Source organism: Fundulus heteroclitus, unplaced genomic scaffold, assembly GCF_011125445.2.
Source record: "Fundulus heteroclitus isolate FHET01 unplaced genomic scaffold, MU-UCD_Fhet_4.1 scaffold_2.2, whole genome shotgun sequence".
Classification (NCBI taxonomy): Eukaryota; Metazoa; Chordata; class Actinopteri; order Cyprinodontiformes; family Fundulidae; genus Fundulus; species Fundulus heteroclitus.
Genome location: NW_023396611.1, coordinates 108040 through 242260, shown reverse-complemented (window position 1 = coordinate 242260; position 134221 = coordinate 108040). Strand labels below are relative to the sequence as shown.

Here is a 134221-nt window from a genome sequence, read left to right as displayed (position 1 = left end):
TCTATATCTTTCTAAATAAATTTAAAAAATTGTATATATATATATATATATATATATATATATATATATATATATATATATATATATATATATATATATATATATATATAAGGATCAATTTGTTAAATCTAAACATTGTGGTCTTCATTATTTCATAAAACCGTGTCACATGTGAACCTTTAGGAACAGACTTTTTGGGGGAGTATTAAAGAGGTAAAATTAATAATAGCTATGAGAAAAAAAGACCTAGGACAATAAAGTAAAAAAAAAAAGGGGTAATGTTATGAGAAAAACGTCATATTATGAGAACTAAGAGGGAACATTTCCAGAATAGTCACAGTTTGCAGAATTATTTCACTCCTGGAGTAATAGGGCCAGGTTAGATTATTTTAATTATTTTTATTCTTTACGAGAATAAATTCAGGAGAGTGAAGTAAAGGGATACAAAAATAAACTTGTAATATTACAAAAATAAAAATATTACAAATACAAAGTATATTCAGAGATTAAAGTCCCTCTGATGCTGTTTAAGTAACTGAGTAACTGCAGATTTGCCACATTCAACATGGCGGACGCTCTGACGCATCGCAGCATAGGCAGAACCCGCCCAACGACGCGTCTACGTATATGATGTCTGTGATTGTATTAACACCAAGCGCAACCGGTCGCCATTTTTCTGTATGTAAATGTAATCTCAGTTAAGAATACGGTTGTAAATCTAACTGGCTCGTCTGAACAGTCAGAAAACAAAAACAGCTCTAAGATGTGCCACAAGGGTGGCACATCTTAGAGCTGTTTCTCCCTGACTTTATAGCAGCGACATGTGTCCCTTGCAGGGCCTTCAGACCTCTGACTCTGGATCTGTTGTGTAACTATGACAGCAAACAGTATTAGAAGATAGCCATCCCTCAAGGGCATGACATGTGTGCCCCAGTGGTGGACGACATTTCAAAGTCTTCTGGCAAGCACTCAAAATATTTTTTGTAGACATTCATTTAAAATAACCACCCACACTAGTGGATGGGTTTTTCCATTTTCAGCATAAAGTAGATGGTGCAGCACCAGTTATTCTGAGCAAATTGAGTCTAAAGGTCAAACAGACAGAAAACGGGGTAGCGCAGAATTGTGAAAATGGGAGGTTTGACACGCCCGCCCGTCCACAAACTATACCCACTCAGTCTGAACGGGCTGTGGGGATGATGGTGCCTATCTCTAACAGTCATTGAACAAGAGGCATGTTACACCCTTGACAGGTTGTCAGTCCATCACAGGAGCTACCAATTAACCTGGAAAATGTGTTTTTGGGCTGTGCCGGAGTACCCAAAGAGAATCCACACATACACAGAGAGAACATGCAGGCTAGGATTTGATTGCAGGACCTCCTTTATGCAAACAAACAATGCTAGCAGCTTCACCACCGTACAAACCGGAAGGATGCATGGTATTCATCACCTCTGATTCAATCATTTATCTTGCCATCTTTTCCTGCTATTACACCTGTTAAGTCTTTTGGAGTGTGTTCCAACCAGCTTTGTAAACGTCGAGACTGACATTTTTTGCCCATTCTTCTTTGCAAAATAGCTCAAGCTCTCTGTGAGATGCTAAAACCTTGGGATATTGTTTTGCAGCCCAACCTTGCTTTTAGCCTTTTAACTTCCATAAACTTTGTACCTGATCTGTTTGCTGTGTTCCCTGGTGTGCGTGACCTATATATTCAGTGTAGCAATGCACCGCAAATGCACACTGCTTGGTTACACTGCGATCCGGTTTACTTGTTAGTCTTCATTTATCAGACCCTGGCCACCAAAAATTTTTTTTGTGCATTTCTGTGAGCCAATCCCACCTGCTGGTATTTCTCTCTTCCCCCCCTCCTTGTAATTATGACAGCATGAGCAGGGGGTAGCTAATGGAAGGACGCCACTTTGCTGAGAGCTGTGCATGACCGCGGCAAACACACACGGTGCACAGAGAGTGGCTCTGGAGAGCGGAGATTTGGACTGTCAACGACTCTTTCCAGCAGCAGCAGCAGCGAGGACAGTCGCTGGTATGTGGACAAAGCACGGATAAGGGCACATGATCGTCGCCAGCCTTCTTTCATTTCAGAGGTTGTCTCAGAGCGCAGGAGTAATTACTGCTGACATTTCGGAGGGATATATTGCTATTTATCGGGGAGCTGCTGGGGGAATGAAACATTCTTTGGACAGGGGTCAGCCATTCAGCGGAGCTGAGTTAATAAAAACAAGCCACTGCTGTCGTAGAGGTTCCTCATCACTATATGTTTACCCACGAAAACATAGTGATCCACAGGTCATTACAATCAAGACAGATGTTTATAAACCAGACTACATACAAATTTTCATACTGTACTGCTGGATATTCAAAGTTCCTATCAGCATGAAATCAACCACCCAGATATACTATAATAATCTCATAAAATGCGGGGACATAATCATTTTCTGGGTGTAAAAATGGAAAATAGGCTTCTCTTAATTTGGACTATTAGGTAAAAGAGTGATTTGGCTCCCCCCAAAGTAAAACCTGCTCAATGCAGAAAGGCAAAACATCCATCCATCCATCCATCCATCCATCCATCCATCCATCCATCCATCCATCGTCTATACTCGCTTCTCTTTGACTAGTTGTGGAGATCTGGTGCCTATCTCCAGCAGTCTTTGGCCACCAGTTATGGTAAGTCTGTCGCCCACCAGTCACCACTAATATTATTGTATCGGGCATGAGCATATCACAGAATAAAATGTGTCTTATTCCTCACATTAGTGCCTACACCTTATTCATTAAATGAATAGCAGCAAATAAATAGCAGAGACAAGTTTATTATGTCTAACCTGCAGCTCTTCCAAATAGACTGTCGAGTCAGAGGAGACGGGCCGGTTGGTCCTTAGAAGCAACCACTGAAATGTTTCTGTTATTTACTGAGATTGAGGTTATGTGTAGCTACAGCATGAGGTATGACTCCAGCATAGACACGCATCAGAAATCATTAAAATACGGGCGTTAAATCATGATGAACAAAACAGACTTTTGAGGCTTTCCTCTTTATGATTACAACTGTGAGTTCTTCCATCCGTCCATTCAGAGCAACTACTGAATGGAGGCATGGAAATTTAAAATCTGAATAAATCTAGATTTTAATTTTAAAATAACTTTTTTTTTTTTTTTTTACATGTCCTGTCCTGGCATTTCAGGTGTACCATAGTGAAGCTGATTGCCTACATGTGCCGGGGGAAATCTGCTCTACAAGAAGGCTATCTCAAGTTAGTTCAATTCAGTTTGTTTAAATAGCACCAATCCACAGCACTTCATTTCAAGGTGATTTACTAAGTCAATTCTATTGATTCAAATTAGTTAAAAACTTTTCCATCTCAGGAAACCCAGCAGATTGCATCGAGTCATTGACATTCTGAACTCACAGTCGCTTGCATTGTGTCGTTGACTTTGCAGCAATACCTCTTACTGAGGTATTGCCTGTGGACAACCCAATTTTGCCCCATATGCCCTCACACCCCTGGGCCACCATACTATAGCCAACAGGCCCATGCACTGTACGCAGGCATCCACTCCGCCTGGAGCCAGAGCAGGTCCTAAGCCTCCCTGGGGGCCCAGCCTCCAAGCTCGCCACACAAGCCAGGGGCAGAACCAGAGAACCAGAGTGGTCCATGGACCAACACAGCCTCAATGCCAAAAACTGTTTCAATGGTGGAAATGTCTGCTTATAAGGAAAAACCAACAGAAGAAATTCAAATTAAAGTCTGATAACACATCCATCCATCTTCTAACACGTCTATTGTCAAATAAATGTACAAAGAAATTATTTTCAGAAGGTATAGATAAGTATGGTGGAACGTTTTGTTTGTGTTTTTGTTTTGTTATTTGTATATATGTATGAGGGTATATGTGTATATATAATCATGTATGTATGTGTACGTAGGTGTGTGTATATACATATATATATATATATATATATATATATATATATATATATATATATATATATATATAGCAACACAATTATAAATATTGTAAATTGAAGAAATAAAAGAATTAAAGGGGTAGGAGTACATAAGTTTTACTTCTTCCTACTCCTTTCGCACATGTAATAGAGGTATATTAACTTAGGAAAGAAGGGTACCTTCTTTATTGTTTTCTCGCCAATGTTTTTAAAAAAAAAATTTTTATATATACTTTCTCCTGCATGTTTGAAATAAAGATATCAATTCAATTCAATTCAATATCCCTTGTGGGGTCGTGAGGGGGGCTGGTGCCTATCTCCAGCTGTCAATGGATGAGAGGCGGGGTACACCCTGGACAGGTCACCAGTCTGTCGCAGGGCAACACAGAGACAAACAACCATTCTCACACACCCCTAAGGAGAAATTAGAGAGGCCAATTAACCTAACAGTCATGTTTTTGGACTGTAGGAGGAAGCTGGAGTACCCAGAGAGAACCCACACATGCACAGGGAGAACATGCAAACTCCATGGGCAAGGGCAGGACTTGAACCCAGGACCTTCTTGCTGCAAGGCAACAAACAGTGCTACCCACTGCGCAGCCCACATCTGATAACATATTTATGAAAAATGTATTATTTTCAATTTTCAATTCTCCCAGTTTTAAAATATTGTTCATATTGTTTGTTTTTGCAATACCGCAAGCAGGATTTGAATGTATTTGTTTCCAAATCCGCTTTTGTGATGTCACTAAGAAGTCAAAGTGAGGGGCAGACTGGGACTGTGTACTCTAGGCATGTTGATGGGTCTTCACATACTTTTAGCCAAAAGCCACAGACACCAGGGAGCACGTCCATAGCTGCCAGTCTTCCATGCACTTTGGACATGGGTAAGTGAGAAACTCATTTGGAGCATCCTTTTTCCTGAGTAGTGGATCCTATGAAATATTGTTGCGTTCTATCAGCTGATGGTTGGAATATTTTTTGTGCAAATTTTACCCCAAAAATTTAAATCTGCACCAGTAGATATATTAGTAGATATATCAGTGTCCCATTTACTGATAGGGAGTGAAATTACTATATCTACTTCTGAAGGTTTTCTGTATTATTTTTTTTTATTCTGGGGGCTTTTGGCTTGTATTATGGCAACCGAATCTAGTTAAAACCCACAACCATCCCAAATTACAAAGGCTGTCTGACCAGGTTTCTTGGGAGGCCAGCTGAGTCTTAGCATGAGACTCCTCCTGGTGGACAACACAGAAAAAGACAGCATATTTCAGGAAAAGAAAGTGGAGCTGGGGTTTCTTATGTATATATACACGTGTGTGTTTGAATATGTTCTGTTAGAGTCTCCTGTAAGGAAAAATGAGAGTAAAGCTTTTTTGTATTTTGAAAAAGCAGAACTATGAACTGAATCCAAGAGCTGTGTTGTGCAAAGACCTGAAGTGAGAAAATCCACCAAGATTAAATCAAATTTTATTCATAGAGAAGTGAAATCAAGAATGACACAAAGTGTTTTTCAAAGGTTAAAAACTGATTGACACAATCACAAGATGAAAACACACAATTAAATGCTCAAAATAATCAAATGAAGCAAACCGATGGATAAAACAAGTAATTGTTAGCTATGAGGAATTAAAAGAGAAGTATAGAGGGTGAGAAACTGGAAACACAACCATGTGTATTTGATTGGTGAAGAAACACGGCATATGTTGTATGAGGAGAAAAGTAACAGGATTCAAATGACACAATAAATAAAATGTATCAAAACACTACAGTTAAGACCATACATAGTAAACATAAACAATGAAAACATCTAGCACATCTCGTAAAAAAAAAGCAATACCCTTAAAACGTACCACAGTATTTGATATGAATATTAACAACTAAATAAACAATAAAAAATAATAACCTATTAATGGATAATGTCAAAGTTGCTAGAATGGAAAGATAATAGCAAAGTAGAAGAGATACTAGTTCAACTGAAAGTCAGTGCTGAAATCTTCATTGCATAGTTAATATTAAATGTATGAGTTATACTCAGTCACCACCATCCCTGCCTAACCCCTTTTACAACTCAAACCCTTGGTTTTAGGGTTTAAGTCAACTATGTCTTCACTTCAATTGACAGGCATATGTGTTATGATGAGAATTTGACCCCTGATTGGAGGACAATGTAAGAAAACAACCAAACTTTGTTAAATGTAAAAAAAAAAAAAAAAAAAAAAAAAAAAAAAAAGGAGGCATGACACAATTTCCAAATATTTATGAACTAAAACCAACTCAAGAAGTTGAGAAAAACCATTTAGAAATGTATTTATAGAACGATAATATTGATCACCAGTATTAATCAGATAGCAACTCTGATGAATTTCCTCTTGATGCAACCCCCCACCCCACACCCCCCACCTCCCAATGATGCACATCTTGTGTTGGGTAGAAATTCCAATTAAAGATGTTTAAGGTGCATGAATAATACTTAGTTTGCCCCATTCCACAATCAACTTCTCTATTTCTTGCGTAAAACTGGACCCGACCTAAAGCGTCAATTCTGGATTCCTCCAGTAGGTGGCAGCAGTCACAAGGCGTCAGCTCAGAAGTTTGGCACCGACATTCATGACGGGAACTTCAAGGCAGCTGACCTTTTCTGTTATTGTTGTTTCCGGGATGCTTTTAATTACCTTGGCTCCAGGAACACTTTCACTAAGAATGAGTAATTAACACTTCGGCATACCCTGAAACGGTTAGTTTCTGGTTTAATGTGTCTTTGCCCCCAAACTTCGTTTTGCATATCAAAGTGAAATGGAGCGTTTGTGGCCATGAATGCCGTTTATTTTCTAAAAAAAAAGAACAAAATAAATAAACAAACAAAAATAAAAAAAGAACGATTTTTTTAGCGGAACTGTCTTTCGTGTTATTTTTTATTTCAACGTGTTAAGTTTGGCTTTACGTTGACCTCCCTCTGCGTGCCGCTCCCGCATGACCCGCGTCCTCCTCCTGATCATTTCCGAAACCTGCCGGAGATTCCCCGAGCCGCTCTCTCCCCCCACCCCCTGTCTCCCTCCCTCCCTGGGCTCCACTCCGCGGAAGGAACCCGGTGCCCCCCTGTCTGATCGTTTCCAGTTACGTTACCCCAAGATGGAGGGCTGCAGATGGCACGGCTAACCAGTCGCCAGTCCCCGCAGCCGTCCGTGTGGCTTCCATGACGCCCTTTTCCTGCACGGCGGAGACCGTGTGCCATCTTTTTGTCGTTTTTCGGGAGGTATCGACCACTTAGGAGGCAGCGAGCCCCGGGATCCGGGTCGAGGCAGCCATGAGCTCCGGGGAAGGAGCGGAGGAAACCACGAAGGACGCCGGTGACATAGAGACGCCGTTTAAGACCGGTAAGCCCCAAAGGAGTGAGGGACCGAGCTTTCAGCTGGTCCAGCTACGGGATGGACATTGTTCCCCCATCGTAGGGTAATCTTAGGGGCTCATGTAGAAAACACTCTATAGGGTGCAGATGGTGTAAATGGCTCACACTAGTCGGGGTTAATCACCAAGGCTAATGCTGTACGTTTCAAACACTGATATATTTGTTTTTTCTTCTTCCCCCCTCGTACTATAAACTATAGCTCATCGTTAGCTAGAATGCTAACGTCCCGAGTTCCATTATCGGACACCTTTGATTTCGCCCTGCTTGCCTGGTTACAGTGTTTGCAAACCGACGCCACCCTCTTATCTTGTTGCAGCTTATTAAAAAAAAAAACTCGCAAACCCTGGCAGCAGTTTAACAACACAAGATTACCAAACAGCCGCTTTGAGGTGAAATTGGAAACGCTTAGCCTCCAGCCTGGAAAGGTTTGTTGCAAAGCGACTTTTTCTTTTTTTTTTTTCCTTTTTGTTTGAGTCAGCCCAGAGTACCGCCGGAGTGTTACATGGAGGATTTTAACATTCATCCCGCGGTGTCTGAACGCTGCGCGCTACAGACTTCGGCCTGAAGGCTAATAATGACACCTGGCACAGATTTGGCCAACCCTGGTCCGCTGGCTAATGGGGCGCTAGCTAGCTCAAGCCCGGCTAGCTTGGCCGCGAGCGGGACAGGCAGCTCTGACCCGTGCCGTCCCGCTTTCCCTGCGCGCGGAGGGGCGACGCGGATATCGCGTGCCCGTGGCGCGTGGCGTGTCTCTGGGGGCGGCGGTAGATGGTCGTTCCCCGGGCTGTCAGGGCGAACGCAGCCGCGCGAGCTATGTAAACAATGCATGGCGTGGCACACGTAACCTGGGCGTGCAGCTGAGCAAGTGAAAGCTAGCTTTGTGACATAGCCGCCGAAGCTAGTCGGTGCCATTACGCCCCTCCGCGCCAGCCTCTTGTCTTTAAAGCCCGTAGTGCAGCTTACAGCCGCGCGCTAAGCTCCGTCTTTTCGCCCAGTGTACAATGAAAAGCTAGCTGCTAGCTGAGCAGGCTAGGGCTGGACGGTGGAAGCAGATATGGGCCCGTAGTCGGTGCACTGGCTGCAACAATGGCTCAGAAAATAGTCACTGCACACCGAGCTCCGTGTGGAGATTTAGTTCTGCCACTCAAACGCGGGTTATGTTTTAGTTTATAGCCCAGCATGCCTCACACAGAGAGAAGAATGGGCGAGCTGTGGCATTTGCCTGGTGATTCATTTAAATGCATGGACACAAATTAGGGAGGCTAGCTAAGAATTGCATGTCAGCACAAATTATCTGAAAGTAATGGTGACTTACAAAATTACACCGAGTTCGTGTACTGAGGTTAAGAAGTAGGGGGCAGTTGCAGAGTTCCCGCCACTGTCACTTATACGGGGGGAATATACGCCATATTGTCAAAAATTGTTCTCCTTCCTGGCTTGACTGGCATATGAATTTCAGTGACATCCCATTCTTAATCCATAGGGTTCAACATGAAGTTGGTCCCGCCCTTTGCACAACTAAACGTAAACTTGGAACAGACCCATCACCTTTCATTTATGCATCGCAATCTGTGGGAAACTGGGCACCTGCACTTCATTCTTGAGCCGCCCCTAAATACATAATTATGTAAATCGGTATAGTACCAGGAAGCCACCCACCAAAAATCCTGAGTATTTTTTGGCAACCATGTGACCAAATAACGGTGCTGTCTAACGGAGACCGTCTACACACACCTGGGGTCAACCAAGGCGCACAGAGCCTGCTCTTGTTTTGTTCCCGACACAGCTATTGGAATGACGATACAAATAGTCATTATGATAGTAAAGCCAAGTCCTGAGTTGAGCAGGCCCAGTGTAACACTTTGTGAGACATATTTTTCGCATCACAAATAGATTGCACGTATATCAAATGAAAATGTTTTCAATACACAAAAGCAAACGCATGTGCAGATGGAACCCTTAGAGCAGGGGTGTCAAACTCATTTCTATGTTGGGCCACTTCGGTATCATGAAATGATAAAAAGGGGCGGTTGCACGAGTATAGAGGATACATGTCATTTCACATAGAAATATAAAAAATGCATAGCAACATAAACGTATCACCCTTAAGCCCAGTTTATACAGTTTATCTGCAAAAAAAAGTTGATGTTGTGGTGAGTTACACTTTAAACTCTCGTCGTTCTGCATCACTTTTTCTCTTTTTGGTCATTTCTGGGTTGTTTTAATGTGTTGTGGGGAAACTGACATCTAGTGGCCGGATGCTGTTACTACACAGTTGAAAGGATCAACATTTGCTACAGGAGGCACAGGTTTAGCCACTTTATACAATTTAAAAGGATATATGCCTCTACTTTATGAGATGATGTAGCTTTTTTTGGCTCTTGGGGGCCGGATAAATTGCCTTGACGGGCCGGATTTGGCCCGCAGGCCGTGTGTTTGAAACGTGCCTTAGAGCAATGCGTGCTGTCTTAGCCCTGATTGCATTATGAAATCGGCTCCTTCCCGCAAATGAGAGACAAATGACAATTTAGGGGGCTTTTCTGTATCTGAACAACATGGATGAGGCCGTCCCCATGCGCCTGGCAGGACACGGCTCAGGGATGACTGAAATACATGACTTCAGTCAGTCAGCTCCCTCTGAACAGCTCCAGTTGCAAAGAAAGCAGCGTAGTTCGAACTTGAACCAGCGACACACAGTTTCTCCTAGTTTTCTACTGTAATGCTGGGGCCAGTTTAAATATAATGCGGTACCGCGCGCGAGCTATTTTTAGAAACACAACGTCACAATGACGTCACATCACGTGGTACGCAGTGGGGCAAACTCCTGAAACCCGCCGCTGTTTCGCTGTAAAAGAGACATGCGTTAGCCTAGGTTTTACTCGGTAAACGACTGCTTTTTCCAAATCTAAGACCATGGTTTTTAAACATTGTTGCTATAGAACGTGCAACAGTGACTCGAGGTACGCTGATCGGCCGCATATGAAGGATGTTTTCTTCAAGACTGCCAAGGAGAAATGTGTGCGCTGGGACCGGGGCGGTCGCCCTACACAACAGTTCAACCCGGAAAAAGTTACCAAATTCAAGTACGTATGTAGCAAGCATTTTGTCGGAGGAAAGGGCACAACCGAAGAACATCCTGACCCAATTCCAGCGACATCAAGTCAAGGTAAGAGTATTTTGGTGGCCGACATGTTAATAAAGTAGCGCCTGCTACCATGATAGCATATAGGCTATCATGGTAGCAGGCGCTAACTTGATACCCTGCTACCAGGATAGCTTACTCAAAAACATTTCAAATAAGACAAACATTAAACATATACCCATTCCTGGACGGTGATTGCAAACAACAACAAAAAAAAAAAACGGCCGACGCTGCCATGATCGCCGCGCAGGAAAAAAAAACAAAGCTTACCGTTCATCAACTCGGCCAGTTTTCCGGTCTTTTTAAACCCTCGAACCTCAAGCCATCGTTTGAGCTGAAGGTTGGTGTGTTCTTCGACAGATCGACCAGTAATCCGTGCACCTGGGACATCGTCTAGGGAAAGTTTAACGGCTGTAAAGTCGGTCAGATCGCTGTTTCTGTTGCGCTTGTAATAGCTGGGTTATCCGTGCTTTCTCTCCTGTATGCCCTACCTAAGCGGCAAAAGGGGCGTTGCTCTTGAGACGGTGACGTCACGTGCGCGGTACCGCATTGCCGGTTTGGCTTATTAGCCAAACCGGCTAATAAGCCACTCATCATCATCATCATCATCATCATCATCATCATCATCATGTGGCAGCGGGTCAGTAGGATCTCTGAAAACATGCTCCCTCCACATTCTTCCATCGGCGATAAGCAGCCTCTGATGTTGACCCTGGTTCAGGATAGGATTCGTCTGTGCGTACCGGCTCTTGATGCATCGACTCAGACCCCTTTGAAGCTTCTTCAATGCATTGTTCTTCACAATCCTCCCAAAGTTGCGGTTATTATGCCTTAATAATGTCATTCAGTTCAATATGCCTGTTGCTGCCGCATTTCCTACCACACTTTTTCCTTCTGCTCAACTTTCTATGTAACTCTGTAACCCGCAGGCGCCTCGCTCTCACTAATAACAACAAAGATGGCGGGTTGATTGCACGTTTCTTTAGCAGCGACACAGCGCCTCCAGTGGGCCCAGCATAGCTACTACACCTTCACAGTTGTGCTGCGTCTCATGTGGATGCACATTTTTTCCCCCCTTAATCGCTTATAAAAATAAAAATTCATCGGCGTGTAGATGAGGCCTGAGAGACCAATCAGAGGCTCAGGACGCTTGATGCAGGAGTTTGAGTTAATGGACCGAATAGGGCGTGTGCACGTGACGCGATATTTAACTCAGTCATGATGGTCAAATTTAACAGACTGAATTTTTGGTTTCTAACGTCTGTAAGCCGTAGCCATCAAGATTTTAGGAAATAAAAGCTTGAGATGTTTCATTCCACTTATAACAAATCTATTTCATGAGTTTCTTTCTTTTTTTACAAAATTCAAATTTTATTCTAATCACACACACACACACACACACACACACACACACACACACACACACACATATATATATATAATATATAAACAAGGCTATGCTAATGCACTGCTTTGTGTGCTTGAACTCAGTGAAACGTCAGATTTGGGAGAATACTGTAAACAAGCAGGGGAATGCAGCGCATTGACTTGGACCCCTTGGTTGCTGTGGCTTTGGGTCTGGCGAGACATTGAGCCTTGGAGGGAAGCTCGGTCTCCACGCTGAGGTGATCTTTTGGCTTTTGTCTTAAATGGCGAGGCGGGAAGCATCCTTTAAATTTCTTGCACGCACGCACGCTCTGTCTTTTTCAAGTGAGAATGCTATACAGCATTCTCACTTATTGTTTTCCTGTTTTTCTTTATCAAGTGAGAATGCTATACAGCATTCTCACTTATTGTTTTCCTGTTTTTCTTTATTTTTATTATTATTATTATTATTCCGTACGTTTTTCGACTTCCTACTAGTTCTGCATTTTTCAACCGATTTCAACCATTCTGGTATCAAAACGTTCAGCTCCTTCAGGACATTACTGCTAAGACTTTTGGTAATTATAACCTTTATAATATTTAAAATATTCAACTTTTTGTAACTTTTTTGCTCTCATTCAAATGAATGGAGAATCCTTCAAATTCTTCAAATATTTCAGCTTTTTGACAGCTTACTGCTTCAGCCTACTTTCAGCTAGAAACGCCATTCAACTTTTAAAATGTAGTGATATCTTTCAGCTATTATGGTATAGTTCAGCTTTTTCATATCTTTTACCATTTTCATATAGTACCTCCTTAAAATAATTTTGGCTTTTCAAGAAATTCAGCAAATAACATGCGTTGCTATGGTTGTCAAGGAGCCTCTGTTAGAGTGCGCACTCTAGAAATTCAACAAATTCTTCTTCTCCGAACAACTTCTTCTCACTCGCTCAAATTTCACCCTATCCACATAAATTATACATCAAAACGTAGGAATTTTTGTCTGGATTCGGAAAATGTAACCATCATTGGTGTGGGTTTTATAGATTTTTCGCAAATCACCTCAGAGCGACACTAACCCGAAACCTTCCCCATTCATTTCCTATGGAGCGGTTTTCAAAAATGACACCTGGAAATCCAAAACATCACATGTATTTACATCGTCACTACTCCTAAACCGTTTCATGTACAGGCACGAGACTTTCACACATTCATGTCCAGACCCTTCTGGCGCTCACAAAAGAGAAATTTTGTCGATAAATGTTACGGTTTTGCCGCGGGAACAATTTGTTCGGGAGTAGCGTTTTGGGAAAATGCTAAAACAGGATCAGACTTCAATCTCCCCAAATGAGGCACTTTTCTACATCGTCGCTACTCCTAAACCGTTTTATGTACAGGCATGAGACTTTCACACATGAATGTCCCGACCCTTCTGGCACTCATAAAAAAGGAATTTTGTGGATAACTGTTACGGTTTTTCCGCAGGAACAATTTGTTCGGGAGTAGCGAATGTGCAAAATCCTTAAAACGCTTTGGAGCTTCATTCTTCCACATCATCCACTTTTTACATCGTCGCTGTGCCTACACCGATTTTTGTACAAACCTAAAAATGAACTCCATAGTCCTCAAAAGCCTGCTGATACTCAGAGTGAAAGAATTATTTTGATATCTCTTATACTTTTTCAGCTACAGCGATTTGTTCGGGACCATTTGTAGAGGATTTCTCAAATTTCATAAAAATCCTCTTTATATCATAATTTTTTACGCCTAAATTAAAATATTTCTAGCAAAAACCGATAGTTTTTCTTGTTCTCCTATCCGTTACGAACTAAACGCTGAAAAAATTATGTCTCTACCATTTACAGAACAGGAGATATGGAGCGTTGTTTGAGGCAAAGTTCTCCATTCTATTTCAATGAGGCAGAGTCTGACAAAGTCTCTGCACTTCTGTGGACTGGCCCGCTGCAGCTGTGTCAGTGAGTTTCCATGACGACGGAACTCTGAGGGCCAGAGGGAGAATCTCCATTGAGATACAATGGCAACTTTCGACGCCCGCTGCAGCGGCTGTGATTAATGTAGGAGCCTGAAATTCGCACAGTCACTTCCTCTTAACATTTTAAAATTTTCAAGTGACTTTCAGCCATGTGTCAGTTTTCTGGCCCATTTTGGATGTCACATGCTTTCCTTTGGCCTTTGCTTCCAACAGGACCTGGCATGATGCCCAGACACGACCCAATTGGCCAATACAGCACCCCCCACATGTGGGAAATGGCGCTACTGACCATTTTGGTCAAATGTTGAGTTCTTGGCCCAGATGTGGTGAGGCTGAGTTGCTAAAGGAGGCCAATCTGACCCATGAACTTTGGTCACGTTTGGTGACATTAAGTATTGGCACCCCTTTTTGAGGCACTTCCCAGTACAGGATTTGGACCAAACTGACAGAGTACAATCACCCGGTGATACTGAACACAACCATGCTAGAGGCTAACGGTTAGCATGTTGCTAACCAGAAGTAGCTTTAGAAAGGTCCTACCAACTTCTGCTTAGCCGGGGTTGTTCTGCCTTTACAGACAAATAGAGGGCTACAGCTGTGAGGGAGTCTCCATGACAACCCTTTTAGCCAGAGGCTTCTAGGAGGTCCATTGACTTAACATGGCACCTTTCGAAGGGCACTGTGGGTGCTTTGAAGACCGTAGGAAGCTGAAATTCGCAGTGTTACTCCCCGTTAGTATTTTTGACGGTACCACGAGGCAGGCGCCTTGCTAAATTTCTTCAGAATTTTTTTAGTTGTTCTTAATCTTCAAATTCTTCAATTTTTTTTAATTTTTCAAATTTTTCAAATTCCTTCAAATTTGTTCAAATTCTCTAAATTTCTTCTAAATGTTTTAAATTCTTCAAGTTTGTCAAATTCTTCAAATTTTTCAAATTCCTTCAAATTTTTTGAAAATTTTTAAATATTTCAAATTTCTTCAAACTTTTCAAATTCCTTCAAACTTTTTCAATTTCTCCAAATTTCTTCAAATTTTTCAAATTCTTCAAATTTTTCAAATTCTTCAAATTTCTTCAAATTTTTCAAACTTCAAAATCCTTCAAATTCTTCTATTTCTTTCAATTCTTCAAACTTTTTCAAATTCTTCAAATCTGATTTCAATGTTTTCTGCATCTTCTGCTCAATCATTCTGCAGATTAGCATTCTCACTGCTGTTTCGCAGGAACAGCCTTTTCTAGTTTTTATTATTATCAAGTGAGAATGCTATACAGCATTCTCACTTATTGTTTTCCTGTTTTTCTTTATTTTTATTATTATTATTATTATTATTATTCCGTACGTTTTCTGACTTCTAACTACTTCTGCATTTTTCAACCGATTTCAACCATTCTGGTATCAAAACGTTCAGCTCCTTCAGGACATTACTGCTAAGACTTTTGGTAATTATAACTTTTATAATATTTAAAATATTCAACTTTTTGTAACTTTTTTGCTCTCATTCAAATGAATGGAGAATCCTTCAAATTCTTCAAATATTTCAGCTTTTTGACAGCTTACTGCTTCAGCCTACTTTCAGCTAGAAACGCCATTCAACTTTTAAAATGTAGTGATATCTTTCAGCTATTATGGTATAGTTCAGCTTTTTCATATCTTTTACCATTTTCATATAGTACCTCCTTAAAATAATTTTGGCTTTTCAAGAAATTCAGCAAATAACATGCGTTGCTATGGTTGTCAAGGAGCCTCTGTTAGAGTGCGCACTCTAGAAATTCAACAAATTCTTCTTCTCCGAACAACTTCTTCTCACTCGCTCAATTTTCAACCTATCCACATAAATTATACATCAAAACGTAGGAATTTTTGTCTGGATTCGGAAAATGTAACCATCATTGGTGTGGGATTTATAGATTTTTCGCAAATCACCTCAGAGCGACACTAACCCGAAACCTTCCCCATTCATTTCCTATGGAGCGGTTTTCAAAAATGACACCTGGAAATCCAAAACATCACATGTATTTACATCGTCACTACTCCTAAACCGTTTCATGTACAGGCACGAGACTTTCACACATTCATGTCCAGACCCTTCTGGCGCTCACAAAAGAGAAATTTTGTCGATAAATGTTACGGTTTTGCCGCAGGAACAATTTGTTCGGGAGTAGCGTTTTGGGAAAATGCTAAAACAGGATCAGACTTCAATCTCCCCAAATGAGGCACTTTTCTACATCGTCGCTACTCCTAAACCGTTTTATGTACAGGCATGAGACTTTCACACATGAATGTCCCGACCCTTCTGGCACTCATAAAAAAGGAATTTTGTGGATAACTGTTACGGTTTTTCCGCAGGAACAATTTGTTCGGGAGTAGCGAATGTGCAAAATCCTTAAAACGCTTTGGAGCTTCATTCTTCCACATCATCCACTTTTTACATCGTCGCTGTGCCTACACCGATTTTTGTACAAACCTAAAAATGAACTCCATAGTCCTCAAAAGCCTGCTGATACTCAGAGTGAAAGAATTATTTTGATTATCTCTTATACTTTTTCAGCTACAGCGATTTGTTCGGGACCGTTTGTAGAGGATTTCTCAAATTTCATAAAAATCCTCTTTATATCATAATTTTTACGCCTAAATTAAAATATTTCTAGCAAAAACCGATAGTTTTTCTTGTTCTCCTATCCGTTACGAACTAAACGCTGAAAAAATTATGTCTCTACCATTTACAGAACAGGAGATATGGAGCGTTGTTTGAGGCAAAGTTCTCCATTCTATTTCAATGAGGCAGAGTCTGACAAAGTCTCTGCACTTCGGGAGACTGGCCGCTGCAGCTGTGTCAGTGAGTTTCCATGACGACGGAACTCTGAGGGCCAGAGGGAGAATCTCCATTGAGATACAATGGCAACTTTCGACGCCCGCTGCAGCGGCTATGATTAATGTAGGAGCCTGAAATTCGCACAGTCACTTCCTCTTAACATTTTAAAATTTTCAAGTGACTTTCAGCCATGTGTCAGTTTTCTGTCCCATTTTGGATGTCACATGCTTTCCTATTGGGCCTTTGCTTCCAACAGGACCTGGCATGATGCCCAGACACGACCCAATTGGCCAATACAGCACCCCCCACATGTGGGAAATGGCGCTACTGACCATTTTGGTCAAATGTTGAGTTCTGGGCCCAGATGTGGTGAGGCTGAGTTGCTAAAGGAGGCCAATCTGACCCATGAACTTTGGTCACGTTTGGTGACATTAAGTATTGGCACCCCTTTTTGAGGCACTTCCCAGTACAGGATTTGGACCAAACTGACAGAGTACAATCACCCGGTGATACTGAACACAACCATGCTAGCGGCTAACGGTTAGCATGTTGCTAACCAGAAGTAGCTTTAGAAAGGTCCTACCAACTTCTGCTTAGCCGGGGTTGTTCTGCCTTTACAGACAAATAGAGGGCTACAGCTGTGAGGGAGTCTCCATGACAACCCTTTTAGCCAGAGGCTTCTAGGAGGTCCATTGACTTAACATGGCACCTTTCGAAGGCTACTGCGGGTGCTGTGAAGACCGTAGGAAGCTGAAATTCGCAGTGTTACTCCCTGTTCGTATTTTTGACGGTACCACGAGGCAGGCGCCTTGCTAAATTTCTTCAGAATTTTTTTAGTTGTTCTTAATCTTCAAATTCTTCAATTTTTTTTTTTTTCAAATTTTTCAAAGTCCTTCAAATTTGTTCAAATTCTTCAAATTTCTTCTAAATTTTTTAAATTCTTCAAGTTTGTCAAATTCTTCAAATTTTTCAAATTCCTTCAAACTTTTTCAAATTCTCCAAATTTCTTCAAATTTTTCAAATTCTTCAAATTTTTCAAATTCTTCAAATTTCTTCAAAATTTTCAAACTTCAAAATCCTTCAAATTCTTCTATTTCTTTCAATTCTTCAAACTTTTTCAAATTCTTCAAATCTGATTTCAATGTTTTCTGCATCTTCTGCTCAATCATTCTGCAGATTAGCATTCTCACTGCTGTTTCGCAGGAACAGCCTTTTCTAGTTATTATTATTATTATTCCGTACGTTTTCTGACTTCTAACTACTTCTGCATTTTTCAACCGATTTCAACCATTCTGGTATCAAAACGTTCAGCTCCTTCAGGACATTACTGCTAAGACTTTTGGTAATTATAACTTTTATAATATTTAAAATATTCAACTTTTTGTAACTTTTTTGCTCTCATTCAAATGAATGGAGAATCCTTCAAATTCTTCAAATATTTCAGCTTTTTGACAGCTTACTGCTTCAGCCTACTTTCAGCTAGAAACGCCATTCAACTTTTAAAATGTAGTGATATCTTTCAGCTATTATGGTATAGTTCAGCTTTTTCATATCTTTTACCATTTACATATAGTACCTCCTTAAAATAATTTTGGCTTTTCAAGAAATTCAGCAAATAACATGCGTTGCTATGGTTGTCAAGGAGCCTCTGTTAGAGTGCGCACTCTAGAAATTCAACAAATTCTTCTTCTCCGAACAACTTCTTCTCACTCGCTCAATTTTCAACCTATCCACATGAATTATACATCAAAACGTAGGAATTTTTGTCTGGATTCGGAAAATGTAACCGTCATTGGTGTGGGATTTATAGATTTTTCGCAAATCACCTCAGAGCGACACTAACCCGAAACCTTCCCCATTCATTTCCTATGGAGCGGTTTTCAAAAATGACACCTGGAAATCCAAAACATCACATGTATTTACATCGTCACTACTCTTAAACCGTTTCATGTACAGGCACGAGACTTTCACACATTCATGTCCCGACCCTTCTGGCGCTCACAAAAGAGAAATTTTGTCGATAAATGTTACGGTTTTGCCGCAGGAACAATTTGTTCGGGAGTAGCGTTTTGGGAAAATGCTAAAACAGGATCAGACTTCAATCTCCCCAAATGAGGCACTTTTCTACATCGTCGCTACTCCTAAACCGTTTTATGTACAGGCATGAGACTTTCACACATGAATGTCCCGACCCTTCTGGCACTCATAAAAAAGGAATTTTGTGGATAACTGTTACGGTTTTTCCGCAGGAACAATTTGTTCGGGAGTAGCGAATGTGCAAAATCCTTAAAACGCTTTGGAGCTTCATTCTTCCACATCATCCACTTTTTACATCGTCGCTGTGCCTACACCGATTTTTGTACAAACCTAAAAATGAACTCCATAGTCCTCAAAAGCCTGCTGATACTCAGAGTGAAAGAATTATTTTGATATCTCTTATACTTTTTCAGCTACAGCGATTTGTTCGGGACCGTTTGTAGAGGATTTCTCAAATTTCATAAAAATCCTCTTTATATCATAATTTTTTACGCCTAAATTAAAATATTTCTAGCAAAAACCGATAGTTTTTCTTGTTCTCCTATCCGTTACGAACTAAACGCTGAAAAAATGATGTCTCTACCATTTACAGAACAGGAGATATGGAGCGTTGTTTGAGGCAAAGTTCTCCATTCTATTTCAATGAGGCAGAGTCTGACAAAGTCTCTGCACTTCGGGAGACTGGCCGCTGCAGCTGTGTCAGTGAGTTTCCATGACGACGGAACTCTGAGGGCCAGGAGGGAGAATCTCCATTGAGATACAATGGCAACTTTCGACGCCCGCTGCAGCGGCTATGATTAATGTAGGAGCCTGAAATTCGCACAGTCACTTCCTCTTAACATTTTAAAATTTTAAAGTGACTTTCAGCCATGTGTCAGTTTTCTGTGCCATTTTGGATTTCACATGCTTTCCTATTGGGCCTTTGCTTCCAACAGGACCTGGCATGATGCCCAGACACGACCCAATTGGCCAATACAGCACCAGCCACATGTGGGAAATGGCGCTACTGACCATTTTGGTCAAATGTTGAGTTCTTGGCCCAGATGTGGTGAGGCTGAGTTGCTAAAGGAGGCCAATCTGACCCATGAACTTTGGTCACGTTTGGTGACATTAAGTATTGGCACCCCTTTTTGAGGCACTTCCCAGTACAGGATTTGGACCAAACTGACAGAGTACAATCACCCGGTGATACTGAACACAACCATGCTAGCGGCTAACGGTTAGCATGTTGCTAACCAGAAGTAGCTTTAGAAAGGTCCTACCAACTTCTGCTTAGCCGGGGTTGTTCTGCCTTTACAGACAAATAGAGGGCTACAGCTGTGAGGGAGTCTCCATGACAACCCTTTTAGCCAGAGGCTTCTAGGAGGTCCATTGACTTCACATGGCACCTTTCGAAGGGCACTGTGGGTGCTGTGAAGACCGTAGGAAGCTGAAATTCGCAGTGTTACTCCCCGTTAGTATTTTAGACGGTACCACGAGGCAGGCGCCTTGCTAAATTTCTTCAGAATTTTTTTTAGTTGTTCTTAATCTTCAAATTCTTCAATTTTTTTTTATTTTTCAAATTTTTCAAATTCCTTCAAATTTGTTCAAATTCTCTAAATTTCTTCTAAATGTTTTAAATTCTTCAAGTTTGTCAAATTCTTCAAATTTTTCAAATTCCTTCAAATTTTTTGACAATTTTTAAATATTTCAAATTTCTTCAAATTTTTCAAATTCCTTCAAACTTTTTCAATTTCTCCAAATTTCTTCAAATTTTTCAAATTCTTCAAATTTCTTCAAATTTTTCAAACTTCAAAATCCTTCAAATTCTTCTATTTCTTTCAATTCTTCAAACCTTTTCAAATTCTTCAAATCTGATTTCAATGTTTTCTGCATCTTCTGCTCAATCATTCTGCAGATTAGCATTCTCACTGCTGTTTCGCAGGAACAGCCTTTTCTAGTTTTTATTATCAAGTGAGAATGCTATACAGCATTCTCACTTATTGTTTTCCTGTTTTTCTTTATTTTTATTATCAAGTGAGAATGCTATACAGCATTCTCACTTATTGTTTTCCTGTTTTTCTTTACTTTTTATTATTATTATTCCGTACGTTTTTCGACGCCTAACTCGTTCCGCATTTTTCAACCGATTTCAACCATTCTGGTATCAAAACGTTCAGCTCCTTCAGGACATTACTGCTAAGACTTTTGGTAATTATAACTTTTATAATATTTAAAATATTTAACTTTTTGTGCGTTTTTTGCTCTCATTGAAATTGAATGGAGAATCCTTCAAATTCTTCAAATATTTCAGCTTTTTGACAGCTTACTGCTTCAGCCTACTTTCAGCTAGAAACGCCATTCAACTTTTAAAATGTAGTGATATCTTTCAGCTATTATGGTATAGTTCAGCTTTTTCATATCTTTTACCATTTTCATATAGTACCTCCTTAAAATAATTTTAGGCTTTTCAAGAAATTCAGCAAATAACATACGTTGCTATGGTTGTCAAGGAGCCTCTGTTAGAGTGCGCACTCTAGAAATTCAACAAATTCTTCTTCTCCGAACAACTTCTTCTCACTCGCTCAATTTTCAACCTATCCACATAAATTATACATCAAAACGTAGGAATTTTTGTCTGGATTCGGAAAATGTAACCGTCATTGGTGTGGGATTTATAGATTTTTCGCAGATCACCTCAGAGCGACACTAACCCGAAACCTTCCCCATTCATTTCCTATGGAGCGGTTTTCAAAAATGACACCTGGAAATCCAAAACATCACATGTATTTACATCGTCACTACTCCTAAACCGTTTCATGTACAGGCACGAGACTTTCACACATTCATGTCCAGACCCTTCTGGCGCTCACAAAAGAGAAATTTTGTCGATAAATGTTACGGTTTTGCCGCAGGAACAATTTGTTCGGGAGTAGCGTTTTGGGAAAATGCTAAAACAGGATCAGACTTCAATCTCCCCAAATGAGGCACTTTTCTACATCGTCGCTACTCCTAAACCGTTTTATGTACAGGCATGAGACTTTCACACATGAATGTCCCGACCCTTCTGGCACTCATAAAAAAGGAATTTTGTGGATAACTGTTACGGTTTTTCCGCAGGAACAATTTGTTCGGGAGTAGCGAATGTGCAAAATCCTTAAAACGCTTTGGAGCTTCATTCTTCCACATCATCCACTTTTTACATCGTCGCTGTGCCTACACCGATTGTTGTACAAACCTAAAAATGAACTCCATAGTCCTCAAAAGCCTGCTGATACTCAGAGTGAAAGAATTATTTTGATATCTCTTATACTTTTTCAGCTACAGCGATTTGTTCGGGACCGTTTGTAGAGGATTTCTCAAATTTCATAAAAATCCTCTTTATATCATAATTTTTTACGCCTAAATTAAAATATTTCTAGCAAAAACCGATAGTTTTTCTTGTTCTCCTATCCGTTACGAACTAAACGCTGAAAAAATGATGTCTCTACCATTTACAGAACAGGAGATATGGAGCGTTGTTTGAGGCAAAGTTCTCCATTCTATTTCAATGAGGCAGAGTCTGACAAAGTCTCTGCACTTCGGGAGACTGGCCGCTGCAGCTGTGTCAGTGAGTTTCCATGACGACGGAACTCTGAGGGCCAGAGGGACACGCTCCATTCGGATAGAATAGCAACTTTCAACATCCACTGCAGTGGCTGTGATTAATGTAGGAGCCTGAAATTCGCACAGTCACTTCCTCTTAACATTTTAAAATTTTCAAGTGACTTTCAGCCATGTGTCAGTTTTCTGTCCCATTTTAGATGTCACATGCTTTCCTATTGGGCCTTTGCTTCCAACAGGACCTGGCATGATGCCCAGACACGACCCAATTGGCCAATACAGCACCCCCCACATGTGGTAAATGGCGCTACTGACCATTTTGGTCAAATGTTGAGTTCTTGGCCCAGATGTGGTGAGGCTGAGTTGCTAAAGGAGGCCAATCTGACCCATGAACTTTGGTCACGTTTGGTGACATTAAGTATTGGCCTCCCTTTTTGAGGCACTTCCCAGTACAGGATTTGGACCAAACTGACAGAATACAATCACCCGGTGATACTGAACACAACCATGCTAGCGGCTAACGGTTAGCATGTTGCTAACCAGAAGTAGCTTTAGAAAGGTCCTACCAACTTCTGCTTAGCCGGGGTTGTTCTGCCTTTACAGACAAATAGAGGGCTACAGCTGTGAGGGAGTCTCCATGACAACCCTTTTAGCCAGAGGCTTCTAGGAGGTCCATTGACTTAACATGGCACCTTTCGAAGGGCACTGTGGGTGCTGTGAAGACCGTAGGAAGCTGAAATTCGCAGTGTTACTCCCCGTTAGTATTTTTGACGGTACCACGAGGCAGGTGCCTTGCTAAATTTCTTCAGAATTTTTTAGTTGTTCTTAATCTTCAAATTCTTCAATTTTTTTTAATTTTTCAAATTTTTCAAATTCCTTCAAATTTGTTCAAATTCTCTAAATTTCTTCTATATTTTTTAAATTCTTCAAGTTTGTCAAATTCTTCAAATTTTTCAAATTCCTTCAAATTTTTTGAAAATTTTTAAATATTTCAAATTTCTTCAAATTTTTCAAATTCCTTCAAACTTTTTCAAATTCTCCAAATTTCTTCAAATTTTCAAATTCTTCAAATTTTTCAAATTCTTCAAATTTCAAATTTTTCAAACTTCAAAATCCTTCAAATTCTTCTATTTCTTTCAATTCTTCAAACTTTTTCAAATTCTTCAAATCTGATTTCAATGTTTTCTGCATCTTCTGCTCAATCATTCTGCAGATTAGCATTCTCACTGCTGTTTCGCAGGAACAGCCTTTTCTAGTTATTATTATTATTCCGTACGTTTTCTGACTTCTAACTACTTCTGCATTTTTCAACCGATTTCAACCATTCTGGTATCAAAACGTTCAGCTCCTTCAGGACATTACTGCTAAGACTTTTGGTAATTATAACTTTTATAATATTTAAAATATTCAACTTTTTGTAACTTTTTTGCTCTCATTCAAATGAATGGAGAATCCTTCAAATTCTTCAAATATTTCAGCTTTTTGACAGCTTACTGCTTCAGCCTACTTTCAGCTAGAAACACCATTCAACTTTTAAAATGTAGTGATATCTTTCAGCTATTATGGTATAGTTCAGCTTTTTCATATCTTTTACCATTTTCATATAGTACCTCCTTAAAATAATTTTGGCTTTTCAAGAAATTCAGCAAATAACATGCGTTGCTATGGTTGTCAAGGAGCCTCTGTTAGAGTGCGCACTCTAGAAATTCAACAAATTCTTCTTCTCCAAACAACTTCTTCTCACTCGCTCAATTTTCAACCTATCCACATAAATTATACATCAAAACGTAGGAATTTTTGTCTGGATTCGGAAAATGTAACCATCATTGGTGTGGGATTTATAGATTTTTCGCAAATCACCTCAGAGCGACACTAACCCGAAACCTTCCCCATTCATTTCCTATGGAGCGGTTTTCAAAAATGACACCTGGAAATCCAAAACATCACATGTATTTACATCGTCACTACTCCTAAACCGTTTCATGTACAGGCACGAGACTTTCACACATTCATGTCCAGACCCTTCTGGCGCTCACAAAAGAGAAATTTTGTCGATAAATGTTACGGTTTTGCCGCAGGAACAATTTGTTCGGGAGTAGCGTTTTGGGAAAATGCTAAAACAGGATCAGACTTTAATCTCCCCAAATGAGGCACTTTTCTACATCGTCGCTACTCCTAAACCGTTTTATGTACAGGTATGAGACTTTCACACATGAATGTCCCGACCCTTCTGGCACTCATAAAAAAGGAATTTTGTGGATAGCTGTTACGGTTTTTCCGCAGGAACAATTTGTTCGGGAGTAGCGAATGTGCAAAATCCTTAAAACGCTTTGGAGCTTCATTCTTCCACATCATCCACTTTTTACATCGTCGCTGTGCCTACACCGATTTTTGTACAAACCTAAAAATGAACTCCATAGTCCTCAAAAGCCTGCTGATACTCAGAGTGAAAGAATTATTTTGATATCTCTTATACTTTTTCAGCTAGAGTGATTTGTTCGGGACCGTTTGTAGAGGATTTCTCAAATTTCATAAAAATCCTCTTTATATCATAATTTTTTACGCCTAAATTAAAATATTTCTAGCAAAAACCGATAGTTTTTCTTGTTCTCCTATCCGTTACGAACTAAACGCTGAAAAAATTATGTCTCTACCATTTACAGAACAGGAGATATGGAGCGTTGTTTGAGGCAAAGTTCTCCATTCTATTTCAATGAGGCAGAGTCTGACAAAGTCTCTGCACTTCGGGAGACTGGCCGCTGCAGCTGTGTCAGTGAGTTTCCATGACGACGGAACTCTGAGGGCCAGAGGGAGAATCTCCATTGAGATACAATGGCAACTTTCGACGCCCGCTGCAGCGGCTGTGATTAATGTAGCAATCTGAAATTCGCACAGTCACTTCCTCTTGACATTTTAAAATTTTCAAGTGACTTTCAGCCATGTGTCAGTTTTCTGTCCCATTTTGGATGTCACATGCTTTCCTATTGGGCCTTTGCTTCCAACAGGACCTGGCATGATGCCCAGACACGACCCAATTGGCCAATACAGCACCCCCCACATGTGGGAAATGGCACTACACACCATTTTGGTCAAATGTTGAGTTCTTGGCCCAGATGTGGTGAGGCTGAGTTGCTAAAGGAGGCCAATCTGACCCATGAACTTTGGTCACGTTTGGTGACATTAAGTATTGGCACCCCTTTTTGAGGCACTTCCCAGTACAGGAGTTGGACCAAACTGACAGAGTACAATCACCCGGTGATACTGAACACAACCATGCTAGCGGCTAACGGTTAGCATGTTGCTAACCAGATAGCTTTAGAAAGGTCCTACCAACTTCTGCTTAGCCGGGGTTGCTCTGCCTTTACAGACAAATAGAGGGCTACAGCTGTGAGGGAGTCTCCATGACAACCCTTTTAGCCAGAGGCTTCTAGGAGGTCCATTGACTTAACATGGTACCTTTCGAAGGCTACTGCGGGTGCTGTGAAGACCGTAGGAAGCTGAAATTCGCAGTGTTACTCCCTGTTAGTATTTTTGACGGTACCACGAGGCAGGCGCCTTGCTAAATTTCTTCAGAATTTTTTTTAGTTGTTTTTAATCTTCAAATTCTTCAATTTTTTTAATTTTTCAAATTCCTTAAAATTTGTTCAAATTCTCCAAATTTCTTCAAAATTTTTAAATTCTTCAAGTTTGTCAAATTCTTCAATTTTTTCAAATTCCTTCAAATTTTTTGAAAATTTTCAAATATTTCAAATTTCTTCAAACTTCTTCAAATTCTCCAAATTTCTTCAAATGTTTCAAATTCTTCAAATTTTTCAAATTCTTCAAATTTTTCAAACTTCAAAATCCTTCAAATTCTTCTATTTCTTTCAATTCTTCAAACTTTTTCAAATTCTTCAAATCTGATTTCAATGTTTTCTGCATCTTTTGCTCAATCATTCTGCAGATTAGCATTCTCACTGCTGTTTCGCAGGAACAGCCTTTTCTAGTTATTATTATTATTCCGTACGTTTTTCGACTTCCTACTAGTTCTGCATTTTTCAACCGATTTCAACCATTCTGGTATCAAACCGTTCAGCTCCTTCAGGACATTACTGCTAAGACTTTTGGTAATTATAACTTTTATAATATTTAAAATATTCAACTTTTTGTAACTTTTTTGCTCTCATTCAAATGAATGGAGAATCCTTCAAATTCTTCAAATATTTCAGCTTTTTGACAGCTTACTGCTTCAGCCTACTTTCAGCTAGAAACGCCATTCAACTTTTAAAATGTAGTGATATCTTTCAGCTATTATGGTATAGTTTAGCTTTTTCATATCTTTTACCATTTTCATATAGTACCTCCTTAAAATAATATTGGCTTTTCAAGAAATTCAGCAAATAACATGCGTTGCTATGGTTGTCAAGGAGCCTCTGTTAGAGTGCGCACACAACACGACAGCTTCAATAATTTACGTTTATGACGAGGAGAGAAGAAGTAAACAATAACCTGATATGTTTCTTTAGATAACAGATGCGGTTTAAATAGCTGAGTTAATTAAAAAGTAGGCATACCTCCTGGGCACATGTTGTCACACAGAAAACGCAAACTTTAGTTTATTTTACACTAATTAAAACAGTTTATTTTACAGGGATAATGCAAGATTTTATGAGTTTTCACTAATAAAAAAACAAAAAACATGTGGCTTGCATTTCTTAACCGTTCCCCTATCCTAAGACACCCTAAAATAAAAATGGCTGAGCAAAGATCTGAGGATCCAGATGTGCAAAAAAAAAAGTCTGGCAGCTGTAATTACAGTGAAAGGGGCTGAAAACAAATGCACGCCACACTTTTCTGATTTTTTTATTCATAAAACCTGTAAGCTTTTTATTCCACCTATATACTTTCTGCTGGTCAGTCACATGAAATTCCAAGTTTTTGGCTAAAATGTGACAATGTGGGAGTGTCCAACACGACAGCTTCAATAATTTACGTTTATGACGAAGAGCGAAGAAGTAAACACACTGCAAAAAGAGAACTAAAAATAAGTAGAATTTTCTTGAAATGAATGTATTTGCCCTTGATTTGAGCAGGTAAATAAGATTATCTGCCAATGGAATGAGTATTTTTACCCCTAAAATAAGATAATTAGATATACACCACTTGAAATAAGATGATGGAGATGAATTGTCCCTATTTTAAGTGCAAAAATCTTATTCCATTGGCAAATAATCTTATTTACATGCTCAAATCCAAGGAAAAATACACTCATTTCAAGAAGATTTTTCTTATTTTTAGTTCTATTTTTGCAGTGCAATAACCTGAGATGTTTCTTTAGGTAACAGATGCGGTTTAAATAGCTGAATTAATTAAAACTGCATCAAACTCACAGCAGCGAAGGAGTACGTGACTCCGAGCCATATGGTGGAGACCAGAGGAGGGACGAAGGTGAAGGCCAGGAGTCCAAAGACGGGCAGCGTGCAGACGGCACAGGCCACGGCGAAAACACCTCGGAGTCCCACATAATCCTAAAACGGCACAGTTGGAACCAATCAGACGGACTCCGGCGCTTAAGGAGCGAACGCAGGTGAAGGAACTCAGAGCCTTACTATGAGGATGCCCACACAGGCGGAGAGGACCAGCGAGCTGTCGTACACCGCCCCCGCCACGTAGGCTGCCTCCTTCTGACTGTAGTCGGCGTATTTATCCTGGATGAACTTGCTGCACGGGGAAAAAGGAGAGCAGAGGCGCGTCAGCATCAAGATTTCTGCATTAACGCAGCGGGACTGTGATAACGCAGAATCAGAATCCGGGTTCGCTCGACCAGATGTGACGCACGTCTGCGTAAAGCTAGCAGGATGTGAGCGACTCTACCTGGCGTCGGCGATGAAGGGGAAGATGCCGTTGTAGAAGAACATGATGGTGAGGACCAGCAGCCAGTAGCGGAGCGACAGCAGCTTCACATCCTGAACCCGCTGCACACAAACAGGAGGAAAAGCTCAGGTCAGCGGAGGTGGAGACGAGACGCTTGGACCTTAAATTACACCGGAGACGGTTTTATTTGAGATAATACGAAATAAAACAGAATTAGACGCAGAAGCTTGGATTTACTGTACGTTTTTTCTCATTTTTTAAGCAGCAGCTCCTTTTGTTGGAAACCGGTTGGTTCTGGACGCACTGGTGATCCAGTAGCTTTCACCTTACAGGATGCTGGATCCTTGGAAGGGTTCCTGTGTTCTTCCTAAACATTCAACCCCATTTTCTCTTTCCAGTGGTGCTGGAACAATGAGCCTTTACTTTTTGAGCTTTTCAAACAAACCGGCTGTCGGGTGAGGCTTTGCTGCCAGCAGCACCGGTGCGTTGTAGTTATGAGCTCCAAAGCTGAAACCTGCCAGAAATGAGTGTTGCAACGGAGAAATAACCCCAGAGTTGCATCACATCTGCGGGTGGAAGCCATAAAGCATAAAACCCTGGCCTCAACTTTAAGGAAGATGTTTAAAGATGCAGGGTTAAAGCCCAGACACCAGCCAAAATGAGCTGTTCCAGCAGTGTTGGGTAAGTTACTTTAAAAATGTAATCCGTTACAGTTACAAGTTACTTTGTTTAAAATGTAATTGTAGTGTAACTTTTTCAATTACTTTTAAAAAGTAATGTAACTAATTACTTTTGATTACTTTTTGATTACTTTAAGGTTTTAATGAGTATTTGAGCCATTTTCACAAATGTAAATGAAATGCTCGTTAAATTTCCATTGCTTGAAGGCTGTCATTTTTGATGCGCCGCTTGAGCTGAAATAAAACCGTGAAACGTCCGCTCGCTTGCTGCTCTTTCAGAAGGCTCCACCAGCACAGGATGGATCATCAGAGTGATAGAGACAAGGAGCCGTAGCGGGAAGCAATAAAAATATCATTACATATTTCGCAAAGGTTTTTCTTTATATTTTTTTAAAAAATGTAACTAAATTTGTAATTCTTAATATTTTCGGAAGTAACTGTAACTGAATTACATATTTTCTCATTGTAACTGTAACAAATTACAGTTACTCTTTTTTTGTAATTAAATTACGTAACGTCGTTACATGTAATCCGTTACTCCCAAACACTGTGTGCCAGTAAGAACAGCCAAATATTCAGCTTCTGGACACGTATCCAGTAGTTAGCCGGGTCCGTTTGTACATTTGAGCCTGTGTAATTTAACAGGTTTGGAGAAACTCTGCAGTAAACTGAGACTTGTGCGTCGAATTCTTGTTTAGAAAAACCAGCGGAAGTTGGATGTCGTCTCATCGTTCTCCCCCTAAATGTCTCAGATAAATCCTTTAAAGCACACGTGTCAAACTCAAGGCCCGCGGGCCGAATCTGGCCCATCAAGGCAATTTATCCAGCTCTCAAGAGCCAAAAATGTACATCATGTCATGAAGTAGAGGCATATATACTATCAAATTGTATAAAGTTGCTGTTTCCTGTAGTGAATGTTATTTTTTTTAACTGTGTAGTAACAGCATCTTGCCACTAATATCAGTTTCCCCACAACACATTAAAACAACCCAGAAATGTCCAAAAAGAACAAAAGTGATGTAGAATGATGTGTTTAAAGTGTAACTCACCACAATATCAACTTTTTTTTGCAGATAAACTGTTCAAATGTGCCTAAGGATGCTACTTTTATTTTACTGTGCATTTTTAAAATATTTCTATGTGGACTGAAATGAAATTAAGAAATCAAAAGTATCGTCTGTACCCCTGCAACCGGCCCTTTTAATGACTTTATGATGCCAAAGTGGCCCAATGTAGCAATGAGTTTGACACCCCTGCTTTAAAGGTATACTATGCAACCGGGGTTGATTTTCCAGCGAGGCTCCCCCCAGAGGGCGAAAGTAAAAGTGCACTGTCATAAAGATGCTCAGCTGTTCTGGTTTCTCCATCAAGCCAGGCGCGGTTGTTTTGAGCTTAGCAGACAGGCGAACGCAACGAAAAGTGGAAAAAACGGCAGTACAAACAATGACTAACACAGTGAAAGTATGAACATCAAGCTTCCCGCAGCGCTATCTTGGCGAGGCGGCTGTGGCGTTAACACGCGGTTCTTTGTTGTTGCTTTCGTGCGTGCATATAGTGAATGGCAGGGCAAAAACACATGGAGTTCTCGCCGTAAAGCGAGACTTCTGTGTGTGCGGGCCGTGAGCTCTTGCAATTGCAAGAACGATATTTCCCCCACAGACCACCAGGGCGGCCGAGAAAACCTTTGTTAGACCTGAAATGACTCATATAATCATCCAAAACGGTATGGAACACATTAATTAACTGAAAAATGTTGCATAGTATGCCTTTAAAGCTCAAAATCATCAATGTCGGCATAAATCGGTGAGTCTGACCACTTTGCGGGACTCCTCCCGGATTGCTCCGTCGAGGCCCAGCTGTCTCATCCCGATCTTGTCCAGGGCGCTCACCACGATGGCAGAAACAAAGCCGAGCACGCACAGCAGCGCCCCTGGAGGACAGGAGGAAGGAAAACCGTCATCTGGAGGCAGAAACAGGCGACCATTTCGGCTCCTTCTCAACGTACCGCCCCACAGAGTCCACTGCATGCCGTATCTGTCCTCAAACCTCTGGGTGAGGAAGAAGTTCAGCACCGAACCCAGACGGGAGAAGGCCAGGGTGAGGCCGAACGCCAGAGCCAGCTCCTTCCCTTTGAACCAGAAGGCCGTGATGCGGTTCTGTACGACTAGAGAGAGGGAAGGAACCAAACGAAGGCTCTAGGAACCGCTGGCATAGACGGGATTATTAAACGTGTTGGTGTTGCCCTTACTGGTCAAAGATCCGTTGCCTGAGCCGAAGAGCAAGCGGCCGGTGAGCATGAGCGGAAGGAGGTAGGGAGTTCCTCTGAAGTGGGAGCCCAGGGCGAAGAGCGACGAGCCGAGAACACACAGGAAGGAGAAGAGAAACACGCCGACTGCAAACACAAGGTTTTAAGTTTTCACTTCTTTTTTTTTATTTTTATTTGCTGCATCAGAAAACAGATTAGGGCTGAACCATTTTGGAAAATAATCTAATTGCGATTTTTTTTTCTTAATATTGCGATTTTTTTCTTAATATTGCGATTTTTTTTCTCTAGTTTAAATTATCATGTCTTTTTAAACATAAGTTTAGATCCACAGCATCTAAACTTGTTGCAGAAATGATTGTGTTCTGCCTATGAAATATTTCAACCAAAATTGCAATTTTGACTTTTCTCTGCGTTAACCACAAGCAACAAAAATGGCTTCTAAATAAAGATGTTTGTAAACAAGGACTATTTAAAACAAGAACTTTTAATGTTTCTATAAATCAGAATATTATTTAAGAGAACAGCTTTTAGTTGATTTGGACATCAATCCTTGTTGAACATAAAGTGCAACCAACAAGCAAGTCTATGTATTAAACTGACTGACCTGTACTTAATGCTATGTATGATTATATAAACTCTAAAACAAGTAATAAAATTAGATTATCTCACTGCTGCAACTGTCTTCCCTTCCATGTGGAGGCAAATCCACTTTAAACATTTTACCAACACCTAATGGACGCGTCTAATTCCCTAAATGTTACATAGCCAAAAATTGCAGACTCTGCGATTTGGAAATTGCATTTTTTTAAATCGCGATTATATTTAAAATGCGATTCATTGTTCAGCCCTAAAACAGATTTTTTTTAAATGCATGCAAACTCACATCGGTTTCCCAATTTGTCGATCAGGAATCCGGCCAGAATCACCACCACCGCATTTCTGGTGATCAGAGAGAGAGAGATAAACTCACCGACGGCGAAAAGACGCCGCCGCTGCGTGTAAACGAGTCGATGCTTACGTCCAAGCATAGATGGCGTAGAGGAGGTTGTACTGCTGGGGACTCATCCCCAGACCCTCCACACAGTCCACCGTCCCATTGATCACGGTTGCATTGGGACATGTGAGGTTCTGCAACACCATAAAGTCAGACCAACGGTAAATGAATGAGGATGGAAGGTTTCCACGGCCGTTAACTTACCCCCTGAAACTGATCCTGCAGGACGCTGGGGATGTCGAAGCAGAAGTAGGAGCCGAAAGTCAGCAGGCAGTTAAAGAAGAGCACCATGAAGCGGTAATACGCTGGAAAATCACAACAGGCGCCATATTTTTTTACCGTAAGAAGACAAAAAACATCCATAATCCATAAAACGAGCATTCTCACTTCAGCAAAATGCAGTTTTTAATTCAACTGAATGTCTGTTTTTAGGAAACACTGGACAGGTCAGTCCTGGTTGATGCCCCAAAGTCCCAAAGCACTTTTTAAATCATTTTGTACTTTCTTTGATAGTTTAAAGTTTGTGGCCCCTGTACTGATTCTGGGCGTCTCCCCCCCCAGCACAGCTGGCTGATGCAGATGGAAGATTTTAGTTTTTATTCAGGGCAAAATTATTATAGAAAAGTTAAAATCCTACATTTAAAAACGTGAAGTACAACACCAAGTATTAATCTTTTAATAAACACACTTTTAACATCTTCAATTTCATACTAACATCTATCCTTTGGTGCATTAAAACTGATTAATTGCTGCAAGTGTTTTCAAAGAACAACCGACCCAAATACTGTTCTTATATTGCTGGACCAAAAAGAATAAAGTTTATTATTGTGATAGAGTCAAATTAAATGATTCAAAATAATTTTCAAACTGGATGACCATATTTTAATGCAACAAATGAGAAAAACCCTTTTTTTTGTTTTTGGATTTACAATGATTTACACATTCACTTCCTACAAAAAAGCTGACTAATTTAATTATTTATTTAAAAAGATCATATTTTGCAGAGCAGGTAAAAATTTTTAAACATTTTTGGTCCCATTTACAAAAAAATACTGCCACCTGGTGGTGTCACAGCAGAATGCATGGAATAAGCAGCTTCCACAGAATCATCTCTGCTTCGTTTTATGAACCCCAGCCAATCGATAAACGTTTTAACTGCATCTTAGTTATGAAGAGCTGAATGGCAGAGAACCTTCTGCAGCTCAACCAGGACAGAAATAAAGTTTAAATCATCGGACCAGGAAGAATAAAATGACTTCAGAGATTACAAACCTTGTTTCTTAATCAGTTTAAACAAATCAGGAACCAGGAGTTTTTTTTCACTCTGCGAATATATATATATATATATATATATATATAGTCAAAGCAGGATTTTTTTTAAACGTATCTATAAACCTGACATTCTAATGTATTGTTTTTATTTCTAGTCATTAAGATCATTGCAATGGCTGCTTTCTGGTCTGCCTAAGAAAAATATGTCCAGCCGTCAGCTCTGCTGCCCGTGTGCGGACCCAGACCTGGAAGAAGGATCATATTAGACCTGTTTTTAAATCGCAGTGGGTTTCAGGATCAATTTTGAAATTCCTTTAATAATTTTTAAATGTCTAAACGGTTTTAGGCCTTCCTCTTTTACACAGCTACTTTTAACTTGTGAACGCCTCGCAGACCTGGAAGTCCTTCAGCAATTAACAGTCCCAAGAGCCAAGGAGAGGCTTGTTTCCAGTTTTATGGCCCTCGTCTGTAGAACCTCATCTGGAGCACCAGAGAATCTAGACTCCCATCTTTTAAGCTACGTTTCTTTATCTGCAATCTGCTGTGCTCAGTAAAATCAATTTTGCGTGAAGACCTCTGATCTTTTGTGTTTGTAGGGAGAGGATGACAGCGGGTTTATTGCTTTAAATTCTGCATTGCACTTTGGTATGAGAAGGGTGCATTATGAATAAAATTTAAAATTAAAGCAATATATTGAACACTGCAAAAGTATTCACAACACTTAAAAATGCCTAAACCTGGATAACAACAGGGTTATTTGTAATAATAATGAAAAACGTCCTTCCACTTCACAGTTATGCACTCATTTAGTGATGGTTTGTCTCAAGGGTCAGCTACCTTTACAACCCATAGAATAAAAGTAGAGCTGCAAAACCTGCATGACCCGCTGAAAAAAGGTTTAAAAAAATGTTTTATAGATAACTACAACAGGATTTGACAATTTTGATTTTGAAATGAAAAAACAACATTTTGTTTTTGTTTTTTGTCTATTTTCAAAAAAGAATGACATTTTTAGTGGAATGGTACAAATATATCAGCAGCATATTTATCTAATAGAGTTCTTCTTTTGTGATAATATAGTGTTTGTATTTGTTGTAACTGTATTTTGGATAGAATGTTTATATTTAGTGGGGTTTTTTTATATATAATTCTTTAAAGGATCTTATGAGGGAGGAACAAAGTATTTTCTTATTCTATCTCATCTTGTGAAAAGTTGCTTAGTGAAGAAAACGTTTAACATTTATTTGACTATTGTGTCTTCCAGTAGTTTAAACGTTATGAAGATATTACATAAAAACAGCTTCAACAAGAATTTTATTACCTTTATAACCAAAACGTTGTGCTAAACGTAATAAAAACCAATGTGGAGGGTCTTAAAATGGGAGAAAGGTCAAGGAGAATGAATGCATATTTAATTTAAACATTAAAAACAACAAAACTAAGTCTTAAAATAAACGTCAGATTAGTCTAATGTACAGAAATTCTTCACATTTATTTTATTTCACGACGAGCAGGCTTTTTCTATCCCTGGTAGATTTAATCAAGAGTAGAATTAGCAGTAAAATATTTTGAATATAACTGAAGACAATTGGATTTAGTTTGTGCCACTTTGTTTTATTATCGTTTTACAAATAGCAAGTTGTTAATAATAAATCGTAGATAATTTAATAGAAACGTGTCTTTCTCTAAATCCCAGTTTGGCAACTTCCGGTAAAGTCACATGAGCTGCTTCTAAAGGCTAAAAGCTCGCTGACCCTTTTTCCAGGGAAGTGTGTTTTGGTCCTGCTGCGGCTACGGGTCACCGCGGTTTAGCATAAATACGCTAAATGAGAAACAATTATAGAGAAATAATCAACATGGCTCACCTTTCTCCGCCGGCTGAGCCATAATGAGAGGAAATGTGCTCGTTTTGAGACCAGCTTCACATCCTTTGCTGATGTTTACATGAACCGTCTGCTGCAGCTAGCAGGGAGAAGAAAAAAATCAACGGCTACGTCAGAAAACCGTAGATCAATATACCATGTGGATGTGAGCGCTTGCGAATCTAGCGCGCGTGATGACGCATCACGCCATTTGGAAATCAGAACCAACAACAAAAACGTTTTTTCTTATTCCGCTCCCTCTTCTTTTTCTTCTTCTTTTTTTTGTAATATTTTCATTGATATTTTATTTTTTGTTAAATTTTCAATTTATTTGTGTTTTTAACGGTGGTTGGCTAACGAGAATTTTGTATATTACCGCCAACAACCGGTTAACGACACAACAGTCGTTCTTTTTTTAATTGCGTGAAGCTTTATTGACAAAAGTATTGACAACAGTGCATGTTAATCACTGATGTTAATTTACTTGAATGTTTAATTTTATTTATTTATTTTCCAGGACAGTGCATGTCGATGACAATACACCTGTAACATGCCAGAGTTAGCCAAAGGCTAGTTTTCATCTGTAGTCCTGTTTGCCAGTTGTACAGTGGCACCCTAAAGGGAGCGTAATATGATTTTATTTATTTAATCTATTTTAACTCATTGTTTATAATATTTAATTAAAATATTATGAACAATGAGTTAAAAATGAGTCAAAACAATATATTATGGCTGTGTAAGTCCAGCAGTTATTTTTAAGCACGAGCAGCAGTAACAAAGGGTTTAATTACTTTACCGCCCAACAGGTGGTAAAGTAATTAAGCAGGTTTTTACTCATTGCCATGTTCTATAAGATGTTAATAACATCTTTATTTTTGTAAAAGTTGTAGATAATCCCAAGGAGAATGTCATATTCATCATCAAGCGCAATATGAATGTGCATGGCATCATCCTGAGATTAGAAATACTGAGCTGAAATCAAGCTGTAATAGGTTACAGCATGACACATAAAAATATTTGTAAATACAGTATATTTACATAAGGTTTCAATATTTGGTAAATATGTGAAAAAGCCTTAAAATAAACCTATTTCACTCCTAGATGAAGCCACTACAGTAACTATTGTTGCAACAAATTCTTCACTTTCCTCTCACATAGAAAGTACTCCTGGGTCAATGTGAGCTTCTGTGCTTTCTGTGTCTCTGCTCTGTCTTCTCTAAGCCCCAGTGGGTGGAGGCAGATGAGCGTTCACACTGAGCCTGGTTCTGGTTCTGCTGGAGGTTCTCCTCCCTGTTAAAGGGGAGTTTTCCTCTCCACTGTCGCTTCATGCATGCTCAGTATGAGGGATTGCTGCAAAGCCATCAACAATGCAGACGACTGTCCACTGTGGCTCTACGCTCTTTCAGGAGGAGTGAATGCTGCTTGGAGAGACTTGATGCAACCTGCTGGGTTTCCTTAGAGAGGAAACTTTCTCACCAACCTGGAGGATCTGATGGAGTCTGACTTTGGAAAGAGCCTTGAGATGACGTGATGTTAATTGGCTGAATGAATAAACTAATTTGATTGCCTTATTTATTGCAGTAGCAAAATCTCACTGTTTTTTTTTTTTTTTTTTAAAAACTCCTATACCTTCAACTTTAGTTCATTTATACAGCACAGCTGAAACTGTCATGGATTCACAGAGACTGTGGCAGAGAAACATGCCCAGAGCATCTCGGAGCATTTTAACATATAATGAGTTACTAAATATTCATCTGATTCACATCACCGCACCTGGATTGTTTGTTACTGAATGAGTTTGTTTCTTCCACCCTAGAGGATTATATAGTTACACCTTAGTTAATTATATATATAGATAGATAGATAGATAGATAGATAGATAGATAGATAGATAGATAGATAGATAGATAGATAGATAGATAGATAGATAGATAGATAGATAGATAGATAGATAGATAGGTAGATAGATAATCTATTGGGTTTTATAAAAAGAAAAAAAAACAATATAAATCTGGACAGATTGGATGCTCTCAGGCCTAATCCATGGTGGCTGTGTAATCTGTTCTGTGGTCCACCTGTTGAGAGCAGCTGGTTGGTCTCTCCACCTTCTGCCGTTTCTAATTAAAGACATTTCATCCAGCCTTCAGTTGGGCTCATTTCATGGTGAACAGTTGAACAACAGCTGAATCTGTAAAGCATTTATTAACCAAAATGACATATGTAAACATAATAAAACAGGATTCTAAACGTTTCGCGTTTCAGATGGGTTGTCCCTCGGCGGACGCCGTCGCAGTCGCCTAAACAGCGCAGGCCTCCTCGGAGGTTTTAATGTTATATTTAATTTCTGCGCACAAATGGAGCTTTTGCTTTAAGTGGGAGATGTCTGTCCTGCGCAGAGCCAAGACGTGGGAAATCTCTGAATCCGAGGACAGCGACCATGACCGGAAACCAGCTCCAAAGCCCAAAGAGAGCCGCCAGGAGCGAACCGCAGACAGCAGAGACCGGGAGACGAGGAGCGCCGAGGAAGACTCCACAAATCTACCGCCTCCTCCGGCAGGAAGGCCGTCCGGAGCCGCCTCGTCTCCTCCGCGCCCCGACGCGTCCGGCGCGCCGAGTCCCGCACGAAGACGCCGCAGCAAGGAGGAGGTAGAGGCGGAGAGGCTGAAAGCCAAGGAGAGGAAGGAGGAGAGGGAGAGGCGGAGGGCTGCCAGAGCCAGGGAGAAGGAGGAGAGGAGGCAGGAGCAGCGGAGGAGGAGAGAGGCTGCAGATGAGCTTAGGAGTCTCCGGCCAGAGAACTGCATCAAGAGCCTGACTGTCTGCGTAGAACCAGGTACATGCTGCCTTCAGGTGCTGTCGGATGTTCTGGCTCCAGCCACCGGGTGTCCAGACCAGGGATGCGTAATGCAGCGCACATCACCCAAAAGCGTAATTATTTTCGGTAATTTGTACAAACAGGCCGAGGAGACACATTTGTCATCACCAAAAAGGTGAAACGGATTAAATGTGGAGCTGTACCACCCAGGGATGAGGGGAGAGGCTGAATGGTTCCTGAATGCTGCCGTCTCTCCGCCATACTCCCTGTCAGGCCACTAACAAATAAAAGTCACTGGTAAAAAAGTCCTAAAGTAACGCTAGAGTAAAAGCTCTTAAAGAAAGAAAGTGTATTTTGTCTGGACTCCTTTTGCTAAAAACTGTAAATCCAGCGTGGCATGGAGGTGATTGAACTGGTGTTTTCAGGAAGTAGGCGCCAATAATGACCTTTACAGCGTCTGCACTGTTATCTCAGAACACCTCACAGTACTTCCTCTCAGAAAAATGTACTTTCATCTGACAAGATGATCTCACACCTCCACACTCTTGAATGGGCTACAATCTTCTCAGTCCCCCATTTTCCGCCACACTTTTTCCTTCCACTCAACTTTCCATTACTGGGCATGGATGCAGCTTCTTTTGCCAAGACTTTATGAGGCTAACAATCTTTGTCGAGGGTGTCGTGTCAGTAGTTTTCTCCATGATTCTTCCCTAAGACGATCATTTTATTTCTCGATCTAAAAATCCTTTTTTTTAAACAATTAGTCTTATCATAATTATCTGACTCTTCGGAAAACTGAATTTCAGAGCTTGAAGCCAGAGCCGTGAAAATGAGCAGAACTACACTCTGGAGATATTTCAGTTTTGGGTGCAATTTATTTAATAAATGAGAGTTAAACTTTTTAAATTGAATTTAAAGTAAATATAAATACATGTTTAACTGCTAGATAATATTTATTGAAGGTTTACTGAAGTTGAATCAGTTTCTGGTGAAAAACTCATTTACGATGCATATTCGTACCTTTCTCTAAATTAATTTACCAGAGCCATTATTAATTAACTGATGTTAATTTAATTTAAACGAGGCCCATGTGTCTGTGACCTTTGACCTCCGCAGCACTTCTACAACACGAGGGCTCCGACATTCTGCTGGACACGCTGGCCATGTTGGAGTGGAGGTGTAGCGTTGAGAGCCGACGCGTACCTGGCAGCATCACCTGGACCAGAGATCTGCCTCAGGTAGGTGAGAGAACGTCCGTCTGGGTCTCTGCTCCTCAGTTCTGAGGAGGTTTTACTCCCTGCTCCTCAGCAGGGGGGAGACGCTCAGGCCTGTGTGGAGGAGGAGCCGCTGCTTTTGGTCCTGACTCCGGGGGACTTTGTGGACGTCGTGATCACCGTTAAAAAAGTAATCAAGCCGCCGAAACCCGTAATGACACGGTGGAGACGCGTTTGGTTTGTGGTGACACGTTCTGCTCCTCCGCACGGCAGATGGCGGACAGCGGAGGGGAGGAGACGGCGATGGGGACCGTCCTCAGACCTCTCTGGGAGTGTCTCAACCAGGGGGCCAATAAGGCGGTCACCATGTTGGTGACGGACTTTGAGTCGGACCAGCGGTCAGTGCTCTCCCTCTGCTAAAGATGTGCAAAAAGCTTTAAAACGGGTTAATCTTATCTTGCAGCGCCTCGATCTCATCACTCCCACTCAGTCATGAGTGCTATTTAGTGAGCAAAGTAAATTTGTCCTCCTGCCTTTTTGCCTCCTACAAGATTGGAGCGTTGAACTTTGTACCGTGTCTTTGAATGCATCGTGCCTTAGCCTCTAATCAGCTCAGCCGACAGGTTTTCTATAGGTTTCAGGGTCCGGGGGCTGAGTTTGCAGTGGAAGAACAGGGATTTTGTGCCTGGTGAACCATTTCTGTGTTCATCTGGTCACGTTTTTTGGGTGCAGACCCAATAATGACCTATTTTTTATGTCCTGATGGAGTTTCATACTTTTTAATTCAAAATGTCCTGTCAGTGGCATCATGATGCCTGTCGAAGAGAAACAGGCCCACAGCATCATGGGTCCTCTGCCATACTTAACAGTGGGTGTCAGCCTCTTTTGCACATATTCGATTATTGTTTTATGCTAAAGCCACCTGGGGTCCGTTCTTCGTACGTTGCTTAAAACATCCAAGATCAAATGAGACATCCAAGATGATTTCATCCGGCTAATCCTGATCCGGCTAATTGGGTTCTTCCAACACACCTGTTGTTTATGATTAGTATGGCTGGATTGAGTTATCTGAGACAACTGCGCGTTCATGCGTTTGTTTAAAAGGGAAATGTATCGATAGTAGAAACATTGATCAGCAGCGCTGCTATTGGCTGTTCAGCAAAGAACGCCCACAGTTTTTCTCCCAAGCAGAACAAGAGCTTTTAATGGAAGGTTATGCCGAATTTGAGTCATTAATTAAAACACCTCAAAATCTGTTAAAGCCAGGAGAGAGGGCTGGCAAAAAGTAGCAGACAAATTAATGCGTAAATACTGTCCATGGTAGATGTTTCTATCACTTTCTACAGTATGAATTTTTGCATTTTAATAATTTGATATTAACTTTGTTCTTTTATATCAGAGCCTCCACGGGACCCACTAGAACATGGGGACAAGTAAAAATGAAATACAAGAATATTCTACAAAACGGTAGCCTTTAATTATTATACTTTATTTTAAAAAGGCACTTGTTATGTCAAGAGATCCAAATTTCAGTGTCATTCCTTAGACACGGGAAGTAAAGGACACGTGCAAATTGGGAATTTTAACAAAAAAAAAAATCTTTATCCATAAAAAATGAAAATTTTCCTTTTCCAAGTCATCCACAGTTTACACGGTAAAACTGTATTGCTCCGTGGCTAGATAATCCATCCATAGTTTTTTCTAATACAATATACGGCTCGACAGGAAGCAAGCCTTTCAAAGTAAACTAAACTTCACAATAAAATGGCCCGAACAAATATTCTTACTATAGGATAAAAATAAAAAGCAAACCATCATACAAATAACTTAAATATTTTCTATTTATGGCTCCAACATCACGTTTTCCTCGTTAAAAGCCACTGTTAAATGATGTGTTTGTCTGTTTATAACAACCACCAAGAAAAATCTCTCTACAATTACACTGCTGCGCTGCGCTAAAGGATCCTGTCTATTGCGCAATACGCGATTAATTCGAAAAACTCTGCAAATTATTCTTGCACCTTCCGCAACAGGTTGCTGTCGTAAAAATGGACATGGCTACGGCAGACTTCCCTATCTCCTCCGCTTATACAGCCGTGATCTAATCTTGTTTACATGAAATAAGCCTGCTTGCGAGCAGGTTTAAGCTGGCGCACATGTTGCTATGACAACAAGTGCAGGATGTCTTTTGAAGAACCAAACGATCCAAGATCATGCCAAATCGTCAACAATGAAATCCTGCTAACTGAGTTAGCGACGTACGAAGAACGGACCCCTGGAGTGCAGGTGGTCCAAAACGTCAATCCTTGGACTCATCTGACTCTAAATAGAGTTTAGGAAACTAAACAGGCATCTGTGTCACATCATATTTATACCCCATGGAAACACAACATCATGGATTATTAAGCAAAGGTTCCTTCAAAATCTAATTATCTAAGCAAAGTTTCATTCATTTTATGAATTGTTAAGAGTAATAACAAGATAATCTGTGATTTTTTTTCTTTAGGTTATTTCTTATAAGATTAATAAGTGTGCTGTTTTTCAGAGTGAAATGCTGCTGATATATTAATATATCCATTCACTTTAAGGGTTTTTATTTATGGAACCTGTTATTTCTTCAGACGTCTAAATAACCCTGGAGTCCACTGGATTAAGCTGCTTAGCTAGGGAGTTGGGTTTATGCTCAAAATTAATAAATGTTTAACTATTATAAAAGCCTTCTTTAATTTCTTCAATGAGTTTTACTACTTTGTAAAAGAGTCTGGGTTTTAAGCTTTACATTTCTGATAGAGTTTGCACCCATGTATCGTTTTAAACTCATTTTTTAACTCTCATTTTTTTCTCATTTGCGTTAGCAGTAGGGCTGAACGATTTTGGAAAATAATCTAATTGCGATTTTTTTATCTTAATATTGCGATTTAATGCGATTTAATTTATCATGTCTTTTTAAACATATACAAAACAACAAATCAATTTGTTTCCTCTCCGTGCGGATTAGTTACTAAAAGACCCACAGCATCTAAACTCGGAGCAGAAATGATTGCGTTTTGCGTTAGATAAAGATGTTTGTAAACAAGGACTATTTAAAACAAGAACTTTTAATGTTTCTATTAATCAGAATATTGTTCAAGAGAACAGCTTTTAGTTGATTTGGACATCAATCTTTGTTGAACATAAAGTGAAACCAACAAGCAAGTCTATCATGTATTAAACTGCTTGACCTGTACTTAATGCTATGTATGATTATATAAACTCTAAAACAAGTAATAAAAATTAGATTATCTCACTGCTGCAACTGTCTTCCCTTCCATGTGGAGGCAAACCCACTTTAAACATTTTACCAACACCTAATGGACGTGTCTAATTCCCTAAATGTTACATAGCCAAAAATTGCAGACTCTGCGATTTGGAAATTGCGTTTTTTTAAATCGCGATTATATTGAAAATGCGATTAATTGTTCAGCCCTAGCAGCAGCTTTCATGTGAACTTTCCCGGTTTCCCAACAGGACGGAGGAGTCTGGGGGGGGCCTCCCAGAGCAGAGGCTACGGACCAACCTGGGGATGAAGAGTCGGGACTTGGAGGAGGTCCGTTTGGTGTCAAATCTGCGTTTTTCTGTCTCTCCAGCATTTCTACGGCCTAAATATTCACCAGTATGAACTCTTTCTAGGTGCTTGTGTACCTGCAGCTCTACAAAAACATCTCGGTGGTTTTCCTGCAGAGCTGGCAGGACGTGACCGACCACGTGTGCGCCGTCACCAAAGCTTTGTCCAAACGCCCGTTCAAGTGTGTCGCCTCGCTTCTTTCACCGCTTCCCCCATAGACATAATATAAGAGTAGACGCGTCATTGGGCGGGTTCTGCCTATGCTGCGATGCGTCAGAGCGTCCGCCATCTTAAATGTGGCAAATCTGCAGTTACTCAGTCACTTAAACAGTATCAGAGGGACTTTAATCTCTGAATATACTTTGTATTCGTAGTATTTTTTTTTGTAATATTACAAGTTTATTTTCGTATCCCTTTAGCTTCATTCTCCTGAATTTATTCTCCTAAAGAATAAAAATATATAAAATAATCTATCCGGCCCTATTACTCCAGGAGTGAAATAATTCTGCAAACTGTGATTATTCTGGAAATGTTCCCCCTTAATATGATGTTTTTATCATAGCATTATCACTTTTGTGTTTGTTTGTTTATTTTTACTTTATTGACCTAGGACTTTTTTTTCCTCATATTATTAATTTTACCTCTTTAATACTCACCCAAAAAGTCTGTTCCTAAAGGTTCACATGTGACACGGTTTTATGAAATAATGAAGACCACAATGTTTAGATTTAACAAATTGATCCTTATATTCATAACACATACATACACAAATATATATATATATATATATATATATATATATATATATATATATATATATATATATATATATATGTGTGTGTGTGTGTGTGTGTGTGTGTGTGTGTGTGTATTTATTGCAGCACAGGAATGAGGCATCTTCTCTGATCCACGTTCACAATAACAGAACTCAACTTTTTTCTGCCACATACAATATGGCGGTGACGTTGACGTACGAACCTGCGCCCTATGACGCGTCTACGTATATGATGTCTGTGGCTTCCCCCGTCTCCTCCGTGTTTCTGGACGCTAACCGTCGGCCGTTCCCTGACCTCCACAGACTCCTGACTGAGCGGTGCGAGCTGCCTTTCTGCGTGGACGGCTCGTGGGCCAGCGGCGCCCGGGTGGAGAGGGACGGCTCGGGCCTGAGGGACGTCTGGAGCCGGCAGATCCAGCAGCTGAACCGAGTGAGCCCGGCGGTGGCCTCGGCCGTGACCGAGTGCTTCCCGTCTCCCCGGCTCCTGCTGCAGGTACCCGGCAGCTGAAAGCCGGGGTAGATTCAGCAGGAGGAGGATGGTAACTGTTTCTCTTTGCTTGTGTTGGCTGAAGGCGTACCAGAACCTGGGGTCAGAGGCGGAGAAGAAGGCCATGCTGGCCGGTCTGTCGGTGAAAACAGAAGGCAAGGAACGAAGGATTGGACCGGACATCTCGGCCAGGATGTACCGCTGCCTGACAGCGGAGAACCCCCAGCTGGTCCTGGACTGATCTGCCCAGCTTGGAAAGCAGGATCATGGATTTAATGTCAACTTTCTGAACCTAATTCTGCATGTAAATAAACAAAGAAGGTTTTAATTTTAATAAAGTATGAAAAGAAGCTGGATTTTCTAACCCAAACGCCTAATTATGGATGTTTACCTTTGGATTATTAAATAAAAAGGAGCAAAAACAGAAAAAACAGAAGTTTCTCTTTTGGGGATTTTGACTTTTTTTTCCCAGTGTCCTGTCTAGCAATGTGACAATAAGAATTGATGTCTTAATGCCAAATACAGCTCGACAGATTTTGCTTTCACAAGTGGAGCAAACATCTTTCACCATAGTGCTCCGCTTGATTTGTGCATGTAAATAGCTTTATTGTGATTCCTGCAGGGAGAATTTCAAATTATAAGGACATTACAATGGGAAAGTAGGAGAGTAAAGGAAGAACAAAGAAGAGAAAAAGAAAGAAAGAGAAAACTTCTTAAGTTCATAATAAGAAGTGAAGCAAAACATAAAAAAGTAAAAGGTATTTTCATTCCCTTTAACGTTTTCCCATCTATATTAAACCAACACAAAGTAGTGCTTAAATATAAAGTGAAAGGAAAGTTATTCACAGTTAAAACATCTTTTTATGCATTCTAATCAGAAATGGGTGGTGTTTTTATTCAGCCCCCTCTGCTCTGATTCCCCCTAAATGAAACCCGGCGCAGACGGTATCCACTTTAATTTATAATGTAATTTATCTTCAATATAACTTTAACTGTTCTGTGAAGATTTCATACTTTAGTGAACAAACAGTAAGAATTTACCCCGTTTCTTCCCACTGCACTGTTGGCTTATTGCATAAAATCCCAACAATATCCAGTGAGGTTTATACCTTTAACATGAAAAACATTTAAAAAAGAAGTTTAAGGCATATGTATATTGGTGAGTTAAAAAACAAAACTAAAAGTATAAAAAAATGTAATTTCTGGATTTATTTTACAGGATTGTAAAAGTTAACAGAGGTGTAGCAATAAATAGAAAACCAGTAAGAATCAGCACAATTATCTCATGATCAGTTCAAAGATGGATAAAAAAAAAACACTTATAAAAAGAGTTTTATGGTATTAAAAAGAATCTCTTCCCTTAGAGTCTATCCCTGAGAATAATCAACGTTTCCTCTCTTTGGTTTTGCCTTTTCCAAAGGCATTGAATGTGGCATTTTAACTAAAACAACCTCTAAATACAAGATATGACACTTTGAATAAGACAAATTGGCTAAATTAGCAATAGAGTTTTTGCTTATTCCCGCTTCCCGACTCGGGATGTTTTAAATTAAAAAAAAGAGAAACAGGAGCGCTGATGCTGTTAAATGTTAAATAAAAGCCGGGAATCCTCAGTGATGGCAGCGGTAGAATAAGCTGTGGAGCAAACAGCCGGGTCACGTCCAGCGGCACCTTTTGCACTGATAATCCTCCGGGTCGGAGCAGCAGCTGTCGTAGTCGCTGCTCGGTGGAGTCGGAGGGCAGTGGCAGGCTGCGGGGGGATGCTGAGGAGACGTGTGGCAGGGGCGGTGGTACCGGGGGGCTGTTTCAGGGTACGGGTCGGCACCAGCGCTCGGGACGGACCCGGGGCCCGGGCCTGAAGGCACGCCGGTCCGCTCGGTGGCGTCGGGCATGTGGCTCTCCTCCTCGGATGGGCCGGCGCCGCTGCTGAGGGCGAACAGCCAGCCGAGCTGCGTCTGCAGGACGGTCCGCAGGCCGGGGGGCAGCTGCAGGGCCTCGGCCACGTCCGGACAACAGGGCAGGACCTGGCGCAGCCGGGCGCAGCAGAGGTACTGCAGGGAGGTGGGGGTGTAGCGGGCACAGACCACCTTCATGCTGCTCTTGGCGGCCGTGGAGCACACCATGGGGTAGAACCGCTTGCTCTGCAGCCTGGTGGCAGCGACACCTGCAAGCAGGACCACAGATCATCGGCATCAGAGAATGGGGGCCATGTTGATGTGGAAGCAAAGCGGCACCGACAATAAAGCCTCGAGGAACCCCAGATGTTATTCTAGTATGCTTAGATTTATCATGACGGGACATTCTAAAACGCTTAACGTGAAAAAGCTTAACGTGGCTTAAGGTAGGAAAACAACGAGGAATCATCACCAAATTTCGCATGGCCATATCTTGTCATGAAGACTTAAGCCTGTCAAAAAAAATAAAAAATAAACCGAAATCCAACGATTATAGAAGATATCTCTCATTAACGTTTTCTTCTTCATTGGCGCCTGTTCTCCGATCAAAAACATCAGACATAATCAAGGGGATTTTTGTAATGTAATTTACTATTTACTAACTTACACAGCTACATATAGGCATATGAGCAGTGAGCAATATTCAAATATCTAATTTTAAAATGTTTTGATTTATTTATCATTAATTATTATTGTGACATCAGTGTTCACAAAACGAATAATGCATGGTCTTTCAACAATTTCAAGTAAATAATATAACAATTAATGAAAAATATATTTTTAAAGCATGAATCATGTGGTGCCCCCCATGGTTGGTGCCCCTGGGCACTGGCCCACTGGCCCTTATGGATAATCCGGCCCTGCACTGGTCAGTGTAAATTGTAGGCAACCACTCATCTATCGCGCTTTTATTTGTATCTGCCAAAATCTACTTTTCCCTAGTAACTGTTCTGTTCTCCAATAAATTAATAAATGTACGCCTTATTCTAAATATGATTACACAAAAAAAAGGAATTGTTGTTCAACTCAAAATGTTAACTGTACTGTTATTGGTCTATGCACATTAGATTATTAGGAAAATTAAATATCCAAAAAAAAAAAAAACATTCAAAACCAAAATATATTAGTAGACGTTTACTTAAGTCTTTCAAGTAGTTTTCTACAGGCAGCTTTACTACAACAGTAGAATAAAATCCTGAAATTATGGGTTTAGTTTCAGTGCCACCCCAAGAGTTTGAGGGGTCCCATCTGGCCCCCCTATGAAACATTTCTGGAGGCGCCACTGAATTCAAAGCGAAACAGGAATCACTCTTTATGGTCTGAGTGGTGAAGGCAGAATTACCGATGCAGTGGCGGTTCTTGTAGAAGGTGAGCGTGCCGTGCCACGTGTCCAGGTGAACGCCTATGATGGAGCCCTGGCCGAACCGAGGGGAGAATTTCACTTTGTCTCCTTTGTGTTGGAGCAGACCTTCAAACACAAACATTTTTATTTTTTATTTTTTTTATTTTTTTGCTTTTACGGGCTAATCATGAAGGGAAAGAGACTCAGACTCCAACCTGTGTAGGAGAGGCCCCAGCTGTCTTCGTCGTGGCCCAGCAGGCTGCCAAAGCTGTATTTAAACTTGTCCAGGTTCACCTCGGATGTTCCAACCCCCACCATCTACAGAGGAAAAAGAGAAAAGGTCCAGACAAGAAAGCAGATAAAACAACCAGAAAACCCACTCAGTGCCTCACAAGAGGATTCAACCAGCAACTCCTGATGCATTTTGCAGTTTTTTTTACGTGGCCGATCGACGTAAATCTGAGCATCATTGGAAAGTGGGCATTTTCATAATTATTTAACCAATAAATATAGAAAATAAATGTGGTGGTCATCTTTATTTAGCCAACTTCACCCCTCAATTTTATGGTTTGTGATTGCTTTAATTGTAAAATAGGTGAAATCAAAATTAAATGTACTTTATGGTGACACTGGGGGAGCTGGAGAGAGTTGCAGCTCATGTGGAAGAATCAACAAGAATACTAGTAGGTATGCGCTCCTGAAAAAAAATAGGGAGTGTTGAAATAACATTGTCAGATGTGTAGTTTGGAGCTTGGCACAAATCATTTAAGTTAACTGTGCTAATCCCACGTTGAAACAAGGTGGTGGCAGCATCATGCTGTGGGAAGCAGGTCAAAGTTTATGAGAAGATGGATAGAGCTGAATCAGGACCATCCTGCAGGAGAACCTGAGACTGAGGTGGAGGTCCTCCTTCCAGCAGGAGAACCAGCCTGAACACACAGCCTGAGATATTATGGGATGGTTTAGACCAGGTGTGTCCAATGTGGGGCCCGGGGGCCATCGGCGGCCCCCGTGCTGGTTTTGTGCGGCCCCCCCTAACTGGTGGCTGGTGCAGAAAGGAAACTATTTATTTTTAATTAGGGCAGATTTATTATAAAGAGGTAAAAATCTTACAGCTGAAAGTTGAATTGAATGTTAACACAAAGCGTTTGTCCGTTAATAAGCACACTTTTTTTTTTTTACATTCGCTTTAATTTCCCACATTTTTCCAATGACTTTTACTCAAATGCAGACTTTGGTGCATTAAAATGTGATTGGAATTCGTTGATTAAAACTTGTTAAATACAGTCTAATTTCTTTATTATCATAATATGTTTTTATTCATTTTTTTTTTTGGCACTCGGCTGCTTTTGACTTGACAATTTTGGCCCAGGAGCCAAAAAGTTTGGACACCCTTGGTTTAGATCAAAGCAGATCCATGGGTTAGAATGGCCTAGTCAAAGCGCAGACCATAAACCAGTTTAGAATCTGTAGCAAAACTTTTTTGATGCCATCTAATCTGACTGAGCTTCTGTAAAAAAAATAACAGTGAATTCTTTGAGTCTGCGTGTAAAGCAGGTAGAGACAAACTCTAAAACACTCGCAGCTGTAACTGTGGTCATTTCATATTTTAAAAAGTGTTTTCTTTTCCCTTTTCCTGCCACTTTACAATTATGAGCCCATCTAAAAAAAAAGCAGTAGTAAAATTTAAGATTGTGTTGCAATAAGATGAAATATGAGGATCAAAGGGGCGTGAATACCTTTGCAACGCCCTGAATTTACAGATTAGCCAGGATGGGATGTGAACCAATCTAAAGAAAGCCACACTGACCACATCTGTGCCGTAGACGGGGGAGGTCATCTGCACCTCCCAGTAGTGCTGGCCGTCCGTCAGCGCCCTGGTGCCGCGGATGGCGGCGGTGCCGCAGCTGTAGTCCGAGTGGAAGCTCACCTTCCTGTCGTGGCAGCTGAGCGAGGCTCCGGAGGACTTACAGTGCTCGTCCCACACCCAGTCGAAATCTGAGAACACAAGCAGGACGCCGTTTATTTCACAAGTCCCCTAAAAGGCAGAGCTGCAGGGCTGGAAGAGCTTCGCATCAGTCCAACGCAGGGATGGATCCAGTTAGGGCTCAGGCTAACAGCCACAGGAAGCGTTTAGGCACATCTGTGCAACATCTGGAGGAAGCCTGTCGAAACTGATCAGCCTCAGACTTTATCTCCATCTCATCATCGTTTAATTATTCGTTTAATTACAGTGAGGTTGGTCGTTCAGTTTTATGAGTGGATCAAAAATATTTAGGTAGAGATCATTAAGCTGAGGCGCAGCTCCTGCTTGGATTATTACTGAAAATCCAACGTTTACTGCTGGGAATCCCAGCTTGGTAGAAACAAGCAGGTCTCTGAAGGAGCTGAGAGTCTCCAGGTTCATTTTCAGAGCAGCTGGAGTAACAGAAACTGATTATCTGTTTCTAATTATAAAATGTATTTCATGATCTAATTCATTAATGTGGGACAAAATAAATCTCAGCCACAGTCGATCCTGTTTCTTAAGAGACAAAAAGGAAACTGGGTAAAATGTGAAACTCATATGCAACTAAATTAAGATCTGAGCCTTATTATAGTTATTGATATTAATATTTTATCAAAATACCTACCCATGGACATAAATACACAGATGCGTAAAGGTTTAGTGCATGGTTACGGGTAAAAAAATAATAGTTCTACATACATATTAAATAAAACTGAAATAATTGCAACTAACATGTTTAAACGGGTTTCTGAGAATGCTTGGGCCTCCTCTGCACAAAACCTTTGTTTCTTTGCAAGCAGTTATTTCACTAATAATGAGCAAAATGAGAGTTAAAACCATGCATGAGCTGTTCTTTTTTTTGTTTTTAGCTGTTTAGTTGTTTAACTGTGAATCAATCTTACTGCAAATGCAAAGAACAGAATAAAACAGTAAATAAGTTCTGAAAGAGAAAAGAGAAAGATTGAGATTCAGACAAGCTGAATGTGGTGCACTGCAAAAACAAAACTAAAAATGACTCAAATCTTCTTGAAATTGGTGCATCTGTCCTTGATTTTAGCAGGAAAATAAGATGATTTGCCAATGGAATGAGATTTTTACACTTAAAATAGGAACAACTCATCTCTATCATCTTGTTTCAAGTGTAGGATGTCTAATTATCTTATTTTAGGGGTGAAAATACTCATTCCATTGGCAGATCATCTTATTTACCTGTTAAAATCAAGGATAAATGCACCAATTTCAAGAAAATGTGACTTATTTTTAGTTCTGTTTTTGCAGTGTGGGATGTGTAGAATAAAAACATCCATGTGTGCTTTATGCTCACCCTGGTCCTCCTCCCTGCAGACGCAGTCGTCAGCAGCCCATAGATCCGGACTCAGCTCCTCCTGCGGCTCACAGAGGGAGAACGACTCACGCTTCCCCAGGGCCACGACCTCAGAGCCGGCTCCGGGTCCGACCAGGTGATCCATCTCCGACTCCAAGCCGCTGATCTGGGAGACAGCACAAACGGCACATCGTGAGTCCGCAGACTGCTTAGATCCAGGAGAGGAGCCCGAGGGTTCAACATTTAACATCTTTGTAGTTCCACCAGAACCCAGCAGTCCAAAAACAGCCGGTTTGTTGTGTCCCTGCAGCGTAATTCACCTAAATCTCTGTCAACTTTCTCAGACTCGTTAAGATCGTCCCGTCTCTAAACGCTTTGAGGCAGAAGTCATGAGTGCAACACGGTAAAATTAGCAGCCCTCCAAAAATACTGGACCTCTGCTGCTCACAGGTTTTACATATACACCTATTTCTGACCGGGGACAGTGGAAAATTACTGGACCTCACAATGTGGTCCATGCATGCCTTACATTTTAATAAAAAAATAAATATTTAAAAATAACTCATACTAAATATCTATTTTATCTACATTTCCCACATCTTTATTTGTTTTTTCCCCCTTTCACCACACTGCAAAAACGGAACTTAAAACAAGTAAAATGTTCTAAAAATTAGTGTATCTGTCCTTGATTTGAGCAGGTAAATAAGACTATTTGCCAATGGAATAAGATTTTTGCACTTAAAATAGGAACAACTCATCTCCATCACCTAATTTCAAGTGCAGGATGTCTAATTATCTTATTTTAGGGGTAAAAATACTCATTCCATTGGCAAATAATCTTTTTTACCTGCTTAAATCAAGGACAAATACACTAACTTTAAGAACATTTTACTCATTTTTAGATCCGTTTTTGCAGTGCATCCGCAGTGCCTTCCAAAAGTATTTTCCACTTTTTGGCACCTCAAAGCCACAAAATTCATCGTATTTACCATCACCAACACAAAATAGTGCATAGTTATAAGGCTGAAAGAAAAAAAGGTATTTTTGTGAGCAAATAAAATCAAAAACTGTTATCTGAAGGCATCAGAGGTTTGTTGGGGAACATTAGAGAACCACCGGCATCATGGAGACCAGGGAACCCAATCTGATCAATCCATCATCTGGACAGAATTAGAATTAGTTGATGAAATAAAATTTTTAGGTGTCATTTTAGATAATAAAATTAGTTGGAAGGGACATATACAGCACGTCCGGTCAAAGCTGGTCAGATGTTTGGCTGTTATAAATAAAGTCCGGCACATTCTAACCAAACAAGCTTTACACACATTATACTGCTCAGCCTTATCTAACCTATTGCGTTGAAGTGTGGGGTCACACTTACAAAACAAACATTCAACCATTGATTATTATGCAAAAAGAAAGCAATACTAGTAACGAATAACAGACATTTTAGAGATCACACCCACTGTTTCTTCCTTGATTTAAGAGTTCTCAAATTTGTAGATCTGATCAATTTCAGAACTGCTCAAATCCTTTATAAAGCAAGAAATAACTTACTTCCTGCGCACATACAACAAGTGTTTTCTGATAGAGATGGAAGATATAATTTAAGAGGAAAATTAAATTTTAAAACTAAGTATGTTCGAACAACAAAAAGTAGTTTTAGTTTATCAATTAGCGGAGTGAAGCTCTGGAACAGCTTGCCTGAAAACATTAAACAATGTAAAAGAATCCAGCAATTCAAAAAAGAATATAAGAAAAGTATTTTTGATGAATACAAAAAAGAGTAATATATAAAAAGTTGGTATACTGTTTGTTTTACTGTAAATATTTGTCCTTTACCTCCATGACACATGTAGCTGAGGGGTAGGGCTTAATAAGCTCATGCTTCATCCTACTCCTTTTTGAAACATGATGTATGTTTATGAAGTATTAAATGTAAACATTGTTAAATCATATCATGTTCCAAAATAAACAACAACCAGCCGACATGGAGAAGATGGACCTCCTGCAGATGTCCACCTGGACTGGAAAGGATGGCATTAATTAGATAAAGGGGAATTCTGGAGGAGCTACAGAGACCCAAAGCTCAGGCTCTGAAGCATGGTGGTGGCAGCATTATGCTGTGGGAAGCTGGATGGAGCCTAATACAGGGCAAAAATCAGTTAGGGGCTCTAAAAGAGGTGAGACTGGGGCGGAGGTTCATCTTACAGTAGGACAGCCGGACCCTAAACACACAAAACCTTCATGTGTTAGAATGGCCCAGTCAAAGTCCAGACTCAAAGCTAACAGAGTTAGCTTTCTCACACTTCAGGCCAATCTTCAGGTGACCTTTTCCGTCCAAAACTTGTTTATAAAAAAAATGTTTATACCCAGCTGAAGGCTTATTTAGCTGAAAATAGGATTTTGGAAGTATGTCTGGTTTTAAAACAGATCATGGCACAGAATCTGCTCTTTTAACAGCTGGATTCTGGTAACTGTGTTCTACTGGTGCTTTTGACACAGTGGGTGGGCATCACTGGCTCAGAAAGCTGCAGCACGATTTTTATCTGGTAAAACAAGCGTGAACACATGACTGCAGTTTGAGCATCCCTCCATTGGCTTCCTGTTAAGTTTATTTGCTTTTAAATGTCAACATGGGCTCGACTGTTTTACTGAAACATCATTAGTTCAACTTTGTAGTCCAACTGTTTTTAATATTTGCTTTTAGTTTCTATTATCACATGTTTCTACATTTTATTCCACCTTGCTTTTATTCTGTTTTATTTTCCCATATTTTATTCTTGTAAAGCACTTTGCGTTGTCTTTGTACTGAAATGTGCTATATAAATAAATTTGCCTTGCCTTATGGATTTATTTTTATTTTTTTGTGCAGCCCTTTGGTCAGCTTCCATGCTCTAGAAATAAAATGATGTGGCACATCCATCCATTCTGAACGAGCTTGAGGTACTTTATAAATAAGCAGAAAACGTGAGTCTTTAGAAGCACAAAGCCGGTAGATTCCAGCTCTAAAAGGGATTTCACCAAAAAGGCGATTCTACTTTGGTGGTTTTTGTTTGTAAAAACATGAAAAGCATTGTCCGTTTCCTTGCATTCCCCAGTTACGCACCACTTATGGTTGTTCTGTCACATAAACCCCTGTTTTCCAAACACTGAGCGGGGATAAGTGTCTCTAACCGCCTCACCTGTGTCACGGCTCGGCTCTCCCGCTCCTCCCTGTCGGTGGCGTGGACAGCTGCCGTGACATCTGTGTCCTGCCGTGCGTCGCTCCAGGCCACATGTCGAGCTCTGCTGCTCCGGCCTCTTCTCAGCATGCTAGCTCTGTGGACAGCCAGCGTTAGACATGAGGCCCTGGCTTATATTTGGCCCCTCCTGGACCACATGGCACACACTCTACATGCTTTAGGGATTCTTGCTGCAGGGAAAGTCTTTTCAAACCTTTGATGCTGCATTCAATGTCTCAGTTTTCTGAGTGCATCTTTGTGCTTATACACACCAACCATACCGTGTGTCACGAACCTAACGGCTAAAATAGGTCATCCCAGCGGTCTGTTCATGTTCCTCCTACAGCACATTTTGCAGGCGGCGCTACAAAATGATCCATGCATGCTGGTTCTCATGTGTCTATCTCCTGTTTCCCGTGTTAAACATTTAAACCCAACACGTCCGCATGCAGCGGCAGCTTCTTCGAAAGACACCCGACCCAACGAGACGTCTAGAAATACTTGTTTTTAGATCCAAACACAGATGTCTGGGTCCCTACAGCTGTCTAATTTTAAAGGTTCCTACGTTTTTCCATCAGTTTCTACAACATTATGGGCAGTCGCTTACAAAATATTCACTTAGTTTGCTTTTATCATCTGTTTTTATTCCCCACAAATCGTGACATAGCCCTTCAAAAACGTATTTCACTCTTTTTTTTTTTACACAAGTTGACAAACATTGTTGTAATACTTAGAAATATCTGGAGTGGATTTCCCTAAAAACCCTTGTATGACCAAAATTAAACAGGCCATGTGGATTTATTGTGTTTTCGTGGCTGTAATACTGTCACAAAATTAAGTTAGTGGCTATTCTTCCTATAAGACTTAAAGTTTCTGTACCTGATGGTTGATCTGTATGACTTAATGTGTTTTCGCTTTGCAAAAACAGCTTAAAATCAATAAACAATAAATCCCATCTGTGCTGACAGGATGGTTATAGGAGGGTTAAATACACAAAATACATTTTTGCACAACATTCCATACTGTATATTTATTTTAGTGTACATTGTTGTTTTTATATTCTTGCATATCTCATTTTATTTTTATTCTTATACTGGGACCAGGGAATCTAATTTCGTTCACCTCCTATTCCTAGTTTGGGAAGCAATGACAGTAAAGCTTCTTAAAGCTTGAACCTTTAAACACAAAAAGTTTTAAATCACAGTTTGTGAACAATGATGCATTTCTTTCACAACATTTTTTAAAAAACGAAAAAGCTTTGTTTCTTTGTTAGGCATCTGGATCTGACCCAGATGAAGAACCTTGGGTCCAGTTTACAACCCAAGAAAAGGAAACGCGGTGAAATTGACCTCGTTTTATCTTTAGTGTCTTTCTCTGTTAGCAACTTAATGGTTTGGATTTGTTTCATATTTCTCGCTTTCTTATGAATTTTAGCACTTTCTTATGATTAAAATTAAAAAGGATTTCTCTGTTTACCCAGAAGTTAAAAGAGGGCTAGAAATCCAAATCCTACTTTTCAGGTCTTTCGAGACTGCAGAGAAAACGTCGGGCCTCCTTCTGTTTGCTTTGGAGCACAGCTGAGAAAAGCCCTAAAAACATGAACCACCCGCCCAAATAAAGCGGATAAGTTCAGCTTTTATGCCACCTTCACTGTTCTCATCAAAATTATCTTTTTGATTGAAAGGCAGCTGCTGATTGGCTCACCAAAAAAAACCCACTTTTTGATCCGTTTACCTCCTCCACAGTCAGTAATCCCTGCAATCAGCTACATCACATGCGCTGCAGGGTGTTATCTGCAATGCAACCCTTCACCGCGTTGTTTTCACATCAGAGTTAAAAGTTTTAAACAGCCTGGGCCTGATGGCACGACGATGCCAGCACCCAGCAGCAGCTGCCGGCTTCCTCTTCAAGCAGGTGCAGGAGATGATTGCAGTTACTTTAGATTAGTGGGTCTAGAGCGGTTCTCCCTTTAATTGAGACTTAGCCTAAATACTGAGCTTGCATCTGGAGGTCTGAGTCAGGACAAGCCGCAGTAGCATGGTGACTCAGAGCGACGAGGAATGAATTCGGTCAACAACAGCAGAAAGAGGCATATCTAAGAGGTATACCTCTAATCTCTGTTCCTCTGTTCAAAGGCGAACATCATCAGCGGCACTGACCCATCCACCCGTCAACAGACGCTGCTCTGTTCTCCCCTCGTCATAAAACTCTGTCAGGAGCATTATAGCACAGCTCCATCCATCTGGACGGCTGTTCTTACCTTGCAGGGGTCTTCCTGAACACCGTGTTGCAGTGGCTCATGTGGACGGCCCTCGGTCTGTGTTGGGTGTGTGACAGCTGCAGCCTTCAGTTTGCCCCACTTCTCAGCGGGACGGAGGTAAACAGAACCCGGCCCACCCTCGCCGCGCTCCCATTGGACCAAAGCTTTGCAGAGGAGGAGTTCGTGTGTGCATCAGTGTCTACGCTGCTGCTGTCATGTGATGGCTGCTGACCTGAGCACTTTAAAGGGAAGAACACAATAACACTGCTGCCTTTAAGCCTATTTAAGCCTATTACACAGCAGCAATACATAATAAGTCCTTCAATTATGCAACTGATACACAGAAACAGATCTAATATTGTCTTAATGTAAGCGTGCTCCTTTTCAGTTAGAAAGGGGGATAACTGAGGGAGGGGGTAGTGGAGCAGGAGGAGCTTTCCCTACTGTACAAGTCGCTTATGTTTCCATTACTATGCAGGTGCTGGTCATGTAATTAGAGTGTTACGACAAAGTAGATTTTTTCAGTAATTTTATTCAAAAATTTTAACTTGTATATTTTATTCATTCATTACAAGCAGACTGATATATTTCAAGTGTTAATTTATTTTACTATTGGTGATTATAGCAGACAACTAATGAAGACCCCAAATTCAGTATATCAGAAAATTTTAGTATTGTGAAAAAGCTCCAATATTGAAGACACCTGGTGCCACCCTCTGATCAGCTAATTAACTAATTAACACCTGCAAAGGCCTTTAAATGGTCGCTCAGTCTAGTTCTGTAGGCGGCACAATCATGGAGAAGACTGCTGACTGGACAGTTGTCCAGAAGACGACCATTGACACCTTGACAAGGAGAACAAGACACAAAGGTCATTACTGAAGAGGCTGGCTGTTCACAGAGGTCTGTGTCTAAGCACATTAATAGAGACGAAGGAAAAGATGTGGTAGAAACAAGTGTCTGGGACATTGATTTTGGAATCAATGATTGGGGAGGAAAAAAGGCATATTTCACACTTTATCCTTTACCAGGGTACAGTTTGAGACAAAAAAAAAAAATAAAAAACAAAAACAAAAAAAACCTCAGCACAAGAAACGCACATTTAACAAGACAACATTTATGCAAAGGGTTTACATTGGAGGCTTGTCGCATGTGACTCTGTGTGGTATTTTGTGCGTCAGTTGTGTGTGTGTGTGTGTGTGTGTGTGTGTGTGTGTGTGTGTGTGTGTGTGTGTGTGTGTGTGTATGTGTGAATGTATGCAGTTTGTCCATGAACGCTGTCCAGAGGCCATTGTCCTTGATATGATGGAAAGTTTATCAACCGGCGCCACAGTTCTGAGCGCATCCACAGGTGTCCGCAGGGGAGGAGGGAGTGGGGGGAGCAGTTCTGGGCCCTCTCGCCATAACATCCAGGAGAGTTTAGATAAAGTGGGGAAGCCTAAATCCAAATACACTTTTTGTTTTGAGAACATGCTGCACACATTTTTTCATCAGCTTTGTCGTTGGGCTCCACATGGCGAATCCCATATTCCAAATTTGCTGAGCTTTTTCCGCGTTTCACATCCAGATTGTATCCCCTCTATCCTCTGAGTTCAAGCCGGCCCGCAGCCAGCCGGCGTTCTATCACATCCAACTTACGGTTCTGCTCGTTCACAGCCTTAGTGATCGCATCAAATGCGGCCGGCAGCCTGATCATGGCCATATTTGCCACCGACATCCTCTGAAGTTGCAGATACATCAGATATCCTCCGAATCCAAATATAAGACATCCAAGTATCATGAATCCAAACATGTATACGTCTTTAACGTCCTCGACTGGCAAAATCGAAAGACACACCAATCTCGACCTTTCCCAGGAGTCCAGGGTGTATCCCACGAGGTGTGTCCCGTCAGGACAGGACGGGTTCCCTTTAAACTGCCTTCCCCTCGAAAAATTCTGATAAGTAGCATCGAGAGACCAACTGACCAGATCCATTGTTTCCAGAGTTCGGGTGATATGAAGAGAGAGCTCAGAAAGACAAGACACAGCAGCAGCAGGGACAAGAGGGGGGTGGCAGCAGCAGGAAAGAGTGACTGCCTCCACCGAGAGAAAGAACATCCCTTCCTGATATCCTTGAATGTTTCCTTTGAGTTTCACATGATGTCACACAAAAAAATCAATCAGAGGTGTTTCTTTAATTAAAATACATTCACATGTTCTTCTATTTAAGTCAAATGTTGTTATTCTGGCTTTTAGCAAATAGAAATAATTTAGATAATCCTAAACTGACAAAAACAAGAATGGCTTAGCATGAATCAATGATGGGCCAATATTTAAAAAAAAGTTTTGAATGTTATTCTTCATTTCTGATATATTTAACACTACATACAATGTCACCCTGATCCAGCAGGGCGACACTAATTGTAATAATAGCATAAACGTTTGTTTCTACTACTAGTACCACAATTTAACTATTATTATCATTAATTATTATTATTATTAATATTATTATTATTATTATTATTATTATTATTATTATTATTATTATTATTATCATTATTATTATTATTATTATTACTACTACTACTAATAATAATAATAATTAAAAGCAAGTGGTTTTTAAAACAATGGTTTGGTCTAAACAGAATTTGTCATATTTGAAGCTTTATATTATTTTTTTATATATATTTTAGGAGGTAAAATAAATATAAATGGATTTTATGCATTCAGCAAACATTGTTTTACCTGTCTTATTTTAATTTGTGGATTTTGACTTTTTTCCAAAAGTCATACATAATATGAACAGATATCAAAATAAATAGATAAGAAACAATAAAACGTGTTTACCGTCAGAATCAAGTCTCCTTTTTTTGGGAGAAAACCCTGTTTGAGAGCGAGATTGCCACTCATAACATGGACTGAAGGACGTTTTGAAGGAACTTTATTAAACAAGTGACAAGAAGTACAACAAGAGAACACGCGACACATAATAACTGCACCAAGGTTACGCAAAATATACACATTTAAATAAAATAGCAGAAAATAGAAAAATGAAATACACAATCATCCACAGGAAGCGGTAACGAACACTTCCGGTCACGTTGCCAAGGAGGCGGACTCATGTTTGTGACGATCCCGGAAGTTGTTGTTTCTCTGTTGTGGCGCGCGTGTTTTTAGCTCTATCGCCTGAAACATGGAGCAGAAAAATGGTAGGTGAACGATCCTGGACAAAGAGAACAATAACTGAGGATTTATCCCAGTCAGCAGCTAGTTTATCGACTTTATTTGTCCTAAAATTAAGCTGAATCTGCATTTTTGCATTAGCTAAAGCTAACTGGAACTCTGCATCTCCTACCTGCTGATAATTAACTTTAAAACTGCAATTCACTGTCTATTTTCATACTGATCTACACGTGTGTCTTTCTTCCTATGTGCGCCATATTTCAGATATTTTAAAAAAAATAATAATAAACGAGCTCAGATTAACACTTACCATTATCACTGATGACCTAAAGCTGCTGGTTTCCTCCTTTCATGTGAGATGGGAGCTTGGCCCAGGTTCGCCATGTTGTGTTGGTGCTGTCAGGAAAGGGGGGAGTGGGGAAGAGCACCATCACCACAGAGTTAGCCCTGGCTCTGAGGCACTCAGGCAAGAAGGTGAGTCCTGCAGCCCCATTCCACGCCGCCTCTGCGGGGCTTCAGGCACAAACTAAGTTGCATAAACTAAAGTTTCTCCAACTGCTTGATGTTAAGGTTGGGATTCTGGACGTGGACCTGTGTGGGCCCAGTATTCCCCGCATGCTGAGTGTGGGCAGACCAGAGGTGCACCAGTGTGACTCGGGGTGGGTGCCGGTCTACACGGATGCTCAGAAGAGTCTGGCCCTCATGTCCATCGGTTTCCTGATGGAAGACCCGGATGAAGCTGTGGTGTGGAGGGGCCCGAAGAAAACAGGTGGGCCATGTCAAGCCAAGCTACCCCTGAGGTCTGCGGTGGGTTTTAAGTCGTCAGGAAAATCTGCGTCGTGTGCACGATTTATTAGATGAGTTGTTTTAGTGAGAGTTTTATTTTCAGCTACAGAGTATGGAGGACTGACTCTGACGTAATCAAAATAAAATATAGAAATAGATACATGCTCTGTAAATAGATAAGCATAAAATTAATACACAAAAATACAGCAAATAAATAAATGTAAGATGTAATTAAATTATACAATAAGACATTTTATCTCTATAGCACCAATTCATGATACACACGTCATCTCAAGGTTCTTTCCAAAGTCAGACTCCATCAAATCCTCCAGGTTGGTGAGAAAGTTTCCTCTCTAAGGAAACCCAGCAGGTTGCATCAAGTCTCTCCAAGCAGCATTCACTCCTCCTGAAAGAGCGTAGAGCCACAGTGGACAGTCGTCTGCATTGTTGATGGCTTTGCAGCAATCCCTCATACTGAGCATGCATGAAGCGACAGTGGAGAGGAAAACTCCCCTTTAACAGGGAGGAGAACCTCCAGCAGAACCAGAACCAGGCTCAGTGTGAACGCTCATCTGCCTCCACCCACTGGGGCTTAGAGAAGACAGAGCAGAGACACAGAAAGCACAGAAGCTCACATTGACCCAGGAGTACTTTCTATGTTAGATGGTAATAGAGGATGATCTGCCTCCCCTGATGATGTCACAGCTAACAGAACGCCAGACCAGGTGTACCTTCTATGAAGAGAAAAATGACAGAGAACAAAAAGTTAAAAGCTGAAATAACAACAAACAATGCAGATTGGAGAGCAGTAGGAGAACTCAGCAGAGTGAGAGAAATAGACCCTGATGTCCTCCAGTAGCCTAAGCCTATAGCAGCATAACTATAGAGGTAGCTCAGGGTAACATGAGCCACTCTGACTAGAAGCTTTGTCACAAAGGAAAGTTTTAAGATTAGTCTTAAAAGTAGACGGGGTGTCTGCCTCACGGACCAAAACTGGGAGTTGGTTCCACAGGAGAGGAGCCTGATAGCTAAAGGATCTGCCTCCCATTCTACTTTTAGAGACTCTAGGAACCACCAGCAGACCTGCAGTCTGAGAGCGAAGTGCTCTGTTAGGAACATACAGGGTAATCAGAGCTCTGATATATGTTCAGAGAAACTTTGTATGCAACCAGTGTGGTACTGAAATGTAAATAAATTAAAAAAATAAATAATATCAAATAACGTGGCTAAGCACCTTTAAGGGATTTACTGGCTCACCAAGCATGAAATCCCTTCAAAACCAGGAATAAAATCATGGTCTTCATGAAAAATGCGGACTGTTTTCTGTCTGCAGATATTTTTCACCCTGTTTGTGACCGGTCTTGTTCAGTGATGCCCGGGTTTTAGCCGCCCTTAACTTGATCACCTCGTCAAAGCGTCATATTTGACTTTTCTCACGTCTTCGGCAGCTAATTTGCTGATTCATTTCCTAATGAGTTTCTTTGGACACCTGTTGACTATTTGCAGTAAAACACTTGATGGTTCTTTGATCAAACATCCGTATATTGGCCCTTTCAAGAGCATTGCGTCCCTTCGGGAAAACCTTTCAGCATTTTTTCCACTTCAGAATCATTTAAATCTGCTTTTTTGTCCCATTTTGAGTGAGTAATAGAAGCTTACCAATAATTATGTGCAGCCTTATATTGGGTGTTGATCTACTAAGGCCAAACCTCTGCCTTGTTGCACCTCTTGATCTGTTTAAATCCATTAAGCCTCATATGGCAGAGACAATTTTTTTAAATCTGCTATGCCGCACGATTTGCTCCTGAAGTCCCGTTCCTCAGCTCAGTGTTTTCTCCACGCATGGCTCCGTCTGTCCGACAGCTCTGATCGGCCAGTTCGTGTCAGATGTGGCGTGGGGGGAGCTGGATGTGCTGCTGGTGGACACGCCGCCGGGGACATCTGATGAGCATTTGGCTGTACTGGAAAATCTCAAGAAACATAAAGTGGACGGAGCCGTTCTGGTCACCACGCCTCAGGTAAACATTAAACCAAATATACTGTGGGAGCAAGTAAAAGCAAACAAACAGGAATTTCCTCTTTTACCACTTGTTTTTTTTCCCCCTCCCAACCTTTTCGGCAGTTTTTATAGCAGCTGTGTCTCCAGTTCCTGTCAGATTGTGGAAAATAAATGTTGAAGGAGAGATTGTTTTTCTTGCGTCGTTTGCAGGCCGTATCCACAGGGGACGTGAGGCGAGAGATCACCTTCTGTAAGAAGACCGGTGTTCGCATCCTGGGGATCGTAGAGAACATGAGTGGCTTCGTTTGCCCGCACTGCTCGGTGAGGAACCCCGTTTTATAGTTCAGGATTAAACGACACCGTTTACACAAAAGCCAGAAAAATATAGATTTATAATTGATGCTTATTTCTTGCAGGAATGCAGCAACATTTTCTCAAAGGGCGGCGGTGAGGAGTTGGCCAAACTGACTGGATCAGTGTTTCTAGGTGGGGCAGCTTGTTGTAGTACCAGCGCGCAGCCACCAGGTGTCGCCAAATACGCAGTAGTTGAAATGCCTCCCTGCTAAAAATGTTTGACACGTATTCTGCTGCAGCAAAGAGGTGTAAACTGCACGCCTGAATGAAATTAAAACACATTGAGATTAATTAAATAGAGATTAATAGATCCTCTTAATGTCTGGCTGATGTGCAGATCGGTACTGATGCCAGCTTTATGTGACGACAGTTGTTCAAATTTCCCTGAAATCCGACCCAAATTCTGCTGAAATGTAATGGGATTACTAATTAATGCTGGCTCTAATGTACAGTTTGATCTTCTCGTTTCAGGTTCTGTGCCTTTGGACCCTCTTCTCAGCGCCAGTTTAGAGGATGGTAAAGATTTCATAGAGACGTTTCCCGACAGCGCCACGTTCAGCGCCATCAGCCGCATTTCCCAGACTTTGCTCCAGAGCCTCGAATCGGACTGACTTTCTGTGCAGAACATGATGCGGATGTGTGTACTTGTACATAGAACATAAAGATATTGGTTTCATTCTCTAAACTGGTGTTTTTTTCTTTAAATCAGTTCTGCCTCCAGCCCAAAACAGGGCTTTTTTATTGTGATTAGTCATCTTTTAGTGCTGATGCTGCAGTTCGTGTGGCAGGAAGATGTCAGCAAAACCACAGACTGAAGCAGAAATGCAGCAACTCTGCTACGTTCAGTCGCTTTAAAGAAAACGTATGCGAAACGGTGGTGTGTTTGGAAGTCATTCAAAAGTTGGTATCTTTAATTGACAACTTGCCGATACATCCAGAGCTTGTACAGGAATATTGACGGGTGGTTTAATAAATGCATCTGCAGCAGTTCTAGCTCCAGAAAAATCACTCCAGATCCAAAAAAATAAATAAATAAGTTGCATAAAACCAACTTTAAAGCGAATCGCATCGGATTTGTTACTCCTGTGTGACTTCAAACCTTCATATTAAAGTTGTTTTGTGATCTGGAGGGAATCTTCTGGGCTGCAGGATCTCTACCGATGAGGATGAGACGGAGCACAGCCACAGATGAGGTGAATGAGATGGAATGTGGAAATTACAGCGGTGAGACCCAACGCGGGGCGCACACACGTCTTTAATGCAAACAGCAGTACAAGAAAAAACACTGAAGTGTGAAAATGGTCGCGTAATGATTAGAATACAGCTACACACACGCACACACACACAACTCCCACTCCACCAGCAACGTACTAAAGGTAATCTGAAGACCAGGAATTAAAGCCAGATGAAATCCAACCACTTATCACGATTAACCCACAGTGCATTAACCCTAGTGATATTTATACGTCTGTATATATATTTATATATGTATATATATATCTTGGACAATTAGACATTTGCTGCGTTTCAACAGTTCCAATGAACACGTCATTATAAATAAAATCAGCAGAACAAAAAAATCTTAAGTCCATACACGTTTGTCTTTACAAAGAGATCCTCCAGATTATTATTACAGCTCCCAGGCTGCTCTGGGAGGAGGAGAAGCTGTGTGGCCCTTTGGTCGGCTCTCTGACACCAGAGGCCCCGGCTGGCCCCAAAGCCTGAAATAAGGAGGGAGGGAAGGAATCATCTTACAATTTCTTTTTTTTTTTTTTTTTTAAACACACGCACATACAAGACAGACAAATCACTACATTGCGCATTTACAAGTTGACTATCAAATTGGGACAACTGTACACATTGTTGAAAAAAAAAAAAAAAAAAAGAACATATTTATGGAGCCATCATTTCCCCACACTTTCATTTTGCATGACAGATCATTATTTTTTATTTTTTTACGCTTTCTCCAGCAGCAACACGACGGACCGATCTTCTGGTGGAGCTGCTTTACTTCGTGGAGAGGATGAGGGCAACGATTAGGCCGTAGAGACCCAGGACCTCAGCGAAGATCAAGATGAGGATCATCCCCACGAAGAGCCGCGGCTGCTGAGCCGTGCCCCTCACGCCCGCGTCGCCCACGATGCCGATGGCGAATCCTGCCGCCAGCCCACTGAGACCCACGCTGAGCCCGGCGCCGAGGTGGAGAAAACTCCTACACACACAGACAGACAGACGAGCGTTTTTATAGAACAATACGGCTAATTTAGGGGTCGGCAAATAAAGATCCAGAAAGCAACAGCCACTCGTGAAGCTAAATACCTGAAATCAAGACGAGGAACGCCCTACAAACTAAATCCAACATTTCCTAAACAGGAAAGTGTTTATCCTACATTTCAAGAGCCAGAAGATAAACCTGGAGCCACATGATGTAGCTGGATTCTCATGGTAGAATCATTTCTGAAGTGCAACATTTTAAATCAAATACTATAACCAGGGGTGGGCAAAATAATCGTCATGACGATGCATCGCGATTCTAATTTTCGCGATCTACAGCATCGATTGTTGACGCCAAGTATCAATTATTAATTTAAAAAAATTAATAAATAAAATTGCATGAATGGTTGGCGAACATCAGCCAAAAACAAGTGGAATACATAATCATTGGTTTAAAGGACCAGTGAGGCCGTGTAAACGGCACTGATTATCCTTATTTTGTTCTAAAAAAAAAAAAAAAGGAGTAAAAAACAAAGCAACTGGACTTGTTTTCCGTAGTTGAAGACGTCCTTATTTTGTTTAAGTTTTATAAATCCTAAGCACTTTTTGTCAGTGTGTCCAGTCCAATAATAATAATAATATTTGTGTCCAGTAACAGTAATATGTGTTTTCATGGCAATACCTCCAAAAGTCAGTTCAATAAATACAGCTATAGATGAATTCAGTTGCTTTCAGTTATGTATCAATTGTAGACACTATCCATACACAGCCAGTCAGCCACTGGTAATGGCTGTAATTTTTTCTAACAGTGTTCAGTGAAAATATCGCAATGCATCGCGATAATTCAAGTATCGTGATTCGAATCGAACCGTGACTTCTTTGGCAATACCCACCCCTAACTATAACTATATCATTATAATGATGCAAAGGCTGAGCTATGATATTATTTCTGTATATTTTAAAGGAACAATAAGTAATCATGACATCTAGTGGTTAGAAATCGATGCTTTTCACAGAGACGCATCATTTACCCAACAATCCTACAGCTGTGAAACTCCTTACTTCCATAGGACAGGTTTATAATGTATTCGGTTCTATTTCAGATCCGCTTTTCTTCCTGGCTTCCATGTTTGCAGGCTGCTGCTTTTTGCCAAAATAAAATACCAAATGCTGCTGCTCTGTGTCGGGAACCCTGGGAACTCTCATATGATTGGCTCAGGAACCAGGAAGTAAACACGGGCTGTAGGAAAAACGTGACTAAGACATTGTTGATGGAGAGGACAGATTGTTTAAAGGGAACGTTGGTTCCATCCTGGGTGAAAAAAAAAATCCAAATAGAAAGATTTTACAGTAAATATCTTACTTATAGCTCCAATAGATTGTTAACGGTTAACCAAACACGGAGGCGGCGGCTCCAGATGTACGCTGAGGGTTAAACGGGCTCGGCTGAACTCACTTGTACAGAGTGATCTTGTCTGAGATGTTGTTGGCAATCAGCACTGCTACTACCAGGCCGTAGATGGCTATGATCCCGGCCATGACCACAGGGATAATTGACTTCATGATGAGCTCCGGCCTCATCACAGACATGGCGGCGATGCCCGTGCCGCTCTTAGCTGTGCCGTAGGCCGCTCCCAAGGCTAGAGAGAAAGAGAGAGAGAAACAGACGAGGTTAATAGTAGAACAAAGATCACAACGGAGGACGACAGAAACAGAAATAAAGCAGAAGTAAAAACAACAGATGACAACCATCACAGATTCTGTTCCCCTAAAGAAAATCCTGCATGGCCTCACCTCCCGTAAAAAGGGAAACAGCTGATCACCTTCGGCCAACGAGGCTTCAGCGCGGGGACGGTCATAATGAGAAACGTTTAAAAAAAGGAGGAACAAACGCTCCACAGCGAGGATGTGCTCTTAGCCACCTGCCCATCTCATCGTGTCTGGTAAACACCAGCGACGTTCACAGGGCAGCAGCTCTGCAGGCGATCAGCCGGCAGCAACAACACAAACCATCCAGCCAACAAAGACACAGCTACAGTCTAATAACTGCGACTGATGCAGCTAGCAAGCCAGAACAGGGCCGGCCGGCAGGAATCAGACCGACTGGTTTGGCAAGATTTCCAAATGAACAGAAATCTAAGCACCACTATAATCCCCGTTTTTTAGTGTCTTACGGAGACGATAACCTGCAGGAACAAAACAGCCGTCGTCATCATCATCGTCTCTGTTCTGCTGCTTTTAATCTTTGCCGACGTGGCGAAGAACATTTTCTCAGCTTCAGAAAACAAAACGATGCCGGTTAAATCCGGTTCCAGAGAGAGACGGAGAGCGGACTACAGGCGTCCCGACCGGGTTTCTCCTCCTTTCTGTTCTGGGAGTCCAGAGCCGGTTCTGCTCAGCTACAGAAAAGGCCGTGAGGCGTTCTGCTGTCCACATGGCACACCGCCATGTTTTCCTTCCATCCCCAGCGATGCTTCAGCCTGACGCCATCAGTGAAGGTTAAATCTGTCCTGGACGTCTCATAGGATTCGTCAGAGTGACACTGGGCTGCGTTTGTAAATGAAAAAAGGTATAGTCTCTACTTCTGATACTTAAACCCAATGAAGCCCTACGTTATCTGCAGAGAGATAAACGGGTTTGACTGTTAAACCAAAGCAGCTCAGAGGCAGTGTTACTAATTAATGCATTGTTACAGATTCTGACCATATTAATGACCATAACGCTTTTATTTTATGTCCTGCCTTCAGTATTGACTAAACGTTTTCTGCTCAGAGGTGGGGGAAGAGAAGGGAACGAAAACACCAGATTACTGCCAACCTGTCTGAACTGATCTACAGCAGGAAGTTTCTGCAGCCGCGTGGAGACAAAACCTCTGGATATTAATCCTAATCCTCTGGTTTTAGGTGACCAGCCCTTACACCCTCCCCCCCCCCCATCATGGTATATGGGATGCCCCGTGACGTCTCATGATGTCAGCGCCTCCAGCGGAGGATGATCTAGCACGCATAACGCCCGCGCGTCGCAGCAGAGCCATCTGCTCCGGGCAGAAAAGCAGACGTCGTGTCACAGAAACAAAATAAAACATCTGAGCTGAAACTAAAAGAGCTAAAAATTTGTGGACTAGTCAGTCGATGTCTGCGGGATGTGAAGAATAAGCTACCTGCCGCCCCAGCATCACAACAAACACTGATGGATCTGGATTTCTGGGTTTGATCACAACATAAAGCGTTCACAGCAGCGCTACCGTCTCACATGAAACATTTCGAACTACATTTTAAAATCAGGACACAACTTTTGTTTTATCATAGAAAGCACAATCTGTCCATGTTTCCTTTTAGCAGCAAATTTGCTTATTATACACATTAAATGACAAGATTTTTCTTGCTGTCTGAATGCTAAATTAGTTACCGTCACTCATCCCCTCCCTACTAGCTTACCTCCTAGCTGTCACCCGTACGGCTAGCAGCAGAGAAACAGCCACGCTGCCATTAGACTCGTTAAACCTTTACAGCATTATTATACTGCATTGTTAATATTGATGATTTGTAAGTAAGATTTAAGTAAAATGCTTAATGAGCTCTGGAAGAACAACAGAGACGTAACATTCAACCGGCCTGATGTCAGAAGCTGCCTTTTTTCCACATCAGTCCTAATTGTTTGTCTTCCTCCATTTATTTAATGCAATAAAAATCAAAGTACAATGATTTGAAATGCTTAATATGAAGAACTGTAGTTTGTTCTAGGATTGGACGATTAATCGCATTTGTAATATAATCACAATAATAATAAAAAAACACGTAATTTCCAAATTGCTCAGGTCTACAATTTTTGTCTATGTAACAATTAACAGATCAGACGTCCTTTAGGTGTCAGTAATTATGTTTAAAGTGGGTTTGCTCCACATGGAAGGGAAGAGAGCTGCAGCAGAGAGATAATTTAGTTTTATTATTTGTTTTAGAGTTTATATAATCATAGATTTTACCAGAAACTTTGAGGAATCTCACCACAGCATTAAGTTCTGGTCAGAATGTTTATTGCTCTTTATGTTCAACAAGGGTTGATGTCCAACTCAATTAAAAGTTGTTCTCTTTAATAATATTCTAATTAATAAAAACAGTTAAATATATCATTTTAAATAGTACTGGTTTACAAACATCTTTATCTACAGGGAATTATTTTACCTTGTGGGTAAAGCAGAGAAAAGTCTAAATTAAAAATCACAATTATGGTGCAATTTTGGTTTTGGGCTAAAATCATGCTGCCCTATTTTGTTCTTTCAATGTTTAAACCAACAGAACATAATCTTGATGCACTTTTGAGTTTCATAAAAAACCTATATGATAAAAATACAACCATTGAAGCTCAGGGTACATCCCCCCCCCCCCATAGATTCAAAACTTGTGCCTACATAAGACACATTTCTGCCAATAAATAAAACTGACCAATGCATCTAGAAGTTAAATAAAGCTTTAACTAATGCAGTTGTCTTCCACTGTCTCTGATTTCAAATAATTAAATCCTTTTACCTAAAATCTTGAGTTAAAACCGGCTGAATTAAGGTCAGATATACACACATCATACAGACCACACCAATCACATGCTGCCATTCTCTGAAATCTAATGCTTGCCTCACATTTAGACTATAACAAATTGTAACTGACATTTAAAAGTCCATTCCCAGTTGCAATTTACACTCTTTAGACACACATTTCCTCATAAGATTGATATTTATCTAAATAGGAAAATATCTTTTCGTTTTCCCCCTGAACACATTCACTAACTAACTTCTAGGGTCACTAGTCAGATGGATAGTCCAAGTCAGAAGTCTCATCATGTGATAATCATGTGACTTAAGTCATTCCTCTCAGCAGTAGGAAGTCAGCCAGCTGATCACGGTTTCCAATGGCCAATTAAATCTAACGCTTTTCTTTAAACAAAAAGGAAATATCTGCACGAAATTAAAAACCCCACAGTATTCCCTAATGGGTTTCGTGGAAATGAGATAACACTGCTTAGGAATGGTGGCGTGGACTCAGTCTCCAATGAACTTTGTGTATCACCTTAGCTTTTTAAGTTTAACAATAATCCACCTTGCAACACATTCTGTATTTATTCCTCATCCTTATTACAGTCGTTAGGGTTAAATGCCAGCTTTGTCGAAAGATGTGGCAATTAACTTAATCGGGTTTTAACTCAGCAAGCAAACAACCAAATGTCAGGAGAACTAAAATAAAATACAGTCCAATATTGTTTTAGTATCATGTGACAGTATTCTCACTGGCTGGCGTGAACTCTCGTTTTGTCCTTTCGCTTTGCAAAAAACAGAATATTAAGAGCGTGAAGCTAGCATCGATGCTAACTCATTTAGCTAGCATCGATGCTAGCTCATTTAGCTCGCACCAACTAGTTAACAAGCGTTAGCTCGTCATAGCCAGCCCTGGTTAGGAAATACATCTAAAAACACTGAAACCGTACAAAAACAAACCGGTTAGTTTTAAGAAGAAGAAATTAAAAGTCGCGTTCTGCGTTAAAGCTTGCGCAAACGACTGCTAACGGTTAGCATCGAGACGTTAGCTAGGTGAGCTTTGCGAGGAGCGGCTAGCTGACAGCTAATGATACTTAATGGGATTTAAACACGTTTATCAGTGAATAAAAACGGACACACTGGTGAGGAACAGATAAAAAAACAACAACAGAAGGTGTGTGGTACTTACCGCTGAACACCATGGCCGCCGAGGCTCCCATCACTGCGAAAAACGGCGAGTATTCGGGGCTTTCGCTCGACATCCTGTCTCGCTAAATAACGTATAAAAACAAAGCAAAAAAAAGTAGAAAAAAAATTACAATGAGCTACGGATAGAAAACTGAAAGGCGCACTTTACAGGAGGCAATGAGAGGCCACGGGCTTGGAAAGCGACGCCGGGAGGGGGGACCAGGAACCGTCTAATAACCTAACTACCAGTGGAACCGGGGTAGTCACGACTCTTGAGATAAATAGCCGGCGTAGCAGCACAAAATGGCGAAGCGGAGAAGATCACCTGACTGACCGAACGGACGGGAAAGTCCACTGGAGTCGATGACAGGGGGGTTAAAATAAAAACGTCTATTAAACACCGCGACGCAGAACACATTTTCACAAAGGAACAAATGGTTTAATATTCTAATTAATATTGAAACATTAGTTCCACAATATCGTGTTTAAATTTGTTCTCATTTTAGTTGTATTTATCAAAGCCCCCCCTATCAGGGATCCATTTGGTTTGCTCCGCTGCAGGCTTTCCCTTCGCTATCTACTGAGGGATAAAATGATGGTGGGGATTGAAAACGGTGGAAACTATATAAAACTGAATGCTGTGGATGTTGTATCACACCATTAAGGCAAAACAAAACAAAACTAATTTATTGATTTTTCTGCCAATATTTTGTTGATGTTATTCTTCAAATAGTATTTTAAATGTTGAGTAATTGAAGCAAACTCTACCATGAACAGCCAAAAGTATGCAAATAATTAATAAATGACACATGATGTGTCATCCTTTTTACAACTTCTAATTTTGTTTTTTGTTTGTTTTTTTCAGGCTTGTATCTTGCAATAGGTATTTAAATTTTTATGTAGGAGGTTAGAAATTTGTAAAATAGCATTAAAAAACAAACAGCAGTAGAGACGGCAGTTTAAACTTGCAGAACACTGATGACGTTAGATGTATAAACACCAAATTTGGGCATTAGCACAAAAGACAAAAATGGTAATATCAAAATCTGGCACTTGAGTACACAAAAAGCAGATTTATATGGTGGTTTAAAGTGACAAGAAAGAAGTCACAACATTCATCCCATCAGTTGTGTGATCAGAGTAGGCTTTTTTATATCAACGCCATGATTTCTGCATGTTGTGATTAGAGGAGAAATGAATCAGACAGCAGCTGCAGTGAAATCTTATCTCTTTCATTTTGCTCAGACACTCAGACGAAACATAGATTTTAAACATGCAAGTAATAATTATGAGAGGGGACTGTTTTTTTGACACTATACATTTTGTTCTGAAAGAGAAGAAATCATTTTCTAACTTTATGTTCCCAAACTACAGCTGGGGTTGACTGGTGGCCTGGCTGTTGACTCCCTTCACAAGTCATCTGCAATAATTAGATGTGTGAGGCAGAAAAATACATTTATTTACAAATAGCACATTCATTTTTTAACCATTTTATCGTGTGTCAGTTAAATCAAGTGGTTACATGCTCCAGCCCATAATGATCAAAGTCAGTGGGCGGGGCTAAAGCTGGTCTGAAGTTGACTTGCTGTGCAGTTTAATCAGAGTCTATTTTACAAATCACAGTTGCAGTATGAATCTGTATAATCTGACCCAATCTGTATAATATGATTGAACTTGACTTTGTAAAGTGCCTTGAGATGACATGTTTCATGATTTGGCGCTATATAAATAAAATTTTATTGAATTGAATTGAATTATTCATGAAGTACTGCGGCAAAGAAAGCACAAAATAATAAATAAATAGACTGAATTTACATAGCTACTGCAGCCGAGGATCAGAACGCCAAGGTCCCCGCCCTCGACTGCCACCCATTGTACAATTCACCCGTTTTGAAATTCATATTTCAAACTTTATCCTAATACAGAACACAGTTTGAGATATCAAAAACCTCAGCATGAGAAGCACAAATAAGACGAGACACATAAAAGCAGAAAGGTTAACATTGGAGACTAGTCACGGTAAGTTCATATGTTGTTGTGAGCATAATTTATATGTGTCCGTTTGGGTGAAGTGTTTATATTTCCGTGAACACTCTCCAGAGGCCATTGTCCTTGATGTTACCAACCGGCCAACAGTTCAGAAAGCATCCGCAGATGTCAGCAGGGGAGGAGGGAGCAGGGGAGAGTTCTGAGCACTCTACGCCAATTACAATCTGGGAGTGTCATTGATAGGGGAGGCATAATCCAAAATATCCCAAATTAGTTGGGCTCGCAACCTTCCAAGACAATTCCTCTACCTACTGGGCCAAAGTCGGACCAAATGTACTACACAATAATAATTTAAAATGTTAATTATTTGTGGTAAAATTAAAGTATTTATTAATTTGTTAAATGATTAATGAAACTTTAAAATATCTAGAAACAACTTTATATTTTATGTTATGCAAATTACGACATGCAGAAATATATATGGAGCAATTTAAAATTATGCTTGTTTTTGGCACACTTGGCCCTCCATACACAACATGCAGCAGAGGGTGTTTCACTGTCAGCTGTGACATGCAGCGATGTGGCATGTGTGAGCCTGTTTAAGTAGGTTAGCTGAGAAATCTCCCCTCCCTCCCCTCCTTACTGCTTCCAGCAACTACACACCGAGGGAGGAATGGGAGGGTCAAGTAAACAGAACCCCCCCACATAAAAACTGAGGGAGGGGTGGTGGTGTCTTTGTATGACTCAAGGTAGGGCTGTCCAGTCCTGCCTTCCTCCTTCTCCTCTGCTCTCTCTGCATTGCCTGGTCAATTCAGCACTACCAGACCCCCCCCCATATGTCAGTGTAATGCCCCACCACTCGTGATGCACAGTGTCTGCATGCATCACTACCGGCCTCCTTCCTCTTAGACATTTCCATGGCTGCCAGGACCGAATTATGAAACGGGGGTGAGGTCTCACCGATAACAAGGTCACAGTGAGGAGGATGTTTCTTGTATTTTGTCTTTCTCTGTTGGCTGATGAAATCCGGTTGATCTAAAATCAGGTTGACGTGCACAGAGACTCGGTCGTTGATGAGAAAACACTGTGCAGTCTGGGGCAACCGGCTCATGTAACAGCATAGGGTAATATGATAACCTTGGTAGTGGCACACAGTTGTTTCCTGTTTGCTTTGGGTAAATCCCCATGTTGATGATGGGTAAGAATCAATAGATTTAAATTAGAGGATGTGAATATAAAACGTTTCCCTGGCAGGGCTTTCAGATTACATTTAAAGGGCAATGCAGCACTCTAATGAGACGTAACATGATCCATTTATATCCAGACACACTGCAAAAACAGAACTAAAAATGAGTAATATTTTTTTTAAATTAGTGTATCTGTCCTTGATTTGAGCAGGTAAATAAGATGATCTGCCAATGGAATAAGACTTTTGCACTTAAAATAGGAACAACATATCGCCATCGTCTTATTTCCAGTGCAGGATGTCTAATTATCTTATTTTAGGGGTCAAAATACTCATTCCATTGGCAGATAATATTATTCACCTGCTCAAATCTAGGACAAAAACACAAATTTTAAGAACATTTTGCTTATTTTTAGATCCGTTTTTGCAGTGCATACAGACTTTCACAATAGGTTCTTTATCTTTCAGCAGAAATTTCAATCCTTTAGTATGCAACCTTTAAAATGTAAAAATACAGGAAATTACTCTGGTGAATTATTCTTAGATGTGGTACATTTTTCTTATTTCGAATAAACTAAGCTGTTTCAAACCATTTGGCAAAAGAAAGCCAGCAGAAAGAACAATTAAGTCACACACAATCTTCACACAAAAATACGCAAAAGGCCAACGAGGGGAGTGGGAAGTCGGAGGAAAACCCTTCTCAGTGCGTAGACTTAAACACTTAAGCATCTTATTCCTCGAGGCTGGAAAGCAAGGTTTTCAGTAGATGCGCCAGACCAACACCCAAAGGAGCAGCTAAATATAGACGCGCATGTGCGATTAGCGGTGTGAATCCTTGAATGAACAGCGATGGCCCCGGTGAAGACAGTCAGTACCTCTCGCTGTACAGAGGGAATTACATTACAACGCTGCTTTGTTATTTGAGATGCTTTTTCTCTAGACACATTCAAAGCTTAAATGCATTCACTGTAAATTAATAGGCTAAGCATTTTTGAGAGAGGCGTGCTGCACCAACATCGATCGGCCTAGGCTGCTTTTAAACTGATGAAAAACCGTACGTAGTGCCTTGCAAAAGTGTTCATTCATTGTTACATTCCAACCTGTAGGTTTATTAATCTAAATGTGTGGGAAGGATCTGCATAAAATATTCTAAGGTGGTGAAGTGAAATGATAGAAATATATGTACAAAAAATAATCAAATTTCCACATGCATATGCATCCATTTCATTTGCTTTGAACCCCCTAAAAAGTTCTGGTTCGACCATTTCCCTTCAAAAGTCCCATATTCAGTGAAAGGAAGTCCACCTGTGTGCGCTCCAGGAGTCACATGACCTGTCAGGTTAAACACACCTTTCCTGGAGGCTCCTGAGGTGCAGCATAACTAAGCAGGGGGCTGAAACACCATTAAGACCCAGGAGCTCTCCAGAAGAACAAGTCAGGGGCAAAGTTGTTGAGAAGCACAAGTCAGGGTGGAGTTATAAAGAAATCCAGAACTTTGATGTTCCCCACAGCACCATCAGATCCATCATCTTCACATGGAAAGTAGCTGGTACCAGAACAAGGCTGCCAGGAGCCCACCAGAACTCCCAGTGTCACTGGAGTGTCTGTCGACTGGACCAAAATCAGCCGTTTGCTCCATAGAGCTGGACTTCATGGAGGAGACGCCAGAACAATTGACATTAAATTGTTAAAAACAAGAAGGCAGGGTTTAGAGTTTGCCAAAAGGCACGTGGGCAACTCCTCAAATGTAAGGAGGAAGGTGTTCTGGTCAGACGAGACTAAAATTTAACTTTTCAGCCACCAAAGAAAACACTGTCTGGCAACAAACCCAACACAACCCATCACCTCCAGAACCCCATCCCCACAGTGGACCATGGTGGTGGCAGCATCATGCTGGGGGATGTTCTTCAGCAGCAGGGATTGGGAAACTGGTCCGAGTCGAGGGAAAGATGAATGGTGCTGAATACAGGGAATTATACCCTGTATTATCCCAGCCCTTCTGGCTATTTATTCATGTTTTATCTGTTTTATCCTGCTGGAAGGTGAACCTCCACCCCAGTCTCAAGTCTTCTGCAGTTTTTACCTTTTTATTTTTTTTCATAAAATCCCACAAAAAAGCATAAATCTGGCTGCAACATGACGGACTGTTAAAAAATTGAAGGGCTGATAAGAATCAATGATGGGCAACTGTTACATCCTCTGTCGTTATGTGGGATAAAATGCTAAACCTTAGAGGTTTATGCTATTAAAGCCAAAAACTGACAGAATGGACGGGATTGGTAAATTTTTCCTACTTTTGATTACAAGAGAGGGTCAGCAAATATGAAAGATAAATATTAAAAACAATTATTGCCTCCTGTTAGGAGTCCCAATTACATTAATAGCCTGTTTGATTGTTTGGATTTTATTGTTTAATTTTAAGGAAAATCACAAAACATTACCAAATGGTATATTCATGTCACCAGTCCTTAACAAATAACACTTCTGCAGGCCTGAGTATGCTTACAGCTCTGGTCGCCTCCGTCTGCAGACGGTACAGACGCTGCTGGGTGGGAACATTTCTGCATAAGGCTGCAGGGACGGGGCGACCAACCGACAACCCTTCTGGCAAACAGGAAGGCTTTTACACATATTTAAAGAATATCTGACTCATCCTGATGGAACATTTTCCAGTCATGCAGTTCATCGTCAGCCTCCACAACAGACGTCCAAACAAAAATAGAGAATGTGCCAAAAGAGCCACGTCTGAGTAATACAGGAGTCCCGAAGGTCCAAAAGCTTTGGGGTAAAGATTTAGTCCTAATGGGGACGGTACGGTGGATTGACCCTTCTGGGTCAGGAGTCAGTGTCTGCAGAGAGGGAGATGGACAGACTGACGATAGACGGATGGACGGCGACGGTAATGCTGCAGTCTTATGTCCGCCATGGTTCTGGTGCTCAGCAGGAATGGTGGTATCAATCATTTCCTAGTTAGATGCAAAAGAATTGAGATGTGGAGCTAATAAGTACCAACAGGTAAAAAGACGAGTTAGGTGCATCCATCTTTTACTTCATTAAATACTTCTCAAAATGGTGATGCAGTGGAGGTTTTCAAAACTCACCGTACAAGTCAGTCAGTAGCCGTTAGCAATAAAAGCAAATAATAATGGATTTCTCTGCATTTTTGCTTTTACAGTCATATGAGGGAAAGACTCCAGATACAAATTGTCCCAAGATATATATATATATATATATATATATATATATATATATATATATAAAAATAATATCCGGCTTTCACTGCCTTTTTGCTAGGCAGCCATTTTGGATTTTGAGATCAGAGTTCATGGGAAACTTCAAAATTTTAACTCGTGTTTCTGATTTCAGGTGAGCTGTTCATTTTCCCCAAACATTGAAATAAACATGTTTTCAAGACAAACTTAATGTTTTTAAACCTCCAAGCTGGTGGCATTTGGAAATTTTGATAGAGGTTTTGTTTATTAGAAACCAGGAAGGTCTTACTTGTGATCTAGCAACACTTTGTCAGAACTTTTCTTCAACAAGCATTTAAAACTGAAATTATTTAACTTTTCTTCTTTTAAAAAAAAATAACTATGCTAAGTATTGTTAAAAGAACATCATCCAATTGTTTAAGAAAAAAAAAGATCTCTCCAAACCAGGAATGTAGAACCTACGGCTCTGGACCCGTACGTTTGGCTAAAGATTATGTAGAACTGAACTGGAATATTTTGATACAATATAATAAAAGTAGGTTTATAGCAGGTTTGTTTGGTTCAGTATCTGGATAGAAACTCCACAACTGTGAGATTAATGGAAAATATTTTTTTTCTTCACTAGGTTTCAAACTAAATGCTTTTCTGTTTTACAAAGACATTCAATTTTTGGTTCTATTAAAATGCTTGTTTGTATTAATCAAACCAATTGATTTTTTTTGTTAAATTACAACTAATTTTCACTTTGATTTAGCTGAACATGAACACAAAATGACAGATTAGTTTTATACATTAAGGGTACTTTGTGGGTCTCTTATAAATGTTGATTGTATCGTTCTAAAACTCAAAATTAAAACTTTTCTAATCCTTCAATTTAACTGGAAAACAAGTAAATTTTACACAATATTTAAATGTTAAGCTTGATTGTTTTATAGAGAAATAAATGTACTGAACAAAGCAAAGAGCAAAAATGTTTTTTTGCAGTGCAACGGCTGCTCTAAACTTATTTTAAGTTCTCTGCTCACAAGTTGCATAGTCAGAATAAGAAATGGTGTCATTTGTAAAATAAATAAAAATAATCACAGTAAAAACAACAAAGATCAATTTTACTGTTTGACAAATTCTTTTATTCTCTGGTTTCTAGATCTGATACTTTATCAGTGTTATGACACCCATCATTGGATTCAACCTTAAAAAAAAGTTGATTTTAAATGATCCAGCACCTTTCTTTGACAAAAGACTTGTGAAATATTTAGATGAGAAAAAGTCAGCAACCATCAGTATAATCTGGTAATACTGTTTTTTCACATATTGGGCACAACAGCGTCTTTGTTACTTTATTCACAAACCACTGGAGAACCTCCATCCAACCACAATAAGACACGAAACCCATCAACACTTCCTCAGGTCCACATTTTACAATATTCTGGAAAAGACAGTCATTTCAAAAACGATGCAAATGCTAGAAAATGACATTATGACACACAAAAAAAGCAGATTTTTGCATATAAGTTATGACACAAGTCAACAAACATTTGCTTAGTTTATAATTGTTTTATCCATTTACTTGAAACATGGGGAAAAACAAATAATCAAAAAGTGCAGGAAATATGCAGCAGAACTGCATGGAACACCATCATCATCATATTTAACGTTTATCACACAATAAAGACTTCACCTCACAAATGTTGCAGGGAACGCTCGTTTTATCGTCTCTGGAGAACCGCTGAGAAAAAAAAAAAAAAAGATCGAACTAAACGCCACAGAACATGAAACGTAGAAATTAGCTCAGCGGAAAACCAGACGCCGCTAATCTAGTCTCCATTTCAAAATAAGAATAATCTGCATGTACAAAAATAAAGAAAAATATAGACTCTTTACAATTTGACATTTAAACAAACTGCATTAATAAATAAAGTACATGGAGGAGTTTGCTGGATGGATGCGATTTTAAGCACGAACTGCCCAACGTGAAAGTTTACGACGTAATGGAGATGAGACTCCTGCTGTGATTGGTCCAGCCGCACCTTCACGTCCAGGATTACTGGGCCATGGCGTCCAGGAAGCCCCACGACTCCAGCACGGCGACCTGGAAGCTCTCCTTGCACAGCGGCGGGTTGTCGAAGGTGGTGCACCGGCCCGTGTGGCCGTGGTTCAGCTCGGCGTCGATGTAAAGCGCGTTGCCGTCGCCTCCGCCCCCTGATGGGACCAGAGGGAAAGTTTTAAAAGTAAAAAACGCTGAATTATTCCCTGAATTATTAGCTGAAATAATCCACTCACCCACTATGATGGAGTCAAAGTTTCCAGCCATGAACATGGAAGTGTTTTTGGAGTTGAGGTTGAAGTGGCGGGCAGCGAGGAACGGCGACAGCTCTCCGGGGGGCTTGTCCGGCTGCTGCAGGCCTCCGTCGGCGTTCTGGCCTTCAGACGAGGCGGAACCCTCCGGACCCTCGGGCTTGATGGCAGAAGCTAACTCCGGGTGGCGGATCACCACCCACTCGTAGCGCTCCATCTCAGGCTTCAGCTGCAAAGGACAGACAGTCAGCGCCAACAGCCGCGTCACACAGTTCAGAGGTTTACATACACCCCTCAGCATCCACGGCACTAATTTAGGGGTTTTGGTTATTTTTTTAGTAAAGAAAGATGGGTACAAGTTTCAGTTTATTGTGGCTTCTCTTTATCCACAAAGCCAACATTTCTACTCACATGCTCAGATACACCCCCCCCCCCCCCCACACACACACACACACACGGTGACAGATGAGTAAAACTGAGCCGTACCTGGTTACTAGTAAAAATAAATATTTATGCATTATTCTTAGAAGCTGGGTCCATGCTAGCAAATCATTCGAGCTAAATACAATTTAAAGGCATACTATGCAACATTTTTCAGTTAATTAATGTGTTCCATACAGTTTTGGATGATTAAATGAGTCATTTCAGGTCGAACAAAGGTTTTCTCGGCCGCCCTGGGGGTCTGTGGGGGAAATACCGTACTTGCAATTGCAGGAGCTCTCGGCCCGCACACACAGGCTCAGAAGTCTCGTTACTAGACCGCGAAAGTCGGTCTTGCTTTACGGCGAGAACTCCATTTGACGAGGCGGCCGCCTCGCCAAGATAGCGCTGCGGGAAGCCTGATGTTCATACTTTCACTGTTAGTCATTGTTTGTACTGCCGTTTTTTCCACTTTTCGTTGCGTTCGCCTGTCTGCTAAGCTCAAAACAACCGCGCCTGGCTTGATGGAGAAACCAGAACAGCTGAGCATCTTTACGACAGTGCACTTTTACTTTCGCCCTCTGGGGGGAGCCTCGCTGGAAAAATCAACCCCGGTTGCATAGTATACCTTTAACAAAGACGTGGCCAAACATGCAGGTAGACTTATAGCAGAAGTTTATTCTTATAACCGTATCATGATGGATGCGTACCGTTCAGTGGAGAAATATTAACCCCCTTTTAGAGATTGCTTCTGTTATTGGTGTCAAATATCAGACAATTATAAAGTGAAACCAAATAAAAAGCATTCTAATCATGACTTCAGTTGAGGGAAATAAAACTTTGTGGAAAAACATGTTAAAATTATATCTAAACTGTTCATTTTCACTACTAAGACCCAATAACAGACCTGTTGACAAACAAAAGAACCAACAGGCCACCTGGAACCGGTCTGACAGCATGAAGTAGGCTAAAAGCTCTGGAATAGCGACAATTCGTGCTCTCCAGAGAACCATCGTCTACTGATGGAGAGAACGTGGAACCGTGGGGAACCTTCCCAGGAGAGGCCGACCCATCAGAATCACTCCAGGAGATCATCAAAGTCTCATCCAGGAGGTCCCAGAGGAACGTCTAAAGCTCTACAGGCCTCAACGCCGTTAAGATCAGAGAGACTGGACAAAAACGGCATCCATGGGAAAGATCCAAGGCCGGAACCACTGCTGACCCAAAAGAACACAAAGGCCAACGATCTTCACGATCCCTAAGACTTCTGGGAAAATATTCTGTGGATCGATGATGGCGGAAGATGAGCGTCTCTTCCAGAAGAAAAGAAGGAGAACGTCATACAGGCAGCCAAACATGGAGGCCGCAGTGTGATGGTCTGGGCCCGCTTTAGGATCCAGACCACATGATTCACCCGTCCATCAATTAACGACCTTAAGTTCAGGGGCTGCTGGGTAACAGGCGCCACGTTTGAGCTGCTGGGTCATCATAGATGGAAACTTTTGCTGCCATATCTCCAAACAGTTGTCGTCGTATGTTGCGTCAACTTTCCACCCAGGAAACGGTTCAAGCCGATTCCCATGATGAGTGGATGTAATCTTTACCCCAGAAATCTTTTACCTCTTTTAAATAACTTTAAAAACAGGTAAAATTTAAAAGGTGCTGATTTGCAAACAGGTACATGTGCTGACCACTGAGCTATAATACACTGGAGTGCTGATTTTGCCGAAAAACTGAAGTCACTGGCCGCCATCTTGCTCCTCCCTACTCTCACAGAATCCCACAGGATTTGGTTGCAACAACAAGCAGTTTTCTGGCTGAGTGAAAACGTTTCACAGGTAATTCTGCAGTCAGTGGATGTACTAACACTATCAACTACTAGGAAATTAGGTGCTGAAATATTTTACATGTTATTCATATTAAATATATATATGTATATATAAGTATGTGTATATGTATATATATGTTTTTGTATATTGTTATTTATATATTTATAAATGTTAAACTTATATATTTAAATGAATAAAATGCTAAATATTTCAGCACATGACTTTCTCAGTACTTGATATTTTTAGAACATAACATAAAACTACATGGTATTTGACATTTTAAAAGTCTTAAGCCCCCCCTGAACATGAGAAAATCCTCGTTATTCGATGCTGTAGCGCACATATTCCCTAGTTACTGGAGGAAAATAGGGAGTACCAATATGGCGGCTGGTGGCTTCAAAGCGACTCGTTCTAACAGACGGTGATTAGCACTCCAGTGTGTTATATAGCTCAGTGGTGCTGACCCACACAAGAAACAACCTCAGGTTTATTTTTTCCCCCCTTGTTGCAGTCTGGACTCTATAATAATCCGGCAGCAGAAGTGACGGAGCGTCTCTTACGTGTGTCAGGTCCGGTGTCGGCCCAACCAGAGGATCAGGTGACCGGGCGTGTTTGAGTTTTAGCGTCTGAGGTGTCGCTGTGCAGCGACGCAGAAGGCCGGATGAATAATTAACACAGAGGACATCAGAGACCCGGTTCCCCATTTCCAGCAGAGGCTTTATTTAAACCAACAAGTCCCCCGCTGCACGACGAGCAAAATGCTTCTTTGTTTTTGCAGCGATGAGACCGACAACTCTGACTAATGAGGGAGCCGTTAAGGAAACCAGGTGAAACCGTGGCCTATTCCGCCCTCTAGTGGCTGCACTATGTCACATTACTCAAACTAAAAGAAAAGTTAGAAGTGACCTAAAAAAAACAAATAAGATAAAAAGCATACCCTGAAGACAAAACACTCCCCAGTGCCAAAGAAACTCAACTTGTTGCCTCCACGTTTTCTCTCCTCCCAGTCAGACGACAGGAAGGCTCCACACACCTGGATCAAAAAACAGAAACCAGTTAGAAAAAGTGGCAGAGCTGGCTTTGATCAAGCCCGTTTTACGCCTTTATTCATTTTATTTCTTACAGGATGTATAAATGTACTTGTTTTTATTATAGTTATAGAGCTGCTGTCATCCCAGGTTCTTCTTGGAAAAAGATTTTATTCTCATTGAGGCCGTTCCCTGGTTAATTGGTTTGAAAATAATCCCACTTAAATTTTAGAAGCAGGGTTCCCACACCTTGGTGAGCATCAATTTCAATGACTTTCCAGGACCAATTTCCTAAAATTCAAGGACCACGCGTGGCGGCATTTACCTACTGTGACTGCTGAATAGGTTATCATATTTTAATACAATGCAAATTCAATAAAAGACTAAACGGCATTGAAGTTGTTGGGTCAGAAGCAATGCAAGAAAGTGGACTTAATTTATAGCCTACATTGATATTGATCATATTCATAGCCTACATTTATATCCACAGTACATGGCTATGCCATACTACATTACATATAAGATGTACATTAGTCCTACCGCTTCATGGAATTTATGGAAAAAAGTGCAGCATTGAGATGTTCAGAATTATATCAATTTGTTTCACTTTCATCTTTCATTAAGCTAGTTTTTGACTTTGACTCTGAAAAGTCGCTAAATATAGCGACAAAGTCGCTGAGTTGGCAACACTGCGTGAATGTAACCTGTTGGACGCACGTAGGCCTAAACCGTAGCCTAGCAACTAACGAAGAAGAGCGAACGTACTTTAGCAAATTAAAAGTCTGAGGAATCAATATAATTTTAAAAGATCGTGTGATAGTAAAATAATGACACGAGTCGTCATCCGTGTGAACTTTCAACCCCACAAAAAAATTCAAGGACTTTCAAGGACAAGGTGTTTTTTTTGGCTGTTTTCAAGAACTTTCAAGGGCCTTGAATTTATTTTTTCAGATTCACAAACTTTCAAGGATTTCAAGGACCAGTGGGAACCCTGTAGATGACTAGCACAGCTGCATTAGGAGAAAAGCTGCTTGCTTACGTCTCCGTCTGTAGTCCGGATAAGGAGCAGGGTGGGTTCATGGCCCTCACAGTGAGAGTAGAATCTAAAACACAAATGTTAAAAGCTCTCATCAGCGTCTTTAAAAAATTAAAATCGAACAGGAGCTGCAAAGAGGAAACGATGTATTGAAGCAGGCACTGAGACGGCCACCTATTGAGGCTGCAGCCGTGGGTGGCCGTGGTGAAGAGCAGCTCCGGTTGGCAGAGGGCGAAGCGCTCCGGGATCCACGACCAGATGTCATGCATCTCCTTAGCGCTGACGATCTCGGAGGAGAAGGTTTCAGGATTGAGAGCCAGCTGCACGTTACGCCTGCAGATGCAGAAGGAGAGAAGGAGACATTTAGCAGAGGCTTTCACAGAGCCGCTCGTTCACATGGTGATGCTTCCCGTTTGAAATGTTTTTTTTTTTTTTCTTAAAGAATACCAGAAAACTGAGTCCAGTGTGAATAACCAAACACTGACGACATGGCGTCTGTTTAGTGAACCCACCTAGATCTGTGAAACAGTGCAGAGAACACAGGCGTGGAGAGCAGATGACACAGAAGATGCACAGAGAGTCGTGACCAAACAGACAGGAAACCAAAAAAACAGACAAAAAACAAAGATGGTGAGAAGATGGAAGAGCAAGTCAAACCATTACAGAAAGAAGGCAGGAATAAATGCTGAAAGGACAGTAGCTATGTTAACATGCACAAAATTCCACCGTTTATATGGGAACACAATTAATCCGATCATAATGTGCGTTTAAATGCACCTGGCTTTATTCAGAATAGAAGCAATTTCCCCTAAAAACACAGAAGTACCACCTCTGTATTTGCTTAAGTACAAAAACAATAAATAAAGCAGTTTTGTATGAGTTTGTCTTCCTAGGCCCAGGCTGGACTTGCACATTGTTCTAATTACGGTTAAAATGTTACTGAATAAATAATAATTTTGAGCTCTTATTTTTCCCCAGGAGCTCCGACTGTTTTGCTTCCCGATGCATTTCCGCCGCTCACCAACGCAGAAATACGTCAGATTGGAATAATTTTAATCCTGACAAGTGTTTATATGAACGTTGATCGGATTATCAATCTGCATAAACCTCTCCTCATTCGGATTAAACTTAGTCCGATCATCATGTTATGATTGGCTTCCTTACATGACGCTTTGTTATTCCCATCAGCCATTTATTCGATTATCCTTATCCATGTAAATGTAGCTACTGGTACTTTTCTAATTATACATTTATATGAAAAGCTGCAGGAAGTCTGAATCCCTCCGACATCTATGCTCCTGATTTTATATTTTTAAAAACAGGTTTTAAAAAAGCCACTCTGGAAATGTTTAAATGTTTTGGAGGAGGTAAAATATTTTTTGCAATTTAGTTTTTAATTCTATATTTATTTGGCATTCGATTACTTTGGACATCCCGGCTCTGCTTCATTTTGGACCTGATTTTTACTTAAAAACGGATGATGAGGCTTAACCCAAAAGTAACGAGTTTATATAAAAATGGTGAGTATGATTAGGATAAACGGTCGGCAGACAGGGAAAGCCTGAAGAAGAGCGGCTAGGGCTGAACAATTAATCGCATTTTCAATATAATCGCGATTTAAAAAAAAAAAAAAAACGCAATTTCCAAATCGCAGAGTCTGCAATTTTTGGCTATGTAACATTCAGGGAATTAGACACGTCCATTAGGTGTTGGTAAAATGTTTAAAGTGGGTTTGCCTCCACATGGAAGGGAAGACAGTTGCAGCAGTGAGATAATCTAATTTTATTACTTGTTTTAGAGTTTATATAATCATACATAGCATTAAGTACAGGTCAATCAGTTTAATACATAGACTTGCTTGTTGGTTGCACTTTATGTTCAACAAGGTTTGATGTCCAAATCAACTAAAAGCTGTTCTCTTGAACAATATTCTGATTAATAGAAACATTAAAAGTTCTTGTTTTAAATAGTCCTTGTTTACAAACGTCTTTATTTAGAGAACATTTTTGTTGCTTGTGGTTAATGCGGAGAAAAGTCAAAATAGCAATTTTGGTTGAAATAAATCGTAGGCAGAACGCAATAATTTCTGCTCTGAGTTTAGATGCTGTGGGGCTTTAGCAACTAATCCGCACAGCGAGGAAACAAAATGATTTGTTGTTTCTATATGTTTAAAAAGACATGATAAATTAAACTGGAAAAATCGCATTAAATCGCAATATTAAGAAAAAAAAAAAAATTGCAATTATATTATTTTCCAAAATCGTTGAGCCCTAAGAGCGGCGTTACCTCTTCTGCTTGACGGTGATGCCTTTCTGCTGCAGCGACTTCTCGTTGGCCAGCTGCAGCAGCGTGATCTCCTTACGGCTGATCAGGCGGATGGAGAAGGACTTCTCCAGCAGCTTCTCTGGCGTGACCGTGGAGCCGATGCCTCTGACAAACGCCTGGATATCGGAGCGGATTTTCCCCGAATCGGACTGCTGCTGGTTCTGGCCTCCCATTTTATGCTTGCGGTAGAACTTGAGCAGGGCGATGGCAACGCGGTAGAGGACCTTGTAGCCCTCCACCAGGTACACATCCAGGACCCTGACCATGTGGCTGAAGGGCAGGTCGCCCAGCACCCAGCGCTGCCAGTCGGCGTACACCTCCAGCACGTCCTGCGCTGTGGCCACGATCAGCTTGTGGGCGGCGGTGCAGTACTTGTTGGCCAGGTCGCCGAAGGTCATGCAGCCGGACTCGTAGGCCAGGAAGGTCTGGTCCAGGAGCCGCTTGCCCGGCTCGTTGCAGGCCAGGATGCGGCTGACGTGCTCAAAGCACTGAGCTTCGTCTTTACTGAAGTGGAGGAGCAGCGAGGTGACGGCGGGGAGAGCCGGGCAGTGGGAGATGTCTGGGAACTGGCCCGCGACGCAGTTGATGACGCGGTGAGCCGAGGCCACGGCGTCCGCTTTCAGGCAGTACCGCGGCACGGGGTTCCCGTCCACAAACTCCGGCAGCGGGATGTTGGCGTTGGGCTTCTTGGCGCCCGCCTCACCCACAACGTCGCGGTAGACCTCTGCGTCTGGCGTTACCGTACGGCAGGGGATGGATCTGATCAGCTGCTGGTAGACTTGCGCCCTCAGTTTGTGGTTCTTGGCCCAGTAGCCTTGGCGAGCCATCTGCTTGAACTCCTTCAGCTCCTTGCAGTCCACCTTGGTGGGCCCGCTGCTCTTGGCCAGGTCCCCCATCAGGGACCAGTCCACAAAGGCGCCGTAGTCGTCCTCGGCCATGACGCTGGCTACTTTCTGGACGGCCCCAAGTAGGAAGGGAGGTTTGACTGACCTTCTGTCCTCCACGTTACCTGCCCATGGCGGTACCTGGAAAACACACAGAAGAAGAACTTAATGGGCATCAAACGTGACCAGACCTGCAGGCCCCTTACAGTACCAACATCCCGCGCTGAGAGACCACAACGTTTCTGACGGCTCCAAACGGAAACATTGGTCTGGGTCACCAGGATCTCCAATGGCACAGCCGTCCGAACACAATTAGTCTAAAACTACTGAAACCGCCACCAGAAAAACTCTAAAGATTCTGTATTTCTGTTAAATGTTTGGACCGAGCTGGAAAATTGGAACAAGACTCACTATGACGCCTGAATTCAATTGATACTTATTACGATATTTTTAGTCTACAATGACTAAATACGACCAATACAGAACCAAATGGTCTGGCTCTATCACTAGGCCACGATAAATTTAGCTGGACAACATATTTTTTTCTAAAAATTATCGTGATGAACCATAATAGTAATTTCTCAAATATGACAGTGGCATAATAACTCCAGTATATCCTCAGATTTAGTGTTTGGCCACCATCATTTGGCTTATGTTCATAAAAGCCCATTTTCTTATCAAACTAGTGTTTCTCGGGCTCTCACCATTGCTAAACTTTGCGCGTGCGCCTACCTGACAACATTTAACTCTTCCCACACAGGAAAGGAGAAGGGAGGGTTGAGTGGACGCTGATGCATTGTACTGAATTATTTTGTTATCCTGTCTCAGTGAGAATAGAGCGAAACACTTTGGGGACAAAAAAAAAGCAAGCAAGCATATGCAAATTAAGCTAATTTTAATTAATCATGTGATTAAAATTTTATCGTGCAGTTAACTAATTTATTGCTCATGACGACAGGCCTGTCCATCATTACACGCACATTTCAGGCCCAATCAGTGGTTTCTAGCTGAAGCTGTGAGCTAACTCTTGATCTCTCCTCTATTGGTCCAAAAATTATTACTTCAGTTTTCTTTTTATTGAATTAAAGAACATTTTGTCCCATCCATGCATTGATTTCTTCTATTTCCTCAGAGGCTGAACTGGTTCATAGTCACCTGGTGACATGGTGATGTAGAGCTGTGTGTCGTCTGCATAGTGATGGTAGCTGATGATGTTTATGATCTGAGCTAGAGGAGCATGTAGATCTAGAACAGGAGGAACCCAGGATGGAACCTTGGAGAACCCCACAAGTGATTTTTGTCGTCTCTGATGTAAAGTTACCTACTGATACAAAAAAGTCATTTAAGTAAGATTTAAACCAGTTCAGTGCTGTACCAGAAAGGCTGACCCAGTTTTCTAGGCGCTCTAACAGAATGGAGTGACCAACTGTGTCAAATGCTGCAATTAAGTCCAATAAGGACATATAAAGTTTTTTAAAGTGAATGCAGCACTGTAGTAAAACATTTACCAATTTTATTACAGTTTCTTGCTCTGGTAAGCTTTTCTTTTCTGTAAAAGCAAAGCAGGGGAACAGAGCATCTTTATCGTGTACTGATGGGTTGAAACAAATCCAGTAATCTGTGGCTTGAGCAGAATCTAGTCAGTAAATGGTTGATACAAATGCAAAAAGAGACCCTTAAAAAAATGGGTTTTAATCAGGCACATGTTTCTTATCTGGGACCAAATGAGGTTCTGCTGCAAGAAATGTTAAAATTCATAAGAGAAATCCATCATAACCTTCTTGGTCTTGAGTAATTCACGGACTAAATGAGAATTTACAACTTAAAAAACACTTTTGTTAGCAACTTTTCATGGTACGGTATCGTAATAAGAATTTCCCAATACATCCTTCCTGAGAACAGTCGTCACATGAAGATGATGCATGACCAAAGATCACTATGCTGAACACGATGGTCATAAAATCAGATTTTTTATTTTATTTTGTTTTTACACCTTTAAGAGAGCCACCTGTGGGTGGATGCCAAGCCATTTACACATAAACCTAGAAATCTAAGAGGGATTTAGAGATAATCCATCCAGCTTCAAAGTTAATTTTCACCAGATCTACACAACCATGCAGTATTTAGCAAACCAAAGACTAGATTTTGACCACTCAGCAAAAACTCTGGGCCAATTTGTTGCTCTGTGGCCCTTTTCATCCCCAGAGCTGCTTCAGCTTCATACAAGTTTATGAACCACTTTGAATCCCAGTACTAAAAACATTTTTTAACACCGTTATACCTCGTTTAAATTCTTTTGGGTTTTAATACCAGTTGACTCCTAAAAATGAGATAAAATGACTGAAAAAAACAAAAACCTCAGGCTGGGAGAAATGGCTTAAAAATAAAATCTTAAAAGTATTTTCCGATTAATTTATTTTACCTCCTTTTTGTTTCACAAAAAGAAATTCAATTAGTTTTTACAACTTGCTTTTATGTCAAGCATTTCGTCTGGTTGTTGACCTGAATTCAAAGTGCAACTAAATGAAATGAAAAATGCTTGTACAACAAGATAGTGTTGTAAACCATGAAAATATGACAAAATGTTTGCCGCTAGTGGTTTTATAAAATGAGCTTCACTTGTTTAACTTCAAAAAATAAATAAAATCAGAATATAAATGATTAGACGCTTAACTACACTTCCATACAGACTACGAGAATATGATAGAAAATGAACCGTCCTCCTGGGGATGATGGTGACAATACATCATGACTGCCTTTATGACCATAAATATTTCCAAAATGCTGAATGATTTCATGCAAGCAAAGGAAAAGTGCAGCAGTGTCCTTTCAGCCAGCTGACCAGCAGTATAAAGCAACAGGAGAGTTTAATGTTGCCCAAACTCCGCACTAGTAGAAAAAAGGTCCAGATAGTGAGATGATTTCATGCTGATGTGCCAAAAAGATTTAATATTTCCTCATTTGCAAAAGCAATACCAATGTAAACCTTTACAAGATGCTCTACAGTACTCATTTTAAACGCAGGGTGTAGGCTGTAGGCTGCACTTTTTTTGTAAGCACTCATAAAAATTAGCATGTTATCGAAGCCATTACAAGGCCTTTGTTTGGTAATGGTATAAAGCTTGTTACTCATCATTACTCCAGACTTTTTGAATTGAGAAAGCTTCCGGGAGAGGTAGCGAAACGTCTTCAACTACAGAAAACAAGTTCAGTTGCTCTGTTTTTTTTACATTTTTTGGAATGACCATGACCCGGATGACTGAGAATCTTCACCAGCATACTCTTATAAAAAAAAACTACTATATCCTCACAATTTAACACCTTTATTCTTGTAATCTCCCCTAAAAGAAATCCCACCTGCCAAAAGGGGGTCACCAGTCTATGGCACTGTTAATTAGGGGGTCTTAGGCTGAAAAGTTTGGGAACCCCTGGTCCAGACATGCATTTCTACAGCAGTCATTGGGGCAAAAGGTGGAGTACAACCCTGGAACAGGCAACCCAACAGATTTGAACCCACAACCATGCTACCAGACTCAAACAAAACAAAATTAACTGTATAAAAGTCACATGATAAAACGCTTTTAGACATATAAACCAGTTTCTGCAGCAACAGCCTTGGTATGACAACAACAGTAGCCATTCAAGCAATCCCCTGTGACAGCAATATTTAACACTTTTGCAATAAGAATTTATGATTTCACCACCAACAACACTGCACCCTCAGCAGAAGTTGGAGCATTTAGCACAGGATATGCTGACTGTTTTTATCCCAATGAAAGCTACATTTAGGGGAGATAATAGACGTTTTGATTTTATGCTGCACATCCAACATTCAGGGTTAATATTCGCTCTTTTCAGCAGGGAAACTAAGACCTTAAAAAAAACAGTTAGTCTCATAAAACGACTAATGCATCCCAAAGTCACCCAGACCGTTTATACTGAGCTACAGAAGCCGAGAGGGCCCGTTAACCAGCGTGTGTGAAGCTAGCAGGAGGCTAACGGGCATTTAGCATCGCTGGTGCCCCGTTACCCCTAAACCTGCCGGGCTAGCACGGCTAGCGTTAGCGCGACGCTGGCTGCCCAGCACACCGCGGTGTTTACGGGCCAAATAAAACCATAAAACACAACCAGCTCCGAGAACATCGACAGAAATAATACAGATTAATCACGAAAATAGAAATAAATAAAATGTCAGCGTAGAAAACAAGGCTGTCAAATCAAATCTGCACAAACCGTTACAGCACCTGCTAGCATGGACGCTATGAATTAATCTGACAGTCCGTCCAGCAGTTTATACGATTCATTTAAACAGAAACACGCCCCACAAACGAGAACAGCGTTTACTCGACAAAACCAGCAATGCCGACAAGCCAACAACACGTTTATTTGGAATAGGATAAATAAAAAAAACACACCTTATCCCTACCTGAGAGCCGCACGGACACGCGAAGCTGGGCTCACGGTAAAGTGTCCCGGGCGTGCGCATGCGCACTGAGTCCAGGTGAGCTGTTTAAATCCACACTGACGACCACTCTGCTTTCTGTCAGCTCCTCTGACCTAACCAGCTTTAGAGTTGGTCCTTAATGAAGTATTCTGAGGACGCGGTGAATATTTAAGTCCTTTGATGAGTTATTAGCCGCCATGAACACGCAGACGTAGCACATCAGTCCCTGTTTATCCAGCTTGCCTTGTTGATTTGTGCAGATTCCCCATGCTTCTAATGAGTGATGCAGTGTGGAAAAGGACAGGAAGTACCCTTGCAAGGACGACAAACAAGCTCTTTGTTGGGAACTCAAAGCAGCGACCAAAACACAGCCGCCCAACACATGACAGTTGTTACTGATAATTAAATCAAACTGTGCCTCCCAGAACAACCCCTGGGATAAAATGTTGTTTGGTTCCCTCTGATGCTTCTCATAAACTCTTTTCAGAAACCCTAGTTTTTTTCTTCTTCTTAGGGATGGAAGGGCGAACAAATTTTAAAGTAAATTTACTTTTACTGTAACATAATTTTAAGCATGCCTGTAGAGATGTCTGTTTCGCCCTTTTCTAAGAGGATTTAGAGCGCAGGACAACTGTGCAAAGTTATAATTTAATGGTAATCACAACAAATAAATTTTGTATTTTATTTCAAAGTATTGGCCTTTTTTGTAATCTTGTTTGCTTTTTTAGTCAGTCCTATAATAAAAGGCACTTTAATGTTTTTTGTTGACATCCAGTACAAAGTATTGTCTATTATTGTAAAGTGGAAGATGAAGGATTTTTTTATTTTTTATTTTTACAAATAAAAATCAACTGCCTGTATCAAAACTTTGTAACAACTACAGGAACTAGTTTTTCCCCCACTCTCCTTAAGCCTTAAATACCAACAAAAAAAGCTAAACAAAGATTTCAGAATATACAGGTAATGTACCAGTAGGGTTTTATGTATTTATTGTTTTATCTTGATCTTATAATGTTAGACACTGTGTGATATGCAGTGGGAGGAAGTGTGAATGTTGCGTGATGTTTATGGATCTTACATTTATACAGCAGCCAGTGTTTGGGTTCAAGACACATTTCCTTTGAACAATGAAGTAAATCTTGATCTTAATAACTGCTGCAAATCTCTTTGGGTTTTGTCTCCACTGGTCTTTGGAAACATTTTTGCCCATTTTGGATTGCCCAACAGCTCAAGCTCAGTCGGTCTGGATAGAGAGAGCCTGTAAGCAGTAATTTTCCAGTGTTTGGAGGGCATGCACGAAAGAAAAAAAGGAACAGAGAGTTTGGTTTAAGCCACGGAGTAATGTGGTTTAAATCTGCAGAGAGTAGCAGATGGTGTAAAGCCAGAAAACCTGTAGGTCGCAGCTTAAAGAGCTTTATGTTTAGCCAATCTTCCAAATCCCACGGCATCGCTCTAACCCTGTCCAGTCCCACTTTACTCCCACTGACTCCACTTTTTCTCTGTCTGTCTATATACACTGCAAAAACAGAACTAAAAGTAAGTGAAATTTTCTTGAAATCATTGTATTTTTTCTTGATTAGAGCAGGTAGATAAGACTATTTGCCAATGGAATAAGATTTTTGCACTTAAAATAGGAACAATTTATCTCCATTGTCTTATTTCAAGTGCAGGATGTCTAATTATGTTATTTTAGAGATGAATTGTTCCTGTTTTAGGTGCAAAAATCTCATTCTATTGGCAAATAGTCTTATCTACCTGCTCAAATCAAGGAAAAATACGCTCATTTCAAGACATTTTTACTTATTTTTAGTTCCCTTTTTGCAGTGTATGCACACGTGTTTGGAGATAAAAGTTGCTTTCAGGGGTGTTAACAGTATTCACATCTATTGCTCAAGTAGAACTATAATTACTAGGGTCGAAAAATACTTCTGTAAAAGTAGAAGTATCAGCTAAAACCTTTTACTCAAGTGAAAGTATAAAAGTACCAGCTGCAAACTACTTAAAGTATTAAAACAAAAGCAATTTAAGTAAAAGAAAAAAAAATGCCACTAAGCTTAGACAAAAGCTTAGACCTCTCGCACCACAGGGTCCTATAATGCACTAAGCAATGCCCTTTACTTTAATGACCTTTTACTTGTTATTATTGGAATGTAAATTAATATCCAAGCATAACTACAGGAATTGATGAGGGCATCAGATGTAAGAAAACAAAACTGGACATGAAAATGAGTACATTACCTACCCTCTTATCACATCTACCCTTGTATGGTTGTGTGCATACAGTAGGCAGTGTTGTCAAAATGAATTAATGATTAATCAAAGTGGTTAATAAAAAAAAAGGAACTAATAATCCTAAAAATACAATGTTCTTTTACGTTTTGATCTTACGTTATTTGGGGGGTGTTTGGCAAACAACTTGGTGTAGAACTGCCTCCAACCACAATTAAAATTATCTGAATATTTTTTTATTATTTTTTTTGACAAGCCAGAACGAAAACATGCTCAAATAAAATAGAAAATAGTAAAACTTTTTTTAATCAAAATGTAAGGAATACAGAGTACAGATAATGGCATGAAAATGTAAGGAGTAGAAGTAAAAAATAGGCTAAAATCTCGAAATAAATAATATTGAATTAAATAAATAAATAAAAAATCTTCAAATAAATAAACAAATCTAATAAATGAATAAATCTTAAAGTAAATAAATAACAAAATAAGAAAAACATTTGGTTTTTCAAATATATACTTTGTTTTATTTCATTGGGATGTCCATTTATTTGATGGAATATTTGTTAATCATTTATTAATAGTATTATTTGTTTATTTATTTAGTTTTGAATAAATTTGCTCTCCATAGTCATCAGTCATTGTGATAGCCACGCAAGAGGCAGTCTCATGTGCTGATCTACTGCAGTGTTGGATATTTTTCAGGCAATAAACCCTTCGAAGTAAACCTGGAGTCCTGTCCAGATTTCAACGGTACAACAATTTCCCGTTTGAATTAAACTCACATGTTTCAAAAATAAGGAAAAGTCTGTTTATTAAATGCTTTAGAAAAATAAATCAGAATTTATTCCATGTCTTTTGCTCGACTCTGAATACCTTTTACAGTAAAACAGAGCGTTACCAAGCAGTTGAACTGTGTCAGTGTAGGGTTCTTCTGTTGTGCTTCTTCCTACTTGCTTTTTTTCTGCTTTATTTCCTGTATTTGAATCATGTAAAGCACTTTGCATTGTCTGTGTACTGAATTGTGCTATATAAATAAATTTGCCTTGCCTTGCCTTGTTATCAACTGTTTCATCTTAATTTTCATGTCAAATGTTTAATAGATCCCAAACTCCATGTAAAATCCACGTGCTTTGAGTCATGCCCAAAATTACAGCTTGTCTCATTCTTTGTATGAATATTGCCCTCATTGAGCTACATTTGGCATGTGACACGCATTAGAGGTTGTCATGGCAAGGCAGCTCAGTAAATATAAGATATTTTGAAGACGTGAAGAATTTGGACCTTCAAACCCAATTCAGCTGTTTAAATACCTCAGTGCTTTGTGCAGGTGCACCTCCTGAAATGCTTCAAGGGGTGGCCAGGTAGGGCTGCTGATAATTATGGGATGGCACGTCGAAATCCAAAGCCATGACAGAACTGTGGGTGTTTTATTCTGATGTTTCCATGTACAGTGTGTTGAAGACTCCAAACTTAAATGTAATTTATTTAGATTTATTCTGTGCCGTTTAGTTGTGAAAATGATGAACAGATTTTAAAAGTTGAACCACAAAAAAATCTAAAATCTAAACTATAACACATCTTTTGATTTACCCTTTGATGCAGAAAAATAAAATTCACTGTGACAATTGCCCCCTCAGATTTCCCCTAGTTTGTAATAAAGCCGTTCTATGAAGCCTTAATTAGAGAACATTGACAGCAAACAGTCATAAAGACCTAAAAATACGACTAGACAGGTCAGACACAGAGTTGTGGAGAACAAATCATCCCCACGGTGCAACAAGGTAGAGGCAGCATCATGCTGAGGAGGCGACGGATCGTGTTTAAATACAAGGCAGTCCTGGAAGAGAACCTTTTTGAGGCTGCTGAGCATCTTTGCAGGAATATATCGTTTGAATAAGACATCAAAATCAAAGGACTTATTAACTTTTCTTTTTGTTAAAGCCATCACAATCAGATCAGAACCTAAGAAACAAAATGACACCTTTCTATTTGTCTGAAGCACTTGTTGCTGTAGATTCCAGCGCTCCATTTTAATGAGGGCCCTGCCTGAGGATCAATTCAGAGCCAGAGCCTTTAGTCTCAGCATTGAGACTGAAAGACGCTGTCATCCACTGGCGTGGGCTCTATTGTGTCTGTGAAAGACCTAAATGCCACTCTGGGTATTGTTTCGATTGAAGGGGAGTAAGATAACCATGGAAACCATAGGATGCCCTCTCATAGGCTATGGGATGGAGAAAAGGCAGGGCCAGGGACAGAGGGACGCAGAGTAAAAAGATTTTAAAAAGGAGATTTCCAGTCTCAATTCTGATTCTGTTGCTCCCCCCCCCCTCACTTTTCGGTGTGTTTTTTTTTACCAGCAGGATCTCCAGTGGCTTGGGACAAAGAGCCATAGGAGGTGAGGATGTCTGTGTTTGCGTCTCTGTGTGTTTTGCCGTCTGCCTGCTGGCCTGGGTTTGCAGACAGAGTTGCTGAGACATTTCTGTCTCACGTCGACGCAGAAGAACGGGCTGGTGACAGCACTTTTGTTTGTGTTTGGCACCTCTGTCATTCAAATCAACATCCTGGAAAACAAACACGGAAAACTGCACGCTTAGAGTGGCTCTGATTACCGGTCCGGATATCCTTCGTCTGCAAACCTTCGTTGGGCAATCCATGGAAACAGTGACCAATCATGTGCAATATGGAAAAGAATGTAAAAGTCTGGAAATTAAATAGTATAAACCTAAGAGCCCTCCCGGCTGTGACCCTCTTGCCCCAGGCATGACAAAATAACCATTACTCAGCAAGATTAATTCAGTTTTCTTTCTCATCTTATTGCTTTGACAGTGAGACCCTGAATGCTGGAGACAGGACACGATGCGTGTTGCACTGCGGCCTCGTAGGTAAGCCTCAGCCTCATTGTTTCTCTTACTAACCACCAGCGGGATATATATCCAGCTTGCTTGATAGCTCAGTTGGTAGTGTGTCTGACTCCCATGCAGAAGAGCTATATATGTATGTATATATGCATACGTATATAAAGTGAGCATATGTATATATGTATATGGTGGGCTTATAACATCATCCAGTGTTGGTCCTTGGGCAAGACCATTAAGGCTAAGTGCCTACCTGATATATATATAATATAATAATAAAGAGAGAACCGTACCGGCTCAGACGTGGCCCGGTGGAACCAGGTCTGCGTCAGGTGTTGAGGAACCAGGACACTTTGATGACAAATGATGGGCTCCTGGAACACAAAGGCAATGGACTCAAGAAGACATTAAGGCACTATTGGAATGCTACTACTCCAAAAACCCTAGTCAATGGGCTTCCATGAAAAGACTGTGGGGAAACATGGATGCTTTGATACCCACATACTAGACTAACAACGAAACAGCTCATAACTCAGTGTTCTAATATCCACAAACGGCAGCTAGAGATTCAAGAGATAGTTTCACAACTAGAGTAAGGAGGGATAGGGGGAGCATGGCTGCACAGCAGCAGGCCTTGAGCACCACAGCAATAGAGGCCCAGATCTACCATACCAGGCCAGATCCCAGGTGTAGGCGATGCAAAGAGGCCCCAGAAACCATCCAGCATCTCACAGCAGGGTGTAAGATACTAGCAGGGTAGGAATCCATGGAATGCCATCAACAAGAGGCTGGTATAGTGGACAGAAACATCTGTTCAGAAAACCAACTGCAGACCGCCAGGTCAAAATTGGAGTCACCTCCCAAGGTGGTGGAGAACGACAGAGCTAAGATCCTGTGGGACTTCCAGGTTCAAACAGACACAATGGTAATGGACAACCAACCGGACATTGTGATCATTGATAAGCAGCAGAGGACGGCCGTTGTGATCGATGTGGCCGTCCCCAGTGATGGAAACATCAGGAAAAAAGAGAAACTGGAGAAATACCAAGAGGCTCAGGGAAGAACTAGAAAGAGCCCGGAAGGTGAAGACATCAGTGGTGGCCTGTGGTTATTGGAGAACTCGGGACAGTAACCCGACTCTGGAGATGTGGCTCCAACAAAAACCTGGAGAAACATCAGACATCTCAGTCCAGAAGAGCGCAATCTTAAGATGTTCTGCTTTTGGGTATGCAGAGTAGAGCAGAACTAGAAGATCTGAGTGGTTTGGAGGATTGATACAGCAATAACAGGTCTTTAATGTATTTTGGTGCTAAGCCGTTTGGTGATTTATAAACTAACAGAAGGATATTAAAGACTACCATGCAGTAATCAATGCGACTAAAGATAAACGCATGGATGAGTTTGTCTAGATCTCGTTGGGACATTAGTCCTTCAATCCTAGAAATGTTCTTCAGGTGATAGAAGGCTGACTGTGACAGTCTTTTTGTGTCCTTGAACGTTCAGGTCAGAGTCCATCACTACACCCAGATTTTAGGCCTGATCAGTGGTTTGCAGCTGTAATAACTGAAGCTGCTGCTGACTCTGGTCCGTTCCTCTTTAGGTCCAAAAATAATAACTTCAGTTTTGTTTCTGTTCAGCTGGAGAAGGTTTTGGCACATCCATGCATTGATTTGTTCTAAGCGTCCGCTCAGTGCATGGATGGTTCATATTCACCTGGTGACATCATAATGTAAAGCTGAGTATCATCTGCGTAGTTGGTGTAACTAATCTTGTTTCTTGTTATAACCTCAGCTAATAGGAACATATAGATATTGAATAGAAGGGGTCCCAGGACTGAACCTTGGGGTACCCCACATGTGACTTTTGTCCGCTCTGATGAGAAGTTACACATTGACACAAAGAAGTCCCTGTTCTTTAAGTAGGATTTTAACCATTTGAGTGCTGTACCAGAGTCCAACCCAGCTCTCCAGTTTTTTTATTAATATTTCACGATCAACAATGTCAAATGCTGCGCTGAGGTCCAACAGAACTAGTACTGTGGTTTTTCCACAGTCTGCATTTATGTGGATAAGAAAGCATCAAATATTCCACAAAGTCCTGTAATTTCTAAAGGAATGTTTAGAAGTGTTTGCTTCATGCCAGTCTCTGAAAAAAAAAAATCTAGTTACTTACTCTATTAAATTAGATTAAATTCAATCGATTTATGTTAACATTGAAACAGGTCCTATATTAACAAACTAACTTTAACTTGAATCCATGTTGGGATTATTATCTAAATGATTCAATGCAGAAAAAACACCTTGATCAATGTTTTATTTATTGAATTTTTTACCCAGCTCTACTTTCAAACCATTCTAATAATCCACTGGAGATAGATTTTTGTTGCCTTATTTTCCTCTATGACTTATTTGCTCTCCCACCTGAGCTGTGGGTCTCTGCAGCTCTTTTCCCTCTGCTTCACAATTCTGCACTGCTTTGTGTGTGCATGACTTATACTTAGACAAACTTTATTGTCATTTTGTACGCACAGTGCATACGAAACGAAACTTTGATGCATACAGCTTACGACAATGTAATGAGATTGCAATTGAAATAAAAACAACATTACAATATAAAGTGCAGCAGTGATAAGAATGTAACAGTGCAGGAGAAAAACAGTTTTTAAAAAAGCGTGCAGAAGAACGTTCCACCATGTTTATAGTGCCAAAACAATGGTGCAAAAAAGGCATTAATTTGAAAAGTTCAATGTTGGCAGTTCAAAATAAAGGTCACCAACGTTGGCAGTGCAAATTAATGATGCAAAAAGGTCATAAAGTTCAGTTCTGTGTGATGCAGAGTCCAGTTTAGAGTTCAACAGTTCAACAGTCTGAGGGCAAGGGGGGACAAGCTGTTGCAGAGCCTGGTGGACCTGCAGCGGTTTTGCAACAGAACCGCTGACTGTGACAAAATGTCCAAAGTGTTGTCAATATTTTTGCAATGTAAGACATAGTGTTCAAAATGACCTTAGTTAAGAGGTTTTGCTTGGTGTTCTGCCCTCCAGTGGCTGCTTGGTGCTCTGTCTGTGCCTGTCTGTGGTCACCCTGCTGCTGCAGAGCCTCTGGGTGCCGCTTGAGATGACCAGGAGTGAAGCTGCTGCTGGGAAATCACCTGACAAACGAAGTAATACACACACACACACACACACACGCTTGCAGTTCAGACTTTTTAAATATACAATATGAAATGTTTGATGTATTTTTAAACGGAAAGGAATCAAACCATGCAAACACGTGAAAAGGGGGGGGACAGAAACGTGGAGTGTTTAAGGATTAAAATCGCTTCTCCAAAGTGTGAGATGAAGATTTGTACACAGTCCGCGGTGGGTCCTTCTGCTCATTTATCCTCCTCTGCCTGACATTGTGGGTTTGTGGGCGACTTTAAGCCAAACTGCTTTTGTCTGCCTAAACTGTTTCTCCAAAGCATTCATGGGCCGAGGAAACACTTGTTTGATGAAGAGTCCTCTTTTTCAAAGAGAGAAGTCAGTTTTTGGTGTCATGAGTAAATCAATGATCATATTGAGGTTCTTGCCACTTCAGGAAGAGTCGAGTCGGGGTTTGATTTAATCATTTGCTCATTTTCTACCTTACCCAATAACTGAAATGTAATCATGTTACTGTGGAAATTAACTTATTTTATTAAAAATAAAGACGCTGTGTATTTTTAGGGAGCTGATTTGTGTACAAAATACTTCTCCATGAATAGGTAAGAACTATTTTTGGAGACGTTTAACAAAGATGGACCTAACACTCACCAAACAATTGTGTGAGAGACTGAAACATGGTGGCCACTAATGACTCACAATGTCATCCCAGGAAATGATATTTGATCCAAACTTTCCAGTCATATTCAAAAGAAAATTGTTTTTAAGAGACAGCGGGACCCACTGCTGCACCTCGGCCACAACAGCTTTGGGCTTTCAGCGACCCACCGCAACTTGTGTACAAAGACCCTGTGAGAAATAGGATTGTTGGAAAGTTCAGGGCCCCACATGGGGAAAAAGTGCTGGAGAATGCGCGTTGATGATAAATGAGCTCCAGTTTATCACCAAACGCTCAGTTTTTATTCTCTCTCTGAGAAATTATGAGCAAATTTCTAACTTTATTTTGATCTTGAAATCAATATTTTTGAAATATTTCTTTCTTTGAAAAACTTTTCAGCAGGTCGAAATTCTCGGCATGACTTTAACTGATTTATGGCGTCAATAATTGTGCTTCATTTTTATTTTAAAGATATTAATGAACGTTTAAAGCTAGAGCTCATCAAAGCTGTGACTTTTAATTATTTTGGTATAAATGAACATTTTTGTTCATTTATACTGTAAGATGCTACAGCTACCCCATGGTCTTGGTGGCTTATCACTCCCCAATTTCCTATATTATTACTGGGCGGCTAATATTAGAGCCTTACTGTACTGGTTGAGAGAGGACAACCCTGCTCCCACTTGGGTGACTTTAGAGAGGAATTCAGTTACGGCTAGTTCTCTCTCTGCTTTACTCTGCTCCCGGTTACCGTTTGATCAACCAATCTCAACGTATACTTCTAATCCGGTTATAACTCACACAATAAAAATCTGGAATCAGTGCAGGAGGATGTTTAAAAGTACGGAATTATTAATATCTGCTCCAGTATCAAATAATCACATGTTTGCTCCTTCACTAATGGATTCTGTTTTTTATGCCTGGAGTTTAAAGGGAATAACTTCTCTAAACGATCTTTATATAGACAATAAGTTTGCCTCATTCGAACAGCTCACACAGAAATTTGATATTCACAAGTCACAGTTTTTCAGGTATTTACAATTGAGACATTTTGTAATGTCAAATTCTGGATGTTTTCCTCTACATCCACCAACTTCCCTTGTTGATGAGGTTTTGATGTGCAAGTCTGTAACAAGACGCTCTATGAGTAAAGTCTATTCCCTGCTCAATTCATTTAATGATACCAATTTAGATTCCTTGAGGGTCAAGTGGGAGATGGACTTGGAGGAGTCCATATCAGATACAGTTTGGCAAAAAATTATTCAAAATATCTATTCGTCCTCAATATGTCTGAAACATGTTATAGTTCAATTCAAGGTAGTACATCGTTTACACTGGTCTAAGGATAGATTGTGTAAATTCAAAAGGGACTTGGATCCGACGTGTGATCGTTGTAAACAATCTCCAGCCACACTGTTACACACATTCTGGTCTTGTCCAAAGTTACACAGATATTGGCAAGACATCTTCGACACTTTTTCAGGAATATTTGGACAAACTGTTTGTCCATCACCACTCATCTCTCTCTTTGGGGTGGCTCCAGCAGAGACCTCTTTCAGCAAACATCAGAGGACTGTGTTAGCTTTCTGCTCTCTACTGGCTAGAAGACTTATTCTTCTTCGATGGAAGGATCCACATCCTCCAAGATATGGACATTGGTTAAGAGAAGTTATGTCTTACATTCATTTAGAGAAGATCAGATATACTGTTAGGGGATCTGTAAATAAATTCTTTGACGTCTGGCAGCCATTTATATCCTATGTCGGGAATATTTCGGCAGATAACTTTGTGTAAAGGTCAAATATTGGTTTTGTGTTGCAAACCTGTGCTTTGTATCGGCTGATGTATGAATAAAAGGTGTATTCTTGATGGGGTAGTAGACCCGGTATAGGAGGGGAGGGTGGGGAGGGATTTTTGTTGTATATTTCGTCGGGTTTTTTTTTTTTTTTTTTTTTTTGTGTATGTGTGTGTGTGTGGTGTATGTAAAGAAAAAGAAGAAAAAATAATAAAAAGACCTTGATCAAAAAAAAAAAAAATGAACATTTTTGCGGCATAAATGCTGCACAATTGATTCACAGCAGTTTTCTATGATTTGGTTTGTGTAGGGAAGCTGGTTGAACTTTATTGACCTCTGGAAACTAACAATTTTATAATGAAAGTGGCACAAATGAAAACTAAACACAGCCATAGGTTTCAGATGGGGGCCATAATAGGGGCCAGGGCTCATGTAGAACAGGCCCTGGCCCTTATTATGACCTCTCTACTGAAATAATTAATCATTTCAAGTATTCAGTTGTTGGGAGCAATGCAAATGCATTCCAATTTTATGTTTATAAATAATACAGTTTTTAAATAAATCGCCCACCTCTTAGTGATTATGCATTACTTTGTGATTCTCTATCACATATAACCCCAGTAAAACAATTTAACATCTAGTGCATTTTAATATGATTTTATTTCAATGTTTAATACTAACATTAATTTAATAAGATACAATATAAAGTAACCAAATGAGTTTTGACTATCAAAGTCATACCCCTTTTTTGCAGTAAAAAAGAAGGCAACGCAAATTTATTAGTATAGCAAATTTCAGTAAAAAGACGATGCAAAGTGCTTTACATGATTAAAATATTAGAAAATAAAACAGAATAAAAGCAAGCTGGAATAAAATGTAGAAACAAAATAGAACATGGAAAATAGAAACTAAAAGCTAATATTAAAAACTGTTGTTCTACAAACTTGAACTAATGTTTCAGTAAAACAGTTTAACTAGAACAGTCGAAGGCAATCCTAAACAAATGTGTTTTTTAATCTTGAACCAACATTTTTTTAGTTAATCTATATTTAAGAGCAGGGATGCTCAACATATCTGCAATAACATCGGCATCAGCTGATGTTAGTCTTTTTTTAACATTAACATTAACATTTTTAATTATTTTTTTTTTATTTGGGGTATCAATCCAATAAGTAAATTAAGTTGCCCTTTATGTTTCCGGAGGAGGGTTGGTTGGGTGGTATTAGTTTGGTCATGTGACGGTGATAGTGATGCAGCGCTGTATGGAGGGGGGTAACTGAAGCAGGGAAGTGTAACGGTATGGAAATAAATATATAATATAGATCATATTGGTTAATATTGTTATAACAAATTGTGTTAGTATGTGTCTGAATAGCTGCTTCCTGAAGCCAAACAATGATGGGAAATTAAAACACAGGTAGAAGTGACGCATCTCTTCGTTTTAAAAAACCTCCGTACCCTGATGCTTTATGTTTTCCTGCTTCAGAGTAGCAGAATGGAAACGTTCTGAGGAATGTGAAATGCTCAAAGGGATAACAGTCGGTGTCCTCTTCGTCTTCCAGGTGAGGGTCTTGGGCTCCACAGGCTGGCTGTTGGATTGGAGGCCTTGAACACTCAGGTGCAGAGACTGAGCAGTAAAAGGGAAAAGAGCCAACTGAACAGGAACGATCTCAGTTCACTGCTGCAGAGGTAGAGGAGAACATGTTAAGATGATGCAATGGTTAAGTTCAATTCAATTAAATTTTATTTATATAGCCCCAATTCATTAAACATGTCATCTCAAGGCATTTTACAAAGTCAAATTCAATCAGATTATACAGATTAGGTAAAAAAAGAATTCCTATCTAAGGAATGATTCAGTTTGGGTCCCGGTAAAACACATGGAACAAATATATTATATTTAATCCTGTGCAGCACTAGTTTCTTGGGGCTTCATTAGGCTCCATTTTCTAATTCAATTATGTATTTATTGTATTTTATGAACTTGGTTAACCCTGATGCATAATTAAGTAGCGTGCATGGAAGCCATTTGCTGCCCAGGATCCTGTAGTTGTTGATTCTGTCTTTACATTTTCTGCAGTCAAGTTGGTTTTGATTCAGGTTGTGCTTCTTCATTGATTACTTTTATTTCTCTACTGGGAAAAAAAATATCTACGCTAATTTCAAATCCACATAAAGATGTTAAAAAGTGCAGCTGATTAGCTGAAAAGAAAGATTGTTATGAAATCACTGCAACATCGTACCATTCTCCAGAAGAGCAACTTCTTCTTCAATCCAATGGTCTGTGTGTTTTGCAGCATCATGGAACAACAATCTTTGAGGCTAAAGCTGAAGAGAGACACTCAAAGATCAGATAAGAAAAACATGTATAGAAAACACCTGAATCTAGACTCCATTAAGAGCTCAAAAACTATCCAAAAACACTGGGAATCAGTCAGGATTTGATGGGATGAAATCCAGTAAATATAATTAATGAGTCCCTATTGTAAATGTTGATATAGTTGCTAATATGAACCTTAAAAATTGTCTGTTGCAATCATTTTTCAGCGAACAAACTTGTAAAAACAAACATGTGTGCCACTTCTATGACTATAACTGTAGGTCTGGGCTTCTGTCTGTCTTCCAGCTTCAGACGAGAGCAGCAGGGATTGGCCCACCTGGTCGAGACGGAGCTGCAGAAAGTTTCACAGCGACTTGATCAGCTCTCCCTTCATCATCATCATCATCATCATCATCAGGCTTCCACATCCCCTCCACTCACTGACCTCAGACCGTATCACAATAAAAGCAGCGAAGGTGTGAGTTTATTTAGGGCCCTTTGAATTTGAGTGGTACTCAGGTTTAATTGGCGTTTACTTCAGCTGTGGATGATACTTCTCATGTGGATAAATGGTCAGAAGAGCTGTTGAAGCGAGCATTTATTTAATCATAAATCTTTTTCAGAGGTAAAATGTAGAAAACCTGAATTAATTTAATGCTGCATTTTAGTGTAGACACGGCAGTTTTATGTTGCTGACATTCGGGTATTTAAAAGTAATTGAAATAATATTTGACGTTTCCTTTCTTCTTTCATACATAGCAACTAAATCCCAAAATATAGGAACAAATGCCTAAAGTATTCATACCCCTTGACATGCCACAAACACTGACTGTACGTTTCAATATGTTTATGTCACAAATCAATGCAAAGCAGGGCATAATTGTAGGATAGAGGGACATTTTTTACATTTTTACAAACAAAAATCGGAAACGCGATGCAACAAATTTATATTCAGCCAATTTCTCCCACTTATCCTGCCAATAAATGAAACTAACTTCAGACATCACTTAGGGAATAGTCTATGTGTGATTCAGTCTCAGTATAACTGCAGCTGTTCCCTAAACGCCTCAGATGATCCTTTAGAGAACATTAGAAAACATTTGCCATCGTAAAGACAGAGGGGAAAGAAGTAAAAAAAAGTTCAAGGGGTGTGAATACTTTTGTCACCCATAAAACTTTGGAACAATGTAAAAAAAAAATCCAGATAAGAGTTGATGGGTTTAAAGGAGACAGAAATGTCGGGGCATTTAGAGACATATTAGTGCAAGTTTCTGCTCTATTCGGGGAACTTCTGCTTCGGAAAGCAACTGAATGTTTGCTGTAGTCACATTGTTATTTTAAACTGTGTCACCTGAGCTGCAAGTAAGTCGTATTTTCTTGTCGGGTTCATGAAACGGCTGCTTGTAAAGTTCTCTCCTGCCGCCCGGAGCGAGGGGTCTGACTCCCCAACTCAGCCAAACACGGTTCATGGCGTCAGGACATAATGACTACACAGTGAAACCACCAGGCTGTGTTGATAAAGGGGACGCATGAGGAGTTAAAGGCCGCTGGGCACAGGCGGCTGTTATAAGACGGCGTCCTTAAATAGAAGTTTAACAGGTCCCACAGTACCATGAGGTGTCAGGTGAGACGTGGGGGCGCTCACACTTGTTGGCACCCCAGGTGTGTATGTGGGTGGTGGGGATGAGCAGGCGGCCACTGTAAAATAAAAAAAACACATGCCATCACAAGCCTTCATATGTGCCTATTGGTGCATGCAGTGCAGATTGTACACACATGCCACCCGCATCCTGCAGGCCCCTCACCCTCATTACCTCACACCCATAAAACACAGCTGGATTACCCAGGAGTCCTTTCACCGGCTCGTCTACTCGTACTTTTGTTTTTGAAATAAGGAAACATGTCCTAGTTCTGGACCTGCGCACCTCTGCTCTGCACTGCAAGAACAGAACTAGAAATAAGTACAATATTCTTTAAAATTAGCGTATTTGTCCATGATTTGAGCAGGTAAATAAGATGATTTGCCAATGGAATAAGATTTTTGCACTTAGAATAGGAACAATTCATCTCCATCATCTTATTTCAAGTGCAGGATGTCTAATTATCTTATTTTAGGGGTTAAAATACTCATTCCATTGGCAGATAATCTTATTTACCTGCTCAAATGAAGGATACATACACTAACTTTAAGAACATTTTACTTATTTTTAGATCCGTTTTTGCAGTGTGCCTCTACAAGTTTTCTTATCGTTTTATTCCCCCCCCCCCCTGCCCGCCCCTCTATACAGTCAAGCTTGTGTGTGTTTTGGCTGCAGCTGCCGGTATAAATGGGGATGTTTGGTGAGAAGCAGGTGGGTCAGGTGTGTGTGTGTGCGTGTGTCTACTCATTCCAGTTGACTGACGTTGGCTGCAGATGGCGGGAGGCTTACGGGAAGCGGCCTATGAGAACACAGCGCCTGCGCTCCGGTGCCAGTCACAGACATGGCAGCGCTACAGCAGCACGGCTGCTGTTCTCCCAGCACTTTTCATTCAAGACGTTGGATGTCAGGGTTGCTGTCCAGTGCTCAAGTAATTGCACACAGCGTGACTTTTTTGTTCCCGTCTTCCCCCCGCAGGACTTAACGAGGAGTGTGAGGTTCCATCAGATCCAGCTTACCCAGTGTGTGCAGAGAAGGTGGAGGTGAGAAGGTGTAAATGTACAACATGTGGCGGCATAAACGTCAAGGCTCTGCGTGGCGTGGTTGTAGTTAAGGTGTGCAGTCTTAAGGTTTTATATATTTGTAGTGCGTGAGTCAATTTAAGCTTCATATAAAATCATAATTCAGGTGTTCAGACAACCACGATGAGACATTCAAGGTACATTGAAAGTATTCGTTCCCCTGGATATTTTTCACATTTTGTCCCATAAGGACCACAAAGTTTAATGCATTTTATTGGGACATGAGCATAAACATGAACTGGAAGGAGAACAACAAATGGTTTTCAATACTTTTTGCAGTAGGAAACCTGGAAAGTATGGCATGCATTTGCATTTAGCCACCCCGAGTCATTACTTTAAAAAATAGTGACTGAGCAGGGGTGTCCAAAGTGTGGCCCGGGGGCCATTTGCGGCCCTTGGACTGATTCTGTGCGGCCCCCTAAAAGCAATTCAAGATTGTTTTGGCCCACCAGCACAAGTGGTTTGATGCAGATAGAGATTTTTTTTCTCCTTTTAAATTGGGCCAAATTATCACTGACAAGTTAAAATCTCACAATTGAAAATGTCACATACAACATAAAGTGTATGTATTTTAATAACTACATGTTTTTACATTTTATTTATTGAATACTAAATAAGATCACATCTATATAATGGCTTTACTCAAAAGGAGGTGCATCAAAATCTGCACTGACTTATTATTTATCAAAATTGACTAAATATAGGAAGCGTTTTCAAAAACTGACCCAAAAGAATTGACAAACTGTCTGACCATCTTTTAATGAGGCAAACGTGCAAAACCCTTTTTAAGTTTTGGGTCTACAATGATTTACACATTCCCATTCTACAGAAAATCGGACTTCTTTGTTTAATTAAAATATTCTAGGCCCATATTTTGGTCACAAACACCATATTTAGGTCAAAAACACTTTAAAACACAATATACTGTTCGGGTAATTTTAGTTGGTTTTTAATGTGCGTTTTTGGCCCTCCAGTACTTTTATCTTAACAATTTTGGCCCCCATGCTAAAAAGTTTGGACACCCTCGCTCTAGAACCACATTCACTGGGTTGTGTGTGTGTGTGTGTGTGTATATATATATATATATATATATATATATATATATATATATATATATATATATATATATATATATATATATATATATATATATATATATATATATATATATATATATACCCTTGACCTGATTTGGAAGTTGAAAACAAGATTTGTGTAAGTTTTTGAAAAACGCTTTGTGTATTTAGCCAATTTTAATATAATAATTCAGTGCAGATTTTGGTGCACCATAGTCAGCAATTGAGTAAAAGCCATTGGGTAGATGTGATCTTATTTACTATTCAAGTAAACAGAATGTAAAAAATGTGGCTATTAAAATACATACACTTTATGTTGTACGTGGCATTTTCAATTGTGAGATTTTAACTTTTCTGTGATAATTTGGCCCAATTTAAAAGGGGGAAAAAAAAATAAAATAAAAAATAAATATATATATATATATATATATATATATATATATATATATATATATATATATATATATATATATATATATATATATATATATATATATATATATATATAAACGTGATGCGTCTTCCATACATGGGTTGACAACTGTTTACGGGACGGCTTGTGACTTTCATTTGTTGATTGCTAGGCTAACGGTTGCCCTGTCTCAGCGGATTCTCCCACCTGAGCTGTGGACCTCTGCAGCTCCTCCATAGTTAGGCAGCCTTAATACAAATGATATTTTTTACATTTTTGTGTGTGAAACAGTTTGAAAGCTATTTATCTTGCTGTTAATAGTGCATTATTAATGTGTCCATTGCAGTTCCTGAGGGCACGGTGGCAATCAGACCCATGTTATGCATTTTATGGGGTGGACGGCTCCACCTGCTCCATCTTGGTGTATCTCAGTCAGATAGAAGACTTTTGTCCAGCCGGACCCGGAATGAACCACACAGCGGTGCCGTGGCATCACAAAACTGCTTCTTACACTGAGAAGGTATTTTCTTTACCATCATGGCTACGCTGAACGACTCGATTCAGTTCACAGATTCATAAAAAAAACATGAAGGTTTTCTAGTGTCTTCATGGCTCAGTGATTTTCAGGCTTTTATACGGGGGACTCTGAGCCCGCTGTACGAGGTGATCAGCAGCAGCAGCAGCAGCGCTGCAGTAAAGTTCATCCGGTCCAGAGTGGAGAGGATGTCAGAACGTTGGATTTGGGCCGGGAGACGAATGAAGACGAGCAGGAACCACACTGCCACACCTCAGATGAAGGTAAAAACCCAGATACACATGGGTACTACAGAGCACCCTCTCTATCTATTGGCATCCCTAGTAAAATATGTGAAAAGATTGAAAGAAAAATCTATTATCACAGTTTATGTTCCCTTCCTTTATTTAACCAGATTAAATCAACATTGTGATCTAGATTAGCGCACATCAAAATAATTACAACCAAATTTAAAAAGACAATGAGACCATTAAGAGAAATCATAAAAATTAAAAAAAAAAGCAAAAAGAAAAACAAATTTAAGAGCATTATTGGCGCCGATTAATAGATTCACGTTGCTTATTCTTAAAAATAATCTCACACGAAAAACACCTTTTATTGGAGCCTATTTATAAAATAAAATAAATGTAACTGAATTATTTTATCATTTATTCTTTTCCTTTTTAAAATGAAAAAGCGTCTCTGCAATTTTAATCACCAATTCTCTTAGACACTGAGCAAAACAGGAAAGACAAGAGGACATGCAATCCGTTTGCGACCCTTTTTGTTACGTTTCATCTTTAAAGCTGCATTGTAGCTCCTTTGCCCTTTAAAGTGTCCTAAACTGAGCATTATAGTCTGCATTAGTTCTATTTTATTCAGCTCACAAAAACGTGTTGTCTATAGGTGTGTGCCAAACTATTCACTAGTAGGGCTGGATGATAATTCAATAACAATATATATGGATGATAGAAGAAAAAGGGTCAATAAAAAGTTCAATAGAATAACAGATTTCCTTCCTTTTGCCTTCTAGCCTATCATGTAGGTTAATATTACATCATTACATCCTCCCAACCAATCACAACGCAGACCCAGGAACCAAGCCCCGCCCCTTCAAAGAGTTCAGAGAGCACGCCTTCTTTTTTTATTTTTTTATACTTGTAGTTTTAGGGTTAATATTAGAATTCAGAAAGGGCTGAGTTTGAATTCAGTGTTTGTGTGTTCTGTATCAAAAATTTGCCGCTAAACAGCATAAAATAGTCAGGGCTGCATTAAAAATATATTTTTTGAATTTGTTGATAATTATCGATATCGATCAATATGATTTCTATTTTATCAATATTTTTTTTTCTAAATCGTCCAGCCCTATCTACTACTGACCTTATGTGTTTTTAGGGTGCCACAGAAACACCTTGTATTCAATAATACAGACCTTCTACAAACAGAACGGCCTTAAAACACTCTAGGAGGAACCGTAACAGTACAAAGTGGCCTTAAAAGTTACCTTCCCGTTCTGTAGGTGCTGCTTTATCTCGGTGCCCTGGCCGGCAGCGTTGGTCACCGTTTTGAAGCGATGGTGGACAAAGGAGGTCCTCTTGGAGAACTGGTCCAGTGGGCCGACCTCAGCGCCTGCCTGACCGTCTTGGGACACAACCTGACCATCAGCACCTCGCAGCGTCAACTGCACAGGTCATACCTCCGCCATCTACCAGACGTTGGACGTTTTCTCAGTTAGGATTAGCTAAAACTGTAACGTGTGTAGTCAGATTAACCCGATATTCCGACCGGACACAGAGTTACGATGCTTTCTTAAAGGCTTACTGAGGAATGAATGGATACTGGTAGCTTCTTCTTCTTCTTCTTCTTTTTGTTTTATGGCGGTTGGCAAACAACTTTCAGGTGCATTACCGCCACCTTCTGGACTGGAGTATGAACCAGATGTCTAATCCCTATAATCTCCCTATTAGACCTGTTTTCCTAAGAAACCTAAACACAGATTTAAAAACCACATCTCCAGAAGATTTTTGTAGCAGATCTCTAATATTTAATTTAACTTTATTCCTATTTAACTCTTCTACTAATTCCTCTCTTTCTAGATTATATTTATTACATTCCATAAAAATATGTATAACTGTTTCCAACTTTCCACAAAAATTACATAACCCCGTACTATGTTTATTTATTATTTTCAAAGTACTATTTAACCCTACATGTCCAAATCTTAATCTAGATATAATATCTTCCTCTTGTTTATTCCTAGGATACTGGTAGCTGATGAGACCAGCAGGTTTAGGCCGAAGACCAGAAAGAGAAGCTGCCGTAGTGAACCGAGGCAGGAATAAGTTGGCTCAGGCAGGTATACGTAGGCAGGAGAACAGGAGAGCAGCGTTGACTCTAATTAAGTGCAGCAGGTGGAGCTGGTCAGGTGGCAGGGAGACGGCAGAGCTGATTGGATAATGACTAGAGGCTGAGAGATGAAGGGCACGGTGTAAAATAGTCAGTCCAGAAAATCCAAAACAAAACAAAAACCCAAGAATCGTGAAAAAAACTCCATCTTTTTCAGCTCAGGATGATAAATTCCAAAAAAAGTAAAAAACAAAGCAACTGGACTTGTTTTCCGTAGTTTTTTTTATTTTTATTTTTTTTAATTTCAGTTTCTTTGAGCAAAAATACAAGTAAGATTTACATTGAAATGTTAAGACATTTTAGTAGTGCTCAAAAGGAGTAGGTAGAAGTTCTGAGAACTTATAAGAACCTACCCCCAATTACAATATTAATGTCATGTAACATATGCAGTCTTTTGATAAATGGCATTACAAACCAAAGCACACTTACATACGGTGTCTTATTTTAAAGCAATTGTACAGAAGAAGATATCTAGCAGTACTTATTGAAAATGTTACAAATTATCACATTTAAATGTTTGGGTTACATGCATATTTTTTAAAGATGACATATTTATACCTGCTTTTAAATTGTCTTAGCGTGGTACTCCTTTTTATTTCTATATCTAAGCCATTCCACAACACAACTCCTGCTTGGCTGAGCCCCAGACTTTTAAGTGTGGTGAAGAGTAGTTGAAGACGTTTCGCTTCCTCTCCAGGAAGCTTTCTCAATTCAAAAAGTCTGGAGTAATGTGGAGTAACAAGCTTTATACAATTGCCAAACAAAGGCCTTGTAATGGCTTAGATAACATGCAGATTCAACAGAAACAGGTCCACCCCTCAGTAATGGGCGGTCGTTAAAGCCATTAAGCCAGCAGATTGAACCGAAACTGGTCCACTCCTCAGTAACAAGGAGTCGTTAGGGTTGTTATTGGCTTGGCTTAAAGGAACAATGTTTTGATCTCTCGTGATCTCATTTGTTAGGCAGTAGTATAAAGCTTGTTACTCCACATTACTCCAGACTTTTTGAATTGAGAAAGCTTCCTGGAGAGGAAGCGAAACATCTTCAACTACGGAAAACAAGTCCAGTTGCTTTGTTTTTTTTACTTTTTTTGGAATGACCATGACCTGGATGACTGAGAATCTTCACCAGTAGGATGATAAAAACACAAGCAGGGATCAAACCGTCTCCATGTGTGGTGGTGAATGAACACGGCTCGTCTGCAGGGATGCTTCCACTATTCTACCCTGAATCTTCATCGTCTGCAGCCTAAATACTCTGAACCCCCAATTGTCCCTGTGCAGTTTATCAGAGAGCTGTGGTACTTTTTATATGATTTAGGTCCCTAAAGCTGATAATCACATGAAAGCCAAAAATGGCAAACTTAAAGTGCGACAAAACTTTGATTATTATAATTATTTATTTTATTAAAATTAATTTTTTGCCTGGTCAACAATAACCTAAGCACACGATGTGTTAATGGTGTAGGTTAGTCTGATTTCTGCAGAAACGGGACCTTTAAATACCCGTAGAGGCATAATAGGGGTCTCACATGTTCGCCTGTTTAATAAAAAAAATAAAAAATAAGCGGCATACAATGTCCTACATTTTTTGGCTAGATTATCTTTGTCCAGAATATTTGTGTGTTATTTCAGCAATAAGGACAGGATATGTCTCACCCTTGCTTTATTTAGTCAGATTTTAATAAAGTGGCCGAGTCTGTTTTTCAGTAAAACATCATGACCGATAGTGCTGCAGCCTGCATTAAAAGGATATACATGTTTTATGAAGTCGTGATTTTCTGGTCTTGCATGCATGCATTCACCTCTGGCAGCAGAAACATTTCAGAACCACATGCTAATGGTGTCCCTCCTTTGCTGCTACCCATCCAGCCTGATAGGTGCTGCTCCGGGTCAGGGCAGCTGTCCAATCCAGAGACCTCTCACCTTTGACCTCATCTACACAGACTACCACGGCCTTGCTCACCTCCACAGAGCGATGGGACTGGCTTTCCAACATTACCAGTAGGATCCCAGTCATTTAACAACATAACTTAACTCAATATGGCAGCAGCGTAGCTTTTTAGTGTGTGGTATCAGTGATGCATGGTGAAAATGTGTCTGCTTATGCACTATTCTAGGTGTCGTTTCAGGATTCTGGACTCATTCGGCACAGAACCAGCCTTTAACTTGGCAAGTTATGCACACATTGGCGGATATGAAACCCTGTGGGGCAGCTGGGGTCTCCAACCTCTGCAGTATTTGACCATGTTCCGTAAGTTGGCATGTGCGAGTGGCTTTGACTTGATGAGTTGGGTCGAGTCTGAGGACTTGAGACTTGGCTCGGATTTGTGCCTCTTTGGTTGAAATGACTTGATGCTGTCACTACAGTCATAGATTTACCACGCTAATATAATATTAGTACAAATAAAAACATTCATCGGCATCATTTGTTTTCTCGCTTCATTAACTTTTCAGGGATAGCTCAATATGACTTGTTAATGACTTGAAATTTAAGTCAAAGGATTTAACTTCGGACTTGTTAGTCTTGACTTGTGAATCGACTATAAAGACTCGAGACCTTCTGCTGACTTAGGAAGTAATGAGTTGGTCCTGCCTCTGGACTGTGGATGTCTAGCAAAAGTCTTCATACCCATTTGAATTTTTTTCTCTTTTATTACTTTAGAACAGCAAACAAACTCGAATATATTTTATCAGGACTTTATGTGAACCACCAACACACAGTGTTGCATAAATAGGAACTGGAAAAAAATGGTACAAGTTTTTATAAATATCCATTGATCCATCCATCCATCCATCCATCCATCCATCCATCGTCTTCCTCTTACCTGAGATCGGGTTTCGGGTCACCGGTCCAGGAGGGAACCCTAGACATCTCTCTCTCCAGCCACATCCTCCAGGTCCTTCTCAGGGATCCCAAGGTGTTCCCAGGCCAGACGGGATATAAGGTCCCACCACTGAGTTCTGGACCTTCCCCGGCGTCTCTTTCCTGCAGGACGCACCCAGAAACCCCTAAAAGGAGCATCTTGATTAGATCAACAGATCATACCCTCTGTTGAATCGGCAGCTTGATCTGGTGGAGGGTCTGTGTGGCTCAATAAACCTGAGGGGTGTACTGTCCAGAACTACATACAGGACAATCCTGTTAGCCTCCAAAAGACTTGAGACCACCAAGAGATGAGCCCAAAGAGACAATAGAATGGTTTAAATCAAAGTAAATTAATGCCTTACACTGGCCTAGTCAAAGTCCAGATGTAAATCCAAGAACGAGTCTGGGTCAGGACTTGAAAACTGATGTTTAAAGATGTGTTTGATCTAATCTGATTATTCTTCTGAAAGTTTACAAAGCATGTAAAACAGTAAAAAGCTGCAGCTGTAACAAAATGTTGTAAAATTGTTTCATTCACAAATGTGCAGCTTTTCTTTTTGTTTCTGCAAAAGAGAACCGAAAAACATGGTTTTCCTCGCATCTTACAACGAAACACTGCTTTGCAATGTTATTGAAACCCAAATAAAGCACACTGAAATTTGTTAATGTGACATTTAGAAACACATTTATGGGAAATAAATAATTTTACTGTACTTTGTATATTCCCATGATGCACACCACTGAAAACTATAGTTCAAACCTTCTAACTTTCATTCCAACACCTCCACCTGTCATCATCTCCAGCCTGTCAGGGGATGGAGGCAAGCTGGAAGCAGCGAGTCGAGAACCCCCCCTCATCATTTGTCATGCTGGAACGTTTTGCTTATTTGTCCTGCTGAGCGGGAAGAGGTGAAGCTGCTCGTTAAAAATGTGAGCAGGAAAGAAAGAAAGCCGTGATAATAAGAAACAGCAAGAGATGTGGCAGAGGAAAAAAAAAAGCCAGAAAAGGACAAACAGACAGGCAGATGCAACAAATCCACCAGAATCAGGAAACCAGAGACACCGTGTGAAGTTTCGCCCCGCCTCACCATCATATCTGTGTGAGTGTGAAGTATTGGACCCCGACAGGTGTCAGAGATAAGTGGAGTTAAAAAAGATCCAGCGGGAAATTTTGTTTCGGATGAATGAGGACAGTTTTGGCAGAATTTACTTCAACCTTTCCTGGCAAAGTCTTTGTAAAGTAAATACTCATCTCTAACGCCTTCCCCGCCGTGTCAGAAAGCAGCTGCCTATCCAAACACGAACTTTTCTCTTATATTCAGAGCTCCTCTTTCCCCCCACTGACAAATGATTAATGCTGCAAAGTCTGTTTCCAACCGATTTTCAATTTAAACGCTTTTTTTTTTTTTTTTTCGCCTGCTGTCTCAGTAAACACTGCCAGTAATGGTGGCCACAAGGGATTTTCTGCAGGCAGCTCTCTTTGTTTTGTTCCTTGGTTAAGATGTATTTATCGGCTTTATTCACATTGTTTTGTTTTTAGGCATCAAGTTCAAGGCTTCATTTCATAAAACAGTAAACGATTAAGCAACAAAAATTTACTGTGGCTGGAAAAAGTTTTTAGATCCCTAGATTACATCCACAATTCAGAGGTCACCTAGCCTGTACATAGAGTCAAACTGTGTGGTGTAATTACAGTAAAAATATAGCATTTGTTTTGAAGCCTTATAGGTTAAAGTGAGCAAACTGACGGATATGGCAAGATTAATTAACCCTTTACTGACTTTAAAAAAAATGGTGTCTTTAGAGCAATTGCTAAATAAGAGATTCTTAGTTTGAATTTGGGGCATAGAATCAGTAGAAAAATAGCTATGCTGAAAATAAGCAAAAACAGGGATAGCTGGGAATAATAGAAAGTAGACAAGTGTTCTAGTCTTGGGTATGTAGATGGGTTTATTGATGTTGAATTGGTGAACAGGCCTTTAAAACGGAGTTACAACACATCCCTGTACATCCCAGTCTGGTGCACCGTCACAGCCGGACGTCGCTCTCAGTCTGACTGCTGGATGGAGCCAAAGTGCTTCTAGTTCGATCATTTGCGTGTCTCAGATGTGAATTAACAAGCAACTTTGCTGAATTGCCGACAAGTTCATGGACAGTTCTAGACAGGGGCCAACAGGGGCCAACAGGGGCCCTGTACTGAAGACATGATGCTGAATCAGTTTCTTAAGATGATATGTGCTGAAACAGAAACCTTAACTGGTGGGGACCATTTCATTTTTCACTTTTACTTTTTTTATTATAACAATGATTTTAAAATTAATGTGCTTCACTGGATCACAGTTTTCAGGGGTCTGCGACCTGCAATTCTTTGGTTCTATAGTGCACTTAATATATTAAACGATTAAATATTGCCCCGTTTCTCCTGATATAGCTCTTTTATTCTGTGCCAGCGGCAATGGAACGGTTTAAATCAAAGCATATTCATGTGTTAGAATGGCCTAGTCAAAGTCCAGACCTGAATCTAATTGAAAATCTGTGGTGTTTGGATTGAAAAAGACAAAAATAATCCAAATAAATCGCTAATATGGACAGAAAATCAATGAATCAGATCATGATGTGTGTATACGTGCACCAGGCTTTTTTTCAGAATAAAAGCATTTATGACAAATGTAGAGTCCTCAGATTTTTCTAAAAATCGCAGAAGTTGTGCTTCGGTCTGTGCCGAAGAAAAAGTTTTAACTTTTGTTTTAAATTTTATTGAATAATCATATCCAGTTGAGCTTAATCTTATCACGATAGTCTGGTTGGCATGTCTACATGACGCATGTTTATCTCCATCGATCCTTTATTTTGATTACTTATGTCCACAAAAACATAAGTATTGAGAGACATCTCCCAGCCTGGCTGAGCTTGAGCAACTTTGCAAAGAAAATTGAGGAAAAAATAAAATGTCTGGATGGAGAAAGCTGATGTACTTACGATGCCACAAACCCTCAGCCACCCAATGGAGGTTCTTAACATTAATTTGCTGCATTGACAAAAGTTTTTTTTGTCCCACAATCTGCAACGTCGCTGTCTCCTGTCATCCGCAGCTCACACTCCTGATAATTCCTTCCTTGGCTTTGTTAGCGAAGAGGCAGCGAAGACGGGGATGAGGGAGACCCGGCTCCAGCCAGGAAGCTACCAGAAAGACAGGATAGCAGTCGTCTACGGCAAACAGGAATACATGTGGCAGGTAAAATTATTTATTTTTAAATAAGGAAAACCTTTATCAGGATTTAGCATGCTGCAGTTTGCAGAAACAGCAATGAGCCTCAGTGTGGTGCTGGCATTGGGTAAGCAGCAGAATCTATTCCAGCCGGAGAAAACGACCCAGGACTCAATAGACATCATGTTTACACTAATATACAGGTACAGCTAAGATAAAAAAGGATATTATAAGCTGAGATTTCAGGCTTCTGTGCCGGGTCTGGGCTCCTTTTGCATGAATTGTCGCATCGACCCTGACGTGGCATGGAGGTGGTCAGCTGGAGGTTCTGCTGAGGTGTTAAGGAAGCCCAGCTGGCTTTGATAGTGGCCTTCAGGTCTTCTGCATTCTTGGTTCTGGTGTCGCTCATCTTCCACTTGTCAATCCTCCATAGCTTCTTCTAGTCGGGTTAATATACTGGCCAATCAAACAAAAGAGTTTGTAGAATTTTATGTGCAGAAATGCTGTTGCTGGAGTCCCTTCTAGGTCAGACAAAGTTTTTCTATTCTTTTCATGGCTCCATGGCCATTGGAGCAGCTTTTGGCACCGTTAGCAGTGTCAGCCGGTACCAGTCCTGCTGAAAATGAAATCATCATGTTTATAAAGCTAGTCAGCAGAAGGAGGCATGAAGTGCTCCAGAACTTCCTGGTAGATGGCTGCGTTGACTTCTTGTACGCCTTTCCTTTCATCCTCACTGAGATGCTTTTACCTGACACTTTTCTCCATCCGTTCCCACCTGCTTGGACACGCTTCTTCATCTCTTCTCCACAGTCGCCGTTGCTCAGAACTGTTGACCCCCCCCCCTGTACTTAAAATCCTCCACCTTCTTTATCTCCGCTCCACATAACCTCACCACTCATCTCGGGTTCCTCTCGTTCACACTCATTTTCTGTCTTGCAAGCCTCCATCTGTTCAGATGCTCCTCCACCTTTTCCCTGCTCTCACCACAGATCACAGTGTCATCTGCAAACAGTCCATGGAGATTCCTGTCAACCTGGCCATCACCACAGCAAACAGGAAGGGGCTCAGAGCCCACCTTTGTTGAACTCTACGTCTGTCGCACCTACAGCACACCTCACCGCCGTCTTACAGCTAAGAGACTTAGAGACAAACTTTATTTGTCATCCTGCATGCACAGAGTGCGTACAGAACGAAATTTCGTTTGCATACAGCTTAGAAAATCACGTTAAAATGCAGTAAAACACACATGCAGCTAACACACATGTCCTGCAACACCGTGCTACCCCACACTTCCTCACCCACCACCCCAGCTCCTCTCTCAGCACCCTGTCACATGCTTTCTCCAGATCTATAAGAAACATAATGCAGCTCCCCCTGAGCCTCTCTGTGCTTCTCCATCAACAACCTTTAAAGCAGATTTTGCATCTGCAGAACTTTTTCTTGGCATGAAACCACACTGCTGCTCATAGATGCTCACTTCTGACCTCAGTCTAGCTCCTTCTTCTCTTTTCCACAACTTCATTGTGTGACTCATGAACTTTATTACTCCGTAGTCGCTACAATTATAATAATATTATCCTTATTCTGATGTTTAGCAAATAGAAATAATTGTGGTAATCCTGACTGACTGGTTATGTGTCTGTTTATACAGTATGTTTACCGTTGATCTGGTTTCAGCTGTGTGTTTTGAACTGTGTAAATATGCCAGGGGAAATCTGAATACGTGGAAATGATCAGCAAGGACCTGGAGATTCACGGCACAGTTTACCAGCCTCCGGGACACACCTCTACTCTTCCCAGTTTCGTCAAAAACCACGGACTTTTGTCTCAGGAAAACTTCCTGCAGCTTCTCCGCAGGGCTAAGGTCGGATAAAGAAAAACACAAAATAAGAAAAACACAAAACAATACGTCTGGGCTATATAGAAGAAAACAAGCGTGACATCAAGCATGAAGTTTCGCTCCTCTCTGCAGGTGTTTGTAGGTCTCGGGTTTCCCTATGAAGGTCCTGCTCCCGTTGAGGCCATAGCTCTGGGCTGTATGTTCCTTCAGCCGCGCTTTGACCCGCCACACTCATCCCTCAACAACGACTTTTACAAAGGCAAACCCACTACAAGACAGGTAGCTCACAAATGTAGACAAATAAATGATAGTAGTAAAAATATTGTAAACATGTTGTTAAATCCGTTTGAATGTTTTTGTGACGGACCATTAACCGTTGGTATATTTGAACGACAGATCACTTCTCAGCACCCTTACGCTGAGCAGTTCATCGCTAAACCGTATGTGTGGACTGTGGACATGACCAACCGGACGGATATCAGGGAGGCAGTCAAGTCGATTCTAAAAACGAAGGTAAGGTAACAACGTGAGGTTCACCAAACAAACAGTTCAGCATCTAAACATTACGATGTGAAAGAGTTCGGGTCCATTTAGCTAAATGGAGTAATTCAGTTCAATTTTATTTATATAGCACCAATTCATGACACACATCATCTCAAGGCTCTTTCTAAAGTCAGATTCCATCAGATCCTCCAGGTTGGTGAGAAAGTTTCCTCTCTAAGGAAACCCAGCAGGTTGCATCAAGTCTCTCCAAGCAGCATTCACTCCTCCTGAAAGAGCGTAGAGCCACAGTGGACAGTCGTCTGCATTGTTGATGGCTTTGCAGCAATCCCTCATACTGAGCATGCATGAAGCGACAGTGGAGAGGAAAACTCCCCTTTAACAGGGAGGAGAACCTCCAGCAGAACCAGAACCAGGCTCAGTGTGAACGCTCATCTGCCTCCACCCACTGGGGCTTAGAGAAGACAGAGCAGAGACACAGAAAGCACAGAAGCTCACATTGACCCAGGAGTACTTTCTATGTTAGAGAAGACAGAGCAGAGACACAGAAAGCACAGAAGCTCACATTGACCCAGGAGTACTTTCTATGTTAGAGAAGACAGAGCAGAGACACAGAAAGTACAGAAGCTCACATTGACCCAGGAGTACTTTCTATGTTAGAGAAGACAGAGCAGAGACACAGAAAGCACAGAAGCTCACATTGACCCAGGAGTACTTTCTATGTTAGATGGTAATAGTGGATGATCTGCCTCCCCTGATGATGTCACAGCTAACAGAACGCCAGACCAGGTGTACCTTCTACGAAGAAAAAAAAGACAGAGAACAAAAAGTTAAAAGCTGAAATATCAACAAGCAATGCAAAGTAGAAAACAGCCATGCACACACATGCATACACACATATCGTTGTTTAAAATACTTACTCAGAGCAATGCATTGACTTCCATTAATTTTCAACCTTTTCTATGACATAACCCTAACCCTAACCCTAACCTTTATCGGTGTTTCTAACCCTGATCTAAACCTAATTGGCACCTTAGTCCCAAACTAAGAACACACACACACACAAGGGCAATGTGGAGGGACCAGTTGAATCCAACGGTCTTGGTGTTGGACTGTGGGAGGAAGCCTGAGTACCTGGAGAGAATCCACGCATGAACAGGGAGAACATATAAACGGCATGCAGAAAGATGCCAAGCTTGGTATTCAAACTCATGACCTTCTTGCTGCAAGGCAGCAGTTCTAACAAAGGCGCCAACAACAGTGCAACTTAGGGCTGAATCAGTTAATTCAATTATTTAGCACATTACATCTATTTTGGAGGATAATTATTCAATAATTATACATATTTATCGATTTACTTTAATTGTTAGTATTATTGTCATAATTTTTTGCTATTTTTGAGCAGTCACTCACCTGTCAGCTTGTTACAAGTTAATTAAATATATCACCCAGCCAATAAAAACCCTTTGATGGATAAATTTGGCTTCAATTTATTTTGAAAAGCGACAGGCCAACATGTCCACACTGGACAAGCTGTCTCTCCATATTCCTGCACCTACATCCATTTTATTCCTGTCATAAAGTCCGGCTACAGTAGCATGTAAAGGTGTGTTTATGCATGTTTTTCCAGGTGAAGCCTTTCACTCCTCCAGAGTTCACTTGCTTGGGAATGTTGGAGCGAGTGCAACGTTACATCACTCACCAGGTACAAAAACATACAGCCCTGCTGGGTTGTTGGGTGCTCCCCAACCAAAATTCACTCCTAGATCTGGGAAATCGAGATTTGTTCCTGTAAAATGTGAAATGTGTCGCCTCTGCAGCTAACGCGAACAATTTTAGGTTATTTAGCTGTCGTATTAACAGTTATTTCCACATCCCCATTCTTAGTTACCAAAGGAATTAATATGTAGTAGAAAACAGGAACTGGGTGTTGTGTATATGAGATTCTAATAACTTGATATAATTCTCCTCTTTTTTCATCATAATTAATTTTAGGACTTCTGTGGTAAATCTGTCCCTGCATGGCCTCCAGAGGGCGCTCTCAGGGTTCACCTGGGTCCGCTGGGAGAGTCGTGTGTGGACGTGTGTCAGCACGCCTCCCTCGTGTGTGAACCTGCTCTCTTTCGTCACCTCAACACCCCTGACGTTTTTACCAGGTGAGAAGGTTCGCTGCAGGTGTATGCTTTGCTTTGCGGCGAATAAAAAAGTCACATTTCTTTAAACCATTTAAACTCGCAGACATGCTCCTTTGGTTTTTACTTGTGTTCATCATCTCCCTTTTATGTCCTATAAGGTCTGATCATTTCTTTATATTTATTATTGTGTCTAAGGTTGTTATTCGTTTATTCCTGTGCTCAGCTCCCTGTGTATTCTAGTTTATTCTTCTTAGGTGAGTATTTGACTTTCCCCATTGGTTCGATTCTTGTGTCTTAGTTCAGTAACTCTGTGTTAATTAGTCTCCCTTCCTCAGTCTCCTTGCTCACCTTCTGCTTCAGCTGCTTCGCATTAACCCTTGATTAGAAAATAAATATTTATTTGTGGTTGAAATTGTGCATTCCAGCAACGTTTTTTGCATTTAACCCATCCCTCAGAGAGCAGTCGGCAGCTCTTACAGCACCCGGGGAGCAATCTGGGGCTAAGGGTCTTGCTCAGGGGCCCATTGTGGTCGTCTACGGGGTTTGAACCGGGTATTTGCAACCTTCTCAGAGTGCGAGTGCGCTACTATAACCACCAGGCCACCACTCAATGTTACTTCCCCGTGTTACGACTTGTTTCCCTGACAATGCTCCATGTTCCATTCCCTGCATGCTGTGCTGTACATTTTTGTTTTTCCTTTTTAATTAAAATACTTCGATTCATCAAGCCACTCCTGAGATCTCGTCTGAGCTTTGGTCCAGCTCCAAAACCACAAATTCTGACACTTAAATCACATCAATACTGTGTTGAGGATTTAGATTATGGCAAAAAAAAAAAAATATCAAAATCCAAAAATACTCCTTACTGAGACTTAAGTATATATTCTTGTTTTCATCGAACACAAAGTGTTCTTTGCTCTATCTGTTGGTTTCTGTTGCATGTTTGTTTTGCATTTAAATGAGAGGGGTCTGGGTCATTTTCATAGAGATTTTAACCATGATTAAATGTCTTTCCTTCTGCTGCTGCTGTTTTTTACCGTTCCTAGCTTCTTGGTAATTATCTTCAGTAAAGCTGTGATGCAGACAGAAAGACCTCCAGCGTCTGAAACACTTTTTTCTTTATTTCTGCACCCTCCATATTTACTGACCCTCCTGCTGAAGATGTGAAAAATAAAGCCAGTGAATAAATTGCTTACTTACTTCAGTAGTATGATCTCAGTGTGATTAATTTCATGCCCCACCATCCTCCTCTCCGTGCCTGGTGGCAGCACCATAAACGATGGTTCTGGTCAAGCATTGTGTGTTTTAAACTTTTTAATCAAAGCTCAGATATTGTTGTGGTCAGGTTGAGTCAGGTAGTGATTTATGAAAATTAACACCCATCTGCCTTTCTTAAAGGCCATGTTCTCATGCATTTCTCATTTGGAGGAGTCGGTTTAATGTCCCAGGGTTTTAAAGTCATAGATCATTTATTTAATGTTCCTGGACTTGTCGCTAAACTTAAAAAGGTGAAACATGAACGTAGTAATCGCCCCGGTTATTGTTATTTCTCAGGAATTAGTTGCATGCTATTAGTAAACCATGATTTTGATCTAAATTATTTCCAAAAGTTGATTTATTCTTTCGTCGGGGGGACAAATTCAAACTATGTATTTCTCTTCAGTTTTAAGAAATAAACTACTAACAATCGGTGCCTACAGAAGAAGGGTTGAAGTGATGTTTCACTAAAAGCTTCTTTGGCAAATAATTTCTCCCAATTTCTCTATAAATTGAATTGAAATGTTAAAATAAGACGCACATTGTCCCAAATTTGCTTCTGTGAAACACAACAGCAAGAATAAGCATGAAATTAGTGTCTCAACATGAGCAGTTGTCGGGAGAATTTGGGTTGGGTTTTAGCCAGAAAAGGTGGAGCAAAGCAGCTACGTGCGGAGAGAAGATAAAGATTGAGCCAATTGGGCGAAGTGACTAGAAGGACCTGATGTCAAGAAATGTAACTTAGATCCTAAACCAACTACCCAGCAGGGTGGTGGCAGCATCATGATGAGGGCCTGTTGTACTGCCAGTGGTTCAGGTTTATTACACAGAGGGAATTTAATTATAAAGAAGGAGAGCTACTTTCCAAGGGATGCTAGGCGACATGTTGACCTTTCAGTGGTTCGTTAAACAGGGCGGGGCATTAATACTCACCAGAGTGTCGCTCTGGTTCTGTTTGGCAGGCTTGGACTGGGCTGCTCCAGCACGGCGCAGGAAGTCAACCACTTATTCCCCGCCTACAGCCCTTGGGGTCGTCTCTGTGGCCTTCAGCGGGAGCCTCGGCTGTTCAGCTGCGCCGGAGCCGACTCTGCGCATCGCAGACTATGTCCATGCAGAAGTCTCCATGAATGAGTGGAGGCTCGCCTACAGACCGCCTGTGGACACGACTGTGAAAGAAGTCAGGGAAAATGAATCAGCCGCAGGTATAAAATCATCAGCCAAAGCGTCAGAGAACTTTGTAACCTTGTTCATCTATTGAAGTAGGATAAAGTTCCAAAATGGTTAAAAAAAAAAACAAACAACTGGACTTTTTTCCAAAGTTTGAAGACGTTTCGCTTCCCATCCAGACAGCTTTCTCAATTCAAACGGATATAACTTTCAAAAGCCTAAAACACAGCAATAGATTTGATTCCTTCCAATTTTCACCTCAATCCTCACCTCCATGCAGGTGACCACGACATCTCCCCTGTAAACCAGGCCAATGACCTTGCCTTGCAGAGGCATGGACCAGTTTTGGGTTAATTTGCATGTTATCTAAGCCATAACAAGGCCTTTTTGGGCAATAATGTAAAGCTTGGAACTCCACACTACTCCAGACATTTTTTAGTGAAGCGAAACGTCTCCACTAAAAAAACTCTCAGCCCCCTTAAGTTCAAAGCACTTAATTTGTCCTATAAACTCAATTTATCACAATAAGTTTTTGACAGAGAACTTAAGTATGTGTGTTTTCCAACGTTCATCTTATGTTTGTCCTCGGTTTTCTGAAGTTGGGAATATGCAAATTTGATAGTTGATTATACTTGCAGTTTTAACGCAGCTTTTGAACTTTAATTTCTATGTTGAAGAGACTTAAAATTTATTACAGTGTTCAGACGTCAGAGTTTTTTAACTTTTTTAGGAATGATCATGACCTGGATGACTGAGAATCTTCACCAGCATAGAATAAAGTTGGCTCAGTAGTTCTCTGGATACTAGATTTGACCAAATGCAGGTAAATAGTCTTACAGCTGCTGTCAATGCTCAGGAAGCAGGCTTGAATCAAAGTTTTCCGTACCTTCCTGTAGGTTTTCTCCACTCTGTTTTGATAATAGTTTTATTCTATAGTTGGGGGATTATTTTTAATCAACAAATTGTTTGAAGGTATTTAAATTAAAGCTTAATCTGTCAAAGTCGGTCAGGTGTGCAGAGTTGTCTCTCCTCTTACGGCTGTATTAATGTGCTAAATGATGGGGCGGTTGCAGCTCTGCGCTGCTGCTCATGTGGTTTCCTGGTGCCTTGCTGCTGCAGAGATTAAGTCGGCCTCAAAGGAAAGAGGGTGACAGCCTAAATGATGAGGCTTATTATCCGAGTGAATCATGGCTGACCTTTGGATATCTTTGAGAAGTCGCAGCCATGTGACAATGATTATATTGTCATAAAGCCATTGGTTCCCGATTGTGTTTGACTTTTTAAACCCTCTAAGGTCGGTTTGACTCCAAGTCCCCCGCAAGGAAGGCAGGAAGGCTGATTGTGTGTCTTTCCAGCACCTATTTAAAAGTCAGAGGTGACAGCACAAATTGTGCTTTCTTGAGTTATCTAACTGGAAATTACACCTTAAAAATAATTTGGATCATAACAAATGACTTATTTTGCACACAGTTCCCGTGTTTGGACGAGTATTATCCCTGATTATGACCTGCAGCCCTCAGCCTCCTCAGGGTCTGTTCAGAACCTGCCTGATAAGTGGAAACATGCAACCTTTATTCAAATTATACAGCAATTTAAAGTTATTGTTTTTTTTTAAAAATTAAAGTTACACATTTACTCTCTCATCTTCTCCTCAATGACACCTGAAAGAAACAAAGAGCTCCTAAACTCCAGCCCTCCGGTCAGCGGTGTCACTGATGGGCTGCTGGGTTACATGGCCCAGCTGTTAGCACAGATAGGTCCAAGAAAGACCAAAAGCTGCTTTCCTGCAGTTGGAGGTGAGATTTTATTTGGAAACGAAACTGGAATTTATGCTGACGGGCAGAAAAAGACACATTTTCTGTCTCGTTTTGCTCCATGTAAGCAAAATATGCCTTCACTCAGGAATTAGGCCGCTCAGCAGAGCGGTGAAAACATCAGCGGAGATAACCTTCTGGAGAGTCAGGTGATTTTATTTTGGACGAATATCTGAAGCTTCAGGATTTAACGGTGAGCTGTTGGAGGGGAAAATAGGAAAATTAAGGTCATATGTTGGGAAAATGTGCCATTTCCAGATGAGTCACGTAAGTTCATATCAGTTATTTGCTTTGTGTCATCTAAAGGCTATGACGCGCTTCCCAGGGGCCTAACAGCGCTGGGTTCAAGCTAAGGGTTCAAAAACAGTCACCAGTACATGTGGAACAAAGGTTGTGGTTTTCTGCATGATTTAAACAATCTCGTTTGGTTTGTAAGTTCTAAAAAAACTCTAAAACTATGAACTTTTTTCATCACAAATCAATCGAGTGTAGATTGCTTTGGCTTGAGTTCACCGAAAGTCAACACATTTGCAGCTGAATATTTTGCAGCTGAATATTTTGCAGCTAAATTTTTTGCTGGTGAATTTTTACCTGATTAAAATTCAGTGTAAGGAATTCAATGTCTAAAAAAATTCAGTGTTTAAAATTCGGTGTTAAAAAAAAGGTAGATTCCAATGGGACTGTTTTTCTTCCATACAAATCCAACCAAAAACATCTAATTAGAGTTTAACTGCATCATGCTTCCATAGATGCTCGATTATCCAGGACACAACGGTCCTGAGTGCTTCCGCAGAAGACACCTGGACCTCTGTTGTTTCGTCTCTCATCCAAAAAGGCTTCTTCAGTGTTGAACAGGGTTGGAAGTAACAGGCGTATGAGCTTAAATCAGAACAGTCACACTAATTGGGCCATCGAATTAACTAATTGCGTCACCCAATCGACGTGAGCCCTGTCTGAGACACCGGACGGATTTGAACGCCCCTGTTGGTGTTAAAGATGTCTCCATAGCTCTAGCGACCACATAACTCGGCGGTGCCGAACTGCTGGACCTGAAGGCAGCAAAAAGAGAAACACCAGCGGACCACTGTAAACACGGGGCACTCTAAACAGCCCATAGGACAGGAAATCTGTCACTGATGTCCTGATGCCAGACACAACAGTCTGTCTGTCTCTGTGCCAACTTCAGATGGAGCCTTTAATTGCCGGCTGCGCATAAAGTTTTGACTTTTTAACCAAGGGGAAGGCCGAAGGAATAACAAACCATCTTAGTTGTATAAAAAAGTGTTCTAATGTTTTTCCCGATCTAAGACTTCTTTATCCCATTTGCCCTAAAGTTGTATATTAAGTCTTTCATGAGTTTAAAATGTTTTTTTTTTTCTTTTTTTGGGGTGGAGAAATTACATCAACAGGTTCCCAGAGGATTTACGATGTGGGAAGTTTCCAAAGGTCGCAGAGTTTTAATCTCTGGGACATTTTGCTTTTCACTTTCGCCTTGTAAAAAAGGCACAACCATGTGGTATAAGAAAATTGCTCCAGGATTGCTGGGTCAAATCTTAAAGAAGATGTTTCCCCACATGTCCCAAACAGTGTGACGCGTGCTTCTTCAGAGAAAAATCCTGGTACCTGCTGAAGAATGTCAGTCGGTTCTGGATGTTTTTCTGGGAAAGAAGGCGCTGCCAGCTCTCCAGACCCACATCCAAACATCTCTGCCTGCATGTCCTCCCAGAAACACACACGGTACCTTCTGCCACTCCGGAGCAAGCTCTTCACCGGTGGCAACCTGCTGCAGTAGGAGAATCATCGTTGGTGGACGGTTGCGTCTCCTTGCTTTCACAGATTTTCTTGCTTTCTTCACAGAAAACGAATCTCTCTCTCCTCAAAGTTAAAATGACTTTTTAAACTTCCATTTTGCTCAGAATAAGAGAGCGATAGCTGCCCTCTTTTTCCCCTAAGCTAATCATTGAATTTCCATCGGCAGGTCACTTTTTGGCAGCGCATAAATGGATAAGTGATTATTTTTTTATTTGAGTTAATGTTAATTAACTTTGTAGCTAATTGTGTTTCATCTGATCACTCTTCACAGCCACTTACACATTGAAAATTGCTGCCATTAAAGCTAAAGCAGTTCGTTTTTTTTTTTTTTTTAAAACAACACTCTCTGTCAGCCGTTGGCCAAACATTGCAATCGTTGCCTCGTAATGTTTCACAGACCTTACAATATTTCCAAAACTCTACTAAAAACTGCACTCATTAGTCAAGGTATCAATCCTGCAGGAATCCGACTGTACAGGATATTATTTCTTTAACCGTCCAATAATTGTTTAAAGGCTTTAGCCTGGGCTGAAGTGATGAACCACCCCTCTCAGTGACACGGCCATCCATAACGGGCCTTTTTATTATGAAAGGTTTTGACAAATGGGATTTTTGGTTTATATGTGCGCTCAGGCAAGTGGCTGACCACCTACTGGATTGTGTCCCTGCATGCAGCTGCTGCATAGCACCTCTGCACATGGGAACAGGGATTAAATGGTTAGAAAGTACGGGATGATTGATGGAAGTGCAAAAATAGGAACCCCCAGAGAAACCAGGGGAGGAAACACGAACCTTGGTTGGGGTCAGCCAGACATCACGGTGAGCTCACGCTCCAGCAGAGATTCAATAATGTTTGCCTGAGCGCTTTTTAATTTTACATGAGACAGGAGCTCTTTTGGTCACCTACTTACTTTTTCTTCAACAGTATACCTTCTAACTGGGGAATGTGGTTGCTGTTCAGACATTGCAGCCAAGAAAAATCAGAAATCCTTTTTAAAAAAACACCTGAACAAAATATCAAACTTCCAACCTCTGTGACATCTGGATTTTTCTCTAAAATAAATATTATTCAGAGAAATGCTATGAATTAAGATAATTACCTTCAGTCCAATGGCTCTGTTTTACACACATAACTAAGTTTAGTTAGGAAAGGCACTAAGATCAGTTTTAGTCTAAAGTGAACTCAGAAACTCAGGGGTCAGCATCAATTTAAAATGTATAACAGAAGATATTACAGACATAAATCATTCATGTTTCTGTCTCACAGAAGAGCAACAAAATCTTTTTTAAAAGCCGAGATTTTATTGCTGCATTATGCCTGCATTAGTATGTGCTATAAATAACTCCCCTTTTGTGATCGTTCTTCATCTTTTCAGAAATATATTACTTGTTCTAACTATGTGATAGGCAGTACTTTTAGCTTGTAGTTTTGTGGAAATAATTTTCCAATAATGGATTTTGCCACATTTCATAGTTGAAAATAAATATTTACTGTGATTTTTCAAGCTGTATGCAAACGAAATTTCGTTCTGTACGCACTTTGTGCATACAAAATGACAAATAAAGCTGTCTAAAGTCTAAAGAAAAAAATATATCAAATTTGACTGAAATAATTCCTGATATGGAGAAGTATGGAAAAAAAGAAACAGGTTTTAGAAAAGATTCTGTTTACAGATTAATTTTTTTTCCTTTCCCATCCATCCATCCATCCATCCATCCATCCATCCATCGTCTTCCACTTATCTGACATCAGGTTACACCCCCCCCCCCCTCTTCTTGGGGACTTTGTTCAACTCATGCTGGGAGCTCATTTCAAAGCCAGTATTATATATATATATATATATATATATATATATATATATATATATATATATATATATATATATATATATATATATATATATATATATATATATATATTAGGGCTGGGCAAGTTAACGCGTTAATTTCGCGTTAACTCATTAGACTATTAACGGCGATATTTTCTTTAACGCGCATTAACGCATGTTGCTCACATGCTTTTATTTTGTGAAGGTCTGTTGCTGCGGTGTAGGGGTTTGAATCAGAACAGTAGGTGGCGATAATGCGCCAATAACCTCGCTGTCAGCCAAGCCTCGGATTCAAAGAAGAAGAAAGGTGCTGGCCGGAAAAAAACAAAGCTGACATGCGGAAGGCGGTGTTTCCCGCTTAGGCGAGGCGGTGAGTTGGCGGCCGGAACAAGTTTTGTGCGGAGCGGAGCGGGGGGGTCTGCTTAGACGCCGTCGATGAAGTCGCTTCTCGTTTCAAAGTATCCATGTGTTTTTGCCTGTTTTTCCCTGCCATTCACTATATGCACAACAACAAAAAACCGCGTGTCAACGTCAAATAAACGCAAGCAACGCAAGCATATCGAGTTAGCAAGCATTTCAGTTTAAAGTTCTTCCAGCATGGAATATGACAGAAACAAGTTAGTTGTAACCACTGCCAAGTTAAACATTGGTATTGAACATAAAATGGTAATGCTGCTCCCTGCTGTTACCTGAGAAATTGCCTGTTTTTGGTAGATTTTTCCCCCATAAATAATTCCCTGTCAGTGGCAATAAGCTTTAATTTATTATTATTGCTATTTTTTGTTTTACATGTTTAAGTTGAGCTTTACACTAAATATGTGTTACTGATAAGTGCTACAAATGTTACAACACTTTTGTTCATATGGCAGCAGAACATTAAAATAAAAGTGCTCTTCACACTACTTTTGAATTCATTCTTGGAGTTTGTAAATACAATGCGATTAATCGCGATTAAATATTTTAATCGTTGCCCAGCCCTAATATATATATATATATATATATATATATATATATATATATATATATATATATATATATACTGGCTTTGAAATGAGCTGAAATATATATATATATATATATATATATATATATAAATAAAAGGTAGGGAGGAGGACATTAATCTGAGAAACACTTGAGAAGCCCATATAACACTGGAAGAGCTGCAGCATATGTCAACAGAACATCCTTTTGTGCCACAACTATGAACCGTTACAAGAATCCAAACCCTGAACAAAAATAAACTGAGTCCAGTTCTAGCAGACAGCATCCCACAATTCCCTGCGCTGTCCCTCTTCTCCTTCACTGTGCCGCTCCAATACCACACGGTCATACCATTTGTATTTTGTCCAAGTCACGTTAAATATTAAAATTTTTTACCCAACACTGCACCTCACCTGAACCCACCATCCCCACTGCTGCTTGTGGCAGCATCATGCTGTGTGGATGCTTTTTATTAACAGGAAATGGGAAGCTGCTTATACATGACAAAAAGGAGGTGATCTAACTACATCCATCCCAAATTTCCCAAAAGCTGCAAAAGACTTTAGACAATTGGGAGGTTCACCTTACGGCTGAAACCTACCCTAAACGTGCTACCAGAGCTACAATGAAAAGGTTTGGATGGACCAGTCCATGTCCAGATATCAGTCTGGACAAAGGCTGCAAATACGAGCAACATTTAAAATAAGAATATTTTTTTTCCTTCCACTTCACCTTTATGCACATCTATGTGCTGACCATACAAAATCCCCAAAAAGACACAAAAGTCTGTAGTTGTAACATGATAAATTGTGAAACCAATAAGCTTAAAATCTTTTGCAAGATTCAGTTTCTTGTGAGAAAAGTGACAATAAACCTCAGGAATGTATTAGCTTGATTCACTTATACAGACACATGAACATATTTTTTTGGCACAAATGGAACCCCATACAGGCTGCAGTTTGATTCTATTTCAGAAAACGACAAAAAAACAACCAAATAGGGGCTGTGGATCCATGGATATGGTGAACTCCATGCATCGCTCAGCTGAGGCTGAATGAGCTGCAGTAGCTGGCTGTGTGCTAAAGGAGGCAGTGTGGTCAAGGAGGTGACAGCGTTGCGCAACATAACGCCAGCCACCTGCCTGTAACATGTAGTAGAAATAAAAGCAAAGTTAATCCACGGACCGAAACGAGACTTTCACTTTTTAAACAACAGAGTGGAGCAGAAAAGAGAAGAACTAGATAAATAAACAGTTTGGACAAGTAGGGACAGAACCCTCCGAGCTGAAAGGTCTTCATTTATTCCACATGCAAAGAGGACAAGGATCAGAAAGCGGCTCCTTTTTATAGAAAGCTGTTATTGGCGTGCCAAGATTACACTGAACAACAACAAGCCCTCTCCCTGGGAGCCAATAAAAACCCCGACAACAAACACTTGGCTCGCCTACAGAGCTGTTAGGAGCCACAGAGGTTGGTCCTAATGATACTTGGTACCTATCACAGACTATTAAACCAAATAATGAAACAAATAAAAGGGGAAAAAACTGAAATAAAGAGAGAAACGGAGAGTGTGAGGGCCTCAGGGGTGTTGGAAGTGCTGCTTATTTATAGAAGCTGTGCCCTTGTTGAGGGAAACTGTATTCGTGTAAACCAATAGATGCCAGATTCAGATTTTTTTCCCCCAAACATCAAATGTCAGCGTTCCAACAATCTCATCGCACCTGAGTAACTCTAAGACAGAGCCGATCCGGTCCATCCCTTCTGGGTTTGTGTGGCTATGTGTGCAGGAAGCCACTAATCCCTTTGTCCTTATGCATGTATGCAACTGACAGCGCTTTGTGACCTCCAGGGTCACTCGAGCAGATAGAAAGCTGCAGCTGGCGCACCACGCTTTGTGGAAAAACCTTCGGCAAAAGGGACAAAAAAAAAAAAAAAAGATTTGAAGCTGCAAAAAAAAAAAAAAAATGAAAGTGTCGGTGTTCCATATATTCTCCAGACCTTCACCTCCATTACACCATCACCAGAAAGCTGTGAAGAAACGCAGAGCCGCCACCGCACGCATGCAAACCCAAGAAAGCCCTTGTCATCTTTCATCCCACACGTCCGAATTGCCTTCGTTTTCTGCAGGCCTATAAATTGGCTCTTATTGTGCCATAAATGACTCCTTTTGGGGTGGGATTTATAGCCAGGGGTGGCAATCGGGTCTGCACCAGGAGGAGGGGGGGAGTATAAAATCTACCTTTTGATGTCCTTGCTGCTTAAAAGCACACATGCTGCACCGAGTTTTTGCCACACACTGCTTGGAGTTTCATTCCCTCACACAGAGACACATTAAATTGGAAGTCATGAGAAGCCATGGCTGGAAGGGAGCTAGGTGGTGCTGGGGGGGGGGGGGGGGGGGGGGGGGGTTAAGGGATGCCGCTCCCTCGGCTGTAATTAAAGCGATCAGTGCAGGGGGTCTCTAGAAGTCTTGTTTGGGACACACCTTCTGCTGACCTTTTAAAACGAGGGATTACGGTCCTGGGACCATGGAAGAAGCAGGAAAACCCAACCTGCACATTTCTGGGTGGCATTCTGTTTCTGAGAAGCTTCCCATCATACTTGCTCAATGATGTTTTTTTTTTGGCAAGAGCTCCTGCTTCGTTATTCAACTTCTTGTTTCTCTTCTAATAAAGTCAGTTTTCCTTTACAGATGTGTTTCCACAAACAACAATAGTCACGTTTGCGGACGACACCTCTGTAGTGGGTCTTATCTCCAACAATGATTATACCCACTGAAGGGATGAGGTCCACAGTTTGACACAGTGGTTCTCCAGGAACAATCAGATCCTGAACACCAGTCAGACCAGGGAGGTAATAATAGACTACAGGAGGTCCAGGAGGACTGAACACCTCCTCTCTGCATACAGAGGGAGGTGGTGGAGCGCGTGGACAGCAGCAGGTTTCAGGGCATTCACATCTCCTCCGACCTCTCTTGGTCCGTAAACACCTCCCACCTGGTGATGAAGGCCCAACAAGGACTCTTCTTCCTCAGGAAACTGAAACGGACTGGACTTTCCACCAGGGCTTTGAACCGGTTCAAGGAACGAAAACGAAAACCGGGAACTTTTTGTATTTTACAGGGAACAGAAACGAAACCGGAAACTTTATTATTTTTTATGTTCTGGAACTGGAACACTTATTTAAAAATAATGGTAACCGGTTACCCTATATATCCTGCTGAGGGTACTCTATACCCTCAGCAGGATTCTTGAGGGGGCATGGGAGTTTGCCCAACCAGTCTACATGTGCTTTGTGGATCTGGAGAAGGCATTCGACCGTGTCCCCCGGGGGATCCTGTGGGGGGCACTCCGGGAGTATGGAGTACCGGACCCTTTAATAAGGGCTGTCAGGTCTCTGTACGACCGGTGTCAGAGTCTGGTCCGCATTGCCGGCAGTAAGTCGGACTCGTTTCCGGTGAGAGTTGGACTCCGCCAAGGTTGCCCTTTGTCACCGATTCTGTTCATAACTTTTATGGACAGAATTTCTAGGCGCAGCCAAGGTGTTGAGGGGATCCGTTTTGGTGGCC

The 134221-nt window shown here is 40.6% G+C and overlaps 7 protein-coding genes across 11 annotated transcripts; 3 read left to right on the top strand and 4 right to left on the bottom strand.

The window, feature by feature from the left end:
- Window positions 1–27642: 27642 nt before the first annotated feature.
- LOC118556282 (major facilitator superfamily domain-containing protein 1-like) lies at window positions 27643–35374 on the bottom strand. Its single transcript, XM_036129681.1, has 10 exons — window positions 35241–35374; window positions 32308–32408; window positions 32128–32237; window positions 31993–32048; window positions 31092–31235; window positions 30849–31007; window positions 30658–30773; window positions 28164–28264; window positions 27899–28010; window positions 27643–27817 (listed from the first exon to the last, which is right to left on the bottom strand). Exons 1-10 carry the CDS (start codon window positions 35260–35262, stop codon window positions 27659–27661), a joined length of 1080 nt encoding a protein of 359 aa, XP_035985574.1. The 5' UTR covers window positions 35263–35374; the 3' UTR covers window positions 27643–27658.
- A 2143-nt stretch (window positions 35375–37517) lies between these two features.
- On the top strand, window positions 37518–44541 carry LOC105926631 (probable crossover junction endonuclease EME2). Of its 3 annotated transcripts, XM_036129679.1 has the most exons (9): window positions 37518–38067; window positions 39166–39287; window positions 39358–39453; window positions 39537–39661; window positions 42771–42849; window positions 42933–43048; window positions 43946–44135; window positions 44215–44392; window positions 44441–44541. In XM_036129679.1, the coding sequence occupies exons 1-8, from the start codon at window positions 37566–37568 to the stop codon at window positions 44368–44370; spliced, it is 1386 nt and encodes a 461-aa protein (XP_035985572.1). In that variant the 5' UTR covers window positions 37518–37565; the 3' UTR covers window positions 44371–44392; window positions 44441–44541. The 3 variants fall into 3 exon arrangements, with proteins under 3 accessions (XP_035985572.1, XP_035985573.1, XP_035985571.1); XM_036129680.1 differs by having other exon boundaries at window positions 39361–39453; window positions 44215–44491; XM_036129678.1 differs by having other exon boundaries at window positions 44215–44491.
- Window positions 44542–45317: 776 nt separating this feature from the next.
- Window positions 45318–56351, bottom strand: LOC105926667 (SPRY domain-containing SOCS box protein 3). The gene is made up of 7 exons (XM_012863067.3): window positions 56243–56351; window positions 53944–54079; window positions 50759–50924; window positions 49237–49424; window positions 47642–47744; window positions 47427–47552; window positions 45318–46293 (listed from the first exon to the last, which is right to left on the bottom strand). The coding sequence occupies exons 1-7, from the start codon at window positions 56281–56283 to the stop codon at window positions 45785–45787; spliced, it is 1269 nt and encodes a 422-aa protein (XP_012718521.2). The 5' UTR covers window positions 56284–56351; the 3' UTR covers window positions 45318–45784.
- Window positions 56352–59306: 2955 nt separating this feature from the next.
- On the top strand, window positions 59307–63229 carry nubp2 (nucleotide binding protein 2 (MinD homolog, E. coli)). The gene is made up of 7 exons (XM_012863068.3): window positions 59307–59431; window positions 59764–59879; window positions 59976–60174; window positions 62055–62209; window positions 62401–62511; window positions 62607–62676; window positions 63016–63229. The coding sequence occupies exons 1-7, from the start codon at window positions 59416–59418 to the stop codon at window positions 63153–63155; spliced, it is 807 nt and encodes a 268-aa protein (XP_012718522.2). The 5' UTR covers window positions 59307–59415; the 3' UTR covers window positions 63156–63229.
- Window positions 63230–63422: 193 nt separating this feature from the next.
- atp6v0cb (ATPase H+ transporting V0 subunit cb) lies at window positions 63423–70730 on the bottom strand. Its single transcript, XM_012863069.3, has 3 exons — window positions 70473–70730; window positions 66215–66398; window positions 63423–64756 (listed from the first exon to the last, which is right to left on the bottom strand). The coding sequence occupies exons 1-3, from the start codon at window positions 70543–70545 to the stop codon at window positions 64552–64554; spliced, it is 462 nt and encodes a 153-aa protein (XP_012718523.1). The 5' UTR covers window positions 70546–70730; the 3' UTR covers window positions 63423–64551.
- Window positions 70731–77962: 7232 nt separating this feature from the next.
- Window positions 77963–91239, bottom strand: tbc1d24 (TBC1 domain family, member 24). Of its 3 annotated transcripts, none has more exons than XM_021316789.2 (8): window positions 91102–91239; window positions 85753–86816; window positions 83979–83984; window positions 83641–83799; window positions 83470–83533; window positions 82340–82435; window positions 79139–79382; window positions 77963–79057 (listed from the first exon to the last, which is right to left on the bottom strand). In XM_021316789.2, exons 1-8 carry the CDS (start codon window positions 91159–91161, stop codon window positions 78900–78902), a joined length of 1851 nt encoding a protein of 616 aa, XP_021172464.2. In that variant the 5' UTR covers window positions 91162–91239; the 3' UTR covers window positions 77963–78899. The 3 variants fall into 3 exon arrangements, with proteins under 3 accessions (XP_021172464.2, XP_021172465.2, XP_012718613.2); XM_021316790.2 differs by having other exon boundaries at window positions 91091–91228; XM_012863159.3 differs by lacking the exon at window positions 83979–83984.
- A 4521-nt stretch (window positions 91240–95760) lies between these two features.
- Window positions 95761–124622, top strand: LOC105926630 (alpha-1,6-mannosylglycoprotein 6-beta-N-acetylglucosaminyltransferase B). The gene is made up of 18 exons (XM_036129677.1): window positions 95761–96040; window positions 96175–96230; window positions 99244–99362; window positions 103358–103484; window positions 104422–104525; window positions 106704–106795; window positions 108669–108842; window positions 108950–109120; window positions 110356–110525; window positions 113114–113245; window positions 113362–113495; window positions 117203–117345; window positions 119027–119182; window positions 119291–119437; window positions 119555–119671; window positions 121290–121364; window positions 121655–121815; window positions 124014–124622. The coding sequence occupies exons 2-18, from the start codon at window positions 96205–96207 to the stop codon at window positions 124180–124182; spliced, it is 2217 nt and encodes a 738-aa protein (XP_035985570.1). The 5' UTR covers window positions 95761–96040; window positions 96175–96204; the 3' UTR covers window positions 124183–124622.
- The last annotated feature ends 9599 nt before the right edge of the window (window positions 124623–134221 follow it).

Excerpts from the sequence above, each read along its gene's own strand:
- LOC118556282 (XM_036129681.1), bottom strand. The coding sequence starts at position 35,262 with ATGGCTCAGCCGGCGGAGAAAG. Across the intron at positions 31,008-31,091 it reads AGGCAACGGATCTTTGACCA|TCGTACAGAACCGCATCACG; the intron begins GTAAGGGCAACA and ends CCCTCTCTCTAG. Across the intron at positions 27,818-27,898 it reads CCTGTGTGGGCATCCTCATA|GATTATGTGGGACTCCGAGG; the intron begins GTAAGGCTCTGA and ends GTGCCGTTTTAG.
- tbc1d24 (XM_021316789.2), bottom strand. The coding sequence starts at position 91,161 with ATGCGCACGCCCGGGACACTTTACCGTGAGCCCAGCTTCGCGTGTCCG. Across the intron at positions 86,817-91,101 it reads CGTGTCCGTGCGGCTCTCAG|GTACCGCCATGGGCAGGTAA; the intron begins GTAGGGATAAGG and ends TGTGTTTTCCAG. Across the intron at positions 79,383-82,339 it reads GGGAGTGTTTTGTCTTCAGG|CTGAAGCCTGAGATGGAGCG; the intron begins GTATGCTTTTTA and ends TGTCCTTTGCAG.
- LOC105926630 (XM_036129677.1), top strand. The coding sequence starts at position 96,205 with ATGCGTGTTGCACTGCGGCCTCGTAG. Across the intron at positions 119,438-119,554 it reads GCAAACCCACTACAAGACAG|ATCACTTCTCAGCACCCTTA; the intron begins GTAGCTCACAAA and ends TTTGAACGACAG. Across the intron at positions 121,365-121,654 it reads AACGTTACATCACTCACCAG|GACTTCTGTGGTAAATCTGT; the intron begins GTACAAAAACAT and ends AATTAATTTTAG.
- LOC105926667 (XM_012863067.3), bottom strand. The coding sequence starts at position 56,283 with ATGAGCCACTGCAACACGGTGTTCAGGAAGACCCCTGCAAG. Across the intron at positions 50,925-53,943 it reads AGAGCCGAGCCGTGACACAG|ATCAGCGGCTTGGAGTCGGA; the intron begins GTGAGGCGGTTA and ends GCTGTCTCCCAG. Across the intron at positions 47,745-49,236 it reads CCGTCTACGGCACAGATGTG|ATGGTGGGGGTTGGAACATC; the intron begins GTCAGTGTGGCT and ends TTTCCTCTGTAG.
- LOC105926631 (XM_036129679.1), top strand. The coding sequence starts at position 37,566 with ATGTTATATTTAATTTCTGCGCACAAATGGAGCTTTTGCTTTAAGTGG. Across the intron at positions 42,850-42,932 it reads AGAGTCGGGACTTGGAGGAG|GTGCTTGTGTACCTGCAGCT; the intron begins GTCCGTTTGGTG and ends AACTCTTTCTAG. Across the intron at positions 43,049-43,945 it reads TTGTCCAAACGCCCGTTCAA|ACTCCTGACTGAGCGGTGCG; the intron begins GTGTGTCGCCTC and ends TGACCTCCACAG.
- nubp2 (XM_012863068.3), top strand. Across the intron at positions 62,210-62,400 it reads TTCTGGTCACCACGCCTCAG|GCCGTATCCACAGGGGACGT; the intron begins GTAAACATTAAA and ends CGTCGTTTGCAG. Across the intron at positions 62,677-63,015 it reads GACTGGATCAGTGTTTCTAG|GTTCTGTGCCTTTGGACCCT; the intron begins GTGGGGCAGCTT and ends TTCTCGTTTCAG.
- atp6v0cb (XM_012863069.3), bottom strand. The coding sequence starts at position 70,545 with ATGTCGAGCGAAAGCCCCGAATACTCGCCGTTTTTCGCAGTGATGGGA. Across the intron at positions 66,399-70,472 it reads GGCGGCCATGGTGTTCAGCG|CCTTGGGAGCGGCCTACGGC; the intron begins GTAAGTACCACA and ends CTTTCTCTCTAG. Across the intron at positions 64,757-66,214 it reads GACAAGATCACTCTGTACAA|GAGTTTTCTCCACCTCGGCG; the intron begins GTGAGTTCAGCC and ends CTGTGTGTGTAG.